The sequence below is a fragment of the Lampetra planeri genome, chromosome 4 (assembly GCF_965212315.1).
Source record: "Lampetra planeri chromosome 4, kcLamPlan1.2.h2, whole genome shotgun sequence".
NCBI classification, from domain to species: Eukaryota; Metazoa; Chordata; class Hyperoartia; order Petromyzontiformes; family Petromyzontidae; genus Lampetra; species Lampetra planeri.
Genome location: NC_136110.1, coordinates 12,802,371 through 12,906,972, shown reverse-complemented (window position 1 = coordinate 12,906,972; position 104,602 = coordinate 12,802,371). Strand labels below are relative to the sequence as shown.

At 48.0% G+C, this 104,602-nt stretch overlaps 2 protein-coding genes across 5 annotated transcripts; one reads left to right on the top strand and one right to left on the bottom strand.

Annotated features, from left to right (window-relative positions):
- Window positions 1–2,886: 2,886 nt before the first annotated feature.
- Window positions 2,887–60,610, bottom strand: LOC144717714 (attractin-like protein 1). Of its 3 annotated transcripts, none has more exons than XM_078593300.1 (29): window positions 60,025–60,601; window positions 58,644–58,727; window positions 56,216–56,329; window positions 52,202–52,330; window positions 50,371–50,576; window positions 49,740–49,914; window positions 49,411–49,501; window positions 48,023–48,284; window positions 46,893–47,076; window positions 44,856–45,010; window positions 44,062–44,146; window positions 42,040–42,257; window positions 40,273–40,388; window positions 39,379–39,517; window positions 38,022–38,203; window positions 36,580–36,790; window positions 35,381–35,572; window positions 33,548–33,766; window positions 32,828–32,965; window positions 17,274–17,367; window positions 16,480–16,532; window positions 15,085–15,179; window positions 14,035–14,110; window positions 11,960–12,108; window positions 11,215–11,276; window positions 8,856–8,934; window positions 6,873–6,980; window positions 6,480–6,594; window positions 2,887–5,534 (listed from the first exon to the last, which is right to left on the bottom strand). In XM_078593300.1, the coding sequence occupies exons 1-29, from the start codon at window positions 60,237–60,239 to the stop codon at window positions 5,431–5,433; spliced, it is 4,050 nt and encodes a 1,349-aa protein (XP_078449426.1). In that variant the 5' UTR covers window positions 60,240–60,601; the 3' UTR covers window positions 2,887–5,430. The 3 variants fall into 3 exon arrangements, with proteins under 3 accessions (XP_078449426.1, XP_078449427.1, XP_078449428.1); XM_078593301.1 differs by lacking the exon at window positions 60,025–60,601 and adding an exon at window positions 58,903–59,007; XM_078593302.1 differs by lacking the exons at window positions 2,887–5,534; window positions 6,480–6,594; window positions 6,873–6,980; ... (10 more) ...; window positions 36,580–36,790; window positions 38,022–38,203 and having other exon boundaries at window positions 39,399–39,517; window positions 42,040–42,118; window positions 60,025–60,610.
- An 8,137-nt stretch (window positions 60,611–68,747) lies between these two features.
- Window positions 68,748–104,218, top strand: XPNPEP1 (X-prolyl aminopeptidase 1). Of its 2 annotated transcripts, XM_078593299.1 has the most exons (21): window positions 68,748–68,965; window positions 69,081–69,220; window positions 74,786–74,914; window positions 77,524–77,587; window positions 79,691–79,795; window positions 82,559–82,651; window positions 83,689–83,832; window positions 86,369–86,464; window positions 88,281–88,362; window positions 89,160–89,376; window positions 90,475–90,564; window positions 91,663–91,713; window positions 92,198–92,256; window positions 93,084–93,161; window positions 95,004–95,075; window positions 95,576–95,636; window positions 97,912–97,981; window positions 98,782–98,955; window positions 100,417–100,493; window positions 102,565–102,663; window positions 103,593–104,218. In XM_078593299.1, exons 3-21 carry the CDS (start codon window positions 74,798–74,800, stop codon window positions 103,707–103,709), a joined length of 1,866 nt encoding a protein of 621 aa, XP_078449425.1. In that variant the 5' UTR covers window positions 68,748–68,965; window positions 69,081–69,220; window positions 74,786–74,797; the 3' UTR covers window positions 103,710–104,218. The 2 variants fall into 2 exon arrangements, with proteins under 2 accessions (XP_078449425.1, XP_078449424.1); XM_078593298.1 differs by lacking the exon at window positions 69,081–69,220 and having other exon boundaries at window positions 68,749–68,965.
- Window positions 104,219–104,602: the final 384 nt, after the last annotated feature.

Here is a 104,602-nt window from a genome sequence, read left to right as displayed (position 1 = left end):
GGGGAAACGTAAACGGAGAAAGCACATGGGAAACAAACGGAGACCCCAACCTCGGTAAACGAAGCAAAATTACAACAAGTAGAGATACATACACAGAGAAGACAACACAGGCAAAGATGTTTTGGACAGAATTGTAAGGACAACCTCCCCGTAGAGGTGCATTACGGTAATCTAGTTTCATATTTCTAAGGTTTGCTGAGTTCGCGTCTCCCATCTGCTTGCTGTATTTGCGTCTGCAGTTTGCCGTTCTCGGTGTGCTCTATGTGTGATGTCCCTCTGTGTTCCCTCGCTGTGTGGTTTACACCATTTTCACCTGAGGACGAGTGCTTGTGTTGCGTTCGAAACGTCGTGATCTATTTGTATTTTATTTCTCCATACGTGACTTTACCGAAATAACCAATGAGTATAGTAATTCCTGCAGTCACAAAAGCTTCAATCCTAGATTAAATTAAAAACTTACCTGAGAAATGCCGCCTTCCCCTCCCCCAAATGACGTTGTACAATGGGGAATTAAACCATTATTTATGAACATAAAATACCAAAATACAGATTTTTTTTTTGTTTTATGGTCGCTGAGCACAGGGCTCAAAGGCCCAAAATTCCAAACACCTCCGATTAGCACGGTTGGCTAAGTACGGTGCCAAAGAAGTTCAACATGCATACTACTTAATGCGTCATCAATTTGTTTTAAGTACGTTTTCGTGGATTCAGCAAGGTTGTGAGAACTTGGGAAAATAAACTATGGGAGGGAATTCACAAGTCGAGCAGTGCCAAAAAACTAAAGTAAACTTTAATTTATCAGGTAAAGCTCACTTAGAGCTATGAGCTATTGTTCAGAAGCAACCTGGCCACATGTGTTGATAGCTCATCAAAGTGGGAATGTATAGTAGTATCAGCCAAATAATCTAGACACGGCTTTATAAATGTGGAGGGTACAACCTGGAGGACCTGGAGTAAATCCACACGACCACGAGGAGAATTTGTAAACTCCAAATATACAGACATCGCCAAGGTGCGGATTGAACAAACCCACCTGCATACCAGGCGAGGGAGATAACATCTGGACTTAACTTTGTTATAGCCTTGCACCCAGTAGAAAGAGAAGTGTTTGACCTGCAGTGTGGTGAGTGGGTGAGTTGCAATATGGTGGTTAAAATCATGCATGATATGAAACAGTCCTGAACAGAAATCAATTGAAGTGCATAGTAACATAAACCATCGTTATGTGGTCAGATTTTCAAATAATATTGTTTAAGGGAATTACAAAAGATTTTTACAGGTAGGAACAACAGGTTCCACACTGCCCACCAGGGATTATTTGTCTGTCGTGCACGAATGCGCTGTCCAACCAAGTTCCTACCTGCCCACTCCGAAGGAACGTGTTATTTTAACGTTAACATTACAATTTGAGCTCAACCATTCACACCACTTAATATGATCCCTTGTCTCGATTACTTTCGTGTTGCATCGGAAACCTCCACTGGAAATGTCTGCGGAATGAGTAGCGGGGTCGATGCCAGGAGTATGTCACGCTTCCCGTTTCCTCAGTATATTGTCGCATGCGCTCACCCAGCCATTTTCCGTCGCCTCTCCCCAAGTGTGCTCGAGTGTGGGGCGTGGTCGTAAAGAGCTGACATTGAAATGAACAAAAAATCCTCAACGCTTTCGTCAATAACCCTGGCGTAATTTTATTTTATATATAATAGGCGACGTTTTGGGCAATGCTTCTTCATGTCACAGGTGCCTGAGAGACCGTGAATTCGAGCTGGAGACTGCACCGTACACCATGGGGGCTGATAAGAATTGTTAAAATGTTTCCCGTTGAACAGTTAAATTGGCATATGCATAATTACGTATTAGGTCATGAGTAACCAACATACATAAACGCATTTAAATTAAAAGTAATATTGTCAAATGTTGCTGGCAGTGCATTATTGGTAACGTTATTGCAATGTGTTCTCATTATGTACTTAACGCAATTTCAAAAAGCATAATCCACTTAGTGACTCATTCCTGGCAGCATTTATCGTTTCAATCAAATTAAGATTAAAGAGGCTCAAGAAATGTTAGGATCAAAGGGGGCTTTCAATTGGTTTACATTCCTTCATCTTGTCAGGATTGTGTCTCTTTTTTTAGGTCTCGTGCCATTTTACTTTGAAATCCGATGTGTTGCCAGGTCGCTTCTGAAAAACAGCTATATAGCTCATTGGGCCTTACCTGGTAAAATAAAAAGTTTTAATAGTTTATTTAGTTTTGTAAACAAATGTGTGCCGCGGTGGTGAGATATACAGGAGGACATTTGTTCGATCCAACCCCCGACGCCTGCTGTATATTTGGAGTTTGTACGTCTCTCTCTCCATGGTTGCGTGGATTTTTCCCTGGATCCTCCAGTTTTTCCCTCCATATTTAGAATCAACATCACGCATTTAGAGTATTTGGCTGCTATACATTTCCACATAAGCCACTTCGCTGAGCTATCATTTGTGGCCAGGTCGCTTCTGTTAAAAAAGCCACATAGCTCAGTGGGCCTTACCTGGTAGAATAAAAAATATAGTTTAGTTTAAGAACCTCATACAGGACAAGATTTGTCGAGAAATTGATAATAAAACAATTTGAGACCAAAAAATGGACAGAAGGCCGCCTCTCATACCGAATACCGTTCAGCCGGCAGGACTGAATCCTCGCCCACACTTTGTGATGGCTTTGCACGATGAGAATGGTACGAATCCCAAATGTGCTCCTGATCTGGTGTGTGTACATACGCACTTGCCGCAGCGTCGGTGCTTAAGTTCTGCTGTGGCCAAAGAGATACTGTACACGTCACACACCCAGTGCAACTACTCGCAGCCAAACTATAGAGCAAATCATTAAAATACATCTCAGTGCTGTGGTTTATCAGTTGTGTTTTATTTAAAATATTTTCAAGTGCTGTGAATATACGTTTTTGTTCATTGCAGCTTTACATCATGGTGTGGATCATATGTAACATTAAAAGACAACATAAAAGGAAGTCGGTGTTAAACTAATTAACTCTTCACACACTACCCTCTCTTCTTATAGACATGACACCTTCAAATGTCAAGTTTATGTTGAGTGACCTGTTGAGAACTGAAGAGACCAGGAGAGAGTCGTTTGTAAGAGTAACCCGAGTCGCCAAAATAACCTATGCTGCTATTGGTACGACCAGCCAGGACCCTGCATTTTTCTGATTGAACAACCGACCCAGGTCACTGTCTGCAACTGAGCCTCCCCTGGTCTCTTGGGTCACGCCTGGTTGAAGGAAATAAACACGATATCAGTAAAAACGGCGTTTTTCCAATTGGCTAAGACTTCCAAGTGGCAGAAACAATTTGGAGTGTGAATGTCAGAAACGTTTGGGTAAAAAGGTCCGACCTGCGTAGCCAAATTTTGAATGTTTTACTCAAACATAACAATCCCCCGTATTGCCGTAACAGGCAAGTGCTGTTAGCAAGCAGCACCTATGAAGGCCGGCACGGCACACGAGGGGGTGGGTGGCCAGCACCACGCCTGGCCGTCTGTCCTCCTAGTGGCGATGTTTACACACCGCACCAGGTACTCATTTGAGGCTGAGTCGACCTAGGGGAGGCCCAGGACCGGTTCAGATAATCACCACTGATGTTGGCCATGAGCAGGAATCGAATTCGGGTCACCGGGTTCGTAGCGCAATGCGCGAACCACTACATTACCGCTCCCTTAGCCACAGTCTCTCTACCAACTGCTGCCATCTCCACCCTTGCCATGTTTTACCTTTGCAATGTGCTATATATATATGTTTTAACGTGCTATAGATATTTAGGGTGGAGCAGTGAACTCGGTGAACCAGAGTTAAAAGTCGCAGGAATGGTCTGGCGGGAAGTTTGGGTCAAAAACCACCAGGGCCAACGCGATGTCTCGGGATACCTTCATGCTATTGTGGATTTGCGAATGGTTTTAATTATATTTTTAACGCATATCTATTTAACAGTACCAAGTATGCATTCATATAATTGTACTCGGAAAATACAAGTCAATTGCCTCATCGTTCCCCTGCCCAGAGGGATTTTTAGTGGGGGGAAAAACGTTTTAAAAAATGTGTTTATTGAAAGTCTCTTGTTAACCACGCACGTCTTGCCAGGTGGAGGAAGGGACAAGAGCTCATCGTGTCCTCCTCCTGTGCCACTGCCTGTGGCATGAATCACATCTCACCTGCCCTTGAGATTAGGAGCATTCCCTTTAAGAGTGTGCTCCTAATCTCAGCTCGTTACCTGTAAAAAAGACACCTGGGAGCCAGAAATCTTTCTGATTGAGAGGGGGTCAAATACGTATTTCCCTCATTAAAATGCAAATCAATTGATAACATTTTTGACATGCGTTTTTCTGGATTTTGTTGTTGTTATTCTGTCTCTCACTGTTCAAATAAACCTGCCATTAAAATTATAGACTGATCATTTCTTTGTAAGTGGGCAAACGTACTAAATCAGCAGGGGATCAAATACTGTTTTCCATCACTGTACCTGGCATTTATTTGACGACTTTCTGATAGGACATGAACGCTTCCCATTCTCTTTAAAGATGTTGCCTGTATGAATCACACTTGCCTCCTAATATTAGTCAAAGGTGACCGCTTAAAAAATACTCTTTTCACCCCTAAATGGATTTTCAAAGCTCATCGTATCACTTGGAATATTTTTGGTGGGAACAAAAAACTTCGTCAGCAATTTTCTGCTTTGAATATCGGTATGCGGGTAGAGCATAGAGGTTTCCACATCTGCAGCCTACCACGTGAACGGGTATAGCTGGCAAGTACGTCTCATTCTAGATTTGAAGCTTTCGTGACTGCAAGGATTCATACTCTTAGTTTTTTCGGTAAAGTCACGTAGGTAAAAAATGAATTTTAAATTAATACAAATAAAATAAATTATTAATTTTAAATTCATTTTTTACCTACGTGACTTTACCGAAAAAATTAAGACTATGAAGTACGTCTCATGACGGTTATGTGCACGTCGCATATGAGCAAATAAACGGAACTCGGCCGAGGCTTCCTGCACGGCTCCTTGAGCTCTCACATCTTCACACTCAATTTACTCTCGGCATGAGCACAAACTCTGACAGCTCCGCGTGGTGGCATTCAGAATCACAATTCAAAACCTGCGTGGTCTAATGCAGTGTCGCGTACTGTGTCTCAGCAGTTCCTTATCCTCGCGTATGTACGTGCGTATGTATGTTGAACTTCTTTCGCACCGTATGTAGCCAACCGTGCTAATCGGAGGTTACATGTGAATCAAGCATGGCAGATCACATTGCTGTCAAATGGGTCCTTGAACGAATTGATGCAGCTTCGTATCGATTTGAGCGCTCACGTGACCGCAGTTTAAACATAGTGTACTAAAGTGGTTTTCATCTTTGCCGACGAGTGCAGAGCATGGTTCACAACACTTGGTGCTTGCGGCTTCGTGCGGCCGGCGCCTTTTCCCTGCCTTCAGCTGCGCGTTGATGCAACAGATCAATCAAGGCACTGCCCACCGCCAACCCTGCGCGCACACACGGACAGAGACAAATCACGCACAAGCATTGGAACCACCAAAACTAAATCGGAAGAAAACTATAACTTTATTTGTACCAAGCCTCCCACAAGGCCATGCGGGAGGGCGTGCGGCACAGTTTGGTGCCAGCTATCGAAGAGTGCGGTCGTGTCGCTACAGTTCTCTGCGGTGAGTACAATGTCTTTAAAAACAACGACGTTATGACTCTCTTGCATGTTTCGATATTCAGCGGTGAAGGGGAGCCACACTGCAACTTTCAGACATCTGGGAACGGTGAAATAAGGCATCTGGCACTGGAAAGTGCCGGTCACTGAGCAAGCGGTCAGTTGGTTGGCCTTAACTTCAGTTGAACAATTCAGATGAACGGCATGCAAACTTGCTGAGAACATTAGGACCAAAAGGAGCTCTAGCAGCCACAACTGTTGACAGCTGCTGCAGGATTTGCTGATGAGGAAGACTTGACCCAGTTCTAACATGCGTATGCACATGTACATTAATTGCTGTAAGTTCATGTAGGGTACAGTGTCGCTTATCCGACCTTCACAAGTCGGCCAAGACCAGTTAACCAGCTGAAATGAGTGAAGTGTTTGTGCATCGTGTAACTCATTTTTTAGAGGTGTTCACAAGTCCCACCTTTTCACTAATATTCCCATTTCTCAGTCCCCAGTGAGTTGAATATGCAACATGTACGTATGTACGTTGAACTTCCGTAGCAACCCGTTCTAATCGGAGATGCGGGGGAAGGACAACAAACTAAACACAAAAAGCAGTTCTAAAGAGATGAGTTTCCAATCTAGATGAAGGTGCATAGTGGCTTCCTAATGAAGGAAGGACGAGCATTCCAGACAGCGCATCTGAAAACGCGTGATGCAGTGACCGTCTTTGTTTGATGGCGAGCCAAAAACATTGTGTGTGTGCGCACGCTCCACAGACCCGACTGTCCAGGGGGCGGTGCATTGTTGAGTCCGTGTGGCAGCATTATAGCAATGGAGACGATGGTGGCGCGGTTGTCGGTACAAGGCTGCAGGGCGATGGGCTTTGGCAGCATCTGTTGGTGCAACAGCAGCAGTGGCATTGTCTGTCCGATTAGCACGGTAGGCTACATGTACGGTGCCAAAGAAGTTCTGTATACATTCAGCATTATAAATGTATTGCGGGAACAGTCAAGCAATTAACATCCAAGTGTCTAGGATGGCAATGCTTATTACCATGAATTTGACCTCATAATTAAGCACCGACGCTAAAATCTGTGGTGGAAGACTTTTCCAGGAGCAACTGATCAACTCATTCCACACCCTGGACGTCGCAGGGGTGTGAGAGACGAACCGGGAATGGCTCCGTGAAGGTGAGGAATGGCTCTTCCCGCAGGGGCAGCACCAGGCTGACAGAGGCAACAGGGCGGCTTCCCATCTGCTGCTTTTCACGCACCAGCATCTGGACCAGCACACACATACGCGCTCACGCTGGATCTCACCGTCACCTGTGATGACATATGCCGCTTTCGAATGTTTCCTAGGCTGTGTAGGTAGCTCCGGCACACTCCTTGGCTGCTCTGCATTCCTGTCAACCTGTATATCCCCTATGGTGTTCTTGGGAAACCCAAGAGCTGTACTTGTCTGCAATGATCTACAGGATTGTATGGCCATCGAATCATCTCGATCTTGCCTCCGCTTGGAAAAAAAATCATCACTCATGACATCTCCCTCCCACTGGCGTCAAATCAACTTTCATACATTACAAGCGGTCGACCTCAGCGTTGCGACGAAATACACGGACTTTCCTACACCTGTCTTTCCCATCTCATGTTGTGCCATCCACTCCAGAATTAATTATTTCTGTTGACATCCCCCGGGGGGGGGGGGGCCTTATACTCTCCGATGCTTTCTTTTCAAATCTCTCCTTGTCCGTCAGCTCTGCTGACTTCCGTCTTGAATGAAGTCCACGCTCGAGACTTTCCTTGTCCACTCTGTCCACAATTGGATTTTCTCTGAAAGGCCAAGCCCTGTCCAATCTCGAATTCGATGTATTTTTTTGTGCCTCCTGCTTTCCACTGTCATCTATGCCCCCACCCCCACCTGCAACCTTGATTACGCGATTTTAATCTGATTAGGATACAAGGCATATTAGCGATCAATATGCTATGAATGCATTGGATTGTAAACTGAGTAGAGAGAGGGATATGAGTAGGCACTGAATATGAAAATGAGTGACAGGGATATATCTAAATATGAACTTAAAACATAATTTTTCAAAGCCAATGCAAAACTCCATATTTGTTTGTGGTATTAATGACAATAATTTCATGCCAAAATCCTTGTCATTAAACTACCAGTGCACCACTGTTACGTGTCCACTACCTGATAAGAGCTCATACACGGTTTGAGCCAAACATCGCCGCGTGGCGACGACGATGTTGTTGTTGTTGTTGAATTCAGTTGTGACAAATCTCGTCGCCGGTCTGCTTCTTTCATATGACGGGAGGACATTGGGACGCGTCGAGTTTTGGCGATCCGCGCTCGGTGACTTCCCGAGATGCCGAGTGGGCAAATAAAGCGCCTCCCGCAACCTGTGTCAGTGCAGGGCCGGTCGATCTGTGATAAGTTCCACGCTCCGGGACTCGGGGGCCACAGTCGCACTTGGAGGTCACATCCCTCGTCGTCCGCTCGTAAAGCCGGGGGGCCGACTGCGTCATGCCCCCCCCCCACTACCGTGTCCTGTCCCTCCATGTGGAGTCTGTTGAGTGTTGTCCACTGTCTTGGAGGGAGGTCAAAGCCAGGGAACTGTGATGTTAGGTCAGCAACGAGTTGTTGGTTCTTCGTCCTACGTCCTACGATTCCATCCCACGATTCTTAAGTCACCGGTGATGAGCTGGATTGGTTTCAGTTTGATTAGTACATTGGGACGTAAAAATGATGTCTTTGTAAAAGGGACAATATTGTCGGGTCGTGGATTAATGACAACAATTTTGGCATAAATTTACCACATGGGTTAACCCAACAAATATGGATCATTTGTAAATGTTATTGTACTGTTACAACCATTTAAAAATAAATTATGTTACCAGGTAAGGCCCATTGAGCCATATAGCTATTTTTCAGAACCAACCTGGCTATCACAAATAAGAGTTAAACGAAGTGGCTTATCACGTGGAAATTGATAGCAGCCAAATACTCGTCAAAATTACATTACGCTCCTTACCAATGTAACTCCGCATGCCTGCACACATTTCATCCTTTCCCTGTATACCCAACATTCCCATCGTGGCACCTCTAATCCCCTCTCTGTTCTCAAGTTCTCCAATGGGTGTACCTCTCTCCTGTGCGATGCCCAGCAGCTGTGCTTGATCTTCCACACAACGGCTGCCAGCAGCAGCAGGGAAAGGAAGCAGCTGCAACACAACGTTTAATAATAATATTAATACGACTTTCATTTTATGCACGGCATCATTCATGACAACAGCATCCCACAACGCTGTACATTAATTTTACTGGTAGGAACCTCCTGGTTCCACCAGCCCACATGGGATTATTGTGTCCGTCCGTCGTGCATCCAAAAATGGGAGGGGTGGGGGTGGGTGGAGAGGGGAGGGTGGGGAGGGGCTAGGTGGGGTGGGTGGGGAGGGGCTAGGTGGGGAGGGGAGGGTGGGGAGGGGCTGGGTGGGGAGGGTGGGGCTGGGTGGGAGGTGGGAGGGGTGGGGCTGGGTGGGGTGGGGCTGGTCACCCCGTGGTGCCCTTATAAAACTCAACGTTTAACCTAAGCCCAACACACACACACACCAAGCGAATGAAAACACTACTACTACCAAGAAAAATAAAAAATAAATGAATAAAAAATTCAGAAATGGCACATAAACAAAAAGCACGAACAATAAAAAAGTGATCAAATCGCAGTCCCAACTTGCCAACCTCGCCCGGAAACATTCACAGGAGGAGCGGCGGTGGAGTGGCCAAAAAGTTACGACTCATTTATACCAATCGGTCAAATGTCCAATAAGCGATTTCCTATTTTTCACCGTATGCCTCGATGAAGAATAAAAAAGGCCTTTATAGTTCAGATGTGAATAAACATGAAGAGACGATCATAGGGTCACTATGGCGTGTGCGCCATCTCGGGTCACAAGCCGGAATTGGGTGTCTCGGTCTGTCTCTGGCACCGGCGAAGGTAGGGCAAGGAAGCGGGCCCTCGAGGACATGTTCCATTGACAGGTAGAGAGAGGACACGTGAGGACGTGGCCTTGGGGTGATCCCGAGAGGGCACGTGACCGGCACAGGATAGCAAAGGGGGCCCAAAAGGGGGCTTGAGAGACACGTGACACTGACCCCAAATCTTTCGGGAAAGATCCCGAGGGGGGCGTGGCCAGAGGCGGAGCGAGGCCACAGAATACTCCACGCGGTTTCATTGTGCGCATAGGTGAGGTTAAGGTCAAGTTTGTTTTGTTTTTTTACCAGGTGAGAACTCAAGAGAACATGAGTCTCACTTGCAGGTGACCTGGATCACCAAAATGACAATGTAAAAAACTATCAAAACAAAGTATAGCAGTGAAGTAGGGCAATCAAAACAAAAAAATGTCAGCCCCAGAGGGATAGCAACATGAACATACTGGAACCAAGAGCAGCTAACAGCGGTTACAAATTAAGCACGTGGCTATATGTGGCCAACAGTCATCAATATCCTTAAGTACGTATGTTGCCATTTTCGCAACTTTCATCGCCAACCGTGCTAATTTGAGGTGCAGGGGAAGGACAACACAAAGTAGTTCTCAATAAATGAGTTTTCAATCGAGATCACTTAAAAGTGCATAGCTTCCAGTGGCTTCCTAGTATTGAAAGCGCAGGATGCAGCGACCATCTTTGTTCGATGGGTCGCCAAAAGAAGCTGCGAGGATGACCGGAGTTCACGTGACGATGGTTGATGCTCCTTGTGTGCAATAAGTGTGACCTTATAATGTATTCATTCGGTAACCGGAATCCAATGCAGCTCGGCGAGCACTGAATGGGCATGGTCGGATCTTGCAGTACCCGTCACGTCTCGTACTAAATAATGTTATACATGCTGCAGCTTGCTGTTTTTACCAAATGTCCCAGAGAATAGTGAGTTGCAATAATCGAGCCTTGTCAATGCCATGCTACATGTCACCGTGTTGGCAATGCCACGACTGAAAGCAGGAGTGGCCAATGACGGCATTGACAACGCATGTCTATCCACTATATCCATGTTTATGCTAACGATGGTCGTACATTTATTGTAGTTTCTCATTAGAAACATCAGCTGGATGCCTCCTCGCAAAGTTCTGACAAATTTCAAACGATTCTCTCGTGCGGCCAGAATAACCGAGTCGCCAGAGTGCGTGTTTTACAATCACAAAGCACACACTCTGTCTCAGCTAAGGCAACACAATGTCTTTCCCAAGCCACCATCTGGTGCCGTCCACTTTCCAGAGGGTTGGTGGCCACGTGGCGCCTCACTCTGGCCTCCCACTTTGCAACGTCGGCCCCAAACTGGCAGGCTACACTCGTCTGTGAAACCTAGCGCTTTCGTTTGGGCATCGTGCTTTTATAACGGAGCGGGCACCAACTGTGATTTTTATTATTACGACTGCAGCCGCTGGCGTGGCCTGGGCTGCGTGCGAGGATGCGATGGTGGGTCGTGTCTTCGTCTGGCACCATACCTGAAGAAAGTGACGAAGAACTGAACCAGATCCATGAAGTTACTCCGTTGCGAGAAGGAAATCTGAGAGAATGGAAGTGTGCTGAATTAATAAATGAAATAACATTTTTAGTTTGTCAATCACATGTACAGTGTGTATGAATGTTGAACTTCTTTCGAACTGTACGTAGCCAACTGTGCTAGTCAAAGGTGCAGGGGAAGGACAAAGGACTGATCACAAAAAGCAGTTCTAAAAAAAATAGCTTCCAATCTCGATGATTTAAAGTGCATAGCTCCAGTGGTTTCCTAATATCAGAAGGAAGAGCATTCCAGATAGCCGCAAAAGCGTATTTGAAAGCGCGCGATGTAGTGACCATCTTTGCTTGATGGTTAGCCAAAAGCCGCTGTGAGGATGACCAGAGTTCGCGTGATGATGGTTTATGCTCCTTGACAAGATCAGCGAGATATCGTGGTTCATTTGTGGTTGCGTGGAATGAGTGTGAGTAAAACACCCCGAGTAAAACACCTTATAATGAATTCCTTCGGCAACTGGAAGCCAATGCAGCTTGGCGAGCACGAGTGGGGCACAGTCGGATCTTGCAGTACCCCGACACGGTTCGTGCCGAAAATAGTTATTCAAAAGTTCGGCCACTCTTCTGTGGATTATTATTGACAGACAGCTGTTTTATTTATTTATTTGCACCTCAACCTAAGATAACGGTGTTAAATTCGATGTTTTTCAATGCGGGCACAAACGCGAGTGGCACCTGGATGGAGATGGGGGCTGTGAAGTTGCTGACGTAGACATAGAAGGTGATGTTGGGGTTATCCTCGAAGTCGTACTGCTCGTCCGAGAAACTGTCCTCGTACTCCTTGATGTTGAAGAGAGAGACCACCACCACCTCCTCTCCGCTCTCTGTCGGAGAACAACGTGCACGAACACGCACGAGTATCCACGTGGGTAGCGCAGGTTCTCGAACGTCGAAATCGGTTTACAAACGTGGCGGTGATGAGATATTAACTGCCTCGCCTGGTACGAAGGGCGCGGATTCGATCCCGACACTGATGCCTGTATATTTGGAGTTCGCGTGTCTCTCTCCCCGTGGTCACGTGGACCTTTCACCGGGTCCTCCGGTTTTTCCCTCCACATTTGTAATGCGAGCGTAAATGGGGTTGCTGCTGGACTCTGGCCCAATCACACGACCCGGGGTATTGGGGGCGGAGCCCGGTATGGGGGGCGTGTGAGAGGGGCCACCGTTCACCTCGGCTCCAATGGGAAGCGAGGTGAATGGAGGTGGAGCCAGCAGGGCAGTATGGGAAGGCCGGATCTGACGATCCGGAAGGGAGGAATCAGGGTCACGTGGGAGAGAGGTTATAGAGGGGAGCCCGGAAGAGATCGAGGCCAGTTGATGGAGTGAAGAAGCGGGACCATGTTGGGAGGCCGCCGCGCCATCAGCCACGTGGCTGATGGGGCTTCGGCACACCGTCGGCCAGCGGTGTGCAGAGCGGGGAGGAGCGGAGCGACTAACGGGAGAGCGCGTGGGGGGCGCGCGCGAGAAGGAGCTGACGGAGGAGCGTGCGGGGCACACGAGAGGAGTGCGGGGAACGCAAGAGGAGCGTGCGTGGCACGCGAGAGGAGCGTGCGTGGCACGCGAGAGGAGCGTGCGTGGCACGCGAGAGGAGCGTGTGGGGCACGCGAGAGGAGATGCTGGTCCCTTGTCAGGACCAGCGGGGTGTGAGGACGAGTGGAGGAGCTAACAGAGGAGCGTGCGTGGCACGCGAGAGGGAGCGTGCGCGGGGCGCGCGCGAGACGACGCTGGTCCGTGGAGGAGACCAGTGGGGTGCGGAGAAAAACCTGAATAAAAGACAAGCGGAGACCAGCAGTGCCTGACGGAGTCTTTTATTACACATTTATAAACGTGCGTTTAGAGTATTTGGCTGCAATCCATTTTCACGCAATAAACCACTTTGTTGAGCTATCAGTTTTGGGCCAAGTCGCTTCTGAAAAAGAACTATATAACTAACTACCAGGCCTTCCCTGGTAAAATAAAAAAAAGAGTTTTCAAGAAATAGTTTTAAATAAAGTAATACCCCGATTTATGTCTCCCCATTTTACGTCATTTCTCAAATACGTCGTCACTTTATTAACACTGCTACCCGATTTTCGTTGCCTCAACCCGCACAGGATCATCGTCCGTCCTTATCTCGTTATCCGTCGCCTCTCAGCCTTCGTCTCCACCACCTACGCTGTAAATCCCTTTGATTTAAGTCATTTCAATATTCATTGGCACATCTTTCACGTAAACCAGGGTGATACAGTAGACAAATAACTATAATATATAAACACTCAGTGGGAAACGCGTAACAAGGGAGAGCGTGCGTGATGCAGAACCCTCAAAGGGTAGAACAAAAAAAATTGTTAAGGTTCAGCCCTGCAATTGCTCTGCTCACACAACTGCTATAGAGCAAATTCTCCTCTGCATTGGGGCTTCTCTTCCACATTGACCAGACGTATTTGAATGGATCACATAAAAGGTGAGGCCTACCAATATTTTACCCCTCCACACACGCGACCGGCCAATTGATTGACTTGATGAATCCATTTAGACTGCTGGGTGGATGGAGGCGATGGTGTTAGGGGAGGGGCGGGTGGGGGCGGTATGACGATGTTGCGGACAATCTGGCACGGGGTTACGTACTTTGTAAAAAAAACTATTTTTTTAAACCTCTGAGGAAGACGGAATTACGTGGGGGTCATTCTACTCCCCACTGCTCAACCCTCCTGGAAAGTAATCCCTTCTGACGTTCACACAAACGTACGAACAGTGCACGGCGATCTTACCGGAGGAACGCGAGGACCACGTGATGTTGAGGTTGAAGCTCTTCGATGCATTGATAAACATGTCCATGTCTCGGTTCTGCCCAGCAATGAGATGAGATCACAACTATAGCACAGTATTTCCTTCATACCAAAAATCCAGGTAGACTTAGACATTAACAAATACTCTCAAACGCATCTACGTAAAATTGTATCATTATTTAAACTTGTTACAATCTTGTAGTAGTAGGTTTTTACCCTTTCAACTGGTACAAAAACTGACACCTTTATACAAGGCATCATGTTTGCAATAACCACAACACAAGCAGCCAAAATGCAAACAAAAAGAAACAACTCTGATAATGATAATGATATGCACTGTCCTTGAAGTTGCTACAATCTTCTTCGCAGGGCTTAAGTTCAAGTCGGATATGTCAGAGTCAGAAACCCATAAAAAATGTGTATGCCCAGTGGCACAAAGATCCCCCATATAGCTTTCACAGACTGTAAGGGAAAGTGCTGTTCGCGAGCACTTACGAAGGACGGCACGGCACACGAGTGAGTGGGTGGCCAGCACCACGCCCAGCCGCCTTTGTCTCCCCAGCGACAATGTTTACACATCGCACCAGATACTCATTTGAGGCTGAGTCGACCTAGGGGAGGCCCAGGACCGGTTCAGATAATCGTCACCGGTGTTGGTGGCCATGAGCGGGAATCGAACGCGTGTCGCCGGGTTCGTAGCGCAGCGTAGCGCTAACCGCCGCACCACCACTCACCACCCGGTGGGACACCAAAATCCACCCACACACGTCTCATGACTCCCGCGGCCGCTCGTCATGTTGCCACCTCCAGTCTTGCTCACGACCAGCAACATATTCCGTGGGAATTTAAGCCCAGTTTTTTGGGTAATCTTTACACGTCTAAAGCATTGTTTGAGGAAACCCATTTTAGCAATATGTTCCTTGAAAGAAATCCCAGAGTTTCAGTAAAGCCATCGAGATGATAATCATTGTTACAAACGGCAATGCGTATTGTGTGGCGAGCTCTCTCGCGGCAGCAGAGCTGTGGACGCACCTCATCGGGGTTAGCCTTGAAGTTGATAGCGGTGTAATGGCTGTCTTCCTCCAGAGAGAGGCTGAATGTGAACTGATAGTCGACCATTAGATTGTCTGTAACATGGGGCACAGACACGCTGTTGTAACGCACAGTGCACGCACGTGTGCTTGCAGGCAGACCGTCGTACGTTAACAAAGAGAGTTTATGAAGCGCCGAAGCATGGGAAGGCCTGAACCGCACAGAAAAGCACCGATGATCTCAACGTCCATTAATGACGGTCTACATTTCCAGGGCAGAACGGATGAATTCATGCCACGCTCCTTGCACGAAATACTGTTCACGTTTAAATAAGTTTATTCATAACACAAACGTAAAGCCAAAATGTACATGTATACGATATCAACGTCATTTGCTCATTCAGCCCAATGTCACCAACATCACCTCACCTCACTATTGCTTCAGTGATATCCTGCAACTGTTGTGCATTAAACACCCATCTCTTATATTTTCCCTGGGCTCCAATTTAAATACAGTACTGATATCCGTATATTCTCCCGTTACAACAAAGGGCAAAACTAACTTGAGGCTGTCCATTCACTCACCCCACAGGTCACGTGACGCCATTTAAGTTCAAAAAAATATTTATTGGGGCTCAGCGGTAGCGCATTAGCTGGAAAGCCGCCCTGGTTAATACCGCGGGTGTATTAACCATACAAATGGAGTTCTGTCTGCTTCACCTACGATTAGTACGGTTTGGCTATGTATGGTGCAAAAGAAATTCCACATGCATGTATTCACAGTGGACGTTCAAGGTCCCCTGACGTCATAAAAAACACAGGCCATCGTGTGCTGGCGTCATGGTCCAAATTGAACAAATGACGCTGCAGATCACTTAAATGGGATTACACATCGTAGCAGCATCGCTCCATATTGGCAGACGATGCCTGTTTGTAAAATATAACGCCTTCGTAAATAGCCCTGCGCCATTATGAGAACGGTGCGAATAGTAAATGCACTAAAATTGTATCGTGAGCTAATATTATGATTGTTTCGTAGATAAGAGTTCACAAATTTCCAGTGCCCTATTTTTGTTTTCCATTTACTGTTAATTTGGCCATGTCCTTGTAAGTATTCTCATAGCTGTCAACCCACACGATTTACCTGTATTCTTGTACAGGGAAATTGAGTTTTCAAGCCCATACAGCGTACAGCTGTTTCAATATGGACAAAAAAAATTGTTTCTCCCTTATGATGAGACTTTGCAGGATGAACGTTGAGATGTATAAGGGGCACGGGGTGATGAATAAAGTCTGAATTGGTCCGTAAGAAGGTAGGGCACTGACAAGGGGTTGACAGGGATGTAGTCGACACACATCGCTGGGTTCGACAGCAGGTCACGGAGCGAGTACTCACAGTAGCAGGTTCCCTTCAGGGAATTGCCCAGGTAGCGGTTCTCCGTCTCACACCTGGGTAAACAAACAACAAGTCGCCATCACTCTGAGGTGCTTTTAAATTTGAACAACTCCCCCTCTCCGCCTCAAATCACTGCACCTTATTGAATTTAATGATGACGTCACCCTGCTGCTGCTGCTCTATTTAAGACCGGGAGCAAGAGGAGAGCCTCACCATTCTGGCAAATCGCCCGATGAAGCTGGATGTAATTACCAGCAAAACGTCGTACTCAAATTTTAAATGATGTTGATTCGCTCTTCAACACACCGGTGGGCTAAAGAAGTGAATTATTTTGTCCTTTGTAAACGTGACACATGTTTTACTGTTTGGCCGTGTCGGGTGGTGGAGGGTTACGACACATTTATAAATAACGCGATCTAACCCAAAAACCTTTATTATGAACTCTGAGATGTTGATAGTGCGACGATACACGTGGTGAGATTATCCAAGCGCCAGAGGAGAAAAGGGGACATCATGTGGTGGTTGTTGGGCAGTCGGTTGAGAATGCACACTGTTGAAGAGGGATGTTTGTTGGAAGAGAATAAGGTTATAACATGAAAGCTATATATAATAAACACATTAAAGGCGTTTGCAGGCAATGATCGACACTTGGGTGATGCTGAGCAGGTGTGTGGCAAGCCATTGAATAAATGGTAGAGGCACGATGTGGTCTTTTTCAGGCGGTTAAACAAACCAAGAATTTGTGTTCATGTGTGCGTGAAGGTGCAATAGTGCGATTGTGTGAATACACGTACACTTCACACTGGTCTCCACGGATGCCTTTGGTGGTACAGAAGCACTTCCCCGTCAGTGGGTTGCAGTTGGTCGCATGACCATTGCAAAAACACTCTGCAAGAACAATATCGGCATCGTCAGCATCGCCATTATCATCACCACTATGTCCACACCATTCACTCCGCAAGCGTGGAGTGCATGGAATCAGAAGAAAAACTAAAATAAAATAACTTTATCGGTACCAGGGCTCCCTCAAGGCCATGCGTGCGGGTGTGTGACAAAGTTTGGTGTTAGCTATCATAGAGTGTGGTCGTGTCGCTACATTTCTCTGCAGTGAGAACAATGTCTTTAAAAACAAGGGTGCTACGCTTCCCTAAATAAAATGAACGCTGACCATTTGCGTGTTCCGAGATTCAGCGGTTGAACGAGACCCTCCCTGCAACTTGCAGACGTCTCGGAACGGAAAAGGGTTAATTAATTATCATTATCCTTGTCTGTAGCAGTAGTACTAATGTAGTGGTGATACGCGCTGGGTGTATATGTCGTGTGCCAGCGCGTATGTACGGGTGTGTGTGTGGTGACGCGCGCTGACGGGGAGGAGCAGGCGTCAGTGCGCGGGTGGGGGTAGTGCTGCTGATTGGCTGTGTGCCGGTGACGCGCCCAGAGGGAGTGATCGGGTAGCAGCGCGGTGTGATTGGTCGGGGAGTGGAAACACGCGCTGAGCGGAACCGGATCGTAGGGATAGCGCGTGGGGATTGGGTAACTGAGGAGCGGTGCCGACGTTGAGGTCCGCATCCGCTCCGTCTCCCGGGAAGAAGGGGTATATAAGGTGATGCACAGAGGAGCAGGGGCAGAAGTGGAACCATCTAAGAAAGGAAGACGAAGGTGCAGAGATAGAGCCCGGAGAGGAGAGTAATGGAGAGTAATGGAGAGTAGAGGAGAGTAAGGTATAAGTGTGTAGCCAGCGAGAGAGAACGGTCTACACGAGCTGAGTAATGTATAGTGTGTAGCCAGCGAGAGAGAACGGTCTACACGAGCTGAGTAATGTATAGTGTGTAGCCAGCGAGAGAGAACGGTCTACACGAGCTGAGTAATGTATAGTGTGTAGCCAGCGAGAGAGAACGGTCTACACGAGCTGAGTAACGTATAGTGTGTAGCCAGCGAGAGAGAACGGTCTACACGAGCTGAGTAATGTATAGTGTGTAGCCAGCGAGAGAGAACGGTCTACACGAGCCGAGTATGCATACGGTGTAGCCAGAGAGAGAGGAAGGTCTACACGAGCCGAGTATGCATACGGTGTAGCCAGAGAGAGATATGCAAAGTCTACACGAGGCGAGTGGAGAGTGTAGCAGAGGCGCAGAGTCTACACGAGGCGAGAGAGGAGTGTAGCCGAGGCGCGGAGTCTACACGAGGCACAGAGAGCCGGCAGCACAGAATCCAGAGTCAAGAGAAGCGCATTGTGAAGAAGAGAGGCCACGCGTTGTATTGTTACAAGTCAAGATTTAATAAAAGAAGTGTGTTCCCGTCAAGGAGTTTCCTGCCGTCATTTTCCAATACTTCATCTGGCGTCAGAAGTGAAACGGGCTTCCAAGTATGGAGACGAGGAAGACCCGTAGGACCCACGGGATTGACCGCGAGGAAGACCTGGACGACTCGGGGCCGCTGGTGGCGGGGGGTGAGGAAGAGGACTTGCCCACGCTGCAGGGTCCGTCGACGGCGCCGGCCGAGCGACCGGGGACAGACGCCGGGCTTCGTGAGGCGCACTCCCGACTGGCGGAGCTGCTGCTCGCCGCCGCGTCCATCTTGGCGGAGATCAGCTCGTCGGGAGGAGCGGGGACGGTGGGGGACATTTTACAAGGTCGCCCCGCAGATTCCCGCCAAAACGAATGGGGGATTCCCGCCATTGCGCCTGGGCCTACTTTTGGCGGGAACGGCGAGCGCCACGTGGTGGTGGGTTCCCAAGCGCGCGCATCGACGTCATCAGCGCGCGAGGGGGTCCGCCATCTTACGTCTGCTGCTGGAGCCGCCATCTTAGACACCGACGGACAGGCGGAGAGGAACCACGAGGCGGATGACTTCATTTTTCAGCAGCGCCTGCCCACGTTGTCAGCCTTCAAGGCGGAGACTGGGGCCAATTTCAGCGAAGGTTTTTGGCGCATCAAGAGATGTCAGCGTGGTCCGATGCTACGGCGCTGCGGGCATTGCCCGCCATGCTGGACGACGATGCGCTCGCGGCCTTCAGGGCTGCACGGAAGTCGGACCGCTCCACGCTGAAGGATGCGCTGGGTTTGTTGGCCAGGGTCTACGGGCCTCCCTCTACGTGCCGCCATCAGTTCTACGCAAGACGGAAAGCGGCCACGGAGACCGCGCTGGCCTATCGCACGGCGTTGCTGGCTCTTGCTGATGCTGCGTTCCCTCGGATGGACGAGGAGGGCCAAGACGCGATGGTTTTGGAGCAGCTGCTCAAGTTGGCGCAGGACCTGGGGGTCCCTATCAACACAGCTGACGAGATTGATATTTCTTCTTTGAGAGTCGCCACGAGTATTCAAGCGCACGAGGCCCTACAACGGAAGCAAGGCGTTGGTTGCAACGCTGCTGTCGTCGCAGCCCCGGGTTTGGTGGTCGCCGAACCCCAAGTCGTCAGCCCACGAGAGGAGGCGTTCGCCACGGGACGACCAGGGGACTGGAGGCCGGGGGCCCGGTCGCCTCTGCGATCGGGCCGAAAGTCGGAGCAACCAAGATCTACTCCGACCCTCGTCACGTGCTATAACTGCGGCCTCCGGGGCCACGTGGCGTCCGGGTGCCGCGCTCCGCGGCAGCGCGCCATGGGAGCTCGGTTGGACGACGACCGAGAGCCCAAGTCATCTCTACAATCCCCGGCAAGTCGCGGCACCTCACACGCTCGGCCTGTTTATTCGGCACACATGGGACGCCGCGTTGCGGCGGAGGAGGGCCGGTTAAGGTTCGGGGATTCGGTTCGGCGAGGGGGGTTCGGCCGGGACCAGGGAGACATTGAATGGGCGGAATTGGGGCATAGAATTGTGGCTGCTTCGGCAGGTTCGTCCGTTGTTACGGGATCTATTGATGGGGTTGAGATTAGGGTGTTAGTGGACACGGGGGCATCGGCAACTATTATATCGGACCTCATTTATAATATTCTTCCGGTCCAATGTCGTCCGCTGCTTCCAGTGGATGTGCCATTTTACGCCGCTAATGGGGGATCGTTGGGCATTATCGGTCAGGTTAGGGCGTCCATTTGCATTGGAGATATCAAATTGTCGGGACCCGTTTTCGTTTCGTCTTCTTTGGCAGTTCCGTGTCTTTTGGGCACTGACTTTTTGGCTAAAATGCCCATTAAAATTCTTATCGATCAACGATGCATTGAACTGCCATCGGGTCGCCGGATTTCATTTTTGACGGGCCCTACTGACATTCGGACGGCGTGCGCTACGATACAAGCGGTGGCGACGCAGACAGTGCAAGTGCCCCCGGGTTCACAGATGTTGATTCCCCTCCGGTTGCGGAAACCATGGGTGAGGGAGGCTTCGGGACAGAGTATGCTTTTGGGTCCTTCTAACAAGGCTGTCGGGGGTCTTGATTTATCGGTGGCTCACACTTTGGTGCGGGCTGACAGGGATCCGTTTGTGATGGTTTTGAACGCGGGGTCGCGACCAGCTGTCATTCCGCAGGGCACCGTGCTGGCTCACGCGGCGCAGGTCCCTGGGGATGATGGGTTGGTTGCGCAGGTGGGCTCGAGCCCCGCGCGGAACGTTGAGCCAAGGGAAGACCTTGAGTGGGTCCATTCGTTATGTGCCGCCTCGGACGATTTGTCGGCGGCGCAGTTGGGTGCGCTGCGCGAGTTGCTCATTGAATTCTCTGATGTATTCAGTAAACATAAGTATGACATTGGGTGCACGGATTTGTTGCACCATCACATTGAAACGGGCGATGCGGCGCCGGTCAGGCTAAATCCCTTCCGACTGAGTCCCGTGGAGAAGGAACATGTTCAGTCGGCTGTTAACGATATGCTAGAAGCCGATATTATTTCGCCCTCCTCTAGCCCGTGGGGAGCGCCTATTGTGCTGGTTAAGAAGCAGGACGGGTCCCTGCGATTCTGCGTTGATTTCCGTCGCCTGAATAAGATCTCTGTGGCTGACGCGTATCCGCTCCCCAGGATGGATGAGTCCCTCGATGCATTGTCTGGTGCGCGATATTTTTCGACTCTTGATTTGTTATCGGGGTTTTGGCAGTTGCCGCTCGACGAAGAGTCGAAACCTAAGACAGCATTTCGGACTCCAGGGGGGCTGTTCCAGTTTAACCGGTTACCCATGGGACTTCACTCCTCTCCAGCGACGTTTCAGCGACTTATGGAGTTGGTTTTGTCGGGCTTACAGTGGGATACATGCTTGATTTATATGGACGATGTCATTGTTTTCAGTAAAACGTTTGAGGAACACCTCCGGCGATTGAGAGGGGTGTTCTTGCGAATGCGATCGGCTAAGTTGAAATTTAAACCGGCCAAATGTCACCTCCTTCGTAGGTCCGTTAGATACTTGGGTCACATTGTCGATTCTTCGGGGATCTCCACCGATCCCGCGAAGACGGATTGTGTCGGTTCGTGGCCGACACCTACGTCCGTTTCCGACGTGCGTAGTTTCATCGGGTTTGCTTCTTATTATCGGCGGTTCGTTGAGCACTTCGCCACTATTGCAAAACCCTTGCACGCTCTAACGGCGAAGGGAGTGAAGTTCAAATGGGGACCGGAGGAGGAGGCCGCGTTTCGCTCCCTCCGGGACGCCTTGGTGGGTGCCCCACCCTTGTGTTATCCCGATTTTGCCAGTCCCTTTTTGCTGGACACGGATGCTAGCAACACGGGCATTGGGGGGGTGCTATCCCAAGTCGTTGGGGGTGTCGAAAGAGTTGTCGCCTACGGTAGTAGGGTGTTGTCTCCGGCGGAGCAGCGCTACTGTGTCACCCGTCGCGAGCTGCTTGCCATTGTTTTTTTTTGTGCAGCAGTTTAGGCCATATCTTTATGGTCGTCACTTTACAGTCCGAACGGACCACGCGGCGCTACAGTATTCATTGAGGGTCGCCCAGCCCTCGGGCCAGTTGTCGCGTTGGTTGGAAGTCCTCCAGGACTATCAGTTTACGACTACGTACCGTAAGGGGTTGCGACACACGAATGCCGATTGCTTGTCGCGGTTGTTGCCTTGTGATGAATGCGCGTGTTTGTCGGGATCGGCGCGCTGTAAACCGACGCTTGCGGGGGAGATGGGGGCACTGGCTGCGACAGCGGGCGCACCGATCGGGGATGATTCCACTGCCTCTCAGGGTCGGGACTCGCTGCTCTCGCTGTCGCTCAGCGAATGGGGCCGCCTCCAGATGGCGGACAGCTCGCTGCTAGCATTGCGCCGCAAGGTTGGGGGTCCCGAGGGGGACCAGGAGCGTACCGGCTCCTATGTACTTGAGCGGGGCGTGTTATTGAAATGGGACAGTTTGTCCCGGCGGAACGCACTCGTGGTGCCTTCCGCTGTGAGGGGGAGGGTTGTCTTGGCGGCACACGAACGCCTCTTGCACTTGGGAGTTAACAAGACGCTTGCCCTGCTTCAGCGTGACTATTACTGGCCGGGAATGGGAAGTGATGTGGTGCATATTCTGAAGGGGTGCGTTGAGTGCGCCAGGCGTAAACCACCGGCCGTGGCAGCTAATCCACCGCTGCAATCTATTCAGGTCTCGCGTACCAACGAGCTCGTTGCACTCGATATTTTGGGGCCCTTCCCAGTCACGCCGAGAGGGAATAAATATTTGTTAGTGGGGGTCGAATACTTTACCCGATGGCCTATGGCGTGGCCTCTCGCTAACCAGTCGGCAGCGGCTGTGACGGATGCCTTCGTCCAGGGCTATGTCCTGGACAAGGGGGCTCCCGAACGCCTGCTGACCGACCAAGGTAAAAATTTTTCGAGTAAATTGTTGCAAGAGGTGTGCGATCTGTTGGGTACCAAGAAGGTGCGTACCTCCCCGTACCACCCGCAGACTGACGGGATGGTGGAGAGACTCCACAAAACCTTGACTTCCATGCTGTGCCAGCAGGTGTGCGAGGCACATGTAGATTGGGACCTGCAGGTCCCGGGAGTCCTTGCCGCGTATAGAATGGCCCCCCATGCAGCTACGGGGTTTTCCCCATTCTATTTGATGTACGGTCGGGAAGCTGACCCGCCAATAGAAACGCAACTTGGCCTGTCCGCTCCACGAACTAATTCTAATTTGGCAGAACATATTAAGTTTAATATTCACAAGCTGACAGAGGCGAGGGAGGCCGCGCGGCTTAATTCGCGGGCTCGCCAAATTGCTAATGAACGGTTGCGGGCACGGAAGGTGTCCATGCACGAATGGAAACCAGGTGACAGGGCCTGGCTGCATTGCCCTCAGGCACCCTTGGCTACGTCGCCTAAATTGTTGAGACCGTGGAGGGGACCCGTGGAGGTCGTGCGCGTTGCACGGCCCCAGTGCGTTCAGATAAAGTGGGGAAAGCGCCGGTGGTACGTTCACCCCTCCCGACTGAAACCGTTCTCGCCTCCATATGGCCTCCCCTTGTGTCGTGATGGCCGGGCGTGTGACGTGACCGGCGACCCAGAGGGGGAAATGTCTCTGCCTGATCCACACGTATTTTCGCCTGATCTGCTCCCAGGTGTCTCGGAACTGACAGCTGCCGATCACCGGCGGCCGGATCTCCGCGGCGGGGCCGGCCCTTTCAGGCCCGTTCCGCGCCGTCTGGAGCAGCCGGAACCGCCGGACGGTCGTCAGTGTCCCGCCCCATACGATGGACCAGCCAGACGGACTCGCGCCAGGTCGTGCTACTTTGCATGACCTGCCTCGTGAGGAGTCGGGGCAGTTGGAGCGCCTCGTCACTGCGTGTAGTCGCAGGGACGTGGGGCGCGTTCGTTTCGAATTTGCTCGTATCGTGTTATGGTTGACTTTTCGGGTTCATTGTCAATCTGTACATAGTTATTCTTGTTGTTGTTGTTGTTGTGTTATGTTACGGGGCACATTCGGGGGGTTACGGGGTTTTTTTTTTGTTGGTTGTCGTTTTATCGTCGCGGTTGGTTGTTGTTAGCAGCCGGGCCGGCTGCGAGCTATGTGGGAGGGGGTGATGTAGTGGTGATCCGCGCTGGGTGTATATGTCGTGTGCCAGCGCGTATGTACGGGTGTGTGTGTGGTGACGCGCGCTGACGGGGAGGAGCAGGCGTCAGTGCGCGGGTGGGGGTAGTGCTGCTGATTGGCTGTGTGCCGGTGACGCGCCCAGAGGGAGTGATCGGGTAGCAGCGCGGTGTGATTGGTCGGGGAGTGGAAACACGCGCTGAGCGGAACCGGATCGTAGGGATAGCGCGTGGGGATTGGGTAACTGAGGAGCGGTGCCGACGTTGAGGTCCGCATCCGCTCCGTCTCCCGGGAAGAAGGGGTATATAAGGTGATGCACAGAGGAGCAGGGGCAGAAGTGGAACCATCTAAGAAAGGAAGACGAAGGTGCAGAGATAGAGCCCGGAGAGGAGAGTAATGGAGAGTAATGGAGAGTAGAGGAGAGTAAGGTATAAGTGTGTAGCCAGCGAGAGAGAACGGTCTACACGAGCTGAGTAATGTATAGTGTGTAGCCAGCGAGAGAGAACGGTCTACACGAGCTGAGTAATGTATAGTGTGTAGCCAGCGAGAGAGAACGGTCTACACGAGCTGAGTAATGTATAGTGTGTAGCCAGCGAGAGAGAACGGTCTACACGAGCTGAGTAACGTATAGTGTGTAGCCAGCGAGAGAGAACGGTCTACACGAGCTGAGTAATGTATAGTGTGTAGCCAGCGAGAGAGAACGGTCTACACGAGCCGAGTATGCATACGGTGTAGCCAGAGAGAGAGGAAGGTCTACACGAGCCGAGTATGCATATGAAGTACCGGTGAAGACGCTGGACACCCAGGTTGAGGCACACGTATATTTATTTCCAGCTTCTCGGTACAGGACAACACTAGAGGGGGTAGCGGCCCCCTCACCCGGATAACTGGGGATACCCCCTAGCTAATCTCACCTATCCCCAAGTCCTCCTCTAACGAGCTAGGGGAGGCTAACTGGCCCGACACTGGTGAGTCGGGCTACGGTCTCCGGAGTCCCAGGGTCTAACCCTGGTTCACGGAACCACGCCTCTGGCTCGCTCCTCTGCAGCCCTGACAAGGGCGGCGTCGAGGGGAGTCCAGGGCTCTAGCTAGAGGATCTTCACTCTTCCTCCTTCGTTCCCAGACTGAGCCCCGAGCTCTCTTTGTCCTCCCCCTTTATACCCCCCAACAGGATCACAACCCCCCAGGCTGCCTGATGCGGACGTCGCTGCGGGCACCCCCCCCGTGTACTCCCGTAACTCCGCCCACTGTGTTTGTTACCCATTGGATCGTATGCACTTACAGCCCTCCCGTAACAGCCCTACATCACCCCCCCCATTACAGCTCGCAGCCGTCCCGGCTGCAACAATTCCAAATAAAGGAACAATTACCCCTCGACCCCGTGTGTGCCTCATTTTTTCAACAAAATGCAAATAGAAGAACAACAACAAGAACAACAACCATACCCCCGAAGGGAATGTCCGACGCACCCCCCCCCCCGCATAAATACGAAATCCGTAAGCACGTATGTACAACTAGCCAGGAACTCCCCCATCACACACAGCACACCCACGACACACAACGCACCCACAACACACACACCCCGGCCACACAACACAACACACTCAGTGTGCAAGGAGCACACCACCGACGCAGCATACAGTAACCATGACACGTGAAGGAAAATAAATTTTTTTTCTTTTTCTTCCTGCTGTATATTATAAGAGTCTGCGCATTTTAGCGCGCGTCCTTGCCGCAGGCCCGTCACACGGGGCAACCCCGGACGGCGGACCATCCGGTGGCGGCTGTCCCATGCGAGGTGAGGTCGCGATTGAAGTCGCGCGACTGTCGGCATCACCTGTGGGGGTTCCAGGGCGTGAGCCCGTCATTCCCGGTGCACCTGTGGGTGGGACAGCCGGCAACACATCAGGCGAGAGCAGCGACGGACCCTCCGAGTCGGTCGACCCCCCACATGCTTGGCCTCGCGTGCGTGGCGTGGGCCCCCGCACCGCAACAAACGGCTTCAGCCTAGAGGGGTGTACAAACCACCGGCGCCTCCCCCATTGGATTCGAACGCACTGAGGCCTCAAAACCTCAATAACCTCGACGGGGCCCCGCCACGGGCGTACGAGTTTAGAGGAGGTCGCGAGTGGTACCTGGGGACAGTGCAGCCATGCCCTGTCCCCCGGCTTCCACTGCAGCACGTGCGCGCGAGCCAGTCTGAGGCGCTCGTTCGCCTTCTGACGCCTGTCAGAATTTAGCCTCGCCGCATCCCGCGCCTCAGTCAGTTTGTCAAGGTTAAATTTAACGTGATCGTCCAATTTAGATTTGCCCAGCGGCACGGGGATCTGCAACTGTGCCCGAACAGGTGGGTCGGGTTCGCGGCCATACATAAGAAAGAAAGGTGAAAACCCCGTCGCAGCATGGGGAGCCAATCTGTATGCCGCTAGAACCCCTTGAATTTGTAAGTCCCAATCAGCCTGTGAGTCCGAAACTTGCTGCGACAACATAGACGTGATGGTGCGATGCAGACGCTCGACCATCCCGTCCGTTTGCGGGTGATAGGGGGAGGTTCGAATTTTTTTCGTTCCCAGGAGATCACAGACTTGTTTTAGGAGTTTCCCCGAAAAATTTCTACCCTGGTCGGTCAACAACCGCTCCGGGGCACCTTTGTCCATGACATAACCTTGGACAAAGGCGTCGACGATGGCTGCTGCCGACTGATTCGCCAGGGGCCAGGCCATAGGCCAGCGCGTAAAATATTCGACCCCAGTAAGCAAATATTTATTTCCCCTGGAGGTGGCGGGGAATGGCCCCAGAATATCCAGTGCGACCAGTTCATTTATTCTGGAGACCTGGATGGATTGTAAGGGCGGGTTCGACTCCCGTGCCGGTGGTTTGCGCTGCGCACACTGAGGGCATGCCGCCAACAGATCAGCGACATCCCTTGTCATACCCGGCCAAAAAAAATTCAGCTGAAGCAAGGCGAGTGTTTTCTGGGTACCTAGGTGGAGGAGGCGCTCATGAGCAGCCCACACCACCTTACCTCGTAGGCCAGAAGGGACCACCAGCCGGTGACGCTGGGATTTCCCGTCCCAATGCATAAGCAAGCCCGCATGGGTTTCCCATGCGTCGGCATGACCCGTCACACGCCCCCTCTCCCCGGCGCGACGACGCAACGCGAGGAGGGAGGCATCCTCCAACTGGAGGCGCCCCCATTCATCAACGGGCAATCCAAGCAGGGAATCTCTCCCCTGTTCGGCGATATCAATGGGGACTACCGTTTCATCGTCGGCGGCCGCCGCCAGGACCGGAACCATCACGTCCCCCACTGGCTTGCAACGCCCCGACCCCAGGAGACATGCGCATTCGGAGGCGGTTGGCATCCGTGACAGAGCGTCAGCGTTGGTGTGGCGAACGCCCTTACGATAAGTGGTTTCAAAACTGAAATCCTGGAGGACCTCCAGCCATCGGGACAATTGTCCCGATGGCTGTTGAACCTTCAGGGCGTACTGCAGTGCCGCATGATCTGTGCGGACGGTGAAATGCCGACCGTACAGATATGGGCGATACTGTTGGATGAAATAGACAATTGCCAACAGTTCCCTACGGGTGACACAATATCTTTGCTCCGTTGGAGACAACACCCGACTGCCGTACGCGACCACCCGTTCCACGCCGTCAACCACCTGGGAAAGCACGCCTCCAATACCCGTGTTGCTCGCGTCGGTGTCGAGCAAAAACGGCCTCGAAAAATCTGGGTAAATCAAGGGAGGAGCCTTCACCAGCGCGTCCCGAAGGGAGCAGAAAGCAGCTTCCTCATCCTGACCCCAGTGGAACCGAACCCCTTTAGAAGTTAACGCGTGTAGGGGTTTGGCAATTGTTGCAAAATTAGCGACGAAGCGTCGGTAATATGATGCGAAGCCAATAAAACTCCTGACCTCTCCCACCGAGGTGGGAGTCGGCCAGGAGCTGACACACTGCGTTTTGGCGGGATCGGTAGCAATACCCGAGCGCCCTACGATGTGCCCTAAATAACGCACCGACTCGCGTAACAAATGGCATTTTTGGGGCTTAAATTTCAAATTAGCAGCCCGCATCTTTAGGAAAACCGCCCGCAACCTCTGGAGATGTTCATCAAAAGTTTTACCAAAGACAATAACGTCATCCAAATAAATCAGGCACGATTCCCATTGCAATCCAGCCAAAACCAATTCCATCAATCGCTGGAAAGTTGCCGGCGCTGAGTGTAAGCCCATCGGCAACCGGTTGAATTGGAACAGGCCGTGCGGTGTACGGAAAGCAGTTTTAGGTTTAGAATCATCGTCCAGAGGAAGCTGCCAGAATCCCGAAAGTAAATCTAGTGTGGAGAAGAATCGCGCTCCCGCCAAAGCGTCCAGCGATTCGTCCATCCGTGGGAGCGGGTATGCGTCGGCAACCGAAATTTTATTAAGGCGCCGAAAATCCACGCAAAACCGCAACGAGCCGTCCTGCTTTTTAACCAGGACGATCGGCGCTCCCCACGGGCTGGTGGAGGGAGAAATGATGTCGGCGGCTAACATGTCATCAACAGCCGATTTGACATGGTCCTTTTCGGCGGGACTTAACCGAAACGGATTTTGGCGAATTGGCGCGCTGTCACCCGTGTCAATATGGTGACGCAGCAGGTGAGTGCAACCCAAATCATATTTATCACGACTGAAAACGTCGGAAAATTCCCTCAGTAGCGTTCTAAGCTGTTGGCGCTCTGAATTTGTCAGGTCCGTCGATCCCGCACAAAGCGCGTCGATCCACCCTTCATCGCTGTCCGAATGTGGGAGCATCCGGGAAGCAGTGCCAACGTGGTTCGCGACAGGTTCCTCGCAGGGCACTGGCGTCGCGTGAGCGAGCACCGTCCCTTGAGGAACCACCACCGTCTGCGATCCCACATTTAGGACCGCGATGAAAGGGTCCCCGTCCCCTCTTACGACGGTCTGGGCCGGAATCAAATGAGGCCCATTAACCCCGGCCCTAGACGGTCCCAGCAAAACACCCTGATCCCCTATGCCCTTAGCGAAGGGCTTACGAAGTTTGAGAGGCACTAGCATTTGAGCTCCCGGCGGCACACGAACAGTTTCAACGACGAACGCCGGTACCGTCGCGAACGCCGACCGAGCCGCCGCAGGGGATGGCAGGAACGCCATGCGCCGCCCCGATGGAAGCTCAATGCATCCTTGGTCGATCAAAATACGAATGGGCATTTTACCTAAGAAATCCGTCCCCAGCAGGCACGGAACCGCCAGCGAGGAGGAAACGAAAATCGGCCCCGACAATTTGATGTCCCCAATAGAAATTTGCGCTCGAATCTGTCCCATGATGCCGAGAGAGCCCCCGTTAGCGGCATAGAATGGGACGTTAACCGGCAGTAAAGGCCGGCTTTGTACGGGCAGAATATTGTAAATTAATTCCGAAATGATTGTCGCCGATGCCCCCGTATCGACCAAGATGCGTACTTCTACCCCGTCAATGTGTCCGACTACGGCCGACGACCCTGACGACGCGGCTACCACGCGATGGGCCAACACGGACCACTGTTTGGGCTCGATTTGAGTCCCCGCAGTGATCCGCGTTGGCCCCACGCAACGCGACATCGGCCCCCCGTTTGTTGTGGTGCGAGAGCGTGCAACGGGTAGGTGCTTTGGCCAAACATGTGTGGTGCCGCGACTCGCCGGGTCATGTTGCTGGAGCTTGGGAGGAGGAGGCCCGGCGTCCCGTCGAGCCGTCGTCCCGCGCTGTCGAGGAGAGCGGCACCCCGAGGCGACGTGGCCCCGGACGCCGCAGTTGAAACACCGCGGGAGCCCCGGTGGAGACGACGGGCGGTTGAAACGGCTTGACCCGTCCCGGGCCGACCGTACTTCTTGCGCCTGTTGCCGTCGATGGTCGACGGCGAAGAGCTCCTCCGTCGGAAGGGTGGCTGCAGCCACCGCACGCCCTGCCGATGCCCTGCTGGCTTTCCGCCGCAGGGACAGAAGGTTGGCGTGAAGGAGGCGCGCCGCCTGAAGAGAGGTCATCTCGGCGTCCTCCTGTGCGACGACAGCGATGTCCAGGTCGTCTGCCAGGAGGAGTATTTTCTCCGTGACCATCGCGTCCACGCCATCGTCGTCCATACGGGGAAAAGCCGTCTTAGCCAGCGCTAGGAGGCTCGTCCTGTATGCCAGGGGCGACTCCTTCTCACCCCGCTTGCGCTCGTAGAACCGCTCTCTGCATTCCGCTGAAGGTCCATAGACCCCGGCCAGCAGCTGTAGTGCCTTCGGCAGAGTAGACCGCTTCTCTTTCGGCGCCGATGTGAGGGCGGCGAGCGCGTCTGCGTCGAGGAGCGCCGGCAGCGCGCAGAGGGCTTCATCGTCGGACCACCTTGCCATTTCTTGGTGGGCGATGAAGCGTCGCTGGAAGCCGCCCCAGTCGCCCTCTGCACCAACAAATTCTTTCAGCGGAGGCAGCCGTTGTTGTAGCGCAGCGTTCGCCTTGGACGTCTGTAGGCTGCTATCCCCGGGACTCGGCTGTGCGTCGGCGCGAATGGCAGATGGAATCGCCTGTCGCGGATGTGATGACGCTCCCTCCGCTGGAGATGACGCAGCTGTCCCAGCGAGAGCGGTGTCGGACCCAAGGTTGAGCCCGGCCACGCCCTCCGCAGCTGCCGTGACGATGGCGGGAAATTCAAAGTTTGAGTTTTCAGAAATGGCGGGAAGGCGCTCAGGTTGACGACTCCCCTCGCCCCGTGGTGGACCACCAGCCCCCAGCCGCGTGATGTTTTCCAGCGTGGCGGCAGCGGCGTACAGTAGCTCCGCCAGTCTCTCGTGAGCCAGCCGTAGCGCGTCTGGCTGCGGCCCCTCTTCATGCCGATGCCCCGGTAGGAAGGCGTCGGCCCCCGGCTGCGCCATGTCTTGGTGAGCCGCCTCGGGCTCAACGACTTCAGCAGTGTCCTCCTCCGGTACTCTGGCTCGAGCTGTCTGACGTGTTTCCATGTCCGTAGTACTTCTGACACCAGATGAAGTACCGGTGAAGACGCTGGACACCCAGGTTGAGGCACACGTATATTTATTTCCAGCTTCTCGGTACAGGACAACACTAGAGGGGGTAGCGGCCCCCTCACCCGGATAACTGGGGATACCCCCTAGCTAATCTCACCTATCCCCAAGTCCTCCTCTAACGAGCTAGGGGAGGCTAACTGGCCCGACACTGGTGAGTCGGGCTACGGTCTCCGGAGTCCCAGGGTCTAACCCTGGTTCACGGAACCACGCCTCTGGCTCGCTCCTCTGCAGCCCTGACAAGGGCGGCGTCGAGGGGAGTCCAGGGCTCTAGCTAGAGGATCTTCACTCTTCCTCCTTCGTTCCCAGACTGAGCCCCGAGCTCTCTTTGTCCTCCCCCTTTATACCCCCCAACAGGATCACAACCCCCCAGGCTGCCTGATGCGGACGTCGCTGCGGGCACCCCCCCCGTGTACTCCCGTAACTCCGCCCACTGTGTTTGTTACCCATTGGATCGTATGCACTTACAGCCCTCCCGTAACAGCCCTACACATACGGTGTAGCCAGAGAGAGAGATGCAAAGTCTACACGAGGCGAGTGGAGAGTGTAGCAGAGGCGCAGAGTCTACACGAGGCGAGAGAGGAGTGTAGCCGAGGCGCGGAGTCTACACGAGGCACAGAGAGCCGGCAGCACAGAATCCAGAGTCAAGAGAAGCGCATTGTGAAGAAGAGAGGCCACGCGTTGTATTGTTACAAGTCAAGATTTAATAAAAGAAGTGTGTTCCCGTCAAGGAGTTTCCTGCCGTCATTTTCCAATACTTCACTAACATGGCATTAATCACAGTCGCCCATCTATTTTGTGTGCATACAGTCGGTGGATAACTGCCATAGACATGAATCCCAGAGTTCATTCTTTGTCCAGTGATCATACAGCAGCCGTACTCTGTGCCAACGCAAAACGAACATGGCCCGAGGGTGGAGTGTGGACCGTGAGGGGCAGCTCTCATCACGTATTCGTGGAGACACCCTGCTCTCCACACTTGCCAGTAAACTTAAAAATATATATATTTGACCAAGTAAGGCCCACTGAGCACGCGCCACGGTGACGAGATGTTAACTACCTCGCCTGGTATGCAGGAGGTCGTGGGTTCGATCCTGACGCCTACTGTGTATTTGGAGTTTGCGTGTCTCTCTCCCCGTGGTCACGTGGATTTTTTTCTCCGGGTAACTCAGGTTTTTCCCTCCACATTTAGAATCGACATGCATTCGGAGTATTTGGCAGCTATAAATGTCCACGTGATGCGCCACTTTGTTGAACAGATATAATTTGTCAATGTCGCTTCTGAAAAAGAGCTACATAGCTCAGTGGGCCTTACACCTGGTAACATAAAACATCGTTTAGTTTGATGCGTGCGTGCGCGCGTTTCTCACCCTGACATTTCCCTCCGTTGGTGGCGTCTCCGTAGTAGCCGAACATGCAGGTCTCACAGTGCTTGCCCGTCGTCAGCTCCTGGCAGCTCTCACACAGGCTGCCGTTGACACAGTTGCTGTGTCCATTGCACTGGCAGGCTGCACACGAAGACACAGACCCCCCCTCATGCAGCCTCGACAGACTGTTGGGGCAAGTTCTGTTAGCAAGTAGCACCTATGAAGGTTGGTACCGTGGCACACGAGGGGGTGGGTGGGTGGTTATCGTAGTTATTTTATAGTGGCAAATTCATAGGTGTTTATTCAACAATGACTCTCATGCACGATATAATCTCACGCATGTATAAATCACCTCACGTACCCCCAGGGACATTGCCACGTACTCCCAGGGGTCCGTGTACCCCACCCCGGTTAAAGAATCACTCTGCTCTGAGGCAGTGTGGTTCTTAACCTTCACTGCAGCCTTGCACCCTTTGGGTTCTCAATCATAAAAAAATGAATAATGTTAATAAATACATAGGTTTCATGAAACAAAGTAATTACGTGCCCGTGCTTAATTTGTGTTTTCGATGATTTACCTTATAAACAAATCTGTCCACGTCTCGCACCCCCAGAAAGGGCATCTCGCACCGCCAGAGGGTGCGCAATGCACCCCAGGTTAAGAACCACACTGCTCCAATGGAAACCCTCTCCCTGCCGTGGGGAATGCAAGCGAAGACTCACGTGGGCACTGTATGAAGGCCCACTCGTGGCCGTAGTCGGCGCGGCACAGCGCCGGGTCCACGGCGGAGTCGGCGCCCGGGGCGCTGCCCAAGCGCAGCGGGCCTCGCGACGAGCCCTCCAGGCACAGGCCGCGGCCCGTGCGGCTCGCGTCGTTGCACCAGCCGCACCCCGGCTCGTCGAGGCAGCGGCTGCACGTGCGGTGGCCGGCGCAGCTCTCCGCTGCACAGACGTGCCGGTCGGCGGTTTACGCGAGGGCACAGGGCTGAAGCGCTTTTTTCGTGCAATCAACCATTTGCCGTTCAGTGGTAGTTTAAACTTTGACTATTTTTTTTTATTTTACTAGGTAAGGCCCGCTGAGCTATATAGCTCTTTTTCAGAAGCGACCTGGCTATCACAAATCATAGCTCAACGAAGCGACTAATCACGTGGAAATGTAGAGCAGGAGCCAAATATAAACGTCGTGAGAATTTTATTGTATTGTTGTATTTTTATTATTTTATTATTTCCCTTCTACGTGACTTTACCGAAAGAACCAAGAATCCCTGCAGTCAAGCTTTAAATCGAAATTTAGGAGCCAAATACTCTCAACGTATGTTTCTAAATGTGAAGGGAAAAACTGGTGGACCCGGAAAAAAATCCGCGCAACCACGGGGAGAGAGACATGCAAACTCCAAATATACAGCAGGCGTCAGGGTCGGGATCGGAGCCACGACCTCTTGTGTACCAGGCGAGGAAGTTAACATCTTGCCACTGCGGCACGGCACGTGCTGAGCTAGGTGCATATTGAGGTCATGTGAAGTAGCAGAGGCTCGCTTGGTCACGGGACAGATCCGGATATCATGTGTGAACCACTCAACTCTCATACGCAGAATTCAGAAGAAGTCGGAAGTGTATTTGCGAAGTGAAGCTCAATGAGCTACAGCGCTTTCTTTTCCAAATGCGTTTCGGCCAGGAGACAACACCGGCAGCAAAGTGCCGCACACCCTGAGCGCCACTCCTCACTTTGAGCCCAGCAGCTGCCAGATACCCAGGAGTACCTCACCGGTCTCCCTTCACTGTGGCCAAACCTTGAAAACCCCTGGTACCAACAATCAGCAGGGTCTGACTAGAGCTGAGTGTTTAGATAATACTGGTAGGAACCTCCTGGTTACACCAGCCCACAGGGGATTATTGTGTCCATCCGTCCATCGTTCAGGGAGGGGCTGGGTGGGGAGGGTGGGGAGGGGCTGGGTGGGGAGGGTGGGGCTGGGTGGGGGGTCGGAGGGGTGGGGCTGGTTGGGGAGGGGCTGGTCACCCCGTGGTGCCCTTATAAAACTCAACGTTTAACCTACTCACGCCGACTTGTGCCCGCCATCACAGTCGGCCATATTTGCGGAATACACCACGCCGCCGTTGACCCTGGCAATTGACCGAGCAACCCAACGTTCCTACCAGCTCCCTCCGCAGGAATGTGTTGGCTGTAGAAGTGTATATAATACGTTCGCCTTAAATAGGGACAAAATGTGAACCGTGTTAGATGACATTTTGGGCAAAGGCTCTTCCATTGTTCCATTGGAGCAGAGATGACCTCATAATAAAGATGATTTCTATGCTATGCCCATTTTATATTTTATTCTCCTTAGGGAAGTGTTATTCATGAATATGTTGCGTATTTATGCTTGTGCACCACTGCCAATGTAGTATACCGAAAAGTTTTCTACATTTTGCAAGTGGCCTGCGGAAATTAATATTTCTCCTTTAAATGGCTGGCTGGCGCAGACCACCCGCACCTCCGCCAAACCCATCCCACCCCCCCCCAACCCCCCCCCCCCCCCCCCGGAGTTTGCAGCTCACGTGGGCACGTGTTGGCGGTGTTCCACTCCATGCACTGGCCGTAGGGGAAGGACGGCACGTAGGCGTGCGACTCGACGCAGCGCTTGGCGTTGCTGCACCACATGCACTCGGAGCCACTGCTGGTGCACTCCCCACAGGTGCGACGCAGCGCGCACGGAGGCCGGCAGCGCAGCGACGAGGGAGTAGGATGCACTGCGGGGGGGGGGGGCGTGGGTCGGGGGAGGATTGGGCCGGGAGAAATGCACCTCGGATTTGTCCTTCGCCCGTCACCTCCGATTAGCACAGTTTGCTACGTACGGTGCAAAGGAACTTCAACACACATATTACAAATTGCATTTATAGCATGAATTTAAATAAATATATACATCCATATGGAGTGTCTTTAAAAATTACTCACACCGACACGTTGTAACAAGTCACCTGCTTATACTTTATTCGCCTATTCTTGCACCAGTTGTAGGCACTCCTATAACTATCTGTATGGTCACTTAGGCTTAACTTCTCCCCCTCGTATCTACTTTACACCTCACTTATCTTGCACTCAGCGACTTCACACACAGCGTCTCTGCACACAGCGTCTCCGCACACAGCGACTCCGCACACAACATCTCCGCACTCAGCGTCTCCACACACAGCGTCTTCGCACTCAGCGTCTCCACACACAGCGTCTCTGCACACAGCGTCTCTGCACACAGCTACTCCGCACACAGCATCTCCGCAACAGCGTCTCTGCACACCGCTGCCCTCACCTACGCTCCCTCAGACCCGCTCACCCGTCTGACCCGGGCGGGGGGATCAGCCAACACCCGCCCGGCGACGCGTGAGGGTTGAGGTTCGATGACGGCTCACGTGGCAGCGGCAAGATGTCTTCACTCTTGTCCCCAACAACAACTCCCCGCTCCGCTCACGCACACGCCCTTATATCCCCCTGCCAATTATCCGAGACCCCTCGTGCGTCTCTTTAAGCTCTCGCCAGGCTGGCGCCTGTTGGCCCATCAATCAACCCTTATCTCCCATCTCCGACTTTGACTTGCACTACCGGTCGACCCCGTTTGCACCCGCTCTGCCCCTTAACAACTGGCAGTTTGTCCGTGCAAACCTCACGTTTGCACCCGCGCACCCGTTTGCCCTCAGTTGCCCTCGGCTAACAGTGCGCACCGCGTATTTCACTCCTCAACACATACTATGGGGAACCGTACCAAGGGTCTTCTGGCACACAGTGCCAAACACCTTGCTAGTGCAGGGGTGGGCGCGGAGCCCAGCGATGGTCGATTGGTCCAAATAGGCACAGAATCCAGAGTCGCTCGGTTCCCTTGGGAGCCACTGCAGACTGGAGTTGGCAAAAGGTGACATGTCGTCCCAAGACCAGTAGGAGACGTTAATCTTCCGCAGCCCCACCCAGGGAGTCAGCTGTGTAAACACGACAAGAGGAGCGGTCAAGTGGTGAGAGGAACACTGAAGGGTATCCGCATTGGTGTAAACTACGGAGTGGGGGACACATAATGAAGGGGAAATAGCATTCTAAATTAATTCATTGGCGATATTGCAGAGTTGAGCGCCACCGAAAAGTTGGCAACTTACTTATCAGTGTAGGGGTTCTCAGACAATTACGCTACTTGCATAGGGCGTGGTGAAGCCGGAGATTCTCCGAGATCTGATGGCCAAGGCCAGGCGAGGCCCTACCACTTGCCATTCCACGCATGAGACGCATCACGAGACACAGTTGTTATGATTTGTTTTATTGCTGCATTTTATTTGCTTTGCTTTTGTAAGTTTTGGTGACCCAAGGTCGCTCTTGCAATTGAGATGATGGCGACCTTTTGAATCCTCGCCTGGTTAAACAAAGTAAACGTATCTCCTCTACCTCTGACATTCAAAGTCAACTTCCTCCCAGACCAGCTTCCCCTCACTCCCAACGGTCGAACCGAACCTCCTTTGCTCCCGCGTGCCCACCAGCATTGGTTGAGCATTGCCCTCTAACCCTTGCTCACACAGCGAACACATTGTGTGGTATAGAAATTAGCAGAATGTCGTGACAAAAAAAACCTATCTCATATGCAGAGCAAGTGGAAAAACGCTGCCCTCTACCGTGTAGACCAGAGGTCACTTGAACGGTTCTCAAAGGTAGCTCGGTGATATCCACTTTTCCGTGGGCTGTTCTCAACCACAAATGGCGAGAGATTCTCATGGAATGTTGATCTCGTGACACGAAAACACAAATTGAGGGGATATTATTTCAATAAAGCAATATTAATTCAAAACTAAGCTAAAAACTAAACTTTTTTTATTTTACCATGTAAGGCCCACTGAGCTATATAGCTCTTTTTCAGAAGTGACCTGGCCACAAATGATAGCTCAACGAAGTGGCTTATCACGTGGAAATTTAAAGCAGCTAAATACTCTAAACACATGTTTCTAAATGTGGAGCGAAAAACCGGAGGACCCGGAGAAAAATCCACGCGACCACAGTGAGAACACGCAAACTCCAAAAAAGCATCACAAAAAAGGGTCAAGTTGTTTTTGCACGAAAATTCTCAAAACGCACGAAAAGTGCGCGCAACGTCAACCCAGGAACTGTCGCCTCACGGGAAGCTTGCCACCTAGCCGTAGGACGCGCGCGGGCGCTGCCCGCGGGTAATACCTGCGGATGGTCCCGGCGCAGGGACGCGAGCAGAAAGTCGACGTGACGCTGCGAGGTGAGCGACGCAAGCGCCGCGTGCTCGTTGTAGCACTGCAGCTTGGCGTCGTCGTTGCTCACCGCCTCGGGCAGCACGCGGAGACACTGGGCGCCCACGCGCATCCAGCGCTCGCCGCATAGGTGCGCTGTGGCACACGCGCACATTCACGTGCAGGGAACAAGACGGAGAGATATACCCCCCACTCCCCACCGCTTACGACGAATATGGAGGTCGTCATGAAGGAGAAAGAAGAACTGGATTGGACATTTAAACTAAACTATAAAATACATTATATGTTACCAGGCAAGGCCCACTGAGATTCGTAGCCCAATGAAGTGGCTTATTACGTGGACATTTATAAAAACCAAATTCTCTAAACACATGTTGATTCTAAATGCGGAGGACCCGAAGAAAAATGTGGAGGACCCGGAGAAAAATCCACACAACCACGGGAGATAGACACTGCAAACTACAAATATACAGACGTCAGGGTCGGGATGGAACCCACAACCTCCTGTATACCAGGCGAGGTACTTAACATCTCACCACCATGGCACATTCTACGAGGATTGGGAGGTCTGAGATGAAGTGAGGGGGCGTTTGTGTAAACGGAGAGGAGGCCAGAGAACAGGATGGAGAAGATGACAGCCAAGGGCCTGCTATTGAGACAGAGCACCAAGAGAACATGTTCAGCTTAACAGGCTTCCAGTGCTGTAAGCGAGCACCTATGGGGACAACATTGCTATGTATAATCCGAAATGAGTCATTTGCGGCGTATGTTTGTCGGCGCTGGCATGTTTAGGACAATGCCAGTTACATTGTGTGTTGTCTTAGCGATGGGGAAGAAGCCGGAGAAACCAGAGTAAGCCCGTGAGAGAACAGAGGGAGAGAGATAACGTAGAAGCTTCACACGCAAAGGTGCCCGAGGTAGGAATCGAACCCAGGCGCTTGTTGCTGTGAGGCACAAGTGTGAGTGAGGGGTGGAGTTCGTTAGAGTCGTCCCTGCAGTGTGAGTGGAGTCTGTTAGAGTCGTCCCTGCAGTGTGAGTGGAGTCCGTTAGAGTCGTCCCTGCAGCGTGAGCGGTGAGTGGAGTCCATCCTCCATTACAGTATATGTCATTCACAGGAATCCATCGGTCTTTCTTCGTTCACGTTCGTCGTTCAGTTGAGTTCAAAGCGTACGTCGTTCCGTGGACTGAGTGAGTCTCTTGCACCATGTCCGGGACTTCTCTACGCAATGACGAATCCTATTCCTCGGATTAATCACTCGAGTCGAGTAACGTGGATAAATGTAAATGCACCGTTCCTGTCGCGCGAGCACCTGCAATGGTGGTGCACTCCTGTTCCTTGGCATCCCACTGGCAGTTGGACTCGAGCAGGCAGGTGGTGCAGCTCGTCAGCTTGTTGCACACTTCCTCCGTGCTGGGCACGCACTCTGTGAGGTTCATCACCGCTTCACCCTGGACGGACACACGGGGTCAGGAGACACACGGCACAAAGGATTGAGGGGCATTTGAGTGGAATATTAACATGACTTTTTTCAAAGTTCATTACACGCCGAGTACTTGCCACTAATCAAGCACACGATACCTCGCTGGCCTTGTCAAGGAGCGTAAACCATTGTCACGCGAACTCCGGTGGTCATCCCTCGCAGCAGCGGCGGCGGCTTTTGGCTGCTCGCCGTCGAACAAAAACGGTGGTCATCGCATTGTGCGGCGCTTTCAGATGCGCTTCTGCGGCCGTCTGGAACGCTCTTCTCTACAATATTAGGAATCCACTGGGAACTGTGGACTTTTAAATCGAGATCGAATACTCATGTCTTTAGAACTTCCCCCGCATCTCCGATTAGCACAGTTTGCTACGTACCGTGCAAAAGAAGTTCATCATACATTTCTACAAACTAGGGGGCAATGATTGCTATGCAGATTCCAATTAAGTTATTTTTCGCTGGCAAAGTGCTCGTGCCACCAGGGTGCAACGCAAAGGAGTCAGAATCAGAATATTTATTCATATTGGAGGAATCCGATGAGCTAAAAAGCTATTTTTTCACAGATGTCCAGGAGTGTTAACGGTGATCATCATATGCACATACTTGTTTCAATCTCTTAACTATTACCTCCTGTATTTATCGATGCTTTCAATCGCCAATTTTCGATATTCAAAAAAATCCAATTAATCGCTGGAATGAAGAAGGGCGAGAGTGAACGTGGACAACCTCCGTGCAGTTGCTGCTGTCCGAGATGCACTGGTCCTCGCACCACAAGCAGCCGTTGGTGTTGGAGGTGCAGCTGGCGCAGTCCGTGTATTTGTCGCACCGCTCGTCGTCCAGCGCTGGAGTAGAGGGGAGCGGAGCAAGTGGCACGAGGCCAAGGCAGGTCAATCGACTGCATAGTTGGACTACATAGTTCGTACAATCGATCAATAGTTCGTACAATAGGTTGCATTGTTCGATGACATGGTTCATACAATTGATTACATAGTTTGGTAAATGTACAATTCAGTAAGGATCCACCAAAATGCACGAAACAGTTTACAGCCTCCATAGAACCACACGCTGATTTTGTAGATGATTCCCTCAGTTTCCCCCAGCATTGTTCACATTCTTCTGTAAATTCAGTTGATCCATTCACAGTGCTTCATCTCAGCGAGAAGAGTCTGGTACACTGTTCCGGCAAATTATTTTTGGCAGGCCACATCCACCTCGCTATAGGCATGCCTTGTCCACTCTTACGGCAGTGCATTACGCCGATAATCCCTACTCCAACCAAGCCCCTAGCAGCTTTCCAGAAAGTATCAAGTGAGAATTCAGCACCGTCTGTTCAACATTTTGAAAGACCAATGAAAAAAACAGGACCTGCAAAACACGTCTGAGACTTCCACCTATCAGAGTCCCCAGCGGGCAATGTCAATACTTAAACTTGCAAGTTGACAATGTACTCTGGGGACTCATATTAACTACCTCGCCTGGTATTCAGGAGGTGGTAGGTTCTATCCTGACTCCGACGCCTGTGTATTTGGGGTTGTCTCTCCCCCCGTGATCACGTGGATTTTCTCCGGGTCCTCCGGTTTTTCCCTCCACATTTAGAACCAACATGCATTTAGAGTATGTGGCTGCTATACATTTCCGCATGATAAGCCACTTCGTTGAGCAATCATTTATGATAGCCAGGTCGCTTCTGAAAAAGAGATACAGGGTGTTTCAAAATATGGACCCAATTTCAAAACAGTATATTTCACGATGGCAACATGTTACAATTACACAAAAGTTACATACGGTTTAATGAGTTATCAAGTTTTAATTACCATTTTATAAATGCTCTATGTGCCCTCCACCTGCTGTACGGACAACATCGAGACGATAGTTGAATTCGTCCCAAACACCTCTCAAAGTGTCTTCTTCCACTGAAGTCACCACTGCCATGATTCTGTTTTTGAGGTCATCCAGGTTAGTCGCTAATGGTGGCACAAAAACATGGTCTTTTACATATCCCCACAATAAAAAGTCGCAGGGTGTGATGTCTGGAGATATTGGGGGCCAAGAGTGTAGCGCCAAGTCTTGGGGTCCCGTGTGACCTCTCCAATGTTGAGGCAGTGTGTCTTGCAAATGACTGAGGCTAGGGGTTGTTTGTGCGCTGGGAGAGGCATCTAGCGGTAATCATTTGAAACTCTACGCCCCGCCCTCTCTATGCCCCGCCCTCTCTATGCCCCGCCCTCTCTATGCCCCGCCTTCCTCTCTATACCCCGCCCTCTCTATGCCCCGCCCATTCAAGTGGTAAGAGTTTCATTCATGGGCGGTTCGTGGTTGCAGAGATATAGCGATTTCAAATCGGGTCCATCTTTATCAAACACCCTGTATTTCGCTCAGTGGGTCTTACCTGGTAAAATACAAAATTCTTTAGTTTAGTTTATAGTTTAGTTTATTCGTTTAATTATTTACACGGCTGAGAAGTGAAATAAAACTCGCTATGCCGCTGCATCGTACATGGCCGCGTGTGGTTGATGCGGTACAGCTGCTCGGGTGGTGCTCTTGCGTATCCCTCCTCCCAGGAGACGCAGCGCTCCTGCAGCCAGAGGCAGCGCACGCCGGGGTGAGTGGACAGGCACGCGTGTTGGTTGCGTTGCGCCCCACACCCCGGGGGACGGTACTCCAGCACATCGCCCAGCATCAGGCTGTTGAATCCCCCAAAGATGTACATGGACCTGCCAGGGAAAACACGTCGTGGGATAATACAGCGGGGTACGTGGGGCTTTTACACGTGGGATAATACAGAAGGGTACGTGGGACTTTTACACGTTGGATAATACAGCGGGGTAGATGGATTTTTGGTGCACAGGACATGAGAGGAATTTGCCATAATGGGCAAAGAAGACATGGAGCATTGGGCACCAAAAGCAGAGGGCACATGGACACAGGGAAATGAGTCACCGTGGTAAAAACTGATCATAGGACATTGGGATTACAATGCATGTCAGAATGCGAAGAACTGGGGAACAGGACACAGGGCAAACATGGCCTGCGATGACCAACACATGTTTTTCACATCTGAAGAGGCACACATTTAAAATGCTCTTTGTGAACACCAATTGTGAATATATGTGAACACCAATTTAAGTGTAGGGACGTCGAAAGACGTTTCTTATGAATTGTATGAATGCTGCAATCCTTCAGTGTCTAAACTCACCAGCGTTGATGCTTGAACTGACCACAGAGAATCTTCAGAATCAGCATGTTTATAAATAATGGAAGAATCCAATGAGCTCTCAAACTCTTATTCACAGATGTCCACCACAGAGCCAATCTTCAATTGGCTCAGCGGCGGCCCAGGCTCACTTTGATTGGTTGAGAGCGGCCAATCAAGTGGAAGGAAAAGACCGGCCAGTGGCTCTCTCCGTTTGGCCGGCGATTCAAATTTGAGGTGGACCGGTGAGATTCAAACTCAACGGACTGTGGAGAAGGAGGCCCAGGGAAATATAAGGAGGAGGAGGAGGTGGTGACAGATATTCGAGGTTCTCCGGCACCTCACACTTCGCATCTTCGCGCTTCCTCTCCCTATGCGGTGTTTCTGTCTCTCCGAGGTAGAATCAATTACCCACTGCCTGTGTCTGCCCAGCGTCTTCTCTCCGCAAGTCACAGTCAATGTCGGTCGTTGTAAAACAGGGGCAGGGAACCTTTTTCTGCCAAGAGCCATTTGCATATTTATAACATAATTCGCGAGCCATGCAAAATTATCAACTTAAAAATTTGCCTGTTATATTTGGTCAAACATTTAATTAACTCACCCCTAATGTGATGGCTGGAACTGCTTCTCTTTGGTGAGGCGTGTGATGTTAGCTGGTATTGATGATGTTGCTACTCGCAACTCCTTTTCCAGCTTTGCTCCTAGATTTATTGAATTTCGAGTCCCGCCTGCGGTTGCCTTGGCAGGGCCAGACCAAATGATTTTGCGGGCCTTATACGGCCTGCGGGCCGAACGTTCCCCACCCCTGTTGTAAAATGTAGCAATAAATATTGGTGGTGATGCGGTGGATCGCCAATAGGCATCAGGGCTGCTTATAATTCTCGGGTGCCATTAGTGAATGTTTTTCAGCTATTGTTCCATATCTTCGTGGCAGATTGATGAGTTCTATGTTGAACAAGTCATGGATAGAACGTTCCTACCGCAGTCAAGTATGACTGACTACCAGGTAAGGCCCACTGAGCTACGTAGCTCTTTTTCAGAAGCGACCTGGCCACAAATGATAGCTCAACGAAGTGGCTTATCACGTGGAAATTTAGCCAAATACTCTAAAGGCATGTCCATTAATGTGGAGGGAAAATCCAGAGAACCCTGAGAAAAATACACGCGACCACGGGGAGAACATGCAAACTCCAAAGGGTTGGGATCAAACCCATGACCTTCCATATACCAAGCGAGGCAATTAACATCTTGCAAGCGTAGCGCCCTTATGCACATCATGATATTCTGCGTGCGACATGGCGCTGTGTACCGATGCTGCAGTTTACCCGTTGCTCACGACGGCGGAATGGCCGAAGCGGTTGACATCGCGATGCAGGTTGGGCTTGGGAAGCACGGTCCACTCGTCAGAAGCTTCACCGAGCGCCACATGCACCGCCACCGCCGTCACCGCCAAGGTCAGCAGCCACAGAAGAAGTGCAACATCAGCGTTATTGAAGAATGCGTTGGGTTTTTGTTGCTGTTTGTGCTTGTGCACCAATGCCAACATCAGAACATCAGTTCAACTAGGAAACAGTAGCAAGAAACATCTTCATGAGCAACCATTAGGGTCACCTTCTGTGGAGATGTTAACTACCTCGCCCGATGTACAGGAGGTCGTGGGTTCAATTCCAACCCTGACGTCTGTATATGTGGAGTCTGTATATTCTCCCTGTGGTCGTATAGATTTTTCTCCAGGTCCTCCAGTTTTTCCCTCCACATTTGGAAATATGCGTTTAAGAGTATTTGGCTGCTATAAATTTTCACATGATAAGCCACTTCGTTGAGCTATCATGTGTGATAGCCAGGTCGCTTCAGAAAAAGAGCTATATAGCTCAGTGGGGCCTTATCTTGTAAATTATAAAAAGTAAAGTACAAACAAATCTGTGATGTATCATGGGAAGAGGAATCTCTCGTGACAGCGGAAGAGGAGAGAACTCCGTGTGAATGCAATGACCAAAACCGACAAAGTAGGGAGGCCTTTCGTCCTTCAGTGGACCGAAAAATGACCATGAATTCCTGTTGCTACGACCGTTTGCCATAACGTGAGAGCAGGTTTCAGGTGCCGCCACGAATCCATCACCAATGTCGTAGGCCAGGAAGTCGGCGGAGAAGCAGCGCGCGCCGTTACTCATGGACGTGTCGTTGTGAGCGTTGCCTCCGAACAGCAGCACGGTGCCTCCAATCACCACGGATGAGTGGAGAAAGCGGAAGAAGCCACTGTCCTTGAGTACCATCCTGCGGTCGTATACAAGAGGACATCTTAGCAGCATGCTGGTCAGTGCGGGTTGGTGAAGGGGGCCCCAGAACTGGTTCTTAACTCATCTTAACGTCATGTATAAGCTAAACAATTTTTTTTATTTGGCCAGGTAAGGCCCACTGAGCTATAGAGATATTTTTCAGGAGCGACCTGGCTATCACAAATGAAAGCTCAAAGAAGTGGCTTATGATCAGGTGGCAATGTATAACAGCCAAATACTATAAATGCATGTTTATGAATGTGGAGGGGAAAACCGGAGGACCCAGAGAAAAATCCACGCGACCACAGAAACAGCATGCAAACTCTAAATATACAGCAGGCGTCAAGGTCGGGATCGAACCCACGACTTCCTGCATACCAGGCAAGGGAGTTAACATCTCGCCTTGACCAAGGCATTTTAAAGAGAATTAGCAATGGTGCTTATGAATGTAATGGTGAAGATGAGGTGAATAAAATAGATGAGAGACAGTAATGGGCGAACCTGTGATGCGTCAATTAAATAAAAACAAAATGGACGTTAGCGAATGATGATGAATGGATTGGATGCATGGGGAATGAATGGGAGCCATGGAGAGAGATTATAGAGAGGGAGCAGGAACGGTGGTGGTTATAAGGGGGAGACTGAGAGGTCGCGGGGTGAGCTCGAGAAAAAAAAGTGTTTTGAGGGAGGAGAGAAGCGAGTGAGCGAAACAAGTGGGTCAGATATCGATCACAACTGATGATAGCCATGGTGAGGAATTAGGCGCAGTTATCGGGAGTCCAGAGTGCATTGTGTTCATCGCTGTATCACTGCGCCTCCCCGTTATGTACGATGTATGATTAATTTGCCTTTAATATTTTTATTATAATTTTTCATCAATTTGGATTTTGGATACTGTGAAAACCAAAGGAGAATTGTATTACTGACTGGAAGTTCCACATTCATAATTCTAGACTCAACTCCGACAATGAGAAGTAAATGCTGGCTATGTTGGTCTTTAAAAAAAGAAATCATCATATTCACTTCATGCATTGGTCGATCAAGATACAGCTCAACATTTCAAAGAAGGGAGCGACAGCAAAATGCTGGTGGGAAGTTCATGCCACTCCTTGCAATACTGTGTCTCAGAGACTTTTACTTAAGGTTTAATTTTGTTATTAAATACGGCAAAAACAAATAACTAAGATACTGTCTTAAACCGCAGGGTACATTTGAGAATTGAGATGTTTATTCTGTTTAGTTTTTGTATTGCATTGACTAAAAAACATATCTTCTTGGTTCTTTCGGTAAAGTCACGTAGAAGGGAAGTAATAAAATAATAAAAATAAAACATAATAAAACAATTCTCACGACGTTTCGGCCACAACGCAAGCAGCCATCCTCAGGCGAAGAATGAAACACCCCAAGCTTGGAGCGTATATTTAAGCTGGGTTAGAGGGGGGGGAGGTGGGAAGAAGAGCGCCTAAACAAAATAATTTGCATATTGTTTAGGCGCTCTTCTTCCCACCTCCCCCCCCTCTAACCCAGCTTAAATATACGCTCCAAGCTTGGGGTGTTTCATTCTTCGCCTGAGGATGGCTGCTTGCGTTGTGGCCGAAACGTCGTGAGAATTGTTTTATTATGTTTTATTTTTATTATTTTATTACTTCCCTTCTACGTGACTTTACCGAAAGAACCAAGAAGATGAATCCCTGCAGTCACGAAAGCTTTAAATCGAAATAAAAAACATATGTTTGAAATATATCTCCGATTATATTTATGTTGAACTTCTCTCGCACCGTACGTAGCCAACCGTGGAGGTGCGGGATATGTGTGCCCTCCCAAAGTGCACGTCCACATCCCATACCCTCCCACCGACGCCGTTGCCTCTGCCCACACACCATGTGCGCGTGTCGACGTTGTACTTGTAGAGGTCGTCGACCAGGCCGTATTTGTTGGGGCTGAACGCCTTGTAGCCCCCGTGGATGTAGATGGCGTGCGTGCTGGGGTCAAAGGCACTGCTGTGCCCATACATGCCCTGCACCCGTGCGCCACTGAACTCCAGAATACGCCAGCTACCGCTGTCTGAGAACACAAGGGGCAAGTGCACGTTTACTGAAGAAGGGCGCGCATACGTTTGCACGTGCACACAGACAGGAAAATGACGCTGCCGTGGTCTCATGGTTAGTGCGCTGGACTTGCAATCCAGAGGTGGCCGGTACGATCTCCTGGCACGGCCATTGAAACAGTGGTGCAAGCAACTTCCCGAACCCTTTCCCGTTGAAACGGAATGCGCAAGTAGCTCCGCGTTCATTTTATTTAGAGAGGCGTAGCACCATTGTTTTTAAAGACATTGTACTCACCGCAGACAAATGTAGCGACACGACCGCACTCTACGATAGCTGGAGCCAAAGTGTGCCATACACCCTCCCGCATGGCCTTGTGGGAGCCTCAATACTGATAAAGTTATTTTATTTTAGTTTTTCATCATCGGAACGGAGTCTGAAGAAAAGCTGATGACGTACTGTGTGCAGGAGTACAACAACGTGACAGGATTTTTGGACACTGCTTTTAATTTGTTTTTGAAAAACGCTAGTTATTGTTTCTCCTGTTTGCACTAAGTTCTGGTGTACGTTTCGTGTAAAATACTACTTTTTCTCTTGTTAGTTTGCACATATTCCCTCCCTGCATTGTCCTGTAACTACCACCACTACTGACAGTCTGAGCCTTACGAGCTGAAAAAATAAAACCCGAGATACCTATTTACCCCACTGAATTGTATGTTTTCATCGTTGGAGTGTAGTGACATTTTTCCGCCAACAGGAAAAGCTTTACTCATTAGTTAGAACCCCTGGTCCCTAGTCCACCGCTGCGACAGTCAAACAAACAACGCTTTCATCACGTGAGCACCCATGGGCGCCGTCAAACGTACTCCGGTTATACTCCTGCACAAAGGGTGATGTAGCCACAGCCAAGCAAATGACACCCTCATCGCACGCACGCACGCGCCCATGGGTACTGTCTAACGTACTCAGGTTGTACTCCTGCACAAAGTTGACGTAGCCGTGGGTGGGGCAGTGTCCGAAGAAGACGAGCATCACGGAGGTGCCGGCGCTCAGCGGCACGATGTGTGCCGAGTGCCCCACTACGGCAAACTGCTGCCGGCGGGGCCCCGGCGCCACCTGAGGCACCAGCCGCGTCCACGCCAGAGTGGTGACGTCCAGCCACCACAGCTCGCTGCTCACGTTCCCGCTCGACGCTTCCACTCTTCCCCCGTACATGTAGATGCCGCTCTGCACGGATGGTGTGGGGGGGGGCGGCAATGGCGACGACGTGAATTTGTTCATGATAAAGGTGTTTTTGGATTAGGTCACGTGAATGTCATCTCAGCCAGTCAACCCGTGGCACCTGGGTCTGTCCCATGACCTCCTGCCAGCGGGCTTTCGACACTTCACGTGGCCTTAAAGTGCACATAGCCTGGCACAAGCGCCGTGGTGACTTCCCCGCCACTTAGTGGCGAATGGCGGTTGTTGTTGTGAATGTAAGTGTGTCGTTAACCCACCACACAACCACCATTAAGGTTTGCCCCATGAACAAAATGTGCCAATTAGCGATTACTTCAGCACATCGGTGTAATGGCGAGTAAGCCCAGGACATTTACAATTTGAGTACGGCGTTTCGCTGGTGATTCATCAGGCGATTTGCCAGGATCATGAAGGAGTCTTCCTGCTTCCAGCTTGCGTGTTAAATTGAATGTGAATTTGAGGTTGGTTGAGATGCCAGTTGTGTGAGTTGAGCAGGCAGCTAGTGTACAGCTTCAGAAGTCACTCGACGTTAGCTAGCATCGTGACTTTTCATTCCGTGTGTGCGTAAATCGCCTAGGGTGGGGCGCCACCGTTTTATTATTTGTTTTATTGGGTGCAATTGTGAAGAACAGCCATATCAGACATTAGTACATCTCATCGGCACAATCATTGGTTCACTGCAGCTCAAAGACTCCTACAAGGCATGTTCACACCGGGGAAAATAAATTATCCCCCCAGCTGCTCCCAAATTCTTAGAATTTCTATTCAAGGAATCTCGCTCCCATTGCCACTGACTACTCAGTATGATGATGTTTAGGCATAGCGGGAAAATTGAAAAGTGGGCCTATTTTGAAGCTGAGAAGAGCCTGGTGTATATATACCAAGCTGAGGTCATTATGTTGAGCACAGAACTTGGTTACTGGTTCGGTATATATGTGGCTACAAAGCTGCAGAAGGCCCATGCGTATAAACTGAGAAGGGGGCTGTAGGCCATGCAAGGCATCTTTGGAAACGGTTTTTGTTTATTTGAATGCCGTATAAACTTCCTTTTATGAAGGTTTGGAACCGTTTTCGTTTTGTTCAATCAAAGCAATATGATATTTTAATGGGTCACCTGATGAGAAGCAAGAGAGTGTCCGTAGCGTTGGCTAGGGCCTGTCTTCCTGTCAGGAAGAGGGTCCCACATGTGCTTCCGAAGATTGTACCTTGGAACACACAAATACAACAAAACAATCCCTTTCTGGCCTCGCTAAGGCCGGTCCACACCTGAAGGCAACCAAATCGCGCAACTCAATCGCCTGCAACTTTCTTTATCCACATCTCAGTGAGCAGTCGTGCGACCGCAAAATTGAATGGCGCATTTAGGATTGCAGCAACCAACCATCGCCACGAAGCTTTACAGTGCAATCCGTAAAAAGGAAACTCGATGCAGCCGTGTCTCACCTGGTCACCATGTGGAAGGCAGTGTAGTTGAAGGTGTAACCGCCCACAACCCACATGTAGTCGCCCAGCACCACGGCCTTGTGCGAGGCACGTCGGGGCAGCGGGCGAGGTGGCGTTACGTCCGGCATGAGCCAGTACGCCTCCTCCGAGGGGTCTTCCAGGGAGCAGTCTGGGCCTGGTAAGAGATGTCACAGCCATACATCGGTAATGGACCATTTGAAAAAAACACCCCCAGCAGTGTACAGCAATGCTATGGGCAATACGTGTGCGTGGTACAAGGATGTGGAACTGAGTGGACTTGCCGAAGACCGCTACCAGCCGTGTCAAGATCGACCTCTGGGGAGGAGGCTCGTAAAGGACGCTACTGGGCAGTTGGAGGCAGTTGCCCTCCAACAATGGAGGGCGGAGGAGCGACGCTCACAACAACGAGCTTAGGGCTGGGCGGCCAAAACGCAGCAAGTTGGCACAGTAGGGAGCACAGCTGGTGCATCAGCTAGTCATCTCTGTCAGTCAACCCATGGCACCTCAATGTGCGACGTGGCCTCAATGTGCACCTAGCCTGGCACACAAGCCCTGCGGTGACATCACCACCACTTAGTGGCGATTAGATGTCTGAGCGTGTACTGCGTACCTTGCCATCCAGGCTGGCACACACAGCCTCGCTGGTGCTGCCACTCGCAATGGCCATGGTGCGGGGCTCCGCAGTCCTTGTTGCAGTAGGGGAAGTCACAGGCCTCACCCTTCCAACCACGCTCGCACTGGCAAGTCACTCGTCTCTGGGGCCCATATGCCACGCACCGTCCATGGCCTGAACAATTGTTGGGGCAACTGTTCATCCTGTGACAAGACAGAACAAGGTCATAATAAACGTCAGAACATTTCAAATAACACTGCCAGCTAAGACCCACTGACAGCCAGGGACTATCTCGACAGTAATGCTTAGAGACATTTTGGAGGGCCAAAGGAATAAAGGGTTACCTACCGCCTTGAAGTGGCAAAGAATCCTAAGAGCCTCATAAGGCATGGAATCCACAGCGACATCAATCTCTGAGACACGCTGATGCGAGGGTCTACATGCGACATCAGCAATAGCAGTGTACCAGGAACTTTTCTCCACAGTTTAAACAGATACACCACTTGCATTGCATTTGTAGAAGACCACAATCTGCCATGCACAATAAAATGAGCGGGCCAACAGTGATCGAACCGGGGTTGTTTGGTCTGTATATGAATTAGCACTGCCCGCAGGGGTAGAGGGTGGGTGGGTGTGTGGGTGTGTGTGTGGGTGGGTGTGTGGGTGGAGAGGGACGCGTGACGTCAGTGCGACGCACGAACCCGGCTTGACGCTGTGGGTTGCGGGTGACGTCGCCACTGCGTACGTCGCGTTTGCATGCACGCATGCCAGCCATGAATGCAGGCAGCCAGCAAAACTTTTTTTTTCTTCCTAATATCGTACGAAATGCTGTATTCATCTTTATTCGCATGTATTTATTGGTAGACTTTATCATTTTTTCTGGCTTCGTTCACAGTCCGGCTTCAAAACGTTTTACCGTGCTTATTAACCAGGTAAAGTCTTAACTGACTGTGATGTTTCCATCCTACCTAGCTATGTCAGCTGTTACTTCATGCTAATCTCTCACATTAACATAGCCACTTCCGTGGTCTCGTCGAGGAGGCCGCTCTCCTATCTTACAGTTACATGCTAATTTCTCACATTAACATCACCAGCCCTGGCCACTTCTTTATGACCCTTGGGCTACACCCATTTCAAACTTTTTCAAACAGTCTGCCTCAGCAGCAGGCCATGCTTTCCCACCTGATGACGGACGCTTGTGTTGCGCCCGAAACGTCGTGATTCATTTTCTACCTACGTGACTTTACCGAAAGAACCAAAGAGTATGGGTTCCTGCAGTCACGAAAGCTTCAAATCAAGATCGTGCACTTCTCTCTCCTCTGTTGTCATGTGCACTATGCGACGTTGCTTTTGCTATTGCTGCTGGAATTATATTTATTACTGACGTTATCCTGGGCTTGCCTGGTAGGATGGGGATGGTTTAGTTGTGTTTGTGTGTGTTTTAGTGATTTGTTTGTACTGTTTGTTGTTGGCACGTTCTTATCTGCACCTTACTGGACATCTGTGAAAAAATTGCTTTATAGCTCAATCTTGATTTGAAGCTTTCGTGACTGCAGGAATCCATACTCTCTGTTTTTTTTCGGTAAAGTCACGTAGGTAGAAAAAAAACACGACGTTTTCGGTCGCAACACCTGAAGACGGCCGCTTGTGTTGCAACCAAAACGTCGTATTTTATTTTATTTATTTTTCTATCTACGTGACTTTACCGAAAAAAACCCAGAGTAGCTCGTCGGATTCCTCCTGCAGTATAAATATTCTGATTCTGATCGTGCATTGATCACTGTTGTTTTAAACGCTCTCGCTGCCGCCGCTGTGTAGGGGAGCTCACGAGTAGGAGATGTTGAAGCCCGTGAGGTTGTAGGCAGCGTCACTGAAGAAGTGCAGGAACACGAACCCCGAAGTGGCCACCACCTCGGGGACGGTTTCATTGCGCCGTGCCTCCGGTACAATCAGTCCGCTGCATACACAAAGACAAAGAGCCCCCCATATAGCCTCAACGGACTGTCAGGGCAAGTGCTGTTGGCGAGCACCTATTAGGTCTGGCCCGGCCACATTTGTCAACCCAGTGCTGATGCTGACACACAGAACCAGGTGCTCGTTTAAGGCTGAGTCGACCTAGCGGAGGTCTAGGACCGGTTCAAATATTCCTCACCAATTTTGTTTGTGAGCAGGAGTCAAACTTGGGTCGTCGGATTCATTTTACCGTGCGCGAACCACTGCACTACCGCTCCCCACGACATAAACGACATAAACTTGTACACACACAAGGGGTGATCCTCTTATTTGTAATGTTACATTGCCAGGACAAGTGACATTAGCAGAGACTCATTATTCTAGACCAGGGGTCGACAACCTGCGGCTCTTTAGGGGCCGTCCATAAATGACGTCACGCAATTTTGGACGATTTTTGACCCCCCCCTCGTCACTCAGCGTCACAAAAAGTCAGGCCCCCCCCCTCAAATATGACGTCACAAAGCTCTGCCCCCCCCCCAAAAAAATAAAACATGCTTCAAATCGCGTTAAACTATTGTCACTGTAGTGTGTATTAAATGTGGCGCTTTACTCTGATGTAGGAGAAAACATTTATTAAAAAGTCTATTTCATTAAGTAGAACGTGTTGTCTATATAGTTGCGCATTTTTATGTGACGTCACATTTCTCAAACCACCCCCCCTCACTCTGTATGTTGTTGTTGTTGTCGTATCCTCAAATCTTGTAACTCAATTTTAACCCACTTCCCAATGTGGTATAGACTGCAAACTTCGTATACTTATGTCTTACTGATGACAATACTATATTCTATCATAAAAAATACCAAAAAAATTAAACCATCTTTTTTATACGTTATGTTTCGGCTTGGGTCTAATTGTCTACGCTCAACTGACGTTGGCTGTAAATCATCACGGTCCCTTATGTTATGGCAAGCTTCGGGGCCACTTCTTGGAGTCGTGGAGTTTTGCCATTACGAGTACGGTACATTTCATTAAAGCGTGTTTAAAATAAATAAATAACATTTTTTTTTGTCTCTGACCAAAATAGTTGGGGAGATGCATCACACGCAGAGCTACTTGTACACAAACACAGCAGTGGGTGTACAGCAGACGACAAACACATTATGACTTAAATAAACTAATATAGGTGATGGAATAAACTATGCCTAATTGTTTTCCCCCTTTAGTTATTCTTTAACAATACAACAAAAATCTAACTAGAAAACTATAGACAGACATACAAGCAGACAGATATCACAAGGACACACAGAGAGAGGACACATATCGGCACAGAGAGAGGGGTCGTTTCTGTAAACGGTCCCTTAAATATAGGGAGGGGGCGCGGGGACGGAGAGAGGGAGGGGGCAGAGAAAATTAGCATATCAATGAGTGGACGGCAACGTGTTGCTGCTGCGCAAGTAAGATGACGACGTGGAACGGCACGCAAGGTTGAAAATTAGGAGAAAGACACACTAAAATTAAATAACCTCGCAAAATATCGAAATGTGATGCAATGCAACACAGAGAGTCGGTCAACACACAATTAACGCATAGCCTGGTTGATTACGTATTTCAAAGATTGCTAAGTTAGAATTTAAGCGTGAACATTCCAAAGAGAGGACACAGGCAGAGAGAACAAATAGCCAGAGAGAGAAAAAAGATAAGCTTAAAACTTCCCCGTAGAAGTGGTTCAATCTCAATTTTTGGAGCTTTCGTGACTGCAGGAATTATTCTTTGGTTCTTTCGGTTAAGTCACGTCTAAAGATAAAATAATAAATTAAAATAATAGCGACGTTTCTATTGCAACACAAGCAATCATCATCAGGCATAAGAGAAATAGCAACAAAAATCTAACTAGAAAACTATAGACAGACATACAAGCAGACAGACATCACAAGGACACACAGAGAGAGGACACATATCGGCACAGAGAGAGGGGTCGTTTCTGTAAACGGTCCCTTAAATATAGGGAGGGGGGGCGGGGACGGAGAGAGGGAGGGGGCAGAGAAAATTAGCATATCAATGAGTGGACGGCAACGTGTTGCTGCTGCGCAAGTAAGATGACGACGTGGAACGGCACGCAAGCTTGAAAATTAGGAGAAAGACACACTAAAATTAAATAACCTCGCAAAATATCGAAATGTGATGTAATGCAACACAGGCTATGCATTAATTGTGTGTTGACCGACTCTCTGTGTTGCATTACATCACATTTCGATATTTTGCGAGGTTATTTAATTTTAGTGTGTCTTTCTCCTAATTTTCAAGCTTGCGTGCCGTTCCACGTCGTCATCTTACTTGCGCAGCAGCAACACGTTGCCGTCCACTCATTGATATGCTAATTTTCTCTGCCCCCTCCCTCTCTCCGTCCCCGCCCCCCCTCCCTATATTTAAGGGGCTGTTTACAGAAACGACCCCTCTCTCTGTGCCGATATGTGTCCTCTCTCTGTGTGTCCTTGTGATGTCTGTCTGCTCGTATGTCTGTCTATAGTTTTCTAGTTAGATTTTTGTTGCTATTTCTCTTATGCCTGATGATGATTGCTTGTGTTGCAATCGAAACGTCGCTATTATTTTAATTTATTATTTTATCTTTAGACGTGACTTAACCGAAAGAACCAAAGAATAATTCCTGCAGTCACGAAAGCTCCAAAAATTAAGATTTAACAATACAGTTTGACTGTACATTTTGTTGCCACCAAGACATTCCATAGTGACCCATTCCCTGTCATATTTAATCAGTTATCTTTGCGTTAAATCATGTTTAAGATTTACGTTTCAAACAAAATAAACTGCTGCCCGCAAAGGGGGCAGCCAAAGAGCAGCAAGGGAGGAAACCAAAGAGCGGCATGCGCCGCTGGTTGCTGACCGCTGCTCTAAACACACTGAGACCAGGCCACCACGAGGGGCTCTACGGGATAGATGTGGCCTGCAGACGACAGGCTGCCCACCACTTCTCTAGAGGGTATTTTCGACCTCTTCCACACTGGCCATAGAAATATGTGAGAGTATCCACACTTTACCTCCACCATGCACGACATTCCAATCGACTATGGTGTACTCAATCTTGATTTGAAACTTTCGTGACTGCAGGAATCCATACTCTATGGTTCTTTCGGTAAAGTCACGTAGGTAGAAAAATTTAATGAAACAAAAAATAAAATATCACGACGTTTTGATCGCAACACAACAGCTCTCTCGCTGGTTCAGCAGTTCCACTGCTGGATTATTATTATTTTTCCGCCTGAGGACGACCGCTTGTGTTGCGATCGAAACGTCGTGATATTTTATTTTTGGTTTCATTTTATTTTTCTACCTACATGACTTTACCGAAAGAACCAAAGACGATGGTGTACCCGTTTATACTACTGGATGGACAGAGGCAGGGGCATTTTCAGTAACATGCCCCATTGTTTCAACTGCCGTGCCTTGGAGGTCGACAATCTCTGGATTGCAAGTCCAGTGTGCCAACCATTACATCACAGCAGCATCAATTAAAAATAACGATAAAAAATATATTCAGACGACACAGCACAAATACGTTTCAATTAAAAGAGGAGGAGGTAATTGATTGAAATGCCTCAAGTGGCCTCCTCCCCATCAAGCCCGTCTCTTAAACCAGGCAAGATGAACGACATCTGAAATTCACTCCCTCCTCGTCTCTCACTGCGCCGCACATCCGTGTCCGTGTCATCCTTCTCCCAGAATCTGAAGACTCCTCTCTCTCTCTATCTCCTGTTCTATATATAACTTTATTCTCCCGCGCCTCTGAATATCCTTTTAAAGTTCAACTTGCAGCAACGAATGAAGGTCGTTCGTCCTTCTGGCACGGGCATGCGTGGCAGTGGGCAGCACCTGAACGCAGCGAGCAGCGGGGAGTAGATGGAGTCGCCGTCGTACACGTACATGTGGTCCCAGCTGCACTCGGTTGCAAAGTGGTTGAAGCGAAGCCGCAGCACGGCGTTCGGGCTGCACGACGACCCCAAAGACAAAAAAACAGACCGTTGGGACATGCGCTGTTAGCGAGCACATATGAAGGAAGGCCAGCACGGCACACGAGGGGTTGGGTGGCCAACACCGCGCCTGGTCGCATTTCTCACCCTAGTGGCGATGTTTTACACACCGCACCAAGTATTAATTTGAGGCTGAGTCGACCTAGGGGAGGCCCAGGACCGGTTCAGATAATCGTCACTTGTGTTGGCAGTGACCGGGTGGCCGGGTTCGTAGCGCTGCGCCTTGACCACTCCGCTTCCACTCCACCAGTGCGAGCGACACCACAAGTGACCCCAATCGCTACCCCACACGCGCACATCGAGAAGTTCTCCAAATGTGGCAGAACATTTGCCAGACAGGATTAGTCCCCAGGACAATTAGAGTGCCCATGAATACACACTGCATAAATAACTCGACATTTCTCTCTAACGTAATAATAATATATGTTACGATATTTTATAATTACATGGAGTACAAAATGAAATTTTCGAATGAAAATAAACCTCGTGGAGAGTAGGTTAAGTTATCTCATTATCTCTCGCAGTGGCTGAAAATTTTAGTGGTTAACAGAATTGGTTCTGCTTAAAAAAGCAAATAAGCAATGCAATGTTCTATACAAAGTGGATATTTACCTAAAAAAACTTTCAAAATCATATTTAGTGTCATGGCTGAAATGTATACATTTTGAAATTGTGTGAGGAAAACAATGGTGTCTCTGAAATTTATCTGGGGGTGCCACGGTGGCGAGATCTTAACTACCTCGCCTGGTATACATGAGGTCGTGGGTTCAATGCCTGTATATTTGGAGTTTGCATGTTCTCCCCGTGCTCGCAAGGATTTTTCTCCGGGTCCTCCGGTTTTTCCCTCCACATTTGTAAAAATGCGTTTAGAGTATATGGCTGCTTTAAATTTTCACGCGATAAGCCACTTCGTTGTGCTATCATTCATGGCCAGGTCTTTCTGAAAAATACCTATATAATTCTTGACTTAAAGCTTTCGTGACCGCAGGAATTCATATTCTTTGGGTCTTGTGGTAAAGTCACGTAGATAGGTTCAAAGAAAATAACAAAAAAATACTTGTAGTTATACCTATATAGCCCAGTGGGTCTTACCTGGTGCAATAAAAAATAGTTTAGTTAATTTATTTCACTTCTGGTTGCAACTTCCACTCATCACACTATCTATCCAGATGATGATCCAACGCAAAGTGAAAAGGTCTGCCTCTGCTTATCAGTATAATGCCAATATAAAATGTCAATACGGTATTAATAGTAAACCTTTTGGATGGATTAGTATCACCTGTTGAAATTGAAGCACAATCTAATGTTATCATACTTGATTGAGCAATTATCATTAACACGTTAAAACCAGGACACGAGTAGATGAATAGACAACCACAGCTAATAACTGAACTGGTTTTCTATTAACTTGAGAAAAACAAACATGAGATTGTTTTCAATTTACCTGCAAATCATATAGACTATGGCTGAACTGGGCAACACAAGTGGATATTATCTACATGCCCTCTTAAAGAACATCACCAGTATTGCGCCGTGCAATCATACATCTGCGCCAGGATGCCAATTCATCTGACAGAGAGGGCAAGCATTTCTCATGGGAGTTATTTCGACGTATTTATAAATTAGACTTTCCTCACTGGACTTTATATTTCGCAAATGTTACACAGATGCATGAGGGTGCAAGAAGTTGCAACTAATCTCGGGCTTGTAAATTCAAAGGTCCTGCCTCATGTGTAATGTCTCTTGCAGACGTTATACAACTGAAGAAACGGCCCCGATCGTGTCCCCTTGCAATTAGCGGTTCTGGTTGTGTGGATAACTGGAAGAATCATGTAGGCCCCCACAGACAACATGGCTCAATAATTAAATATTTACTACATGCCCAGAACATTGTGGCCTAATTCTGATATCTCAGCCAATTTCCTCCGAACGGCGCAGTAACAAAATCACCGTTTATACGTATGTATGTTGAACTTCTTTTGCGCCGTACGTAGCCAACCATGATAATGCGGGAGAAGGGCAAACCAAACACAAAAAGCAGTTCTAAAGAAATGAGATTTCAATCTATATTTAAAAGTGCATAGCTCCAGTAGCTTCCTTTGACGGGAGAACTCATATTCACTTGAAAAACGCAGAGTGCCGATCATCAACGCAGTCGTGCTTATCCGTGACTCCATTGAGCGGGTTTTAATTTCTAATCTACAAGAGATGCTCGCACCACATCACATGTGACATGAAGCGTGCGACGTGGCTCTGCGGCCCTCACTCACAAGCCCTCGATGAGCCAAGTGCACTTCGTCTTGTACTTGTATTTGTTGGGGCCGTCTGTGATCATCCCCGAAGGCTCCGTCAGTCTGGGATATCCACAAGACACACAGCACAGTCCCATTAATTGCCTCCGTTGTATCATGCACGTGTGTTGCACTTCTTTCGCACCGTACGCAGTCAACCGTGCTAATCGGAGGTGCGTGAACTGGAACCAAGCGGATGTCCTCTGAAATGCACGCCTACATTTATCAATATACGTACCAATATCATCCGCCTTATTGCCTGTGCTCCAATCACCCGGAATGCACTCCCCGATCTCGTCAGATCTCGGCGGCTAAGCAGGTTGGAGCCTGGCGAGTGCTTGCACGCGTGTCCACACCGAGGCGAAAGAGTGGCACCTCCTATTTGAACAATCGTAGTGCGACGTCCCCGCGGCGTTCGTGCCAGGCTAGGTGCATCTTGAGGCCGTCACCTGGAAGGCTCTCGCTTGTGGCAGGTCACGGGACAATCCCACGCCTAATGAACTGACTCAAGCACTTACAAATATCCCCCCCCAACCCATATAACCTTGCACAGACTGTTGAGGCGGCCAGTTCTGTAAGCAAGCACCTATACAGGACGGCACGGCACACGATGGGTGGCCAGAACCACGCCCGGCCGCCTTTGTCTCCCTAGTGGCGATGTTTACTACACACCGCACCAGGTACTCATTTGAGGCTGAGTCGACCTAGGGGAGGCCCAGAACCGGTTCAGATAATCGTCATCGGTGTTGGTCGTGAGCGGGAATCGAACTCGGGTCACCGGGTTCGTAGCGCTGACCACTACACCACCGCTCCCCAAAACCAGCACCAACACCATTACCCAAGAGCCACCATTGACGTCACCATGGCGCCTGTGCCAGGCTAGGTGCACTTTGAGGCTGCCACGTGAAGTGTCGAAGGCTCGCTGCTGACAGGAGGTCCCCGCCACAACGTCCACACACACAAAAGACAAAGATCCCCACTATAGCCTGAACAGGCTGTCCGGGGAAGTGCTGTTAGCGAGCACCTATGAAGGACGACACACACACACGTGTACACACGCGACCACACACACACGTGCGTACACGTACACACGCACACATTCATACACACACATACACACGCGTAGACACACGCACGCGCGTACACACATGCGTAGACACACACACGTGTACACACACAGACACGTGTACACACACACGCACGCGTACACACACACACACACACGTGTACACACACACACGTGTACACACACACACACACACGTGTACACACACACACGTGTACACACACACACGTGTACACACACACACGTGTACACACACACACGTGCACACACACACGTGTACACGATCTCTCTCACTTGAAGCGCCCTGCGCAGTGCTGGCACTGGTCTCCCACCCAGCCGCGGTCGCACACGCACGCGCTGCCCACGCAGCGGCCGTAGATGCACGCGGCGCGGGGACATCCGCGCACTGCGCCTCCCGCAGCCCCGGACGAGGGGGGGCTGCTGCTGCCCGCCGCCTGCACCCCCAGCGCCAGCAGCAGCAGGAGGATCGGCAGCCGCGGCGTCGACATCGCCAGTGAAAAGCTCCCCAACACCTCCGGCCCCGGCCCCCCCCTGGCCTCTTCCCCGCGTTGTGGGGGCGCAAGCAGAGCGAGGGGGGTCCGCGCTGAATGACCTCGAACAGACGATTGCACCACCAGCAGCACCCCCACACTTCGATGGTCAGATCACGGCAGCAGCGCAACGCCGTGGGGTCTGTGTGGAGTGTCGATTGGCCCGGTGCGCATTAACACTAGATGATGATGATGAAAATGATGATGATGCAGCAGCAGGAGCAGCATGCGTCAAATGTCACAGTGGTGGTGCTGGTGCGTGTGCTGGTGAGTGCAGTAACCCCCCTACCACCACCACGACACTGGCCAGCCGAGCCGGTGGATGAGCAACGCAGGACCCCCCCCCCCCACCGCAAATCCTCGGCTCGCCGCTTTAAGCTCCGCCCGTGCGTCTGTAACGGCGGCCCCGTGCCACGGTGCTGCTGTTCGCCTTAACCCGTGAGATGCACGCGTCTCCCGCTGCTCTTCGTCTCTCTCTCTCTGTGTGTGTGACATTGTCGCTGTTTGCTGGTCAGTAGCCTTGTGTGTGGCCTTGAAGAGGACAACAATATCATAGGCGACGTTTCGGGCAATGGCCCTTCTTCGTAGCATATAGGTGATTTTTTTTGGGATATCGCAATTCTTCATAGCATGTGAAAAAGGGGCATTCCCCGAAACGTTGCTTAATATATGTTTTACGATACGGTATACGTTTTATGTTTCCTTTAAAGGCCACAGTGTTTATTGGTGAATGTGTCGAGTACCGTGTAAGTTGTGCTTGTGAATCACTATCAACGCAGTAGGTATGGTTAACTTCGTAGTCAACCATGCGAATCGGAGGTGTGGGACCAATACCACCAATAAGCGGAGATGCAGTGTGACCAAGCCGTTGTTTGGTGAGAGTTTGCGGTGCTGTAGAGTGTGGGATGGATGATTGATTCAAGCCATGGCCAGGTGTTGAGCTCTGTGTGTGGTATGTGTATAGAGCAACCTCTAAAACTAGCATTCGGTGTTCATTCACGCGTTTTTTACTTTAAATATTTCACACCAATTTAAATGCAGAAATGTCAAGTCTCATGCATTTGGCAAATAACGTTGTCGTGCATTTGGCATGACAGGAAAATACCCAGGACCCAGCTAGATACGTACAGGTACTACTATACATTGTGTCTTCAACCAGCGGTGGTTATACGTTTCTTGAACACGGGCACAATCTCTGCTAAGGCCGGAGGCGTCAGGGGGGTAGGAATGTGGGGCGGGAAGGTCACATTTCAGAATAATCAAGAATAATAATATAAACGGTGGAAGTTAAATATTAGTGAATATGCTTATGAAGTGTGAACTGTCGTGTGTGCATGCACATCGGTGGCCTGGAGAGATCTGTCATGGAGGAGGCAGTCATCTGGTATCATCCAAGATTTCCTAATCCTACAACTCCATTTAGACAACGGCTTACCTACCCACCCACCCCATTCTCCTGATAGTAAAGAAGGTATGGAAAATAGCTTTTATTTATTTGATTATATTACATCTTTTTTATAAAAATTCTAAAGATCTCATAATATTGTTTCTGAATTAAAGAGGATATATATACACCCCAAAAAATGTGGGATATAAGTATATAACCTTTGTGCATGTACTTGTATGCCTAGATTGGTGATGTAGAGGTTAGTATATGGTACTCAACCAGAGACTCAGGTTTGATCTCTGGCCATGATCATCGGTGATAATGATTATTTTAACAGGGCATAGGGCTGCTTCACTGCACCTGAAGCTGAGATAGTGGAGTGTTGTGTGTGAACATCACACACCACACTGTACGTCTTATTGGACATATGTGAAAAAGAGCTGCGTAGCTCATCAGATTCCTCCAGTCTAAATATAAATAACGATTCTGATTCTTCTGATCAGCATTTGGGATGTGAATCACGCTGTGCTTGTTTCTCGCCACACCACTCATGTGTGTTTTGTTGGCTTTTTAAAAAAGTGTTCCTGAAAGGGATTTGTCTAGACCGCCTTTAGCGATAAACGTGCATTATATAAAAAGGGATTATGCCGTGGTTAGCTAACTGGACTTGCAAATCCTGAGGTCGTCAGTTTTATCTCTCAACGCGACAGTTGAAACGCCGAACAAGTACCCTAAATCCCCCTCCCTCTGTCCAGCCATCATAAAACTGGGTACATCACGGTTAATGACGACTGGCCTGCATGGAAGGGTCGGCCAAATTCCCTCTAGAGGGGCATCTCTAGAGCCTCCTCTATAGGAGGCCCTTTTTACAGCAGTTATTTATACACAACGTGTGAGTAATATTGGTTGTATTCACACAACAACAAAAAATCACGAGTAAAATTGACGTTGTACTCTTCGTACTGCACGCTTTAAAAAAATACCCCGGCTCAGACAGAAGTGAACCAGAGGTCACATTTTTTAGAAGCATGTAAACCCATTGCAGAGGTTAATCCATAATTGGTACATGACTTGGCATTCGTTAAATGCTGTGGGGGGGGAGCTGAGTTTTTCATTAACAAAGGCAATTTGTTTAGGGTCCAAATAGCCGTTAAAGTAAATGTTTAAGCAATTAAATTGCGTATTTAATTAATTATCCCAACACTGCTGAAATGCTACAATTTTATTGAGGGACTGTGTGTTGTGTTGGTGTGGTCTGGGACTGTTTTGCTGTTATTTTACTGCATTTCCCAAGCCTGGGAATTTAGGTACTGTATTGCACTAATGCAATTTGAACTTACATGCTTTATTGTTGGTTTTGTTTAAGGAGTCCCACGGTGGTATCTTTCTCACCTGGTGTCCAGGAGGTTAGATCCCGACTAGTGGTGTAACTATGTTATCAGCTCAGGGGGGTGCTGTAATCTGTCAGGTGGGTCCCCACTATTTGATTTGTGCAATTTGTGGAAGCCAACCGTTACTGCTCTAATTAAATTAAAACGTGTAACGTAAATGAAAGCATTTTCATACAATAAATGAAAGCCGCGTTTGAAATCAGTTTGTGTTATTTTACACTGTTGAAAACATCTCATGGTGGTTGTATAGAGGTATTATTGTGCATCTCCCATTTTGTTAGCCGGTGGTATCGGACACGTGCCAATAGGGGGCAGAAGAGGGCCTGAGCCCCAGTGTTAAGGGACGATGGCCCAACGGTAACCCCTATGGAACTGCATGACCAGAGGTGCAGTCCCCAAACCCCAGGAGGGGGCTGGGGGATGACATCACCCCCAGGTACTGCTGGAAGGTTCGAGATGAAAGGTGTGGTCGGGGTGGAGTAAGCCACGGCTCTGTATAAAAGCCGGACCTCTGAACGATTTCGGCAGTCGTCGCTCGCCGGACGATTGAAGAAGCCTCCTGAAGAGAAGAGCCCAAGGGGCAGAGCCGTACCCCTGGCTAGGGTCGGCTCAAGCTTATATCAGTGAAGACGCAAGCTTCACTCGTGAGAGGTGTACGTTATCCAGTAAGAGGCGTATTAGTCCGGAGGGGCTACCTCCCTAGCATATCGGGTGTAGGTGGCCGTTAACCCTTTGTGTTACGCAGTTATTGTTAGATGAAAACGTGTTGCCTCAGAGAACTCTCTACTTATTTACCAACTACAGTTTCAAAAGGGCCTAATTCGTAGCTTTGGCCACCAGCTAGTTCCGCTACTGATACCGACCATGACGCCTGCTGTATATTTGGAGTTTGCGTGTCTCTCTCCCGTCCTCCGGTTTTTCCCTCCACATTTAGAAACATGCGTTTAGATGTTTAAGATTATTTCTGCTGCTATAAATTTGCACATTGTAAGCTTTGTTGAGCTATCATTTGTGGCCAGGTCGCTTCTGAAAAAGAGCTGTACAACTCAGTGGGCTTTAACTGCTAAAATAAAATATGTTAAGTTTTAGGATATTTATTTTTTGCTATTTTCTTATCGTTCCGATAAAGTCGTTTGCACTCCTTTGGTTCCTTTGTATTATTTGTTGTTCAAACTTTCTAACCCACTCATCCTGAACATCTGTGAAAGAGATTCATAGGTTATCGAATTTGTCCAGGATAAGTAAAGATTCTGACGTTTTTACTTGAACAACTGTATCATCTGAGTTTGTTTTTTAGCAAACCGATGCATTGAAAATGAAGCAAAATTTGATCATTACATGCCAGTTATATTATTTGGTACTTTCGGTAAAGTCACGTAGAAAAATAATTATTTATTATTTTCATTATTTTTATTACTATTTTTTCTATCTACGTGACTTTACCAAAATAACCAAAGAATATTAATTCCTGCAGTCACGAAAGTTTTAAGTCATTACATGCTAGGTTTCGCAGGAGATTACAACCCAAAAAACTAATTATGAATCAGATTCGTCGTGACAGCCTGCGCATGAAATGAACAGTCAAGTAAATTCATACAATTACCAAGTTCAACACATTCGTCCATTACGCTGCCTTATAAGGACAACTGTAATATACGACGTTTCAGGCAATGTACCTCCTTCAAAGTGCATAAATAGAGAGGCCAAAGAGTTAATAAGAGTTGAAAACTGTACCTGATGAGAACTACATTTAAATTGTTTCCTGATTGAAGAGTGTTGAAATTGGTGTATTAATAGTTACATATTAGTAGTTATTGAGAAACAGACACACCATTCAAAGATCAATAATAAATATTGAAAAACAAACTCAATTTCCGTTCAAAGCTAAACTCGTGAAATGTTGCTGGCGCATTGCATAGCTGCGTGTAACTGTATTATGGTGTCCGCTTTTATTTCAACTTAAAACCTGCAGTTAACGGAGCAAAAGTAAGAGTTCTTAAAGAGATTGTTGATATCAGTGTTCTAACACGAGACTAGACTATGTTGATTCGCTATGCAATTCAGTTTACGCTTTTAAAAAGTTTTTACGATGTCTGATTATATCACAGCTGCGTTTAAGTGTCGTCTGATGCTGTATTTCATAATAAATTTGATTCTGTGAAGTGTCAGATCTTATATTAAATTTCATTTAGTGAGTACACAAACGACTATTATTTTTCCGATGTCTTATTTCGTTTCAACTTGATTCTGTGTAATACTTTATCCAGTGACTAAAGCAAGGCTGCATGCTGATGTCCGATTTTATCTTAGCCATGGATCAGTGTATTTCGAATCCAGGTTTATTTTTAATTCATCTTAAACATCTTTCTTTTTCGTCCGATCTTGTACAAACCTTTATTCACTGAGTGCACGCAAGACCATTTTGTTCTGATGTTATTTCCCTTCAAATTGATACTTGGAGTGTTTCATTGTTTTATTTATTTAATCCGTGAGTGCATACAACACCATTGTTTTCAGATGTGAACTTTTGATTGTCATACTCTTTGGTTCTTTCGGTAAAGTCACGTAGGTATAACATAAAATAAATCACGACGTTTCGATTGCAACACAAGCGGTCGTCCTCAGGCGGAAAAAATATAATCCAGCAGTGGAACTGCTGAACCAGCGAGAGAGCTGTTACAACAAGAGGTTATATATGTGGCGATGGGCAAGCAAGCGGGGTCTGAGATGGAAAGGAATTCCATCCACGGACGTAAGTACGTCAGTTGTGTTAATGGGGGAGATTAGTGAGAGAGGGATAAAGGAAGGGAGATTAGCATGAATGAGCTTCCATCGCCACATAAGAGTATCATGCCCGCATATGCGCACAACAGCAGTGTTATTGAGAGATTAGCACCATGAGAGTGCAATCCAAAGGACGTGAACATGAAAGTGCAACTTTTTGGTTCTTTCAGTAAAGTCACGTAGAAGGGAGTGCAATCCAAAGGGCAAGTGAGCCTGAGAGGTGCAATCCAAAGGACATGTGAGAAATCTAAGAGAGAGGCATAGAGAGAGAGAGACACACAGAGAGTCGGAAATAACAGCTGACATAGGCAGGTAGGATGGACACATCACAGTAAGTTAAGACTTTACCTGGTTAATAACGACCTTCCAATGATTACTCAGTTTGTACCCATCTTCTCGGTTGAAGTTGTGTCTGTGTTTATATATCTCGATGGCTTCATGAACAAATCTCTGAAGGTAGCCGGTAGGTTTGCAGAGTACCTCCGACTTGGAAAAAGTTAATTTCGTGTGAGCCCACTGTGTTATAACAATGATCAGCCACGGCAGAGGTATTGGTTCTAGCGTGTTTCAAATCTGCCTTGTGTTCGCGAACACGGTCCGAGACATGTCGTTTAATTTCCCCAATGTAACTGCTGCCACAGACACAACTTAGTTTGTAGACACCAGGGTACTGCATGTCAGGAATGACATCCTTCACAGATGGGATCAAATCACAGATTTTGTGTACTGTATTGAATCGGACCTGGATCTTGTGTTTGCTTAAGATTTAGTAAAAAAAAATTGGTAACACCTGCTATGTATGGCAAGGTGATGGTTTTGATTGGGTCCTCAGATGGTTGTCTCCCCATGGTTGAGGATAAAGCTTTGCGGATTGTGTGGTCTGAGTAGCCATTCATCTTGAGGGATTGGTGTACGTGCTCCAGTTCACTGGCTAGGTGGCGCTGTAGTGATATGATGAGGGAATTCTTCTGCGCCGGATGCTGGTGGGAATCAGGCTTTAGATAGGAATCCGTGTGGGTGGCTTTCCTGTAGACGGAATGTCCCAACGAGCCATCAGGCCTCTTCTCGATCAAAACATCAAGGAATGGTAGCTTGCCACCATTTTCCACTTCCATGGTGAATTTGATGGATGGGTGTATGGAATTGATGTGGTTGAAAAATTGGTTCAGTGCTGGCTGGCCATGTGGCCAGATGACGAAAGTGTCATCTACGTATCTCTTCCACAGGGAAGGATGTAGGGTGGATGTCAGGATGGCATCTGATTCAAATTTCTCCATGAAAACATTCGCTACAACTGGTGATAAGGGATAACCCATAGGGGTACCTTCATTTTGTTTGTAGAATGTACCATTCCAGATGAAGTAAGTTTTGATCAGGCAGTTCCTCACCAAAGTTGGTACATCAGGATTCAGTCCCTGTTGGACCAAGTCTTCAATGATTGCTATGGTGTCAGGTACAGGTACCTTGGGGAACTCAAAGACTACATCGAAGCTGACAAACAAATAATCTGGAGACAGTTTTATTTTATTTTTCTACCTACGTGACTTTACCGAAAGAACCAAAGAGTATGGATTCCTGCAATCACGAAAGCTTCAAATCAAGATTTAGATTGTGATGAATAACTTTCAGTTTCAGTTAAACAAAAAATGTCATTAACATTTTTCCAATTCCGCGGGCGATTTCATTGAGCGAAATATAATAAAACAACAGCAACATGTCATCAATGCTCAACGAATCATTCGTGGATCGAGATGGTCACGTCGTGGTCAAGTGGCACTCACCCTCCTTTTTCATTGATTGGATAGGCGCCGTTTTTATTATTTAAAGTCAGCTTTTATCGTACGACATAAACCATTAATCAATTAGTTATTATGTCTTCGGCGCTCTGTGTAAAAGTCACGAGTGAAAGCATTCCGCTAAATAATTTGTATTGCATTATCATACCTGTCAACCCCTTATCAGTGGCTACCTTATTCGACCATTTCAGACCGCATTGGTCACCCCACGCATCCGACAAAGTCCCATTACAAGGGAGAAACACAAATAGACACACTTTGAAACGGCTTTACGCCGTATGGACCTACAAACTCAATTTCCCTGTACAAGAATACGGGGTAAACTGCATGGGTTATCATTTATGCCATAATTTGAACTCAACAAGATGGCCGCTTGGCAACAGACCCACTCAGCCCCGGTTGTTGCCGTGCACGTGCTGGAGGAGGAGGCGATCGCATGGTGGTGGGGGGTGGTGGGAGTGGTGATGGGGGCTGATGGTGGGTGGGGTGTGGTGGGGGTTATGGTGGTGGGTGGCGGCTGGTGGGGGGTGGTGGTGGGTTGGGGCTGGTGGTTGGGGGTCGGGGCTGGTGGTGGGGGGGCTGGTGGGGGCTAATGGGGGGTGGTGGGGGTTAGTGGGTGCTGGTGGGGAGTGGTGGTGGTTGGGGGTAGGGGCTGGTGGGGGCTGGTGGGGGTGGTGGGAGCTGGTGGGGGTTGGTGGGGGGTGGTGGGGGCTAGTGGGGGCTGTTGGGGGGTGGTGGGGGCTAGTGGGGGCTGGTGGGGGGTGGTAGTTGGGGGTAGGGGTTGGTGGGGGGTGGGGGCTGGTGGTGGGGGGGGGCTGGTGGAGGGACCTGGTGGGGGTGGTGGTGGGTTGGGGCTGGTGGGGGTGGTGGGAGCTAGTGGGGGCTGGTGGGGGGTGGTGGGGGTGAGGGCTGGTGGGGGCTGGTGGTGGTGGGTGGTGGGGGCTGGTGGTGGGGGCTGGTGGTGGGGGCTGGTGGTGGGGGCTGGTGGTGGGGGCTGGTGGTGGGGGCTGGTGGTGGTGGGTGGGGGCTGGTGGTGGTGGGTGGGGGCTGGGGGTGGTGGGTGGGGCCATGGCCGTGACGTGTGTGGCTGAGGCGGCGATGCTGCCCCACGTGCCGGGAAGTGAGACCGGCGCCGACTTCCGTCCTCACGACAGTGGCGAAGCGGTCGCTCTCTTGGCCGCTCTCTCTCCATTCTCTCCCCGCGCTCTGTCCGCTCTCTCCGCCACTGATCTCCGCTCCGTCTCCGCCTCGGTCACACCGGGGAAGCCCCTCAGCTACTGCCACGCTCCACGGTCACCACCGGCGCAGTATTCAGCTGCTCTGAAGGTTCGGACACACGCCGGGCACACCCCCCCCCCCTCTCTCTGTCTACCACTCTACATCTCTCTGTCTCTACATCTCTCTACATCTTTCGTCTCTCTCTCTCCACTTTGCCTGTCAGCGGTGCATCTGTGACTAGGGTGGCGCAGCGCTACGAACCCGGCCACCCGAGTTCGATCCCCGCTCACGGCCACCAACACCACAGTGACGAGCATCTGAACCGGTCCTGGGCCTCCACCTGGTCGACTCAGCCTCAAACGAGTACCCGGCGCACTGTGTAAACACCGCCACTGGGGGAGACAAAGGCGGCCGGGCGTGGTGCTGGCCACCCACCCCCCCTCGTGTGCCACAGCGCCGGTAGCCTTAGTAGGTGCTGCTGCTGCTCGCTGCTAACAGCACTTGCCCCCCACAGTCTGTCAATGCTGCACACGTGGGGGGCTCATTGCTGCCTCTGTGAGCGTTTATTGTGCCCCCCCCCCACTTCCGTGTCGATCCACTGCTGGATGAGCCCCTTCCGTTTCAAGAATTCGGTTTAGCACCGTATTCTTGTACGGGGAAATTGAGTTTTCATGTCCAGACGTTTCGATTGAGGGTAAACTAAAACATGTTTGTGTTTCTCCCCTGTGATGGGGCTTTGTAGGGTGAACGTTTGAGATTTATAAAGGCACGGGGTGACCAATAAAGTCTGAATTGTTCTGTAATAAGTTAGGTATTGATAAGGGGTTGACAGGTATGGTTTAGTATAGTATATTGTATAGCAGAGCAGTCAACCCATACGATTTACCTCGTATTCTTGTACAGGAAAATAAAGTGTCAATTTGTGTTTCTCTCTTGTGATGGGGCTTTGTAGGATGAACGTTGAGATTTATAAGGTTACAGGGTGACCAATAAAGTCTGAAATTGGTCTATAACAAGTTCGTAGCCATGGAGTCAACATTGGGGGGGGATCAAATCTTCCAGGGGGTCTGGGGGTCCCCCCCCAGAAAAAAAAAATCTAAATTTGAAAACGAATTTCCTGCATAAAATATTAAAAAATTCACTTAACACATGGGCTGGACTTTTTATTTTATCTTTTTACAATAACGCATAATAGTGTATTGTAATACATTGCTCTGTTTTTTCTTTTTTTACCTTTTCTTGTTTCATTGTATGTAATGGCAGAGATTAGGGATTAATAAAGTACAACCATATATATTATTATAATTACGGCCTTGGTCTGTAATAAGGTAAGGACACTGATAAGGGGTTGACAGGAATGCCTACGTCTCTTGTGTAACGCGTTGACGCTCTAGTTAAGGAGTTGACTTGTTCGTCATGTCGCTGCAAGCGACTTATAATACAAAGGGCTATTGCATTTGGTGATGCGTTTTCGGTTTGAGGATACGGTTTCGATTTGTGTTCTGTAAAATGTTACGAGGTTAAGCGTTACAGCTTCGTTTATAGATCATTGTGGTACGTTTAAGCACTTGCTGGCATCCCCGATTGTATTGAATTACAGCGAGAGAGCAGAACGGCAGTGGGCGAGCGACCTCGCTGACTCCTGTTAAAGACAAGTCACGCGGAATGATCACCAGTAGTCGGCTTGGACTTCCAGGGGCTTGGTTTGCCGATAGTCGACACTAAAAATGGTACCGCGGGGGAGATCGATGGCAGAGGGTTGGCGAGATTTCCATCCAGCAGTGGATTTATCGGTGGTTGACTTCTTTATCTGGCACGTGTGTGTGGTGTGTGTGCCGAGCCACAAGCATCAGCAGCAGCTATCGTCATCTGCAGAGAATGCAGTGAATGTGAAGTTGGGTCTTCAACAATCCCCGTCTCTTTGTGCACGACCGCTCAACACGGTTCAGGTTGTCACTTTGCAGGCACGCGGCAGCATCAGCAGCAGCATCAGCAGCAGGCCTTGGCCGGATCTGGACTTGTTTCAGCAGGAGGGGCCATGCCACGGGACCAAAGATCAAACAAACCCTGGGCGGGTTGATCAGAATCCGAATATTTATTCATACTGGAGGAATACGATGAGTTATCAAGCTATTTTTCACCGATGTTCCAGCAGATTGCTCGTTGACGATGAGAGCCGCTCCCCCAGTGCCACAGTGTCTCCTTGTTGACTCGTCCTGGCGTGGCGCGTTGATGGTCCACAGTGCCGTGATGACAGACGGGCGAACGGGGGGCATCTTACCCAGCTCAAGAAAACTTTTATTTTACCAGATTAGGCCCACTGAGCTGTGTAGCTATTTTCAGAAGCGCGACCGGGCCACAAATGATTGCTTAACGAAGTAGCTTATCGCGTCGAAATTTATAGCAGCCAAATACTCTCAACACGTGTTTAAAATGTGGAGGGGAAAACCGGAGGACGCGGAGAAAAACCCACACGACCACGGGGAGAACATGCAGACTCCAAATATACAGCAGGCGTCGGGGTCAGGATCGAACCCACGACCTCCTGCATACCAGGCGATGGAGAATAACACCTTGTCACCGTGGCAATGCACAGCGGCGGACTTGGGTCGGCTTGATTCTTCCCCATTGGCGCGCCAGTCGTAAACTCCCGCCGGTTGATTGCGCCGTGGTGGCTAGATGTTGTCTCCCTCGCCTGGTATACCGGAGGTTGTGGGTTCCATCCTGATGCCTGATGTATATTTGGAGTTTCCATGTTCTCCCAGTGGTCGTGTGGACTTTTCTCCGGGTCCTCCGGTTTTCCCCTCAACATTTAGAAAAAATGTTTTTACAGTATTTAGCTGCTATAAATGTACACGTGGCAAGCCACTAAGTTGAGCTATAATTTGTGGATGTTTCAAGAATGACTTGTGTACCTTTTTAGCATCAATCATAGGGACTTTACACTTCTCATTGGTTTGGATGAGGGTGTTATTTGTGTGTTTGTCAGGGCCAGGGTCTTTTGGAATGAAAGGTCACGTCGTTAAGTGGCATGTTCTTCTTACGTAAATGTAGGGTTCAAGTTCAATTCTGTATGCGCACTTTGAAACGTAGTGCAAGAAGATGGGGACTTAAGTGGCCATGCAAAGTACTTGTTTCGTTGTAAACGACGGCTGTAAAGATTAAAATGCAGTGCAACTCCTCTCATCCAACATGGTGTGCGGGATGCATGTTCTGGCAAAGTTTTCTTTCCACATCTCAAATCTGTGATGTTTCTAATTCATCTCCCTGCACGTTTTCTTGTACATCACGATGGTTTCTCCTCCCATGCATCTCCAATGCATCGCTAATAATCTCTGCCTTCCTCTTCCTGCGTGATTTGGTCTTTCCTGCCCATGCTGGATTTCTGTGAAATAAGAGCTTCATAGCTCAACGGATTTTTTTCAGGATAAATAACGATTCTGAGAAAAGATTCCGATTATTTCATTCCGCACACCTTTCATTCCGCACACCTCCTTCCACCATGCCTCTCAGCCCCCAGCTGTGTATCATTCGCAGGTTTTGCTGTGTCTCTCTTAGATCTCTCTGCTTACTCTTTGGTTCTTTCGGTAAAGTCACGTGGAAATAAAATAAATAATAGAATACGACGTTTCGATTGCAACACAAGCAACCGTCATCAGGTGTGAATGAATGCAAGCTCGGAGAGAGACACATATACAGAGAGAGACATACAGAGAGAGAGACACAGAGAGAGAGACACAGAGAGACACACATGGGGGAGAGACACCTATACAGAGAGAGAGACAAACACAGACACGGAGAGAGACATACACAGAGAGAGTGAAACACAGAGAGAGAGAGACACATGGGGGAGAGACACAGAGACACACGCAGAGAGAGACACAGAGACACACGCAGAGAGAGACACAGACACACAGAGAAACAACGCCTCTGTGACGAGGCATTATATATAGAGAGAGGGGGGGGGGCAGAGAAAGTAGTATGTCAATGAGAGCGGTAGGGGGAGAAGCGTCGTATTCTATTATTTATTTTATTCCCACGTGACTTTACCGAAAGAACCAAATATTAATTCCTGCAGTCACGAAAGCTTCAAATCTCACTGCTTCTTTAATTTGTATTATTTCCCCCACGCCTTGGCTACTGCTTCTGCATCCTTTAACTAATTGCATGCTGACTGTTGCACTTTTGTTTAATCCATTACACTGTACATTTTTATTTTTATTTGGTGAAGGATATGCGCATCACATTACCCCCCCCCCACGCTTTCAGTGGAAGCAGGGAAACCCAGCCATTTGAATTGGTCATTAGCTGATAAAAAAAACATGCTCCATTCACCTGTTCATTACCATTATTGGCAGGCACATTGAAGGTTCGTACTGCTTAAAACAAAATTCATCTTAATAAAAGGGTTTTTCCTCTTTTTTTCTGGCAACAAAACTGCAACCTTTTTACGAGGAATCATGTGTGCATTAACCACAATACTTGTGGCAAAGGAGATCTAATGATGTAGATGCTTAGCCCGAGCCCTCATTATTTTGATAGTGCATTGTCTTTGAGCTGTACGCCTTTTGACGTCCTCTGGTCTAGCACCAATTGAAACGAGGCTCAAAAGAAAGCCGTCTCAGGAGTGGACCAATCAGTTTCAAAGACAATGCATATATTATCAGTGTGTTTTTGTTTGCATTTTGACCACAAGTATTGTGGTTAATGAAGACATGATTCCTCGTAAAAAGGTTTCAGTTTTGTTGCCAGACAAAAGGGGAAAACCCCTTTTATTATAATATTTTGGTCCTGGCAAAGGAGGTCTAATGATGTAAATATGCATCTTCTAAAGCAGGGGTCTGTAACTTGCGGTTCCGGAGCCGCATGCGGCTGCTTAAGCACTACTTCGTCACGTTTATTTACGACCGTCTCGTTTTGTCGTGCATTCGCGACTCTTGAACTATTACGTTTTTTTTACCGAATTCGAACAAAATTCTTCTTGATATTTTGGTTGCTGACCCCTGTTCTAAAAGGTATGTTGTTGAACAGTTCCTGATCGGTGCTTGCCCAGCTGCATTGGCTTCCAGTCGCCGAACGAATACATTATAAGGTTGCACTCATTACACACAAAGTGATTGCCACAAATCAACCACAATACCTTGCTGATCTCGTCAAGGAGCATAAAGCATCACGCGAACTACGCCCATCATCACAGCGGCTTTTGAATAGTCAGCAAATATAATACGGTCACTGCATCACGCGCTTTCAGATGCGCTTCTATTATCATCTGGAACGCTCTTTCCGAGAAGAGTCAAGCCGATTCAAGTCTGCCGCTGTGCGTTGCCACGGTGACAAGGTGTTATTCTCCCTCGCCTGGTACGCAGGAGGTCATGGGTTCGATCCCGACCCCGACGCCTGCTGTATATTTGGAGTCTGCATGTTCTCCCCGTGGTCGTGTGGATTTTTCTCCGCGTCCTCTGGTTTTTCCCTCCACATTTTAAACACGCTTTGAGAATATTTGGCTGCTATAAATTTCGACGCGATAAGCCACTTCGTTGAGCAATCATTTGTGGCCCGGTCGCGCTTCTGAAAAAGAGCTACACAGCTCAGTGGGCCTAATCTGGTAAACTAAAAGTTTTCTTGAGCTGGGCAAGATGCCCCCTACCCCTCCGCCCGTCTGTCATCACGGCACCCACCGACACCACCGTGGACCAACGCACCACGCCAGGACGAGCCAACAAGGAGGCACTGTGGCACGGGGGGAGCGGCTCTCATCGTCACTGAAACTATGCACTTTCAAATCTATATTTAAATCTAATTTTCTTTAGAACTGCATTCTGTGTTTCGTTTGTTGTCCTTCCCCCGCACCTCCGGTTAGCATGGTTGGCTACGTACTGAGCGAAAAAAGTTCAACACACAAACATCTGTGCACATTCTGTTGAACAGAAAGGGATCGGTATGAAGGCCAAGGTAACAACGGAGATTCTCAGGCGCTTGCGCAATGCCATGAAGGACCTCCACCTGACAGCGGAGCCGCTTCAAGCACTCATCGTGCCATCGGGAGATGCACATCAGGTACCCAGTGCAAATTTGACGCTTGCGCACACGTGTGTGCCTCCTAGGGTTGTATTGCCCATTTTGGATCGATACAACAAATCTGAAAATCTGGCTTTGATAAGTAATTTTTGATGATCCAAAAATCTTTGTTTTTGGAGTGATCAGAAAGTATAACATCACCGGAAATTGTCACGTGCCGTCACATGGCATCAACTGACACCACTAATCTTAGTACAAAGACACGTTACTTTATTATAGAATGTAAATTACCTATCAAATAAAAAATATATGAAATGTTTTAATCATGCCTCGTACCTACATATTGGCGCGTGGTAGTGCTTGCATACACATTATGTGGTGACTTTACAAATTTGATTTGTATAGTAGGGACACCATGGTGGCTACATGTTATAACTACCTCGCCTGGTATATAGGAAGTTGTGGGTTCCATCCTGACCCTGACGCCTGTATAATTGGAGTTTGCATGTTCTCTCCGTGGTCACGTGGATTTTTCTTCAGGTCCTTCGGTTTTTCCCTCCACATTTTACAAACATAAATCATTGAATTGAGCTGTCACTTGTGGCCAGGTCGCTTTAAAAGGAGCTATATAGTTCAGTGGACCTTACCTGGGAAAATAAAAATAGTTTAGTTTAAATGATGAAAAATAGGAATAGGTTTTACCCTTCTTGGCAATACAACAGTTATGTTAAGATGTTCAAACACCAAATAGATGCCTATTTCAAGGCATCAAGTCTGCATCAACCACACAGTACTTGTGGCAAAACATGCAAACAAACGTGCTCTGATAGTAGTACATTTTTTCCCCGTGTCCCACACTCAGCTTCCCACTTCCAGCCCCGCCCACTTCCCAACCCCAGCCTCACGTCCTCTTCACCTAGCGTTCACGCAGCCCCTCCCTTCCCCTTCCCCTACTCCACCCCCCTCTCTCTCCTCCCCTCTCTCTCCCCCCTTGCCTCCCCCCTTTCTTACCTATATAACCTCTTGCCACGGCAGCTCTCTCGCCAACTTCAGCAATTTTATTGCTGTGGCTGTCACACCTGATGAAGATTGCTTGTGTTGCGATCTAAACGTCGTGATTTGTTTCATTTTCTTTTATTTCTACCTACGTGACTTTACCGAAAGAACCAAAGAGTATGGATTCCTGCAGTCACGAAAGCATCAAGTCAAGAATGCTTTGATAACATATGCATTGTCTTTGAAACTGATTGGCCTACACCAGAGACCTTATGTCCTCGTCTCACTCCTCGTGTTAGACCAGAGAATGCCAATGGTGAACGGTACAAGGGCAATGTTTCAAAGTATACTCGCTCAGGTTGAGCAGTTATATCTATGGGACCTCTTTGCCAGTATCAAAATGAGTTTATTTAGTCATTCTTATTTTTTTGTATTACTGTTAAGTAAAAAAAAATTATTGTTTAAAATTAGATATTATATGTAATGTAATAACTGCATCCTTCAGTTTCCAGGTTTTGTGCAATTACATACATACACTTATTCATGTAAAAACATGCACATACACATATATAAAGACACAAATCCCCCATATAGCCTTTAACAGACTGTTGAGTCAACAGTCTGCTGCACTGGGTACTCACGACGAGCTTGAGCGAAGTGTTGGCCATGCGTGAACACTGGACTTGTGGACTGAAACAAAATGCATATCAGAGGGCCACAGAGCTATACGCAGCAGTTCCGTAGATGTGTAATAAAGCAGATTAGTATTAACAACTCTTTGTGAGTCTATTACTGGATGAAGGCCTTCCCGTGCAGCGTTGGCTATGGGACGATACTTCGCACTTTTCACTGTGGGGACAGAAGCCTAGGGACGAGTTCGGACATCACTCGCCACTGATGTTACCCATGGCTGGGTATTGAACTTCGGTCGGTGGTTTCAAAGCGCAGCGCGTTAAGTGCTGTCCCGTGGCTCCTCCCTATAGTGTGTACACAGGTTCAGATAGACTCCTGCATCAAACACAATTTTATTCACTTTTTAAAAGCCATTTTGACGGAAAATGTTACTTAAAATGAAACATTTCACTTGCAGGTGTGTTCATTGTCACTCTAGAATACGTCTATCAGATGAAGAAAAGAAAAAACCGGAGTGTATCGGTGAAATGTCAGAAGCTCATGTGATTTGACAATGTTTTAAGTTCTTGGGGTGCATGAAAATAGTATTGCCGACCAAAACTATCATTCAGACACGCTATAAGCCCGTATTGGAGGAAAAAATAAATTATGCGGAAGGAAACCTACCCCAGAAGGCTCATTAAAAATGGTTCCCTGAGTGCTCATCCTTGACTTCAATTAGCATAAAAAAGTATTCATCCAGAATAAATAAAATCCACAAATGGATCTTGTGACATAACGAACGGTTTTGTTCAGATTTTTTTGGTTTAAGAACATTCAATTTGGACACTGGTTGGAGAGATGCTTTGTCTCCACATTTTCATGGCACAGAAAATTATTATTGATGACGGTACAGGAGCAGGGCATTGAGTACAAGAGGAACACGTGTTTTATGTAACGAGAATAAGCGTGGTACATGGGTAAATGTGCTAGTCTCCACTGCTTATGTAATGGCTGTGCTCTCCTCGTTGTTTTTGCAGAGTGAGTACGTGGCCGACTGTGACTGCCGTCGCGCCTTCATCTCTGGTTTTGACGGCTCTGCAGGTGGGTTGAGTCTTTCACTTTAATCAGAATTTTTAAAATGACAACCAAAAGCTGTGCTGACGGCGGTAAAAGCTGATAGAGGCGCAGCCCTGTAATTGCTCGCTCATGCCACTGCTGGCAGAAGGGGCCTCTGCTATGGGAAGCTCTTGAGAACCCCTGTGTAACGGGTTCCGGAGACACTTGTAGAGGTAACTTCTTTATTACAATACAACACTCCAACAGTCCTGATATTCTGTTACAGCCTAGGTACACAGCCTAGGTACACAGCCTAGATACTCTACTCTGGCTACGCTCTGGAACTCGCCCTCACAAGGGCGTAGAGTCGGGAGTTCCAGAGTCCCACCACTCGCTCTCACAACATCCCAGGGTCTTCAGATGGCTGATCGTGGGTCTTGGGTCTTGAGTTACAACTGGCCCCGATCGTCTAGGGAGCTCCCCTTTTTATGCCTAGTCCAACGAGGGGTGGGGCCATGTGCGCCACCAGACATCCCACAGAGCACACACAGCCCCCCCCCGTTGGCGGCGCCAAAGGGGATTAAGCACCTGGGAACTCAACGCCTGGCGCCCAGAGGCTTAAGCGTCTGGACCCCTTGGGAACTCAGCGCCTGGCGCCCAGAGGCTTAAGCGTCTGGACCCGCCCGGGAACCCAGAGCCTCCAGCAGCCCCTCCCTTCTTATGTCACTACACCTGTAAGAGGACATTTTGCCTACTCTTCCGAGCTGGCGTGCAACCCGCCAATCGACTGACTGCGGTGAAGCCATCTATACCGCTGGGTGGACAGGCGGTGGGGATTTGAGAAACTTGTGCCATTGTTTCAGATGCCACGCGTGCGCTAAGAGGTGTAATCAAACCAGCGACTGCTGGATTGCAAGTCCTGTTTGCTGACCATTACACCGTGGCAGTGTCCAGCTGAGAGTGGTGTACAAGCACAAATAATGAGAAGCTAGCCACATTCACTTAACACAATTTGTTATAACAAGTAAAAATACTTTAGGCCTTTGTTAATACCCCCCTCCCCAGAGTTACGAAAGGGCAGAGAGGTCGACTCGTTTATCGTGGGATTTATATTTTGTTATCTCGTCACCCCTGGACATGGACACATCTCTTTTTATTACCGCTCATAACTTAGTAGCACACAAGCAAGTACCTAATTTTGAAACATCCGACGCAAAAGATGCCTGGTGTTGATCTTCCATGAAGCTCATGATCCACCCTAAACCACACCCACTCCACAAACCATGGCAGCAAATGCTGATGTACAAATGGAAAAATAAAAACTCTCCAGTGTGCGACAGTGGTCATCCAGAACAGACTGTACAAGGTATAACTACGCAAAGTCCGATCCACAAATATGAAGGAGACATCACAGCGATGATACACCACTCCGCTGCTCCTGACTCGGTTATCTGGCTTGACCACCTTAATGTGAAATTTTAGTTCTTTCTCTGCATCGACATCAGCCATACGAAAGAAGAAAATGTAATAGCAAATAGTATTATAATCCATAGCATGGGACTCGCTAATATAACGTATATTATATGATTAGCGGAGGTGGATGTGCCTCCAGGTGGCTTGCGGTATGCACAAATGTTGGGAGCAAAAGTCACTACTCATTTGTGCCTATAAAGTTGGCACCCAAGGAGAAAACTGCTATTTATATGTACTGTATATACACGTACAGTACATGCATGCTTGTTTGTGTTTGTGTGTGGGGAGCGGTAGCATTGCGATTAGCGCTCTGTGCTATGAACCCGTCACTGATATTGGCCCCGCGCACAACCAATGTCGGTGACAATTATCTGAACCAATCCTGGGCCTCCCCGAAGTTGACTCGGCCTCTGAAGAGTACATGTTGCGGTGTGTGTCAGCTTCGCCACTTGGGAGACAAAGGCGGCTGGGCGGGTGTGGTGCTGGGCACCCACCCCCTCAAGTGCCTTGAAAACTTATTTCTCTAGAACTGCTTTTTGTGTTTAGTTTATTATCGTTCCCCCACACCTCTGATTAGCACGGTTGGCTACGTACGGTGAGGAAGAGTACATAGGTGCTACTCGCAAATAGCACTCGCCCCAACAGTCTGTTAAAGATACATGTGTTTGCATGCAGGTATGGCGGTGGTCACAGAGGCCCAGGCGGCTATGTGGACAGACGGCCGCTATTTCCTGCAGGCCGCCCAGCAGATGGACAGCAACTGGACCCTCATGAGAGTCGGTGCGTTGCCGCTCGCTCCTTTTTCCTCGCCACGATAACTCGGGTGTTTTACTCGGTGCCGCTCTGGTTTGTCAACTGGGTGAACATCTCTACTGTCACACTCATTACACACAAAGTGCTTGCCACAAATGAGCCGCAAAATCTCGCTGATGTCGTCAAGGAGCATAAACCATCACACGAACTCCGGTCATCCTCGCAGCGGCTATTGGCTAACCATCGAACAAAGACGGTCACTGCATCGCGCACTTTCAGGTGCGCTTCTGCGGCCATCTGTAACGCTCTTCCTTCTGATATTAGGAAGCAACTGGAGCTTTGCACTTTTCAATCTCGACTGAAAACTCATTTCTTTAGAGGTGCTTTTTGTGTTTAGTTTGTTGTCCTTCCCCCGCACCTCCGATTAGCACGGTTGGCTACGTACAGTGCGAAAGAAATTCTACATACATACATACATACGTGAATCTCCATCTAGTTTAACAGTGAAACGAGTGCCTTTATTCATGCAGGGTATTTTACATAATCTTTTACTCCGTGTAGAAGGTCCTATCTTCATGAAAAGTGATATCCTTATTATTGGTTATTTCGGTAAAGTCACGTAGAAAGGAAATAATAAAATAATAAAAATATAACATTAAATAAAATTCTCACGACGTTTCGGCCACAAAGCAAGCAGCCGTCCTCAGGTGAAGAAACAGAGCTGTGTGGCAGAAAAACGCTGCATCAGTGAAACGATTGCACCTCCTATTAGCACAGTTGACTAGAAGTTCAACATACATATGTACATTGCAGCAACACTCTCATCAATGTTCTTCTGCTATTATCTCTGTTTACTTTATGTGGAAACCAAGTTTCTACACTATGGGAACCTCATTTGCCAGTAAAAATATGATAATTGGTTCTTTACCCTTCTATCTGGCAACAAAACTGAAACCTTTTTACAAGGAGTCATGTTTGCATAGACCGCAATACCTGCAGTCATAATACAAACAAAAGAACATAACTCTGATAATGTGCACTGTCCTTAAAGTTGATTGATCCACACCCGAGACAGCTTTCCTTAGAGCCTAGTCTCATATGGGTTGGACCAGATGACGCCAAAAGTGCGCCTTTTGGCGTCATCTGAGACTAGGCTCTAAGGAAAGCTGTCTCGGGTGTGGATCAATCAACTTTAAGGACAGTGCACATTATCAGAGTTATGTTCTTTTGTTTGTATTATGACTGCAGGTATTGCGGTCTATGCAAACATGACTCCTTGTAAAAAGGTGTCAGTTTTGTTGCCAGATAGAAGGGTAAAGAACCAATTATCGGAAACCAAGTTATTTGCCCAAGTTGGTGTTCATCCACAGGTGGGGCAGGGACTCAAGTAGGGTATGGGCCAGTGTTCGTGAAGGGGGCACACTGCCGCATGGCTTGAGGTGTTTGTTTTCGGCCACTGAGCTGGCTGATATCCCCTTTGGCCTAGAACAGGGGTCAGAAAACCAAAACAACAAGAAGAGCCATTTTTGTGTAAAAAATTCGGTAAAAAAACTCAGTATTTCAAGAGGGGCAATGCAACGTAAATACAAGATGGTGGGTCCTTAATAAATTAACGGCACGAAGCGGTCCTTTGAAGAGACGCATGCTGCTCTGCAGCCACAGGGTGCCGACTCCTGCTCCATGGTAAACCGGACTCCCATGGTAAACCGCAGTCCCATGGTAAACTGGACTCCCATGCTTGTGCACCACCGCCAAAGCAGTATCACCGAGTGATGTGTTCACGTTTTATGAGGTTATTTCTGTCTCAAGTTTGACAGAGCTGTAATGTAACGGTGATCATATCAAGGTGTCCTGTTCCTATCTTGTGATCCTGACCAGCGTCTTCTCCTTCACAGACCAGCCTGTGCAGTGGTCTACTTACTCTCGCATGCTTAATAGAATCTGAGCAATCTAAAATATGGACTCAGGTCCTTAAGGGATAAAACTCAACAGAAATTGGCCGAAAGGTAAAAAAATTGCTGGTGCACCGATTGCCTTGATCTACCCTGCTTAATTTTACACAATGTACACTGTGTTCTCAAAATACGTGCACACACACGAACACTCACCAAACGAGATGACAGCACTGCATCATTTACATCACTGGTCAGTTTTAATTTAGAAAAAGTATTCATGAACCAGACCAATGACCGTATTCTTCACAATAAAAAATGTGCTTTTGTGCCCCCTGTATTTTAAATCAAAGGTTGGAGGGTGTGTCTTACAATTCAGTAGGTGTGTAACGATTAGGATGCTGTGCTACAAACCCGGCGACTTGAGTTTGGTTCCCACTCTTGGCCAACACCAGTGACGATTATCTGAACCAGTTCTGGGCCTCCCCTAGGTCCACTCGGCCTCAAATGAATACCTGGTGCAATGAGTAAACTTCGCCACTGGGGAGTAAGAGGTGGCCGGGAGTGGTGCTGGCTACAAACCCCCCCCCCCCCCCCCCCTTGTGTGCAGGCCTTTGCATATACTCGCAAACAATACTTGCCCCAGCAGGCTGTTAAAGCTATATGGGGGATCTTTGTATGTACGTGTATGTATGTGTGTGACCAGAGTTGTGTATGACTTTATTGATAACGGGCACAAGTTTGGGCTTTGTCTTACTTTCCGGAGCGTCTGTTAATCTGGAGAACGGCTGTACAATTGCCGCGAGCGTGGGTTGATTCGTATTTGAGCGACGCCCTCCGATCTTTTGCACCCGTGTATGTGCGTGCGCGCGTGTGTGTTGCGTGGCACTGCCTGCAGGCATCCAGGACACGCCCACGTGGGAGGACTGGCTGCTCAGCGTTCTGCCCGACGGCTCGCGCGTGGGCGTCGACCCCTTCCTCGTCCCTGCCAGTGAGTCCACCGTCTCCTTCACGGCGGGGTGTCGCGCGCGTGGGACGCTCCTCGCGCTCACGTTGGGAGTTCCAACGGCGTTTAACCCTCGGGGTGCTCTCTGCCGTTAACATCTGGTGACGCAGCGAGGGTAGCATTTCAGAATCGGAATCTTTTAGAATCGTCAAAATGTTTATTTGTATCCTGGAGAAATCCGATGAGCTGATGAAGCTTCTTTTCACAGATGTCCAGTCGGGGCGGGTCTCAGAGTTACAGCAACAAACAACGTAATTGGAGTGCAAAGTATAGGAAAGCAAATCACTATAAATAAATACAATAGATCAAGTATATTTAAGTTCTTATTGCATAAGTTCACCAATTCCCAAGCTTGGGCAAGGCAGCAAAACAACAGCAAAAACAGTTCCAGACCACACCAAGACAACGCACAGTCCCTCAACAAAATTTCACATACAAATGTAACTATGGATACATGGGTATGTATGACAGTTGCTTTCACAAAATGCTGCTGCATAATATTGCTGTGGAAAGCCAATAGATTAATGGACTAAAATATATTTTATGTACATATGGAGATACAGAATAGAGTTTTGCATGTAAATATTTTCATACTTGTGTGGAGATGAGGGAAAAGTAATACAATTTTCTTTAAAAAATCACAGTTACTGAGCACAGGTATAAAGGTTCCAAACACTAAGTAGCCACAAACAAGCAAGGTTGAACATGTAACAAACAACGGTTTATACTAAACTAAAAAGCTACATTATTTTGTATTTTACCAGGTAAGGCCCACTGAGCTATATAGCTCTTTTTCAGAAGCAACCTGGCCACAAATGATAGCTCAACGAAGTGGCTTTTACCATGTGGAAATGTATAACAGCCAAATACTCCAAACGCATGATTCAAAACGTGGAAGGAATAACTCGAGGACCTGGAGGACAATCCACACGGCCACGGGGAGAGAGACGTGAAAACTCCAGGCGAGGTAGTTAACGTCCTCGCCACTGACACCCCTGATGGTTCTCCTGAAACCTTGGCAGGCACCTGGAAGTCCAGCTCGAAGCAGCTGAAGCGAGGAGGAATCCAGTTGGTGTCCACAAGCACCAACTTGGTGGACGCCATCTGGGACGACCGCTCCCCCCAGCCACAGAGCCCTCTTCTCGTGCTGCCTCTGAGCTACACAGGTGAGCTACACAGGTGAGCTACACAGGTGAGCTACACAGGTGAGCTACACAGGTGAGCTACGTAGCCACTGGAGCGATTGGGAAGCCGATGGAGTTGTGCACTTTTAAATAGAGATTGAAAAGGAATTTCTTTAAGAACTGATTTTTTGCGTTTAGTTTGTTGTCCTTCCCCCGCACCTCCGATTAGCACAGTTGGCTACGTACGGTGCGAAAGAACTTCAACACGCATACGTACGGCGACATTTGTGAAATATCATGTGAAAACTCTACTCTTAATTGCTACTTCACCTGGAAATAATGTCGGTGACAATTTCTGGTTCGCCGTAACATTGCAAACCATTTCAGCCAGTACAAGGGCCTTTGACATTTATTACTCCTATGGGTCCCTCTTTGCCAGTACTCTATTAAGGTTATAAGAAGGCGTTTCCTTTTATTGCATAAATACAGGTGTTAAGATGTTCAAACACCAAACAGACACCTATTACATTTCTGATACGCTGTAACATGGCAAGTCATTCCATCCAGTACAAGGGCACTGTGTCCTGTGAAATGTATTACTTCTGTCTTATCACACGGATGTATTTTGGCATTCAAGTTGGCGTCTGTTCCTGACAAGTGTTTTATGAAATGCATCAATATCCATGTCTGCTCTACGCTATAATGCAGCCCTCTTGACGTTACAGCCCGCTGTGCTGTACACACGGCTGCCAATGTGCCCGACAGGTTACGTAAGATCTATCTGTACTTAGTGAATTGCTTTCGCCACATGCAAGGGGCTGTCATCATACCGTTACATAAAATGGAATAAAAATAAATAAATAACGCGGTGATTGCGAAAGGAATGATTTTCAGAAGAGCCTTCCAAGAGTAGGAAACATCCGAGGATATACAGGGAAGACTGTTTTGTAGAATTTAAGCAATTCTGTGATTCTGTTTGCAAAGGAAGAGCCATAGGTTGTTGTTGACGATTCCCTGGTAAGTTAAGATGACTGCTTAAGAACTTGGATGATGGAACTCGGGCTTGTGTGCGGTATTTGAGTTCCGTATGACTGTGACTCGAGTGATAGCTATTATAAATGAAGGACCAGGTTCATCATTGGGTCAGTATATTGTTGAGCGACAGTGCGAATTGAATTACCACTAGCCAACAACACTTACTGATGATGTGAGCCATAGTTGGGCAGCTTGAAAGTCACAGAAAGGATGTCACTTGATGCTTTATTTGTGCAAGAGGTAACTGCGTCTACAGTGGGACGTTCTAATGCGAGACGTAATGTGAGCCACAGTTTACGGGAAATGGAAAGACTATTGTTTGACAGTTGGATCATAGAGGGGTTGCTTGTTTGAAACATCACATGTAGCCTACATCGCTCGCCAGTGTCCATAAGGTGTGGACGTGTATGGGCGTGTGTGTTCTCTCCTCGTATTTCCAAATGTGCATCTTTTGTTTGCATGATTTTTCTACTTTTGTTCCATTTTGTTTGTCTTTGTCCATGCTTCTGATCTGTCATTGCTTGCAGGATTCACCCAATTAAAAGATTGTTTTTCAGGCACATTGCTCTCCTGATTCGTATTATAAAAAATAATTAACATTCCTATAAAGTGCCCATATTTTGTTTGTCCAAAGAGTACTCTTAGCAGTGACCTATGAATAACAGAAGTTCACACTAGAACTCCAATCCTTGGCACACATTTTCTGGATCAACGGTATTAATGTTACAGGTGTTTTTTGCAGGCCGTGTGTCCAAGACCTCCATCTGTCCTGTAAAAATACAGGGTGTTTCAAAAATGGGACGCGATTTGTAATCGCTATATCTCTGCAACCACGAACTGCCCATGAATGAAACTCTTACCACTTGAAAGGGCGGGGCATAGAGTTTCAAATGATGACCGCTAGATACCTCTCCCAGCGCACAAACAGCTCCTAGCCTCAGTCATTCGCAAGACGGCGACCCTGCAACACCAGGCGTTTTGCGTTCTGCAGTTCAGCAAGACTGAATCCGTTATTGCGGTGCAGCGTGCGTTTCAACGGCGTTTTGCCATTGATCCGCCAATGTCAAAGAGCATGGTGGCACAAAAGACCGTGTTTTTGTGCCACCATTAGCGTTTAATCTGGATGAACTCAAAAACAGAATCACGGCAGCAGTGACTTCAGTGGCAGAAGACACTTTGAGAGGCGTTTGGGACGAATTAAACTATCGTCTCGATGTTGTCCGTACAGCAGGTGGAGGGCACATAGAGCATTTATAAAATGGTTATTAAAATTTGATGACTCATTAAACCGTTTGTAACTTTTTGTGTAATTGTAGCATGTTGCCATCGTGAAATATACTGCTTTGAAATTGGGTCCATGATTTTGAAACAGCCTGTATCACCCAGCCTTGGTCGCTCTTCTTTGCATGATAAACATTCACCGAGCCTCGCACAGCTGCTGCAATGATGCCACTGCCACTTTGTAGTGTTTTGCAGGATCTTCCCGTCACTTGTTCATGTGAACCGTATGTCCACTCTGCATCGCTGTGCTGTGCCCTGGTAGGACTGAGCTGGCAGAGCAAGGTGGAGATGCTAAGAACCAAGATGCAACAGAGGAAAGCGGCTTGGATCGTCATCACTGCCCTGGATGAAATAGCCTGTATGAGACACAGCTCCCCTCAGCCACACAGAAATAACATCTACACCACTGATTAAAACCACGAGGGGAACACTGCCAGGCGTAGTGGCTCACGCCTGTAATCCAACACTTTGGAGGCAAGGGTGAGTGGGTCATGCAGGATTGTGAAACTCACAAACACACAGCGATGCGAGATGGCAGGGGATAACCACATAAAATTTGTTTTACAAACATCGCAATGCAGGGTCTGCTTGAAAAAGTCTTGAGATTCACTTAAGCTTTCCTGGGTGAAGAGACATTAAGACGTCGTAGATGGCAGGAGTTGAGACATTTCTAGGCAATAGGCAGAAGTAGTGGAAAGACAGTAGAAAGCCATGAGATAGAGGTGTAGTGAGATGAGAGAGACGTTCGGGATGGGTATGGAGTAGTAGAAGACATTGATACAGTGAGTTAACAGAGCTCCATCTCACCACATAAAATCAGATGCTTTAGTTCCATAGCATAAAGGTTTTCCAGACTAATATTACGCAGCAGTATTTGTTTAAACAAGCACACTCGGGATCCTTTTTCACATTTAGAGTTTCACCATCAAGGAAGTTACATTAAACCTTGGATTGCGAATAACTTGGTCTGCGAGTGTTTTGCAAGACGAGCAATTTTTTAAAATAAATATTAATTTGATAAACGACCGAGGTCTTGCAATACGAGTACTTTAGTACGTACAGTATACGCTTTGTCTGCCGAGCGTCACGTGATCACAACTGATATACGAGTGCTTTGATTTACGAGGGCTTTGGATTACAAACACGTTTCCGGAACGAATTATGCTCGCAATCCAAGGTTTTACTGTATTCAGATTATTTTGCTGCTTTACATTTCCACATGATAAACCACTTTGTTGAGCTATCATCTGTAGCCCCGTTGCTTCTGAAAAATTAGTTAATACCACAGTGGGCTTTGTCTGGTAGGATGGGGATTGTTTAGTTTGATTTGTATGTTTTTGGGCGATTTGTTTTCCTTTTCTGTACTTTGCACTCCTATAATATTTTTGTATTGTTTGTTGTTGTAAAGTTCTTAACCGCCCCGACTAGACATCTGTGAAAAATATCTTTATAACTCATCGGATTCCTCCAGTATAATTAAATATTCAAATTTTGTCTGCACTGGACTTGCAACATATTAAATGTGTGCAGGCAGCGGTGCAGTCATGGCTAGGGACCTTTCCGATTAGCGCAGTTGGCTACATTACGGTGCGAAAGAAGTTCAAAATACACACTTGCGAAGGGACGTTTGTGTGCCGCATGCATTAGGGAGTGCATGGGCTGCTGTAAGTTGAGTCGGACGTGGCTTTGTCAAGCGGTAGAGTGACCAACTCACAATTCGGAAGGCCGTGAGTTCAAATCCTGATTGGGGGGTGGACTCGGCCCATCATCCCTCTGGGCTGGGGGGGGGTCGATAAAACAAGTGCCAATTTGTGGGGGAATTAAACAGCGGTTGTCCTATGGATACACACGCCCCGCCGTAGAAATGCGGAACTTCCACCATGGGCTAAGGGCTATTAACACGATATGAGCACAGCCTCAATGCTCACTTGAGCAGGACAGCACATTTTCTTTGTGGCTTTGCGGAAAATGAACGTTCGCTTAAAATAAAATTTGTCTCCTTACTTTTCGCAACACCCTTGTACAATGGAACGTTCTCTCTCTTTTCTTTGTCAGAAGTTTTTACATTTAATTCTCTCGCCCGTCCGTGTTTTGTATTCGCTTCTTCCAGTGGCCTCTTAATCGCGCGTGTGTGTTCACAAAACACCCTCTCCCCATTGTGTCTGCGCTTCCAGGGCTGTTCAACATGCGTGGAGGGGACGTCGAATACAACCCGGTGTTTTTCGCCTATGCAATGGTGGGGCTCGAAACCATCAGGTAATTCCCCCTGGTTTCCTCGCAGATCTCTGGGGGGAATCACATACGCAATGTGTACGTGCGTTTCAAATTCTTTATTCCCCACCCCTCAACTTGGTCACTAAGCTACTCAAAGAAGGGTTTAGTATGTGTGTACTTTGAACTTATTTCGCACCGTACGTAGCCAACCGTGCTAATCGGAGGGTGTCTACCGATAGCTCTGTTTCCAGAACTGACTGCTGACATGCTGCGTGACCTTTGAACATCATCCCGGCGTGTACTATTAACTGATGATATCGTTCCACATCTTGGCACACACATAACCCGTTCCCTAAGCTTGACCTAAAATGACATGTTCTCTCTGCGTGAATGGTTATGCACTCCGTGCTCTCTGGTTGTGCCGCGTGTTTGTTGGGTGTGATGTCTGACGTTCCACTCCCCACGTGCTGGGGGGAGCTTTTTAAAGAAGTGATTGGCTTTCGGAATTTAGGAACTGAATTGAGTTGCTGAAGAAACTTTGAATCTAGATTGGAAACTCATTTCTTTAAAACTGCTTTTTGCGTTTAGTTGTTTTTGTCCTTCCCCCGCACCTCCGATTAGCACGGTTGGCTACATACGGTGTGAAAGAAGTTAAACATACATGTATAATACATACGAAGCTGCCAGCACGAAGCAGCGTGCGGCACAACCCAAAAACACGTCGGAGAGCCGTGCAATGCGACCTGGAAATCTACTCTTGTGCGCGCATTCACAGCCACGTTCACGTGCGTGCGTATCCGCGTGTGCGCGTCCGCGAACGCATGCGTGATCGCGCGCAGGCTGTTTGTGGACGAGTGTCGGCTGCAGGATGGTACCGTGCGTGCGCACCTGGAGCTGGACTTGGCGGTGCCGTCGCACGCGGGCATGAGGGTGGAGGTCCTGCCCTACGCGGACGTGCTCGCCTCGCTGCAGGAAGTGTCCACTCAGCTGGCCGCGGGGCAGTGCGTGTGGATCAGCGACAAGTCCAGCTTCGCGCTCAACGCCATCATTCCAAAGGTATCGCGTTATGCGAGCCTATGCATACGTACGTCATCGGAATGGAATCGGAAGAAAAAGGAATATAAAATAACTTTATCGGTACCGAGGCTCCCACAAGGCCATGCGGGAGGGTGTGTGGCACAGTTTGGCGCCAAATATCACAGTGCCGTCGCGCCGCTAAGGTTCTAGGCGTAATTACATTGTCCTTAAAAACAACGGCGCTACGCCTTTCTAAATAAAATTAACGCTAACCGCTTGCACGTTCCGGGATTCAGCAGTGAACGAGACACCCACTTTGCAACTTGTAGACGTCTCGGAACGGGAAAGGCTTCAGGATGATTTGGGTAACTCGCTTAATTGCGTTTCTACCCGTATATACGTGGTTAGTTGAACAGTTTCGGCTTTGGCGAATTGTACAAAGTTTACATTTACAAGACCCCCGAGCCCCGCTCACTTCCCAGCCCCGGCATTGTGTTTTACTCGGTGTTGAGTAGGCATTCCTCCCCCATTCCCCCTACCCCACACCCCCACCCTCTCTATCCTCCCTGGCTTCTCCCCCCCCCTCTCTTACTTATATATCGCCTCTTGTTACCAGCAGCCTCCTCTTGCCCGCTTCAGCAATTGTTTATTGCTGTGTTGTTCCACCTGATGACGGGCACTTGTGTTGCGCCCGAAACGTCGTGATTTAATTTATTTTATTTTATTTTCTACCCACGTGACTTTACCGAAAGAACCAAAGAGTACTGATCCCTGCAGTCACGAAAACTTCAAATCTAGAATTTACTAGAGGATTGTTTTGTTCTAAACCCAAAAACAAAAAAATGTCGCGTGGCCAGATGCCTTCCAAGCCCAGCATGGCACCGTTGAGATCCTAGGGTCGAATAAAGGTGCCTTCCCTTCATTGAAGCAGTTTTCTTAAGTGTTATAAGAACAATGATGACAATTTCTCCATCGCCGTAACGCGGCAAGCCCATTACAAGGGCGCTGAAACGAGTTTCTTGTCACAGTCCGCACACAAAACCGGTCTCGTCGTCAAAATTCGATTTTGAACTGTGCTTGGCGCTTTGCATGTGGGGTGGCATTCATCTACTCATGCGCCGCGTCTGCGCATCTCAGTCCCAGAGAATGCAGATGCCCTACACTCCAATCTGCCTGGCAAAGGCCGTCAAGAACAAGACCGAGGTGGAGGGCATGAGACGAGCTCACGTACGTCGCACAGCCACGCGGCGCCATCGCACGGCGGACGAACCAATAGGGGCTGCCATACTCGCGGCAGCGCTTGCATTTGTTCATTCTCTAATTGCCTACTTGCGCTTCGGATAGAATTGTAACGGTGTAATCTCGGCGAGTAAAATGAAAGCAGCTGGCAATATGTCGAGCCGTGCAGCATGGGTACATGTGCTTACACGTTCCTGCTGTACATAATTAAGATAAATGTTTTGACTTGATGCCCTTCCGTGCAGTGGGGTGTCGTTGTACGATTTATAAAAAAAAGTTCTGCTTTTGTTTAGTTTTGTAATTGTTAAGTTCGCGAATGACTTGTTTGTTGTGGGCCTTTTGATGTTTTTTTTTAACTTGGGGGGGTGGGGGGGTCCTTTATTATCATTCAACAAAAGTAATTTACAATATCAGCTTTCACAAAATAACACTGGGTGTGTTGTGTAAATGAAACCAGCCCGATTTGCACTCAATACATAGCCCAGATTAAGGCGTTTATCATGATATCAATATTGTAAACGCTAATTAAAGAGCCGATAACACCTTCGTATATAGAGGACCGCAGAGCTTGGGAGGGAATTTGGTACCGGCTCACGCGCATGGCTGCTGCCTCCCCGCTCGTCCGTGGTTCCTCCTCGCTCCTCTGAGTCGTTAACTAGCTTTGAGATAACGCTCTGCGGCGCGTTACAGTTTGCAATTATAAAAAATATTATTAATCGTTACCAACGTTAATGAACTACGATTTGAACTGTTTTTATTTTACCAGGTAAGGCCCACTGAGCTACACAGCTTTTTTTCAGAAGCGACCTGGCCTTCACAAATGATAGCCCAATGAAGTAGCTTATCATGTGGACATTTATAGCAACCAAATACTCTAAAACGCACGTTGATTGTAAATGTGAAGGTAAAAACCGGACCCAGAGAAAAATTAATGCAAGCACGGGGTGAGAGACACACAAACTCCAAATATACAGCAGGCATCGGGGTCGGGATTGAACCCGCAACCTCTTGTATACCAGGCGAGGTAGTTAACATCTCGCTACCACAGCATCCAAAAAAAATTATGTGCTGTCTCCTGTTTTGCAGGTGAAGGATGCCGTGGCCTTGTGCGAGTTCTTCTGTTGGCTGGAGAAAGAGGTGCATAAACTCTGCGTATGGCCCATGCTCAATCAATAAATCTTAATTTAATGCGCCAATATTGTCCTGAATAAAGTAGGCATCGGTGCACATCACATCGGAACAGGAATGGTACAGGGGGCATGGAACAACAGGAATGAAAAAAGAAACCTGTCACGACCTCAGTGGCTAACACCGACTGAGCTAAGTCAATTGAAACCGCGAGCAAAATAATGACATCACAAGTGTGTCTGCTGCCAATGCATCGTCGAATCAACTGCCATCCTAGATTTGATGTTTGCGGACAATTCAGTGTAACATAATAATAACGCGTATGAATAAGAAGACCGATGACCACTTTCATGTGCTGCAAGTTATCAGGGTGGAATGACCAAAATCAAGAGAACGTAGCGGTGACTGGACCATTTTTCTGATATTGATTGGCAAAAAAATGTGTCTTGACAATCCACAAATTGTTACGAATTAATTTTGAGATTGTTTGCAGGTTCCAAATGGCGGTGTCACTGAGGTGTCGGCTGCTGACAAGGCAGAGTTCTTCCGCAAGTAAGGGCATAGTTTGTGTTTAATATTAACTCTTTGCCATTCCGAGACAACTACAAGTTGCAGGGTGGGTGTCCCGTTCATCGCTGAATCTCGGAACACGCAAGCCGTTCAGCATTTATTTTATTTAGAGCCATAGCACCGTTGTTTTTAAAGACGTTGAACTCACCGCAGAGAATTTTGGCGACCGCACTCTATGGTAGATGGTGCTAAACTGTGCCACACGGCCTGCCGCATGGCCTTAAGGGAGCCTTGGAACCGATAGTTATTTTATTTTACTTTTCTTCTGGTTCCGTTTAGATAATGTACACGTACATATCGGAAGAGAAACTGAATGGGAAAGTGTTAAGCTGTGTTTTCTGCACACTCATATTAATTAGAGGTTTATTCGGAGCCTAGAGCAGCCGCAGAGGCTCGTGGATGCGGTGAAGTGGCAGATTTTGAGGATTTGTGGTCAACATTCCACATCTGCTGATAAATGTAAGGCTCAGTTTTAAATGCTCTAAATTTTTGTTTTAACTGTCTCTGACAATACAGGCTCCTATCCTGTTTTTTCCCCATTTTGTCTCTCAAAAAGAGTAATAAGATGTTATCCATGTAAAAAAAATGTGACTATATGTAACGAATGCTGGTAAAGTATTGGGTATGTTTTATGATTGCCTTTCTTCACTCACGACTGCAAGTCTCTTGGTTTACTGGGAGCTAAGTGTCAATATTGCTACTCATTCCAGCAGTGGCATAGGTAAATACTGTGTACAGCGTCACGGTTTTTGTATTTTAAAGTTTTAAAATGTTATATGAATCTTTGTCCTTCTCGCATCTCTTCCAAGGCAGCAAGAGGACTTTGTGGAGCCCAGCTTTGCCACCATTTCAGGCTCTGGACCTAATGGGGCCATCATCCACTACAAGTACGCCCTCTCAAAGCTCTCGTGCTTCCGTTCGTTCCTTCGTTCAGTCGTTTCTCAGAGCAGTGCTTCTAATTTTTATTCAATGGTTATTAAGTTCTGGGATATTCCTAGATTGGACATTGCTTCAAGCTGATTTGGATCGGCTGCAGTCCTTCTGCATGCGATGGCAAAGAAGCCTTCTTGGCATCCGATGGTTCGACTTCGTCAGAAATGTCACAGTTGCATCTGCGACCGGTCTCCTAGCGTCCGAGAGCTCAGTTCGAGAGGGAGAGACGGTCGTCACTTTTTGGTCCACGTCCACCCGTCTCGATGTGCACGCACCAGCAGATTGCGCACTTCAGTGGGCGGTTGACATTCCAAGTGAGAATTGCGACCCTCAAAGCAGTGGCGCCGCCCTCCACGTGGTCAGCCCCCGCCCCCCCCCCCCCCCCGTGATCCATGAATCAAACAAATCACTCGAGACACGCCGGTGTACGGCAGCCAAAAACAGTTTGGGCTAATGCTGTGGCAAGAGGCCGCACGTTTGGCACCAACGGTCCTCGCTGACTGTGCATGATGAATGAATGAATGATATTCCAAGGCTTAGAAATGCCATTGACCGTCGGGTTGTAATATGGGATAGGTGTTCTAATTAGATAAGTGCATATACGAGAGTTGCTGCATTCACGTCTGGTGAGACTGGGGTCACGTTGGATGTGGCAAATCCTGAATCCGAATCGGAGCCGATGGGATCTGAGCCGCGTTTGGATCTGAACGTTCACTAATAGAGTTTGCTTCCGAATGGCGGAATGGTGTTGTAGGGTTTTATTTATATTTACCGATCTAGACTTGAGCTTACTAAGGAACATATTTTTCCCAGTCTGGTATAATAATTTCATTTTATCGAGCGTAAATCATGAAATTGCATCCCAAACACTGTACATCAATTAGCCAGTTGCTTATAAGGATAATACAAAAACAAAACCCCACTACTTGGCAAATAAAGAACGAAAAAAATTAATACATAAATAACGAGAAAAAAAATACACATTACAAGACAAGAATAACAAAAAAAAATCTCGGAAAAAATAAATAAATTCGTTCGGTCTCCATACCCCAGACCACAATCCCAACATTCGCCAAACCTTCACAGGAGGGGTGGTGGAGTGGCCACAAAGTTATGAGCCAGTTGGACAATAACTTTTTCTAATATGGTATATCTAATCTGGTATATATGGTATATCTATTACTTTGTTTTCTTAAAAAATTAAAAATACAAAAAACGTTGATACCTCTGTAACACAATGAGGACATAAATCCGAGAACACGGCACCAAAGTGAATTAGGATACCAATAAACAATGGGAGCATAGCAAAAACATAATTGACTGACGTCATATATCAAGTGTTAGTTACGAGGAGAGAAAAATAAAACCAAGGCGCATGATAGTCAATTATACGAGTGGAAGAATTTTACACAGGCGTGTATAGCAAAGTATGTATATTCGACAGGGCAAAAACATTCTCAGGTGAGGATAATGTCCTAACTTCCACACATAAGTAACACACTACCCATGCAGTGTGAAAAAAGGAAAGCTATTGGACCAGGTGAAATAACATCGGGACATCATCAAAGAAGTGCGACCACTTGACGAAACTTAGTAATTAATCCTCAGTCTTATGTTCAAAAGGGAAACTAAACTGGTCTGAAGCATTACTGACTCGTTACCTACACTCCGATCGTACACACATTGCCCACGCAGATCTGAGTCAATGCTTCTGCCACAGCATGGGCAGTCAAACCAGCTGCCGTGAGCGTGTGCCTGTGTATCCACTCGTGTGTGTGTGCTCGTGCGTTTTTCAGACCATCCAAGGACTCGGACAGACCCCTTTCCACGAACGAAGTGTATCTTTGTGACTCAGGTGCTCAGTACAGGTGAGAATACCACGCTGTGACTCAATTGAGAATCGACACGCGTTTAGAGTATTTGGCTGCTATATATTTTCACATGATAAGCCACTTCTTTGGGCTATCATTTGTGATTGCCAGGTCGCTTCTGAAAAAGAGCTGCATAGCTCAGTGGGCCTTAGCTGATAAAATAGAAAAAATATGTATAGTTTAGTTTAGTAATTATACATAATATGCCTCGAGGCTGGATCAGTGGCGCCGTGGTTGGCGCACTATGCTGTAAATCCAGAGACATGGGTTTGATTTACATCCACGGATAACATCGGTGGATAGTGATATCTGAATTTGTCCTGGGAACCATCCCCTTCACCAACCCACACTGACCAGCGTGGTGAAGCATGGGGAGGCCTTACCCTCGTCTTTAAAACAGAGTCAATGCTCTTGTGTAGTTATAATGCCCCTTTTGTATGTAATTGCACGCCCTATATATTATCATCATTAATCGTAAAAATAATCTTATTTTACAGGGACGGAACAACCGATGTAACCAGGACTGTGCACTTTGGAACCCCCAGTGCCTATGAAAAGGTAGCGTTCCATCTATGCAGTCATCGAACTCTGAGTGGCTCAGTTACTCTTCATATTGCCGCAGTACCCCTTAGGATTGCAGAACAGCGCTTACGTAAACAGGAGTGTTTAGGACAGTGCTTGGTTGGTCATGCATTATAGACGGCTCTTTTGGCAAGACCTTATACTTTTGCTATCGCACTGGGATTGCACATTGTACTTCACTCTTGTTAACGACCCGGTGAATACACAAGCCTCTTGCAGGCTTGTATTGCATGTTTAGAAACATGCCTCGAGATTATTTTGCTGCTATAAATTTCCACGTGATAGGCCACTTCCTTGAGCTATGATTTGTGGCCAGGTCGCTTCTGAAAAAGAAGCTAATAGCTCAGTGGGCCTTACCTGGTCAAATAAAAATAGTTATTTTTTTATCGTTTTTTTTGTAAAGTGATTTGTTGACCTTTCCCATACTTAGCACTCCTATCTTGTTTTTGTATTACTTGTTGTAACGTTCTGAGCCGGCCCCTATTGGACATTCTGAAAAAGAGCTTTATAGCTCATCAAATTCCTCCGGTACAAATAAACATTCTGCTTCTGATATTGGCGTTTTGAATAGTTGAGTGGCCGTGCCGGGGCAATCATGCCGTAGAAGTGATTAAATGACAGTTGTCACTCGTACTGCTTCACTTGCCCACTAGGGCTACGTTTTCTTGTTTACCGATCAGTGCCATGTGTCAAATGATGCGACGTAGTCATTTAACAAGTTTGAGCAAAGCATATTCACAGCGGGTGAAAGGAAAATGTGATAAACATTCAAGGGTGGCAAATAAACTGATTTCCACTTGCGTGCACACGTTCGTAACAAGGGTACACAATATGGTGCGTGTGATAATTTTGTTGCTTTTATTTACTGTAAACTATGAAATGCAGGCGGTGACACACTAAAACAGAAAAACACGACCAAGGAGTGCTGCATTTATTATTTTGTTTCACTTTAACTCAAAAACACATCGAACCAAAATATATTTCATCGTGTTGTGCTTTACCTTGTCAAGTTATATCAAAGCCTTGAACGGTTTTTAATATTTGTAATCCAACAACATTGAGCCACGGAGTGTAATGCAGACATAAATGTAAGAAGTCCCGAATGGGTTATCACTGCAGAAGCCACCCCTTGGCTCCCACCACTGTTTAGCGTTTTAAAATCTCGTCTTTTTAGGAAACCGTCCAAAATTGTATGAGTTGGTGATCCCATTCCAGCAGGGGAGGGGGCACTACTTTACATAAATTATGAGGGCCATGCCACCCCTGGTCCCCCCTGTGGCAATGCCTCTGCTGTGAGTGCGGCATCTGCAGTGGACGAGAAGACAGCCCGGTTGTCTTCATGTCATCCTGGTACCAGTTATGTCCTGCCGAGCTAGCCAACGTCATCTTAACTTACTTGAATGTGTCACGAAATAAATTGTGTTTCTGATGATGAATGGACATATAATAAGATGTTAGTTTTATTCGGCGTCGTTAAATACAAATTGCATCTCGCAATCGCTAAGGAACCACAGACAAGCTGGAAGGCAGCCAGGCGGTGAGTCGGTGCTACCAACAATTGCCAAAGTTCTGCAGTCCTCTCTATATATTAAGATGTTTTCAGCTAATGAATGAACGTTCATATATGTGGGTGGAAACTGGAGCACCCACAATACCTTGCTTATCTCAGTCAAGGAGCATAAACCATCATGCAAACTCCGGTCATCCTTACAGTGGCTTTTGGCTCGCCATCGAACAAAGACGGTCACTACATCGCGCACTTTGAGATGCGCTTTTGCGGCCGTTTGGAACACTCTTCCTTCCGTTATTAGAAAGCTACTGGAGCTATGCACTTTAAAATCATCTCGATTGAAAACTAATTTCTTTAGAACTGCTTTTTGGTGTTTAGTTTGTTGTCCTTCCACCCGCACCTCCGATTAGCACAGTCGGCTACATACGGTGCGAATTAAGTTCAACATACATACAACAAACAGACATACACCCGGAGAAAAATGTACATGGGGGCAACAAAAATCCCATACAGAAGGGAAAGATGATATTTCACATTTTGCTGTGCTGCCTTTTGGCAAACCAGGGTGTAGAAGCACCTTGACATGCATGGGAAGGGAGTTTTGCAGCATTAGTGCGATCCAACCAATCCCCGCCTCCCCATTGCTGGATTACAGGCCACGTGCATCGCGACCACCGCGAGTGTGTGCCTCTGTGTAGCTCAAGACCTGCTTGCGCCGTGTGTTTTGATGGTGTTTTACAGGAGTGCTTTACCCGGGTGTTAAAAGGTTACATCGCGGTCAACACAGCAGTCTTCCCCATTGGCACCAAAGGTACGGACAACGATAAAGTTCACCGCCGTATAGCATGCTTATGCCACCTCAAGAAAAGTGACTCCCCCCTTTGTTTATAGGGAGATTTGAGATATATTTCTGCACTGGTTAAAGAGGGTGAGAATATTCACACTGTAAATCGTCACAAGTAATTAACTCGTCAACATGTTGCAGAAAGCTCAACGTCATAGCTGAACAACAACACGGAATGAATTGAAGTCGGCCCAATGCATTTTAAAATACATTTCACCACTGATTTTTTTATTGGAATATACCAGAGCGCAGGGCATGAGGTGGGGGAGGACGAGCTTGAGATGGACGCGGTGGAATGAGATGTGAGCATGGTGACGGGAGAAGAGGCAGGCAATAGAAGCTCCCGCAGGGTGAAAACCTGAGCAGGCAGTTAACCCTTTCCCATTCCGAGACATCTGCAAGTTGCAGGGTGGGTGTCCTGTTCACCACTGAATCTCGGAACGCGCGAGCGATTAGCGTTAATGTAGAGGCCCAGCGCCGCTGTTTTTAAAGATATTGTACTAACCGCAGATAACTGTCGTGACACAACCGCACTCGACAAACTGCCACACGACCTTCCGCATGGCCTTGTGGGAGCCTCGCTATCAATAAAGTTATTTGATTTTTTCTTACAGTTCCGTACCGATGATAGGAGCTGAAAGAAAAACTGATGGCGTACACGTTACGTCATCAGAACGGGAAAGGGTTAAGAATGTATATCTTGCTCATATTTACCACATTGACATGGTGTGCAACGTGTTCGTTGCCTCCGCTTGCGCTTTGCATAGGGCACCTGCTGGACACGCTGGCACGGATGGCGCTGTGGCAGGTGGGCCTGGAGTACCTGCACGGCACGGGCCACGGCGTGGGCTCCTTCCTCAACGTGCACGAGGGCCCGTGCGGCATCAGCTACAAGACCTTTGCGGACGAGCCCCTGGAAGCGAACATGATCATCACAGACGGTAACGCCGCGTGCGTGAATGACAGCGAGAGCATTGCTGGCTCACGAGGACCCCCCCCCCCCGCTACCCCGAGCTGAAGGCTGTGGCCCTTCTGACTTCTTAGCGAAGGCTAAAAAAGGTGCTGCTGCACTGCAGCCGTTCCTCGTATACACACAGCGGGTGAGCTGGAGCCGAATGCACTCCAGACAAAAGCAACTCGCATTGTTTACTTGCGTTGTGTAGCGATTAATGTTTAACGGTTGAGGTTTGTTTAATATTGAAGGTCGTGCCTCCACCACCCTCTGAGTTTTTGTATGGGGCCCCCTCCTTTTAAAACGAGGTCACACCTGCAGGATTGGTTCCATGCCCGTTGTTCACTCGTAGAAAGTCTGTGGCCTGTAACATCACTCATATTTGTTTTATAATTGCACTCTGTTTATTTTAAAGCGCATGCAACGTCATTCTAAAATGATAAAATATGCGATTTAATTTTAAATATGACCAACCTAGGGTCGAAGCAGTGGTGGTAACTTGAGTTTGCTTCCCAGAGATAATAAAAATAAAACTTACATTTTATATAGCAGTGTCATTCATGCCAACAGCATCCCACAACACTGTACATTATTCATATACAAGGACCAAATCCCATATATGCGGTTGGCTACGCACAGTGCAAAAGAAGCCAAACACACACACCAAGCAAATGAAAACCATACTACTACCAATCAAACTACAAAAATAAGCAAATAAAGATATGGCACCAAAACTAAAAGCACAAACAAAAGTTAGGTCTACACATCCCAGACCACAATCCCAACTTCCTTGCTTGGTTGGGAAGAGACGGATAACATTCATGGCGAGCAGCATCTGAACCAGACCTAGGCCTCCCCTTTACTAACCCCAACTGACCAGCGTGGTAAAAACTGTACTAAACTTAAACTTTTTATGTTACCAGGTAAGGTCCACAGCTATATAGCTCTTTTTCAGAAGCGACCTGGCTGTCACAAATGATAGCTCAACGAAGTGGCTGATCATGTGAAAATTGACAGCAGCCAAATACTCTCAACGCATGTTGTTTATAAATGTGGAGGGATAAAAAACCAGAGAACCTAGAGAAAAATCCACGCGACCACAGGGCGATCATGCAAACTCCAAATATACAGGGGTTGGGATCGAACCCACGACCTACTGCACACCAGGCGAGGTAGTTAACATTTTGCCACTGTGGTGCCCTGGTCAAATAACCTCTATGATTGACACAGCATGGAGAGACCTTGATCCAACAGTGCACTGACAAAGCTTTACATTTTATTTTTGATCACATTTTTAAACCTTAGGAAAATCACATTTTTTTAACAATCAACTGAGTTAAATATACATGGCTACACATTTCTATTATATATGAATGTCTGATGGCATTGATGAAAATAGTTATCCATTTGGAGTCTGTTGGTCACCGCCTCCCTCTTCCTATGCCCACAGAACCAGGCTTCTATGAGGAGGGTGCCTTTGGGATTCGCATTGAAAATGTTCTCCTGGTGATCCCAGCCAAGACTCGGGTACAGCAAGCTTGTGCACTTTCTCATATTGACTCCATCATCGCTTGGCTTAGAGAGAGAGGGTATCGTGAACGGGGTCATTCAAGGCAGCTCTTTACTACACACAAGTGAAATTCACCCACAATCTAATGTGGCTTTTAAACACATTTCTCAGTTCATGACGGATAGGACGGAAATTGTACATTTTATGGCAAATGTATAAATGAAAGCTTTACATTATTGTCAAGTTTTTTGCGTATATGATGTTCCTATTGACCATTAAGTAATATGAGTTTCACCCCAATTGTAACACGGTACAAATTGATTGTATAGTGCAGGGGTCTGCAACCTGTGGTTCCGGAGCCACATGTGGCTCTTTAAGGATTCTAGATTTGAAGCTTTCGTGACTGCAAGGCATCATATTCTTAGGTTTTTTCGGTAAAGTCACGTAGGTAAAACATCAAAATTAATGAAAATAAAATAAAAACAAAAATCACGACGTTTCGGAGGCAACACAAGTCTCCGTCATCAGGTGGGACCGTCACAGCCGAATTAGCTGCATCAAGTGCAGCTAATTCGGCTGTGACGGTCCCACCTGATGACGGAGACTTGTGTTGCCTCCGAAACGTCGTGATTTTTGTTTTTATTTTATTTTATTTTCATTCATTTTGATCTTTAAGGATTGTTTCATGACGTTATGTATTAAGGGCCATCGTCTCTTATTCCCACACAGTGCATGACAGCTCTTTAAGTATTGAGTTTTTTTTACCGAATTCGAAAAAAAAATTGCTCTTCTCGTTATTTTGGTTGCCGACCCCAGGTGTAGAGTGTCAACTTTAACTGCATCTTAAAACGCTGTACAAAATAGGTGGAAATTCACATGACAGGCAATCCGCAAAGCGAGGGGGTTTTCTTGGAAATGCAGTTGCATTGCAGGCGACAGGGGCAAGAAAGTGAGATGGTGGTATGGTCGGGAGAGGTTAAAGGCATTTCAGAGACGGTTTATCAACTATGGAGAAGAGGGGAGTCTTGAACCTGGATTTGAACCACGGGAGGGATTTGAACAGTGCCGAGGTTTGGGAAGGAAACTCCAGGCCACCGAAGTGGTGGCAGAGAAGGAATGACCTCCACTTGAGTGGTTATTTTTGTAGTTAAACCTTGGGTACTGAAGCAGAGAGAATGCGAAGGAGAGCAAAACAAAGTGAATGGGCAGAGGTCGGCAAGAATTATTCTATGGAGAAATTTTAAGAAAATGAGGGCATTTTGTAAACAGGATGGTATAGGGTCTTGTAAGAGGGAACCTTTAAAGTCAGCCGTTGATGTTCAAGGTTCCTTCTTAGAGGTTTAATTTATTTTATGAAGATAAATCCCAACACATTTGTAAAAACGCTGCCTGAAATGTTTTAATATATAACAGGCAGAATTTTTGACAATGGCCCTTCTTTATAGCACTTATTTATTATGTTTTTTCCTTTTCAGGCAGTGTTATTTACAAGTGTGAGGAGTTTTGTTATTTGTGCTTTTGTGCATCACTGCCAACGCAGCATCGACAACTAATTTGTGAAATTATGGGATCTTCCAGAAGTAGGAAGCAATGAAAAGGCATGGTGACATTAATGATGACCTCTTGACCTTGCCATGGCCCAAAAATGATCTGTAATACAAATTTCAGAAATTACTGTTTCTTTCTGGAATCAAAATCCTGGGTGTTCCTCATGAGACAGTTTGTATCTCAACAAACCTTCATCTGGGCCTGCATGGACGTGTGTATGTTGAACTTCTTTCACACTGTGCGTGGCCAACCGTGCTAATCGGAGGTGCAAAGTTTGAGCCTTCCTTCATATACCGATTTTTCATCCCAAACCGCATTTAGCTTAAATTGTTCCAACAGTTTGTGCAAGATCTGACTAGGTATGAAATAGCAAGCATTGTCTTGTATTGATGGATTGCAGAACATTTGGCATGGTCTCGTATCATTGTGTAAACCTAGTTCCTGGGCCTACCTGAGTTCTGACAGTTACAAAAAATAAGACATTTTAATAATGGCCATTGTTGTACAGTGGATTGCAGTTTAACTGTGTGTTTTCTACAGTACAACTTCAAGGACCGAGGCTCACTGACCTTTGAGCCACTTACCCTGGTACCAATTCAGCTCAAGATGATTGAGAGATCGTTGCTTACAGAGAGTGAGGTGAGGTGCTCACTGTCAATCGGCACACCAGAAGCATTCATCGCACAGCACTCTCACACGTGTTAATGTGGAAACAGAGAAACGAACTTCTGGTTATATATGCTTTTGCCCATAATGCTGCACAGCAACGCATGCTGAGTTTGTGCGAGATGTTGCTTTATGATAATAGGGTTTTTCCCCTTTTTCTGACGACAAAACTGAAACCTTTTTACAAGGAATCATGTGTGCATTAAACACAATACTTGTGGTCAAAATGCAAACAAAAAACACACTATGATAATGTATGCGAACAATGATGTTTGGGATTCTGAGTCTGTTTCACTTTCTAAATCACGTCTTAAAACTCACCTTTCTATAAAGGCTTTCCCTGCAACTTAACATTTAAAAAACAATTTTGTTGCCTGATTGCATAACTCTGGAATTATTATTATGATTCGCTTTGATCAGTTCCTCATTTTATTGGAATTTAAAGAGTAGTCATTGATATTGTTATCAGCTTTCTATTTTGCTTAGATTTAATCTGTACTTGTGAGTGTTGTTTTATATTTATGTACAGTTCTTTGAGATACTTCAATATGAACGGCGCTCTATAAAATAGAGGTTATTATTATGTTATGATCAGCCACATCACGCTGGGCGGGGCTCTCCAGAGGGGGGGAGTGGTTTCCTGCTTTCGGGAGGAAGAATGTCCAGGTGCCATTTTTAAATAGACTCAGAATCAGACTCAAGTAATTGACCACAAAGTAATCTGGTATAGGTCATAGTGGATAAAGTGTTTTACGTGACCAATCGTGCCGGTTCGAATGAATACCCTTCAGGATTGTTACGCCCTTAAGTGTTCTGCTTGTAGCTTTGGCCAATTTGTGCCTCCACTCGACTTGGCTCATGTTCTATTGTAAACGGTGATGTTTCTACCGTTGTGTCCACAGATCTCCTGGGTGAACAAGTACCACGAACATTGCCAGGAGGTGGTGGGGGCTGAGCTGAAGAAGCAGGGCCGAGAGGATGCCTTAAAATGGTTACTTAAAGAGACGAAGCCTTTTTAGATTTCACTCGAGGCGTATACAGAAAAAAAAACATCTTGGACAATCGTCTAATCCAGCAGGCAGTGAGTCATCCCAACCAATATCTTTTCAACCAGATTTTTAAATATCGCTGACCAAGCTAATAAATCAGCCAGCCATGCAGAATAGCCACTCTCTCTTGGCCAGGAAAATAAACATCAATAAACCTGCAAGTTATGAGTGGAAAGTCCTTTAAAGACTGGCTGTGAGTCATCGTAACCAGCTAGCATGTCAGCTCACCGATCAAAAATCAAGCCAGATAACCAACTTACAATCCAGATATTCAAGGATGTAACCTGACACTCAGATGGTTATCGAGTCATAAATCCAAGTGGCAACAGTCTTGTGCCAAATGAAAACCAAAAATGACCTTGATGTACGCTCCACTTTACCCCTGAAATAAAGTTTGAATGTGAACTTTTTACGAATATATAACAATCCTTACATTGGTTGTACTGTGGCAAGTTGGAATAAATGATTTATTAATCTTTGATCACTTTTGTCTCTTTAGCATCTGGGTGTTGCAACCATAAGATGAATAATGGTCTGTCATGGTATAAAAACAGCCTCGTAGTAAAATTGGATGATGTAATCACATGGAGGTGTGTGTGTAAAAGAGCTGACAAGTATTCTGAACATTAGGATAATACATTCAAAACTGAATGCAGTTTTTACAAATATGCATATTTCATTAGTATTTTTCAGTTACTGTTTTGTTATGTAATTTATTTGTATTGTTCTTTAAAGAAGGGTGATTTTGTTTTTCTTTTTTAATGCGTACTGTATACACGCACTGTATTTAATATACAAAAACACCACAGATGCGCTTCTGCGGCCATCTAGAACGCTCTGATATTAGGAAGCCACTGGAGCTA

Coding starts and splice junctions, on each gene's coding strand:
- LOC144717714 (XM_078593300.1), bottom strand. CDS start 60,239: ATGTCGACGCCGCGGCTGCCGATCCTCCTGCTGCTGCTGGCGCTGGGG. Junction 44,147..44,855: donor CTTCCTGGCCTACGACATTG/GTGATGGATTCG, acceptor CGCTCGGTGAAG/CTTCTGACGAGTGGACCGTG. Junction 15,180..16,479: donor CCTGAAGGGAACCTGCTACT/GTGAGTACTCGC, acceptor CCCATGTTACAG/ACAATCTAATGGTCGACTAT.
- XPNPEP1 (XM_078593299.1), top strand. CDS start 74,798: ATGAAGGCCAAGGTAACAACGGAGATTCTCAGGCGCTTGCGCAATGCC. Junction 92,257..93,083: donor AAGGCAGAGTTCTTCCGCAA/GTAAGGGCATAG, acceptor ATCTCTTCCAAG/GCAGCAAGAGGACTTTGTGG. Junction 102,664..103,592: donor CGTTGCTTACAGAGAGTGAG/GTGAGGTGCTCA, acceptor TTGTGTCCACAG/ATCTCCTGGGTGAACAAGTA.